The sequence below is a fragment of the Cricetulus griseus genome (genome assembly GCF_003668045.3).
Source record: "Cricetulus griseus strain 17A/GY chromosome 1 unlocalized genomic scaffold, alternate assembly CriGri-PICRH-1.0 chr1_1, whole genome shotgun sequence".
Taxonomy (NCBI): domain Eukaryota; kingdom Metazoa; phylum Chordata; class Mammalia; order Rodentia; family Cricetidae; genus Cricetulus; species Cricetulus griseus.
In genome coordinates, this window is record NW_023276807.1 from 231,382,638 (window position 1) to 231,526,816 (window position 144,179).

At 38.5% G+C, this 144,179-nt stretch overlaps 2 protein-coding genes across 7 annotated transcripts; one reads left to right on the top strand and one right to left on the bottom strand.

The window, feature by feature from the left end:
* Positions 1-16,060: 16,060 nt before the first annotated feature.
* On the bottom strand, positions 16,061-46,565 carry Lacc1 (laccase domain containing 1). 4 transcript variants are annotated; one of them, XM_027390112.2, is made up of 7 exons: positions 46,433-46,565; positions 44,954-45,554; positions 44,253-44,431; positions 43,333-43,498; positions 39,264-39,489; positions 37,824-37,984; positions 16,061-16,652 (listed from the first exon to the last, which is right to left on the bottom strand). In XM_027390112.2, the coding sequence occupies exons 2-6, from the start codon at positions 45,504-45,506 to the stop codon at positions 37,825-37,827; spliced, it is 1,284 nt and encodes a 427-aa protein (XP_027245913.1). In that variant the 5' UTR covers positions 45,507-45,554; positions 46,433-46,565; the 3' UTR covers positions 16,061-16,652; position 37,824. The 4 variants fall into 4 exon arrangements, with proteins under 4 accessions (XP_027245913.1, XP_027245912.1, XP_027245911.1 ...); XM_027390111.2 differs by lacking the exon at positions 16,061-16,652 and adding an exon at positions 31,270-32,634; XM_027390110.2 differs by lacking the exon at positions 16,061-16,652 and adding an exon at positions 31,270-32,643.
* Positions 46,566-46,676: 111 nt separating this feature from the next.
* On the top strand, positions 46,677-92,959 carry Ccdc122 (coiled-coil domain containing 122). Of its 3 annotated transcripts, XM_027390113.2 has the most exons (6): positions 46,687-46,979; positions 62,188-62,280; positions 63,108-63,223; positions 70,485-70,883; positions 71,541-71,657; positions 91,939-92,959. In XM_027390113.2, the coding sequence occupies exons 2-6, from the start codon at positions 62,235-62,237 to the stop codon at positions 92,134-92,136; spliced, it is 876 nt and encodes a 291-aa protein (XP_027245914.1). In that variant the 5' UTR covers positions 46,687-46,979; positions 62,188-62,234; the 3' UTR covers positions 92,137-92,959. The 3 variants fall into 3 exon arrangements, with proteins under 3 accessions (XP_027245915.1, XP_027245914.1, XP_035308179.1); XM_035452288.1 differs by lacking the exons at positions 46,687-46,979; positions 62,188-62,280 and adding an exon at positions 69,213-69,265; XM_027390114.2 differs by lacking the exons at positions 70,485-70,883; positions 71,541-71,657 and having other exon boundaries at positions 46,677-46,979.
* The last annotated feature ends 51,220 nt before the right edge of the window (positions 92,960-144,179 follow it).

Consider the following 144,179-nt stretch of genomic DNA (forward strand, 5'->3'; position numbering starts at 1 on the left):
GAGACCAGTATGTCAGCATCCTTTCTTCAGATCCTCAATACTATTTCGAAACAAAACTATTGATAATGCTCTCTGAAAACTGGATTCGGACTTCTTTGTAAGAACAGTTTCCTGTTTGATGGGCGATTTTTTAATCTCTTTTAACTCAGTCACTACTGAACCACTTTATTTCTAACCATATCTAACCAAACTATAATTTCTCATTAAATTTTTTTATTACAAATGTGGCTCCATCTTCCAGTATAAATACTACCGAAAGTCTCAGGGACTTTAATAATAGTTATATAATGATAATTAATAATAATAATAATATAGTGTCTGACTAGTGCAGACAATAATTCTTAGAAAATGTCAATATCCAATCCACCAGAAATATAGTACTCACACATGCCCTTGCTTTGGACAAAGAGTGGTGAAATTCCATAGCCATTCTCTCATTTCTGGCTTCCAGGTTTATTTGCTGAAAAACAACTTCACTTCCTATTCTTTAGTCACAATAAATAAAAATATTTTTCATTTCTATATGGGCAAGAGTTTTAATATGAATGTGTCCTTGGAGCAAATAGAAGTATCGTCTCATTGTAATGGTCAAACTGTGAAAATTAGAAGGAACAACATGGGTTCACATGGGTTGTGATTGTTCTGAGAGATGGGGATTTCCCCTTCATGTCATTGGCACTGCTACTCAGCTCCCAGGAACTAGTGTCTACAAACTGCCGCCAAATCCTGGCTATGCCACCAAAGAGCAGTTAGATCAAATCGTGTACACTGACTTTGCTTTAAACTGGAGTTGGAGATAAAAAAAAAAATCGTTGAATATTTATTTACCTAGGCAAATCCATACAGAACTCCTATCGATTCATTTTATAATCAAGAGCAGGTTATTGTGACATGCTAGGACCAAAGCAGGGACTGGCTAAGAAGAACCGATCACTAGAGACAAAAGAAGAAAAGGAGCAATGGAAGGAAGATGGGGGCGGGGTTAGTGAGGAGGACTCTTGGGAATCAATAACCTCAGACAGTTCTCTCAAGTAAGACAAGTCCCTGTGGAGCTAGTCCTGACACACCGCTATTGTTCTCCAGACTCAGCTCCATCACTCTCACAAATGTTTGTGCACAAAGGAAAAACTAACTTACCTTGTTTTCTTAGAAAAAATATGGGGCTCAATGGTAAAGGCACCTGTTGCTGAGCCTGGTAACTTGATTTGGTACCCAAAACTGACATAGTGGAAAGAAAAATTGACTCCCACAGTTGCCCTCCAGCAGAGAGACAGTCCCACACACAATAAAAAAAAAATGTTATTTAAAAAAATCACACGAAGTTCAATTCATCACCTTTCACATAAATAATTATACAGTATTGAAGTAAGAGAAGAGGAAAAGACAATGGTGGAAGTAAAATGCTAAAAAGCAGCCAAATGTACTGACAATAAAAAGAAATAATTGTGATAAGTACTAAAACGCAAGCTTAATTGTGTATGAAGCCTGAACTGGTTTCCTTCTGGCTCTTTTATTGTGTGTTCATTAGTTTTATTACAATTTGACACAAGCTTTAGTCATCTGAGAAGAGGGAGTCTTAAAAGAGAAAATGCCTCCATAAGGTCAAGCTGAAGACAAGCCTGCAGGGCATTTTCTTAATTAGCAATTGATGGTGGAGGACCCAGCCCATGGTGGATGGCGATAGCCCTGGGCTGGTAGTCCTGGGTTCTATAAGAAAGCACATTGAGTAAGCCACAAGGAGCAAGCCAGCAAGAGCACCCCTTCATGACCTCTGCATCAGCTCCCGCCTCCAGGTTTTTGCCCAACTTAAGTTCCTGTCCTGACTTTCAATGATGAACTTCAGTGTGAAAGTGTAAGCCAAATAAACCCTTTCCAGCACCGGGCATTGTTAGCACACATCTTTAATCCCAGCACTCTGGAGGCAAAGGCAGGCAGATCTCTGTGAGTTCGAGGCCAGCCTGGTCTACAGAGAGAGTTCCAGGGCAGGCTCCAAAGCAATACGGAGAAACCCTGTCTTGAAGAAAGAAAGAAAGAAAGAAAGAAAGAAAGAAAGAAAGAAAGAAAGAAAGAAAGAAGCAAAAACCAAAACCTTTTCCTCCTAAACTTGCTTTTGGTCGTGATGTTTTGTCATAGCAATAGCAACCCTAACCAAGACACTGAATCAGCAATAGCTTTTAACTTTAAATGTTGAACTTAGCCAAGCATGGTGGCGCACACCTTTAGTCTCAGAACTCAGGAGGAAGAGGAAGATGGATCTCTGTGAGTTTGAAGCCATCCTGGTCTACAAAGTAAGTTCCAGAATACCCAGGATTGTCACATATAGAAACCCTTTCTTGAGAAAACAAACAAAAAAGTTAATTTTCTGTAATATTTTGATTTAAATTTTAAAATATAGCCTTTCAAAAATTTTCAAATTCTGACAAGTCTTGTTTAACAAAATATACTCACTGCTTCTTGCACCCTTTTGAAAGGCTACAATGTTCTATTGCTGTGAAGAGACCTCATGACCTCGGCAACTCTTATAAAGGAAAACATTTAACTGGGGGTAGCTTACAGTTCACAGGTTTAGTCCATTATTGCATTTTGGGAAGCATGGCAGCATTCAGGCAGACAAGGTGCTGGAGAGGTAGCTGAGAGTACTATATCGGAATCCATGGGGAGCAGAAACAGAAAGAGACACTGGGTCTGGCTTAAGCATTTAAAACCCCAAAGCCTACTCCCCTTGTGACTCACTTCCTCCAATAAAACGACACTTATTCCAACAAGGCCACACCTCTTAATCCTTGTCAAGTACCACCACTCCCCAATGACCAAGCATTCAAATATGTGAGCCTATGGGGGGCATTCTTATTCAAACCACCACAGGCTTGCAGGTTCAAAATATAGATGGGGATGGGCAATACTTCACACAGTTTAAAAGTTCTTTTCACCAGCAAATGAGTCTTTAGTTTATATTCAAGAATGCATCAGCTGTCACTCTGTAAACAAAGGAAGGAGGAAAAAAAAAAAACTACTCTTCCTCAGGGCTTGTTAGTTAAATCCAGTAAAAGTCTTCATTTTTGTTGAGAAAGCAAAACTGAAACCTCATTGGTTTCTACAAAATGTTAAATCAAATGAGTGGACCTAGGGAACATTGCTGAATATTGTAGCCTATCCTATCCACTGAAATGACTAAAGCAATCCTACTTGAAAGGTTTGAAATGATCAAACAAAATCCATAACCAAAGTTCTGTTCTACATTAAGATCATGTCAAGTGATTGCTTCCAATGCTCTGGCTACTTAAAATTTCATCACTTAAAAGGTCAAAGTCTAGCTCTTACTTTTAATGAAATTATTACCTTGTTATATAAGGATCTACTGTAATATGATTGTGGTGTGGAGATATTGATTCCCAGCTCTGCTGATAAGATTCCCTGAGCACCCTTTAACAAAGTAGGGTTAACCAACACAGGGTTGGAAGGAACACTGATTTCTTAAACTTTTTCCTGGGCAAATACTTCCCACTTCATCTCAATATCAATCCCTTTAAAGAGAATGTTTAATCTCATTAAACCACATCTTGTTCTAATAAAAGCTTGTAATTATGCTTATACTCTAATGTGCCTTATACTCTAAATGCTTAAACAATTATGAAATCAAAAGAAATTTACAACCCTATCCTATAAACTTGTCACAACAAAAAATTAGGAAAATTCAACTTTGAAATATTAATTTAATGGGTGGTATTGGTTTTCCAATGCTCAAAACCATAAACTGAAATCTAGTTTAAAAAATGCTTTCCCCTACCTATGAAAAGGATGTTCCATAGTATCCAGAGTCTACTTCCTTAGCATAGTAACATTCCCTACACCTACCACTCTCCCTCCATGCCCCCTTTTACACACTTCAGTTGTGTGTCTTGTGTTTTACTGAAATATTTTAGTTTGCTGAGAGAAAAAGTTTTAAAAAATTTTAGTTCACAGAGAGAAAAAGTTTCCCTCAGGCCTCGGCCCATTACAAGGAAGTTGGCCCCAACCCCGGGCACATCCTATGGTTTAGACGGGGGCAATTGCCAAGACAACCCTCTTTGGGTCACACCTGGCTGGCCAACAGACAATCAAGGACCTTCCAGGATATGTTCTATGGTTTTTCCTTTGTAAAAAAGCAGGTCACACCTGGGTGACCACTCTAACATGAGATCATCCTTTGTAATCAATCACTTTGTGCCCCTTACCTATATGCTGATCTGTGGTTTTTTCCTATATAAGGAGCCTGTAACCCTTGCTGGGGTGTGCAGCTTTCCCGATATTGATGACACCCAAATGCACATTCGTTCAATAAACCCTCTTGCTTTTGCAGCTCTTGGTCTGGCTTCTGAGTCTCGGGGGCTCCTGGGGATCCTGAGGCCCTTAGGGGTCTGGGGTCTTTCACTACCAGGGAGACTCACTCTTGATTCTTGTGATCTTGAGAGTGCTGTCTCCATCATTTCCACTGTGCTGCTTACCAACGACATCATTTTCCTTTCAGCCCCAGTTCCAATGCCATCTACTTCCCAAAGCCATCTCTGAATCTTCGGGTCCCAGAGGGCATTGCTCGTGTTTGTATCTGTTTTCACATCATGTTAATTACGTATACCATGACCAGAAGTAACTTAAGGAATGAAGAGTTTATTTTGGCTTATGGTTCTAGACAGATAGGTAGGGAGGGTGTGGCTTGCCAGCAGGAGCAAGAAGCTGACTGACACATTTTTTTGTTTTGTTTTGTTTTTGTTTTTGTTTTTGTTTCTCTGTGACTTTGGAGGCTGTCCTGGTACTAGCTCTTGTAGACCAGGCTGGTCTCGGCTGACACATTTTCATTCTCACACAGGAAGCAGAGAGTGTGAACAGGAAGTGGGATGAGGCCATAAACCCTTGTAGCTCCTCCTTCCCCATTGATACACTTCCTCGTGAAAGGCTGCATCTTGTAAAGGTTCCAGAACCTCCCCAAACAGCACCAACAGTTGGGGACCAAGTGTTCAAATATTTGATCCCATGAGGGACATTCCTCATTCAAATCACCAGACACATCATATACTGTTGGGCTATTTGCTTATAAAGTTGTCTTCCCTAGTACTCTATTAACCTTGAGAAATGAAAGACCACTAAAACAGGTTTATTGAGATATGATCCACACGTCATATGATTTATCCTTTTAAAATGTTCAATTAGATGAATTTTGGTGTAATTACAGAGTTGAGCCACCACTGTCACAACTGTAGGACACTTTTATTACCCTAAAAGTGTTCGGTCCAAACCGACCCCAAAATGCAGAGCTGGTGACAACATCCTAAGTAGAAGGCCTGTTCTGTTTATTGGAGAAACTCTACCTGCCCACAAAGGTCAGCTACCACAGGCGAGGGCATCTAGCTCCTGGTCAATTCAAACAGCTTGTATCAGCTCAAACCCCCTACTGTGCTGTCATATGGAATCTGCTTGCTTTTTGACCACTTTGCTTCTCTCTGTGTCTCCATACCCCACCCTGCTCACCGCCCTACCCCATAGGATAATCTTGCAAGTATGGTCAAGCATAAACCTTTCTTTCTACCCACAGAGCAGTATAGCTTTGTGGTTTCACTGTGTCTTTGATTACAAAATGGAAATGTGCCCATTGGTAGTCATGATTCTCTACTCCTTGTCTGAAGCAACTGTTAATCTACATTCTGGTTCTATAGATACACTGATTCTAAATGTTTCATAGAAATTGAATCAGACAATATGTGACATTTTTGTTCACATGTAACCTTTTTTGAAGACAGAATTTAAGAACTATTCAAAAGGGAGGAGTGAATGAGCAGGCTATGTGATAATGAAAATTGAATGTATTTGGAGTCATCCTTGTTAAAAGTCAACTTACATATTTACTTTGGGCAAGCCATTTTATCTCTGAGCCTCAGTTTGCCAGGTTCTAATTGAGGATAGCAACAATTCTTTTAAAAGATAGTAGTGAGAAATTAGAAGAATATACAGCAAGTTCCTAGACAAGGGTGTGCTTAGTAAATAGAAGTTGATATCTACATCCCTATATATTCATAGTAGGCTATATAATTAATGGACAATTGATAAAAATGTTAATGTCATTCCTTCAGAATGTCAATGGACTCTCAAGAACCTAGGGTAAGGCCACAATCTGTCCTGGAAAATCTTCCTTTGTCTTTTGTCTCTCAACCACTGTTCTCCTTCAACAGAAAGAAAACAGAAGTCATAAGCAAATCAGCAATCTGAGGTCAGAGGGAAAGCCTTTCAGGTCTAGTCCTGATACTGGGATACTGAAACCTTAGAAAATTCAGGTTATTCCTCTCAGCCTCTGGTGTTCTTTTGCATAGACTTCTTAATCATTTCTGCTTTTTCTACCGTAGGACAAAGGAAGCTGGAATTATACACCTGAACAGTGTGTGAACTATCCTTAACATAGATGAGCAATACCATATGAATCATGAGTAGAAAGAAACAGAAAAGAAAAAGAACAAAACAATGGAACTTAGTGCAAGAAAAGAAAAGTTCAACTACCATTCATCGATGAAATTACATCTGGAGATGTCCAAACAAAGCAGGCAATCTCACCACAAAAACAATAAGGCTGATTCACCGAACAGAAATCCATTAGCATACTAATCCAATTCCCCAAACACAAAGGGAAGAAAGAGGTGGGGAAGATGTTATAATAAGTTTAGTTGAATCATACTTACAATGATGGAATCAACAGCTTGAAGGAAACTGAATAGTGTGCTCTAAAGCAGGAAAGGGGCACAAACAATTCAATCTCTTGGGGAGAAGCATTGCTGAGTTTTAAAGAAAGGATCTAACTTCCAAGAGAAAGTACTGTAAGTTATACAAGTTTTTTGCAGGTCTTAATTTAAAAAAATTATAATCCTGTGAACAAACAGAATAATTAAGAGAATAGACTTTAGTTGGAATTTGCTATTTAAGTAGTTTAGTTTTGCCAAAGTAAAGAATAGAAATTATCTTGGAAACATTCCCCATGTTGCCCCCCCCCCTTTTTAATAAAGAAGTTAGGCAAATTACCTGTCTTCTAGTCAGAAGCAATTATGTGAAGTTCAGATGGAGAAATACAAAGCTGGTGTCATGGAAATATTCAAATTGATAAATTCCAGCCCTTTCAAACAGGCTGAGAAAAATTTTCAAAAATAGCCATGAGGTAGGATCCATTATTAGCATAGAAGTAGGCTGAACATTCTCCTCTGAAATTACTCTGCCACTTTATCTTTACCAAATCATTTATGCCATGATAAAAAAAATTATTTTTGATCCAAAGCCACAAGGCCAATCAAATTTTCAGTTTAATTATCTCTATCAAAGAATATATAAAAATAGAGAAAATTTACACATGCATATATACATGTATATGCATTTATTTATATACATAGATAATAGATACATAGTTTTTCTCTGAACTAGGAGCTTGCTTTGTAGCAAGGTTATCCTGGAACTCACTATGTAGCCCAAGATAACCTTGAATTTGAAACCATCTTCCTGCTTCAGCCTTCCTAACGCTTGGAATTATAGATATACATCTCCATGCTGACCTTAAAGTATTTCAATTCTTACTAGCTCTAGTATCATACACACATGCCTACACATGTGTTCATGGATACTCCATTCTAAATTCTCATGCCTCACCTTCTATTGTGAAAACTATTACATTCTCAGAAGCCAGAAAGAAAATCTAAGACCCCATTTCTGATTTTCATGATTCAACTATCCCATTTCCAGCTGTACATCCAAAGGGGATAACTGAACTATTCATAATAGCCAACATATGAAATCAACCCAGGTATTTCTACCAACATATATTGAGATACTGATACATAATTGAACCTTATTCAATTACAAAAAAAAAGAATGAAGCTGTGTCATTTGCAACAAATTGGATCAAATCAAAAGACTTTAAATATTCAAACAAATAAACCAGGCACAGAAAGACAAATACTGTATATTCTCAATCACCTAGGACCTAAGAAAGCTGGGCTTCAAAAAGAGTGGAACAGAGGCTGGGAGCAGGAACAATGGGAGATTAGATATCAGCTATAAAGACACAGTTAGACAGGAGGAGCAATTTCCAGTGTTCTACAGTTCCAGAAAGCAATTGTGTTTTACACTGCGCCCAACCCGAGGCCCCAGACTGCACTTGCTCTGGGGTAGCTATGGATGTGGTTCAGCATGCAAACTTACTCAAAACCTTATGAGAAGTTCCTTTCCCCCCCACTTTTCTTCTTTTGTAACTTGAATGGTTCTCAAGCATGAGCTTTGCAGATAACAACATTTGTGTCATTATGTCAAAAGGCTGGATACCCCTGTAATCTATTACGTGTTTTATGAAGAACTAGAAGAGAGGGATGCAAAAGCCTCAAGAATCATTACTTTCATTTGATTATTATACATTCTATACATACTTTCCATATGAAACTTCAATCCATAACTATGTTCAACTATATGTCAGTTGTAAGAGGCCATGTCTGTCTGGTGGTGCACACCTGCAAGCCCAGCACTTAGGAGCCTAGGGCAGGAGGATTGCCACAAGTTTGAGGTCAGCCTCATTTACATATCAAGTTCCAAATAGGCCAGGGCTACAAAGAAATACCTTGCTTCAAAAATAAACTAAGTAAATAAAGTTAAAACAAAATAAGAATATAAAAAACAAAAAGTAGAAGAAATTATTAATTAAAAATTAATTATTTAAGAATAATTAAAAATTAAAAGTAGGTAAGAAGTCAATATTCTCCAAGAGTGCTCATCCCCTGTAAATAATAATTACTCTCTGAACCAACACTGAAGCTGGACTTGAGTCGTGCACATTTTTTTTTCTTGTCCTTATAGTCCATCAGCGATCTACTGAATCATTTATAGAAGCTCCTAAGCAGTTCCAACCAATCTCCAAAGCTCAAGTTCAAGGAAGGAGCAATGTCTGCAGGTTCCCTGAGCTTCTTATGTTTTGCCTGCATGTATGTCTATGCAGGTGTCAGATCCCTGGAACTGGAGTTACAGACAGTTGTGAGCTGCCCTGTGGGCACTGGGAATTGAACCTGTATCCTCTGGAAGTGCAGCCAGTGCTCTTAACCACATAGCCAGCTCTCCAGCCCCTAGCCTGGACTTCTGGAATTCTCTACACTGAGGCAAATAGCCAATACTAAACAACCTTGGTTGGACACGGTCCTTCTGAGGAGGGAGAATAAGTGACATGATGCTGACATGCAGCCTTTCTCTCTAACCTTATATGGAAACGATCAAAATCCAGACTCCAAACAATCAACACGACATTGTGAAAAATAAGTACCCAAACATCCATCCTCCAGTATAAAATGATGGCACAGGAAGGCTGTTCTTCACCAAGGCTCTGAGCCCTTTCCAGCACTCATAATTATCCATGTTCTCTCCCCAGCACTAAGCACACTCATAAAATCTCTCTGACAGGCCACATAAAATGAATCCCTAGTTCCTGGGTTTGTTTTGTTGCCCTTAATGTCCCCCTAAGAGTTTGTTGTTGTTGTTGTTGTTGTTGTTGTTGTATTTGCTGCTGTTTTTGCCTTTTTCCCAAATAGCAAAATTCTGTTGCCCAGTCTGGCAATCATCAGTTGCCTGGCCCAGCCTTGACTTTTCCGGGGACTTGTCACATGATCTAATCAAGAGGGTGAGTTTCATTTCTATTCCCAGTTTTTGTTTCTTTCTGTAGGAGTGATAATACAGAATCTCTGATTTTCCTTAACAGTCATGTTGGATATTTCTCAAGTTCATAGCTGTTTTTTCCAAATGAATATGAGGAGCCTTTTCATGCTTAAACTGTTTTAAACACTAATAAATAGTGAAATAAAAAGTTACAGTAATGGTTTCATAGTACTGAATAGAGTTGAAAGTCATAATTATACTTGTGCTAAAGCCCCTGAAACACCCACTTACTGTCCATGGTCTTCTGTTTTTTTCAGGAACAGAGGCTCCAATGGCCCTTTGAATTTTGTTTCTTTAGTATCAAAATAGTTTATATTAACATAAACCCCACAAGAAGGCCCATGAGTTTCATACTTAGAAGTTGACTAAAATACCTGATATTATGTAATATCTCTATTAGCCTAGGTATGCAAATATGACTCAGTACTTATGATAAAGGGTAGTTTGGTGGGCAACCTCAGTCAAGAAAGCAGGATTATGATTATGAGCAAAGTATAAGTAACTCATTTACACCACTTAACATGGTGCCCAGTTCACCAGTATTAAGGATAAAGGTTCTTTGCATCAGATGAGCTGCTGGACTGTATCACCTCCCTGCTCACTGTCTGGGCAAGGTATGTGCACCAACAGGGGAGTTGTATGATATTTTAATTCTCAGCTTCAAATAAAGTAAATTTCAGTTTTGTCTTACATACAAAAGTAGATGGATCATTTGGTCACTCTGAGACTTGGTTTCTTATATATGAATGGTAACCATAATACTAACAGTTATAAATGCTTTTTGCCGCTTTCACATCAAATTTTAATTTGTTTATAATCATAATGCTCCTGTTTCTGAATTCTTTTTTTTTTGAGGGCAATACCTGTGTCTGATCAATTTCTGTATCTTTGGTATCTGACATAGTGCCTATAAAATAAAGCATTCTAGAAATATTTACTAAGTTGTATTGGATAAGCTATTCATATCATGGCAGCTCTTTGGTAATAACATATGGAATAATACTTTTGCAAAAGTCATAGCTTTAAATCCATGGTATAGTTCAGTAAATATTTACCCCCATTAATACCCTCAATGAGAAATTTTTGAATTGAGATTTCCCTGTGAGTCTTACTTTGCCTGATGGGATGTTAATGGCTGTGAACAGATGTGTTAATTGGGCTTGCATAATTAGGCTTGCTTTCCTGAACCCTACCTTTTATCCTGAGAAGAGTATGCCATGGGTATCCACTAGTCCAAGGAGAATGAAATGCAATGGATTCTGAGCTCTCCTGGAGCCAACCTAGATCAGCCAAGCTTCAAATGGATGATATATGCCAACAGGAATGCTTTTTTACTCTACCCTGCTATTTTGAGTGGTAAGCTAGAGAATGCTAGTATAGTACAATTGATTAGTTCAGAGGGTGCTTTGTTAGAGCATTGCATCATTTTCTATGGCATGAGTTATAAATGTAGACTATGCTTTTAAACTAACCAGTCCATTTCTCAAATAGAACTCAGTAGATCACCCTACTAATGTAAAGATACCATTTGTGCCTAATGTTTCAAGTAGTGCGATGGGTAAAATTGAGGACTTAAGACCAATCTCTCAAATAAGATACTTTTCCTGAGGTTAGAGAGATGGCTCAGTGGTTAAGATGACTGGCTGCTCTTCCAAACTACCAGGGTTCAATTCTCACCACCCATGCAGCAGCTCACAACTGTCTGTAACTCCATTTCCAGGAGATCTCACACCTTCTTCTGTCCGTCTTTGTCATTAGACACGCACACAGTGCACAGACATACATGCCAGCAAAACACTCAAACATATTAAATAAATAAATAAATAAATAAATAAATAAATCTTTTTGAAAATATATATTTCTCCCAAGCAAAGTTTGCCGTGACATACTAAGATTTTAGGTTGGGGCTGGAGATGATGGCCAGCAGCTAAGGGTACTTTATTGCTCTTTAAGGGGCCTCAGGTTCTATCCCCAACATGGTGGTTCACAGTCATCTGTAACTCCAGCTCCAAGTGGTCCAACACCCCCTCCTGGCCTCTGCAGGCTCCTTCATACACATGATGCACATATATTTACATAGACACAAACACAAAAACCCTAATATTTATTTTTAAAATGTCTTAGCTAATGTAAGGAGTCCCCCTTTGTACTATTGCTCATGTCACCCTTTGTTATGATTTAGATATGAGGCATCTGCCCAAAGGTTTCTATGTTGAAGGTTGGTTCTCAGCTGGTGGATATAACTATTGAGAAACAAATGGACACAAAAGCTCGGACCTAATCAATGGACTAGTCCAGTGATGAATTCATAATTTGATGGCATTATTGCAAAGAGTTGGAAACTTTTGAAGGTAGGATCTAGTTGGAAGAAGTAGGTTCTGAGGACCATTTCCTTAGGGGTTATTTTGTTCCAAGGTTCAGTTCTGTCTGCTGTTTCCTGGCCAAAGAAGAGAGGCAGCTCTCCTCCAGAACGCCCTTCAGTCATGATGTGCTTCCTCACCACTGGCCCAGAAAGAGTTAAGCCAGCTGACCTTGAACTATGACCTCTGTAACCGCAAGACAAAATGCTCCCTCCTTTTGAATTTTTTCTATTTGGTATTTGTCATAACAACAAAAAAATTTACATTTCTTTGATATCAATATTTGGGAACAAAAAACTATGATCAATAAACTATGATCAACTTGGTTTTTCTACTAGGGAAAGGGCATAGAGAAGTGTTCTAGTTTGAAGACTCACATGAATGGGTCACTTCTGTGCTCATATATCTAAGGTAATAACATCAACACAGCTCTGGTTAGCAAAAGCATTACCATTGAATTGTCCACAGTTAGCTTTCGTTAACATCATTTTTTTTTTTTTTTTTTTGGACTGGCCAGGGTACCGATTTGAATCTGATGCAAAGCACTGAACTCAAATTATGTTTGCTGCAAAGTCCTGCCTCTTCTCAACCTACTCTCGTAGATTTCAAAATTGATGCTGGATTAAGGAGTCCTCATATTCAATGCTTGGCCTACCTGGAAATACCTTGTGACAAACAGTACCAGTTATATATGGCTGTACAGTAAACCTCCCTAAAATTAGACACTTAAAACAAGAAAACAGCTCATTTTGCTGATGGATCTGCAGGCTTGCTGGGTCTACTAAGGTCAACTCATCTCCTCAGTATGAGAGTCCATTGCAGCAGGTTGGTTTAGAGCTTGTTTTTGCTCACTAGGCTCACGTGTTTGAACATGTGGTCCTCAGCTGCCTAGGCTGTGGATATTTAAGAGGCAGAGCTGCAGTGGATGAAGTAGGTGACTTGGGAAGGGCCTTGAGATGTTCTAGCCCAATGCTTCCTGTTCACGCTCTACTTCCTGACTGCAAATGCCTTGTGGCCATCCATCTCTTCTCCCTACAATGATGGGCTGTATCCATATAAACCAAAACCAACTCTCCCTCCTGTGAGATGCTTCACTTCAGGTATTTAGTCACAAGAAAAGTAATGAACGTGAGAATGCTCTCCCCTTAGGTCCATGGACACAAGATGAAGGACAGAAAACAGTGTGTCTGTGTTCTACCCATGGCATGGGATAAGGTACATGTTAATGTTTTACCACAGCTTTTAGGATCTTCGTAGCTTAATGGCCTGTGTAACATTTCATTGATGATAGAGCACCTCTAGTCATATAAGACTTCTTTATTCAAGTAAACACCAGTCCAAAACGCAAGCCAGAGCGAGCCCACAGGTAGCAAGCTAGCGTAGCCAGAGAGAAGGGACTTTCCACGTGAGCCCCCGCTCCTTTTGAACCTCCTTCTACATCATCTCAGACTTCCCCTCACCCTGCCCTCATGGGCGTATCCTGGCACACCTGTCCGGGTTACCGGGGGCAGGGCTAGGGTGTCTCCCTACATTCCACACTTTAGTTTATGTTGCTTTTTTATTGTTGGTCGGGGGGGGGGGATTCCCAGAGACCCTCCAAAATAATATAGGCAAGTGTCATTGCTCTTGGTTGCCCACCAGAACTTAATGATAAGTCTTTATCAGTGAAAACACATGTACTTTGCTCACAGGACATAGAGAAATCAAGCTGTAACTGATCTGGAAGTTTCCTTCTTAGTGGCCAGTTTTCATAGTACTGGAAGAGACTATGTAGACTGCTAAGGAGAAAAATGATCAACAGCTTCACCCAGCTGTGAACCCTGTGAGCTATGACAATGACCATCCTATCAAGACATGCCAATGAACTTTAGTGGCATGAAGTTATGGGGTAACCAACAGCTTGCCAGCTGGGTTTATGGCCCTCTGCAAATGAGGAAATTTATACCTGGTACTGTAAAACCTGGCCAAGGGCTAGTGTTTGGGTTGGTCATGGGTATTAGTTTCCACCACCACAGGAGCAGTCTGCCTCAGCCTCCAAAGCAGTTGCATCATCACCTATCACCAATTGCCTTACAACTGTGAATATGAGACATGTGCACCCTTTAAAAGTGTCTGTCAGACTAGGAGCACAGTTGGCTTTCTTGTCTCTTGTCTGTCTTTGCTTCTTCTTTCCTCTCTTAACTCTTGTTCCTCTCTTTACCTGTTCTTTCCTCTCTTGCCTCTTGCTCCTCTCCTAACTCTCTTCTTCCTCTTGTCTCTCTGTCTGCTTGCTTGCTTCTCTCATGTCCCACTCTGATCTGGCTTTTCACTCTTTCACTCTCCCTTCTCCCAATAAACCTTTTGCACTAACTTTGTTGCACCAGGAATGTTTGCTTAGTGGCACACATCTTCTTCAGGGATGTAGCCACTGGTAGATTGCCCATGTTCCAGTGAATGGCCCTACACCACGTACACGTGAGTTGTACTATTTGGACTCAGGGGGTTATTAAAAATATAGTAAAAATTGGGCATGAAGTTGGGATGGGTGCTGGGGCTATGGGGTTGGTAGGGGTAGGAGAAGAAGAATAAATATGATCAAAATTCATTAGGTACATATTTGCAATTCTCAATAAATAAATTTCAAATAAATAAATATGTTACCTTTAAAAAAACCTCTTTCTTAGTGATAGAGACATAAGGGGCACAGCAAATTCCTCTGGGAAGAAGATAAACACTTGATGTAGACAGTTGATTCTAGAACTTTCTGATGTAGTAGGTACCTACATTTTTATGTATTTTATATGCCAAGTACTACACATACACAGTCCTAGAGTATTTGAAGTGTTTGTCATTTCTTGTTATGTAGGTTTTATCAATATGATATTTCATATATGGTACACTAATGTGTTGTCCCATGAGATGTTATTAAAATAATTAAGGCCCTTTGGGAGAAATTAGCATCTTCAACTGAAGTGACTACTAAGTAAGTTTTAATAGACCATTATCACTCACTAAAATGTAGTAAAATGATGGGTTATATGAAAATATGATGGTGAATTTAGTTCATTTCATGCTGCTGTAAGAAAATACCATGGGTTGGATAGTTATTTTAAAAAGAAAATCATTTCTCTTGGTAGTAGAAACTGGGAAGCCAAATATCAAGGTGCAGCATCAAACAAGGCTCTATTTCTCTCTGTCATTCCATGGCAGAAGGTAAGAGAGTAGGAGAGCTAATCTGAGTTTTTAAGCCCTTTTCCAGTCTATATTATTAGGGTATATGTTTTAAATATATTATGAGGGTACATGTTTTAAACATATTTTTCATGAGGCAGATCTCATTTTTCATGAGGCAGATCTCCTAACACTATGTATTAGAGATCAAATTTCAAACACATACTTTTTGGAAGACATATTTAAACCATAAGCAACTTTTCCAAACAAACATAGGTTCTAAATCTTTGATGGTGGCAATGATCACTAGGATCAATATTAAATGATGTAGTATTGCTTTGGGTTATAATTGTAATGCTATGTAGAAAGTCTAAAAACTTCTACTTTGCCTACAAAAGCATTTTTATCTAAAGCAGTGCTTCAAAAATGTTAGCATTTATCAGAATCACTCAGAGGGTGAGATTTAAAATGGAAATTGTGAATTCTATCCCAAGAGTTTCTGATTCAGTAGGCCACATAGATGTGGAAAATGTATATTTTTTAAGTTCCTAGATGACAGTGATGACAACCAAAACTGCTTTCTGACAGAACGATAATACCTCTATTATTAAGCATGACACATTACCCACCTACTTTGTTGTACAAAGAAGAAAGTAGAGACAAGTAGTGAACTCAACAAGTCATCTGAATGGCTGTGGGTTGTGAGATCTACTTTGTACCACACAGTGGATCTAAATTTTAAATTAGATTATGAATGTGAAGTGATCAGCACAGTGCTTAGAATATGGAAACAGTAAATATTATTTTAGCCTTTTTTTATTAATTGAAAAACCTGTCCATCACAGTTTCAGTTCACCTTTGCATGTTTATTTTTATGTTTTAAAAGATTTATTTATTTTTATCATATATGTGTGTGTGTGTGTTTGCTTGCATGATGTACATGTACCTCATGTGTGCAATACATGTAGTGACCAAAAGAGGGCATCACAACCCCTCAAACTGAAGTTACAGATGATTTCAAGCCACAGTGTGGGTACTGGGGACCTAATCCAGTCCTCTTCAAGAACAGCAACTGCTCTTAACCACTGAGCCATCTCTCTAGCGAACCTTTGCATCTGTATAAGATTTATTTAACCACTTGGGCACCTAGTTTGGTCATTTGTAAGATAAATGGCTGTAAAGAGCAATCTCTAATGTCTCTCTCTCTCTTTCTCTCTCTCTCTTTCTCTCTCTCTCTTCCTCCCTTCCTTTCTCCCTTCCTTCCTTCCTTCCTTCCTTCCTACCTTCCTTCCTTCCTTTCTTTTTAGATCTGGAAAGCTCTGTTTTTATATCAATAAGAATATCACACCGATGCTTGATATATAGGAGTACTTGATGAGCACATCTGATTTTCAGAAGTCTTGGAAATCTTGTTTGTTACTTGTCCTCTCTGTAGTTTTCATCCTACAGAAAAAGTAAAAAGTAGATATGGAGTTAGATCAGTTTTTACCTCAGTTTATTTCCAGGAACACATGACTGAGGTATTGTAAAGAAAAGAGCAAACAGGAAGGGCTTAATTTCCTGCTCAGGGGAGTCATACTTTCCATTTTTGGTATTTAGCAGAAGTGCTGCAGAGAGAAAAAAAAAAAAAGGAAGCTGCCATTCTTTTAATTATATGGTGGTCTAATTACAATAATGCAACAGGTTACTTATCACACATGGAGGACTAGGAATTTCAAATTGTGTTGGGATTAGAAACTGCAAATAATTCATTAAGATATCATTGACTTCACTGAAGACCACTGTCTAAATTTCTGTGTAATAATATACTTATTATCAGTTTAAAATGACAAGAAAGGAAAGCACAGTGGAGATGGAATGTGTTATCAAAAACGGTTACTTTACTGTTAGCTATCCGTCTTCTTTTGGATGTCCTGAGTCTGTGGTATTTTTATTGGAGTGAATATAGTCCATGTCTATTGTTCTCCATACAATAAACAACCCTTTCTCTTTTTGCATTACCAGTCTCCCCTCTTCTTGGAATCTTTGTTCTCTGAGCATAAAAACACTGATTTCTCTTTTCCTAGAAAAATCAAAGCTGGGGCTAAGGCAATGTTTCTCAACCTCTGGGTCATGAACCTTTTGGGGGTCTAATGACCTTTTAACAGGGGTCACCTAAGACCATTGGAAAACACAGATATTTACTATGATTCGGAACAGCAACAAAATTACAGTCATGTAATAGCAACAAAAATAACTTTATGGTTGGAGATCACCACAACATGAGGAACTGTGTTTAAAGGGTCACAGTAGCAGGAAGGTTGAGAGCCACCGGGCTAAGGCAACACACACTCAGTTTGTAAAGAGTTTTTGCCTTGCATGCATGAGAACCTGAACTGTGTATCCTGGGAACTCACGTGGAAGGGCTGGTCTTGGTGGCTTGTACTTATAATCTCAGGACTGGAGGGGCAGGACAAGTGTAGCCATGAGGTTCAATGGTCAGATAGCACAGCCTCATCAACAAGTTCCAGAAGAAATAAGATGACACTGGAGGAATAATAACGATGCTTCACCTCTGGCCTCCATATGCACACAAACACATGTGACCTGCCCACACTCTCACATACATGCTCAATAAAGTAAGAAAGGAAGGAAAAGGTTTTCTTGGTCTCGTGGCCCTTTGTAGGTGCTGTTCCTTACTGATACCTCTGTTAGACCCCCGAAAACTCAAGTATCTGGGGTCCCAGGCCACGTTCTCGGTCACCCCAATCACCAGGCGGATTCGAAAGCTTGCTGCAAACTGCATGAGGCTTTATTGTAATTTAACGAGCTAACCCCATGTTAGCTCGGGTCTTTCACCCACCCACCATGATGGATGGCTAGCAAAGACGGCTCCTAGGGGCTCCCAAAAGATCTTATAGGGCAGCGTAAGGGGAGTGTCTAGGGGTATGCACAGGCTCACGATTGGTGTGCCTCCAGGCTTGGAGAGCTTGCCCTGTGTTGATTGGTCAACTGGTTGTTATGGCCCACAGGCCCTCCCAGGGTGGTTGCTATGCTCTCTACGTCATTGCTGTGCGCTTGTCCGTAAAGCACACCCAGGGTCGTAAAGCATAGCGCCACCAGCTAACTTCTGATTGGCTCCTTGTCACGAGACAGGCATCTGACTTTCTTGTGTCTGGGACAAGGTCGTAGAAGCACCGTTATGGCTGCCAAAAGGGAAGCTGGTTCCTTCACCTCTACAGCAGGGTATCCCAAAGATACTATGTGCTCTCATCTCTCTGTTCTTTTCTCATCTCTCTTGAGCTAATTCAAATCACTTTCCATCCCTACCACTCACCCATTAGTTTCCATGCTGCCAATCCAAGGGCCTTGGGTTTCTTTGATAGTTCTCTATCTTGAAGCACTTTCTCAATTCAACTGCCATTTACTTAGGTAAAAGTGTCAAGGAAGACACTACTTTCAATCTTGCTTTTTTTGCTAGTGGATGTCTGAGTTATTTGTCACAGAATGTTAGACGTCAGGAGGAATGAGCTGAGAGACAAAAAGATGAGCTTGCAAGTCAGTGGCAGCAACTCTGACCTGTGTCCAAATCAGAGAATGGAAAATCCAGCCTAGTTCGGGAAGCTGTGGCTTAGGTTAGGGCAACAAAGGAATACAAGGACTTTGGCACAGTGGTACATTTGTATATGTTTCTGGTAAAGAGAGGGAACAACAGGACTCTAAATAAGGCTAACCAGTGTAACTGTAGATGTCTTATAACAGGACATTTTCCAAGTCTTTGGAGATCTGGCATCCTGATGTCTGCTTCCTTCCTTTCATTATAGGATCAGAGCTGCCTGCAGCTTGATGCCCAATCCAGTATCAGCTAGCATCTATAGCAGGTTCCATGAGGAATGAAAAGATTAATAAAACATAGCTATCTTTAGAGTGTCTATTGACTCGAGATGATAAGACACAGCTAATAGGTGTAGCAACCTTACATAACAGCGTGTTCAGTAGAGCATAGAACCACAGCAAATCTTATCTCTAATGGAGAATGTGAATTGTGTTTAAAAATAGAGCTAGTCTCTCGATTATAAGAAAAAGAACAATTCGCCATTCTTTCACTGCTTTACCTGTATAATATAGGATTCATGCAGAATTATTTTTTGTTTTGTTCTTTCGTATCCCAGGCTGACCTTGAACTTTTGACCTTTCCCCTTCCATTTCCCTAGACATGGGATTGCAGGCATGTATTTTCATGCTCATTTTATATTGTGATGGCGATTGATGCCAGGGCTCTGTGCATACCAGACAAACACTCTGCAACTGAGCTACATCTGCAGCCTTCCAGAATTGTTTTTGTTTCCTTCTAGTACTAAATTGCAATGATTCTCAATTTACATACATATAAGATGAAGACACATGTCTACATAGACAATAAAATCTCATTAAGTACGCAATGCTAATTTATGATCGTCAGAGTAAGGCCAGTTAAGCTGTAGTCTGTACCAGGGGCCTTGGTAATTTGCTCATGAATAGCGTAAATAGATTATCAAGGGAACTCCTATCAGTTGTAAAGGACAAACTGTTTGCAGAGCATTTGGAATCTTGTAAACAAGCAGCAGAAGTGGACACCAGCCACTTGGAAAGCACAAAGTAAGGATCCCTGGGGGCAGGGAGGGGGGCCCTCTGAAAGAAGTGGGGATTGGATCATCCAACTCCCTGACCCTCAGCTCACCTCAGAGCTCCGGGAAGCCAGAACTTGTTTTGAATAAAGGAGCAGCAGAGGAAATTACCTGCAGAAGCAAGGGGCCTAGCAGACTGCCTCCTCCTCAGACAGCCTCTATGCCTGTATTTCTTGCCCTGGCAGAAAAAACAAAAACAAACAAAAGAAAACAAAAAACCTTGTGCAAGATAGAAAACAAAGATGTTGCAGCTGTCATTATTTACATTTCATTCTGTAAAATTCACTCATTCTGAAAGATTTCCTGAATGCTTACTTGCTGGAAACATTATTGTAAATTCTGATTGCATTATGGATTTTGAATGTCACGAGTTTATTTAATCTATATGTTATAGGAATATCTTGTACTATACAGTTAATTCTAATGGGAATGTTATCATGTTGCCTCAAAAGGGTTTATGAGGACCTCACAGGAAAATGGGATGTGACCAAAATGGAAGCTAGGGAGATTAGGAGGTGGTAAAATTGACTGAAAGTTTTTAGGAGAAGGTCAGAAAAAGTAAAATTGAGGCTGAGATGCAGACCGCACAATGTGAGGAAAAGACGAGACAAACAGAATCTGGAAAACATACAACTGGAAACTTCCATGATGCCCTTTTAAAAACCACCACAAAAAGGATCCTGAATACAGGAGGGATACAGGAGGACAGGAATGAGAGTGATACAACTATCAAGTGAACACTCATTTGTGTGGCTGACCCCAAAGGCTGATATGGATGGCTCAAGGCTGGCCGGCCACAATAGTACACACCTCTAACCCCAGTAATTTGAAGGCTGACGCTGGAGGATCACAAGTTCAAAGCTACTTACGATCCAAAGCCAGGCATATAAAGGTTATTCTGGACCTTGTCTCAAAAGCAAAGACTGTTTGTAAAGCTGGGCCAAGGTTGGATAGATGGCTTCACCATTGCCTCTAACAGAGCAGATCCCTGTTTCGTGACACGGCTTTTTATACTGAGGGAAGCGATAGAGATATTGCATACATACCTTCTACCCAGCACCCTAAGCATAGCTCCTATTTGCTGACCAGGGGTGAGGTGAGAAGTTTAAAAGAGGGGACTCAGGGGAAGAAAAAAGCACAAGCAATGGCTCAGACATGGTGAACCTGTATTCAGTTCAACCCCCACCCCCACCCCGGTGTTTCTAAATCAGAGGCTTTTGTGAAAGGGCCAAAGGAGCAGGAAGGAGCCAGTCAGAACAGGCAGTTGTTCTCAATAAATAAAAGATCAAATGTAACAAAAATAACTCAAAGACTTCTGCATGGGGAGCTGAAAGATTGGTGGTGTCTTGATAGAAAATTATAAGCCTCAATTGTACATTCAGACCTGTTCTTGTCATCTGAACTTGAAGCCATGACTAAGAGGAAAAGCTGTATAATTACCTGCAAGTTACTTAGGAGCATCCTTGCCAATCTGAGAGCTTCTGCCACCTGGTGGTAGTCTACCCAGTCTTTTATTCAACTACTAAATGTGTCTCATTCATTCAACCCAGAAAACCCAACATCATCCCAATCAAGAGATTCAATCTTTGCGTTCATTTTAGAGGCACCCATGAGACACCTAGGCCCTCAATGGCATCCATTTCCAAAAAAGCAGCAAGTATCTAAAAGATGTCTTTTTTTTAAAAGTAATATATGTTATTTTGTCATTACAGTGGTCAAACTAAGTAGTGAGACTGGACCCAGGGTTGGTAGCTTCCTCCAAACTCCCAAAATGCTTTTGTTACTAATACATAAAAGTGCAGAGAATAAAGGTGTAAGATTTACACATGGATTCTCTGGTTATGAACACAGCCATGTGAATAAAGCATCCAGGCTGTGTCATGTTGTATTACCTTGGTGTGAGCACTTGCTGTCACATTGAGATGATTCTTACTAAAAAGGACACAATTGCTCCAAAATTAGGAGCTGAAGTGCCATAAAAGTTTTAAAAATATTTCTAATCCAAGATCCTACATTCAATAGACACGCAATATTTTTAATCATTGAACTTTGATGATGCCTTAACAAGCACCAGGCAAGTCTAGTAATAGGGCAGGGAGTAAAATAAAATGAATCATAGCTCTGAAGTTCAGAAGGAATATAAATGGGTTATATCAAAGATGCCTGGGAACCCATCTGTAGAAGTTCCAAATAGGCCACTGGAGTGACAAAAAAAAAAAAAAGGCAATATTGGTTTATAATCCAAAAAAGTGAAATACATATGCATAAAATCATACTATATGGACATTGAAATAAATAATAAACTTTCCAGATAGAAGGATTTCACATAATTTATGCAGATACCATACCTGTCACTGAGGTAGAGCATACCTGACTACATTCATGAATTAAATCGTGAAGAAAGAGGAGACACTCAACAAAATGCCTGACCAACACAGCTCAATGCTACCATGATCATGTAAAATAATGGAAGTCATCAAACCTTTACCAAGAACCTAAGGAGACATTGATTAGATGCTATGAGAGATCCTGGATGGGATTCCCCAAAGAAGAGGCTGAGATATTAGACCATGAAAAAAAGAAATGAGGTGAAAAGAAGTATAATTTGAGCAAAGTATTGATTTTATTTGGTAATAGTATTAATAGCAGTTCCTTAATTTCAACGAATAAACCAAACTAATTTAAGATGCTAGGAGACACTGGGAATAGGGTTAGTAGGACTTTATTAATTTTGCAATTTTCCATAAAAAATGAAAGCTATTCTAAAATAAAGTTTCAAGAAAATGAACCAAATCTCCCATTATAATCAGCAGTAACCAGTGCCATGTGGTGATCCAAAGAAATGTCAAAATATTACTAAATGACTCGTGGGAAATTAGATAGCAAAACATACAGAAGAAACAGGAAAATTTCATTTGAAAAACGAGAAAGATAAAACATGATTTAAGAGTAGACTATTTTTATTAAGTAAAACATAGGAAAAATCCACAAACAACCAAAAGTGGAAAATCTGAGGTTTCATAATGCTAAGTTTGTAGTATTTTAAGATATGGGTTGGGGGGGGGGTTCACAGTTGTAATCACACTTGTTCTGTGCTGTCTTAAGAGTCATTGGTTCTCAACCTGTGGGTCGTGACCTATTTGGGGGTCACATATCAGATATCCTGCATATTGGATATGTATATTACAATTCATAGCAGTAAAAAAATTACAGTTATGAAGAGGCAACTAAATAATTTTATGGGTGAGGGTCACCATAACATGAGGATTGTATTAAAGGGTTGTATCATTAAGAAGGTTGAGAATCCACTGTCTTAACTGAAGAAAAATCCTACACGGAACAAAAGAATTGGCCTTATTCTACTCTGGGGACAGAATTATCTTGTATCAGTGTATGAACATCCATCATCTACTCTACCTATCTAGAATATAGCACAAAGTCTCAGAAAGTGCACGGTATTGTGCTAGAGTTTAATGGCCTAGCTTCTGACATCACTGTGGCTATAGTATGACATTCATGAAACAGCATGGAAGGAGAAAATCCATCACAAGTCAACAGACACAGAAATAAGAGCACTGGAGCTGGAAAGTGGGCAAGAGGATTAGAGAAGTGTGGGTATGCAGTTGAAATTATGTGTGAGACACTAGAAGATGCTGAGGAAGTAGACCATAGCAAGGTGATGTATTTTGCAAAGCTCGGGTGTGTGAACATGTAGGTAAGAGAGAGAATGTGTTGAAAATAAATGGGAGGTGGAAATATTAACATACTAAAAAGTCTCGATAGTCATTTTGCTCAACCTTGTTCATTGCTTCTCTATTCATAATAGCCAAAAATTTGAAACAGCCTAGATGTCTGTCAATGGATGAATAGGTAAAGAAAATATGGTGTATTTCACATAGTAGAACATTATTCAGACATTAAAAATGAAATTATAAAATATGCAGGTAAATGGTTGGAACTAGGGGGAAAAATTTTGGATGAGGTAACCCAGACCCAGACAAATATGGTATGTGTTTGCTAATATGTGGATGTTAGCTTTTTAAGTCTTTGGCAAGCAAACTACAACCCATATAACCACAGGGGGGTAAGGTACAGAGTAAGGGAAGGAGGGGTGTGGATCTCCCTAGAAAGAGGCAATAGAATACAAGGTTATGGATGGACGAGGGGGGGGACAGGAATGGGATGATCAAATGGGGAGGCTGGGGGAGGGAATATGTGAAGAGACAGATAAAACTAAGGGCCATTTGAGGGGCTGTATGCAAAACAAATACAATAGAAGCCTCCCAAAATATATACATATATAGGCAACCTAAATGAAATTGCCAAATAAGAGTGGGGAGTTGACCCCCAACTGGGCATATCTCATCATCAAATGAAGTGCAGGGAATGGGTTACATTTAACTGAGTTGTTGGCCAAAGGGGGCCACATGGGAACCCCCAAATAACCTGGCCTACTGACAAGGCATTGCTTGCTCTCCACAAACTGATGGTAAGGCCCTATTACTGAAGACAATACCGGCACAACTTATTGAACACAGAGAGTTTGAGCTGGTGCCTACCTAGAGCCTTCACCCCTCTGGGCTAATTTTCAGGATATTGGAAGGTACTCTGCATGGTATCAAAGGAGAGAGGTAAACAGCAGTCCGGCTACAAAGTCTTTGATCTACAAGGGCAACTTGCCTGAAAAATATGCAATCATGGCAGAAAGCTTGTGGGAGTGACAAACTAATATCTGATTTTGACTAAAGACCGAGTCCGTGAGATGAAACCTATCCCTGACACTGCTTGAGAGACCAAGGACTGGAAACTAGATGTGCCAGGGACCTAAGGAAAAACCAAATACTACTGTTCTGCTAAAGGAACATTAAAAATGACCCATAATGACATTTTGCTATACTCATAAATCAGTTTTTGCTCAGCCATCATCTGAGAAGCTTCCTCCTGCAGTAGATGAAAACAAATACAGAGACCCACAGCTGGACAATGTGCCAAAGAAAAAGCATGACAGACACATGTAAATGCAGAGATACATATGTTTGTACACACAGAAATCCCCTAAAAAGGCAAAACTGGAAGCCATAACGTATATGAAAAAGACCTGAAAGGTATTAACCTGGCTAAAACCTTACAAGACTGGGAACCTGCAAAGATGAGAGAGAGAGAGAGAGAGAGAGAGAGAGAGAGAGAGAGAGAGAGAGAGAGAGAGAGGAGGGAGGGAGACTCAGTCCTAAATGGTATGTCTCCTTCAAATCCCTCCCCTTAGGACTCAAGGAACCCAGCAGAACATGAGGTGGAGAGCTAACAAAGCCAGAGGAAATGGAGGGTACCAAGGATGCAAGGCCTTCTAAACATAGCAGCACTGACGTACATATGAACTCACAGAGCATGTAGCAGCATGCATGGATCATCACGGAGAGAGGTGCACCACCCTCCTCAATCCCTAACTCAGAAACTATGTTTAATTGATAACCACTCACAAATGAAAAATCAGTTCTCTCTAATGGAATCTCACTAGGAACACACGTCACTTGTAAGGCCAGGCCCTATGCTCTGTAGTAGATGGCCAACACAACACAGACTTAATGGTATCTTTGGGGTTCTTTGTCTCATAAGGCCTTAACATGTATATGCATGTTCTTTGCATATACATTCTAGCTACTGGTTTTGTGTTTTGGGGGATCCCTGTGTGTACAAACCTGTGTGTCTCTGCATCTACATGTGGATCTCATGCTTTTTCTGTGGCTCTTTTTCTTCTGTTTGATTGTTTGCTTTGTCATATTCTGGTTTTTGTTTTATCTTTCTTATTTTATTATTATTCTTTAGGTCCCTGTTTGTTTTCTAAGGAGAGACAGAAAGTGTAGATTTTGATGGGTGGGAAGGTGGGGAGAATCTTGGAGGAGTCAGGGGGAGGAGAACCATAACCAAAATGCATTTGTCTGAAAAAAAAAAACATTTTCAATAAAAGAAGGTAAAATAAATGTCATGTTTTATTTGGAAGTAAATTCTTAACAGTATTATTTTGAACTATGTAAGCACCTGATATCAGAAAATCACCCATACTGCAGCAATTTTATGTAGAGCCCACTGGCTCTGCAACAGAAGCTTCTTAGAGAAGAGGACCACAAATTTAGCTAGGCACCAACATCTCTGATAAAAGCCAAATGGAATATCATCATGAAGTTTTCACTTATTGTGGTGGTTTGCATGAATATGGCCCCCATAGGCACATGCGTTTGAAAGTGTAGTCCCCAATAGGTGGAACTATTTGGGAAGGATTGAGATGCATGATCTTGATGAAGGATGTGTGTCAAAGCCCACCCTCAGGCCCACTTAGTCTCTCTGCCACATGGTGTTCTTAATAATGTTCCAGCACCATGCCTGATTACGGCCAGGCTTCCTTCCCACCATGATGGTCATGAACTCACTCTTTGAAGCTGTAAGATCCAAATTAAAACCTTTCTTTAAGAAAATAGGTTTCTTTTGTCACATATAGGCAGGCTCTTGCATGAAGAAAATACTTATATTTCTTAATATTTGATATAATGGCTATCTTACAAGATCAAAAAATTGACAATCTTGGATTCAACGGGAGGCGGCAAACAGTAAGTATTCTTGAGTACATATTGCCACCCAGTGGCTGAAACGCACAATGCACCAAGAATGGCAAAGGCAAAACAAAGACAGTGAGGGGTTCTGACAAGGATGCTTGTGGTAAAGCTTTGTTTGTGTTCGGTGGAGACTCTACCATTTGCAATCACAATATGACTTACATCACTCATTCAGAATGTCAGGGTATGTTTTGCTCTATTTATTCTTAAAGTAGCTGAATCAACCTTGTCAGGGCCTTTCAGCAATGAGAGAAAAATATGAGATGTGTGCTTAACACCATATTAGATAATAAAATTTCTTTAGTACATATGAGACTCAAGGCCACAGATGTCTAATAAGACAAATCAAAGGCACTTTACTTGCCATAAGCAGAAGGAAAGCTGTCAAGACAAGCATTAGATACTCAAATCTTTACTCCCCAAGGTACTACGAGCTCTGGCATGATATTAAAGATGGATTACATTCTTGACATAATAATTTGAATTTCCCTTCATCTAAAAGCAAAGAAAGATTCTGTGTGGGGATATACAGAGACACTGGGGAGAAGTTAGGTCATTTGAATGAGTGTTGAAGCCATGTTAACACAGGAATTTCCTAGATGTTTGACTTGGAGGGTTGCAGGAGTATTCTCTTTTTAAAGTAACATCCTAGGCATCTTCTGGAAGTCTCTAGAGAGGCTGAAACCTATTTACTGTATTCTCTAAAATAAAATAATGGAATGTATGTGATTTAAATGGCACTGAAGGTCCAAGAAAATTAGAAGAGGATGTCTTACAGCTGTTACACAGCACCTCCACCACAAAGTCTACCTATCCACTTTGAATACATTTAGATAGGGAATCCATGAACTACTGTGATCCCTTGCTATGTCTTGTATTTCTTGATCACACACTACCTACAGGTTAATACATCAGCTTATTACTACTTTATGGATATTGGTAGAAGGCATGAGATACCTGGAATAAAGACAAAGGACTTCATTGCTCACTGTTAGCAGCCAGTATGAACATCACATGGTTGCCCTTGTCCCCCAAGTTGTACAGAGGCACCACATACAGACACAAGTGTATCCTTGTGTATCCTACACAAGTAGGTTTGTGTCCTAGATTGGGAATGCTAAATCTAGCATTCTTGAAATAAATGGCAAGCAAGCTGGCTGTCTGCCCATAGTCTTGAATGTATCTATTAAGGTGGCTTGCTGCACACACAACCTTGAAAAGTGGCTTAGATGAACAGCAGGAAGGACTTTGCATGCTTGGTGTACAGAAAAAAAGTATGCTGGAATGTTAAGGCAGAATAGTGGTCTCCTGATTTCCAATAGTTGGCTTGGTGGGCTTTCTTATCCTTTGGCATTTTGTGTTTCAAATATGTGCTTTGTTCTAGTCCACGGTCACAGAAGTCTTTATCATTTCTAAGCCTGTTCCTCACTGGTCCTAAGTGGCTCTGGGTCCTTCACCATTATCAATGCCTTTTCTTGATTTAGGGTTTACTTTCTCAAATGGAATATAATAACCCAGGGATGGGATATTCTCACTTGAGAGAAGAGTGAAAATATTACTTTAATTGTTCTAGAACGATACTTTTATAAGGCTTTCTCTGGAGCTTCATGGCAGTTCCATGAGTTCCCACTCCAAATCCCCGACTTTTATCATAAGCTGACTGCTGTTAGGCTGTACACTGACTGTACTCTTTGTGTGCCAGAGAATGGAAGCTCCATGTAATATTTGTATGTATGTGTTCGTGTGTGTGTGTGTGTGTGTGTGTGTGTGTGTGTGTGTGTGTGTGTGTGTGTGTGTGTGTGTACACGTGGATGTGTGTAGGAGTATGAACCCCACCACTATCTGCCTGTCTCCACTTTCTCAGTTCTGGGATTATACACCTAGTCCTACCACACCAGGAAGTTTTGTTTTTAACATAGATTCTGGAGTTCAAACTCCGGCCCTTGCACTAGTGTGGCAAGCACTTTACCAACTGACTCATCTCCCTTGACCTTTCATGCAGCTCCCACTAGAGCTGTTGTGCCAGCCAGATTCCATTTACTACAATAATAAGTGTCAGGGTAAGCGTTTCTTCAGAATGGTCATTGTAGTTCTAGCAGAAAAATGTGAGTCCAGAATCCTCATTGTCTTTAGGAACTATGTAAATATTTTACATAAGATATTTGTTCTGGCCGGGCGTTGGTGGTGCATGCCTTTAATCCCAGCACTCGGGAGGCAGAGGCAAGCGGATCTCTGTGAGTTCGAGGCCAGCCTGGTCTCCAGAGTGAGTGCCAGAATAGGCTCCAAAGCTACACAGAGAAACCCTGTCTCGAAAAACCAAAACGAAAAAACAAAAAAAAAATTTGTTCTGATTTATTACATGCAAGAGTGTTTTGCCTGCAAGATGTCTATGTGTCCCTTGTATGCCTATTGCCCATAGGCACTAAAAACTGGAAATAGTAGAATCTACTAATAGATTTTTAAAAACTGTGGCCAAATGCCTTAAATACATCTCCTTTGCAAATATTATTGCTTTGGAATAACTTTAATGCATATTATTATTATTAAATAATTCCACCTAAATCCTGATGCTATAAAAATATCTGCTAAATAGTGGTCCTAAAATTGGCTATGGTCTACAACCATATCACCCTTAAAAACTCTTAAAATGCCCAATTGCATCTAAAACTGGTTACATGTTGGAATCTTCCAGAAAGCTTTAAAACTACTGTTGCTTGTCCTAGCTCAGAGCCTGCTTTATTTAATCTAAGGAGTGGCTTAGACATCAGGGATTTTAAAACCTACCAGGTGACATTGTGCAGTGGAAGTTGAGAACAGCTCTCAAACTAGTATTCAAATTAAGAAATTCTCTTACTCTTTACTATTGGATACCAACAGAAATCATTGCAAATTCAGAATTTTTATGTAAGAGTTCTATATCTTTAATCTTCTGTCTCAGGCCACTGTCACAAATATTTGATTCAATAGATGATATTCATTTTATTAAAATAATATAAATAGGTTCCAATGACAGAGTTTAGTATAATACTAAAAAATATAATTATTATAGAACTGGAAAGAATTAGTTTGCAAAATAAATATTTCTTTATAACATACATGGTTTCTAAAAAAGACATATATATTAAACCTGTATTTTAAAATGTATATTGCTGTTCAAATTGGAAGGAAGATTATGAGTAAACATGACTGCCTTAAAAAACAGGTTCGTAATGTATTCTTTCTTTAAAGTGACTTTAATATGTGATTATTATTTAAATAAGTTTAAGGAAACATTGAATATACACTTTTTATTATAATTAACAATATAAAATGATTCATTATCTATAGGGTTCTAGACTCCTGGGAATTCAATCTTTCATTCTCTCCTTCCTCCTCTCCTCTCCCTCCTCCTCCCCACCCCCAAGCGTTAAAGTCTAAAAGAACATAAGCTACTCAACTTCCACATATGACCTATCTCCATGAAAAACTACAGTGACACCTCCATTCACTTAGATGCTTGCAACATGTATGTCATGATTCTGTTCTTTGCTAATTTAGTTGAAAGCTTAAGTGACAGTAACCTTGAACGAAGTTTCACTTCCAGTCAGTTTGTTTTCTCCTTTGTTTTTTGAGACAGTGTTACCCTGTATAGCCCTGGATGTCCTGAAATTTGCTCTGTAGACCAGTCTAGTCTGGAACTCGGAGATCTGTCTGTCTCTGCCTCCTAAATGCTGGGATTAAAGGGGTAAATTCACTATGCCCATCTCTAGTAATCTTTGAATACAATCCAAATTGTCTATTTTGGCCCAGCTAACTGGAATTAGGAAATGAAAAAGTACAGGATGGTTGGAGCATATGTTATAGGGTGGGGAGCAGATGAAATTAAAGAAGTAGGCAGGAATGAGGTCATCCCAACACTTTCAAACTTCAGTGAGTATGTGTTAATTTAGGAGGGAGTGGAAAGTCATAAAATAATGTTGAATGTAAAGCAAGCAGTTTCTCACCTGTCAACAATCAGTAGCAGCAACAAGATGGGGCCTGATAAGAAAATGACTAATGATATGGTAAGATATGGTAACCTGAATGTCTGTGGCACATGAGAATAAGTGGGTTGTATGTTGAGACAGCCATGCGGAAAGAGAAGGAAAGGAAAGGGAAATACTTGGAAACATTGCACAGCTTCAGATGGAGAACTGTATGAATGACACTTAATTTATGGCATACAACACCAGAGGGAAGAAGGGTTTTGGAGGTGATGAGTTAAATTTGGAGTTTACCTTGTATTGTCACAGGGTATGTCCTACAAGCTCTATAACCAAATCTATTCACGGATTTAAAAATAGAAAATGATTAAAATGACCACTTTATATCTATGGAATATCAAGTATGAGAATGAAGATAATGTGAGCATAAGAAAATACAACTTTAAGGCATGTGATTTTAAAAGGTAACAGAAGAGCAAAGCATTATAAAATATGAAATGTGCAATGTATGATACAAGTTTTCAGAAATAAGGGTTATTAAGAACTCAGTTGTTGTGGACTGGAGAAAAGGCTTAGCCAGTACAATATTTGCTGTGCAAGCATGAGTTTGATCCATTGTGCCCATGTAAAATCAAAGCCAGGCACAGTGGAATGTGTTTGTAATCCCAACACCAGGAGGCAGAGACAGGAGGCTTACCAGCCAGAAACAGTAAACCCTGGCTTCTGTTAGAGACCTTGGCTCAACCAAAAAAAGGTGGACAGCAATTGTGGAACGCACTGACACTGACCTCTGGCTTCCTATACACATGTATCTATATATACAGGAACAAATAATACACACATGCCCACAGAAATATAAAGCTATTTAATTATTACCATCAAAAATTCATTTTCTACAAAAGTTTCTCATTAATTGGAAGTACTCATGGGGATGGGTCAAGGAAGGAATGTGATATTTTGAGCTATAGAATTTGCTGGAAATCCTAATTACTTACTAGAAGATCTGAATACTATAACTTTTTAGAATTAAATAAACCAACAAAGTTGGCTTCAGACACAGGGGGACAAAAGTCATCTCAGATATTTGGACCAATACACAGGGAGTGTGACATAAGAATTTCTTCTCTGCAAAGAAAATATAAGCATGGAAAGTTTCTCTCAACACAATTGACATGCAACCTTTGTGTTAAAAATAAACAGAACTTGGGGAAAAGTTGTCCTGTTTTGTCTTCCTTCATTAAGCAATGGCCTGACACACAGGATAGTGCATGGCCAACAGCAGCTGCCTCAGCCTTGACATCACAAGTAAACTTTAAAAAATGGTGATTGTAATGTAAATGCATCCACCATAGCCCAGGGTTCCCATAAATACATCTGCTAGCAAACACACACACCAAATTTAAAGAGGCCAAATGCCACACTTAGCCACGTATGTAATTCTGTTTTGCATTTAACATGCATATACACATCAGCAGACTGATATCTGAGCAAACGATTCTTTAACGTGTTGTACTTCCATATATTGGTGGTGTTTTCTAAAAGCTTATGCAAAAGTTAAGATATTGGATACATCATTAATGTATAGTTAGGACAATCAAATGAAACCCAATTTCAAATCCCACTATGAGATACAATATTGATATAGCTTATATGTCACCGTCCTTTCATCACAACTTTTCAATTAGTGGGGGTTTATCTAGAGTAGGCTCCAGGACAGCCAGGGATACACAGAGAAACCCTGTCTTGAAAAACAAACAAAATATCCTGACTGATTCTATTCATCCTCTCTTCTTTGGTCATTCTCATTCTGAATCCATCTCATTAAATAGGAGGCTGTGGTGTGAGCAAATCCTCTATTGTGATGCCTACTTATGTCCCAAAAAGTGAACTCCAAATTTTCTACATGATTTGGCATCCCTACTATTCTATTTCCTTGCTACCCGTCTAGTGCCCTGCTTCACTGTTTTTTGCCTTGGGTAAGTTATAAACTTTCAGTTTCATTTCCTGGTTCATGATGTTCTCTCTCTCCCTGCTATGACTGCACTTTGTCAAATATTTGTACATGGGGCCAAAGAGACGACTAGGCAGGTAAAGAGTGCTGGCTGCCCTTGCAGACGACTGGATCTTGGTTCACAGCACTCACAGCTACCCTGTAACTCTGTAACTCCAGCTCCAGGGGTTGACGCCTTCTTCTGTCCACTGCAGGCACCTGTATGGACTTGTGCACACAGACACAATGAGATATATACATACAAATAAATTTAAAAACATGTTTTAAAAATCTGCATGTTTTGGGTCCATATAAGCTGTTATTTTCTCTGTAATATCTTCTTTCTCCTGACCTCTGAGTAAAGCTAACCCTTCCACCTTCAGTACTCATCTCTTCGTAAAATTATATTTTAGTTGTAGAAGCATTTTATCTCTGAAAGAAACCTTAAAACATAGAAGGAATATTCAGCAAGGATGCTAAAATACCAGAGAGGAACCCATTAGAATTTTTGGGAGTGAAAGAAGCAAACGATCAAGTCAACATCACATCAGAAAGCCCACAGACAAGAGCAATTAGGAGAATGAACTTCAGGGAGGAAAGGCTAAGCTGAGACAACACTACATTCAGACACATACGATGATAAAAACAAAACAAACAACCAATAATTCCAAAAAGTCTGGGTCACATTCAAGGGGCACATTCAAAAGACAGAACTCTAAGAACCTATGAAGTAGGAGCTGAGGTAAAGTCAAAAGTCATAGATAATTTATTCAATTAACTTAGAGAAGAAATTTCTCTAACCTTAGAATAAGAAACCAACATGTAAACACGAAAGGCCTTTAGAAACCCAAACAGATGTGACCAAAGAAATTCTCCACAACATACCACAATGTCACAACCAACAAGCAAAGACTAAAAGCTGAGAGGAAAAAAGTTTTCAGTTCATATACAAGTGGAGAAGCATCACAATAACATCAAATCATTTATAAGAAACACGGAGCCAGGAATGTATGGCATTATATATTTTAAGCTCTGGTAGTAAATGATTGTGAGCAAAGTTTTTAAAATTATGGAAAATTAAAGCTATTAGTAACAACCATGCAGAATCACAGAAAACCTCAAAGGAATACTATATATGTAGGAAAAACAAAGTCTCATCCATAGAATAAATCATTCCATGAGTGATCAAAAAGAGTTGGGAAGGAAGTAATCAGGTACAACTCAGCAAACCAGAAACCCCTAATAATAACAATAATCAACCAATAAAATCATAGGGAAAAAATCCAGTGCAAATGATCTCAATTAAGCAATAAAAATGGAATAACTGATGGAATTAATAACATTTATTGTCTCCAAGAAACACACTTTACCAGAAAACAAAAACAAAATCCACAAAATAAAAACAGAGTCAAAAGGTGAAAATCAACATACCAAGCAAATAGACACTGTGGACATGCTATGCAGCAATTTTTGTACATGATAAGGTAGATTTCAAACCAAAACTGGCTGAAAGCAATAAAAAGAGCTACTACATATTAACAAAGGAACAGCTCCTCAGGGAGATGTAACAACTGGAAATATTATTCAATGAGTATCAGGACTACAAATTTCATAAGACAAACACTGAAAGGCATAGCATGTCACACAGAAACAGCTGACCTGAACAAGTGGGAGCTCTTGGCCCCCAGACTGATCACTGAGAAAACAGCATGGAACTGATCCAGACCCCCTGAATGTGGGTGTCAGTTAGGAGGCCTAGGAAATCTATGGGGCCTCTTGTAGTAGATAAGTACTTATCCCTAGCATAGGAATGGACTTTGGGAGCCCATTTCACATAGAGGGATACTCTCTCAGCCTAGACACACAGGGAAGGGCCTAGACCCTATCCCAAAGGATATGACACTCTGAAGACCCCCATGGAAGACCTCACTCTCCCTGGGGTGCAGAATGGGATAGGTAGGGCGTTAGTGGGGGACAGGGGAGGAGGTGGGAGGAGAGGGACCTGGGATTGACATGTAAAACAATCTTGTTTCTAATTTAAATAAAAAGATGGAGGAAAAAACAGGTTTTTAATTAGGACTCTAATGGCACAAACATCTGCAAATAGATTACATAAAATAAAAAAGCGTTTGCACAGTAAAGGGAACTATCAGCAGGAGAACAAGCTGCTTACAGAGTAGTGCAGAGTCTTTGCCAGATATACTTCAAAGAGGGACTTAGTACCTAGAACATATGTTCTAGGTAGAACATATAAAAACCTTCAAAACTAAACAATAAAACTATCTCCAATAATTGAGCTCATGAAATGGACAGATGGTTCTCACAAGAAGTGCAAATGTCCAGATCTATATTAAAAATGTATCCAACACCTTTAGCCACCTTTAGTAGTTAAAACTACTTTAAGATTCTACCTAACAGTAGTCAGAATGCCTACTACCAAGAGAAATAAAAGGACAAAGCTCAGTGGCTTGGAACACCGGCTGCTCTTCCAGATGGTCTGAGTTTGAGTCCCAACACTCCTTTTCATGGTCCGTAGGAGTGTAAATTGGAGCAACCAGAAATTACAGAAATAAGCATGGGGCTTTGAAAAGTAGTGAGGACATGAAGCTGGGAGGGGCATGTTGAGGAGATCTGAGGAAGAGTTAGAAGGGAAATGAAGGGTTGTTACGATCATATTTCACCGTAGATGTATACATGAATTACATTACCACAAGAATACAATTAAAAGCAGAACAGCCTTATGAGCCAACTATTCTACTTCTGTGCATAGACCCAAGACTCTATATCCTGCCACAAAGATACTTAAACTTGCCCATTTACTGATATGCTAGTCACAACAGCTAGGAATTGAAATTAGCCTAGAGGTTCATCAACAAATGAATGGGTAACAAAAATACAGCACATACAAAATTTTATTTAGTCATAATGAAATTATCAAATTTATAGAAAAATTGATGGATTTGGAATTATTATGTTGAACAAAATAACCCGGACTCAGAATAACAAACATTGCACTTCTTTCTCATATAGAATCCTAAACCTGAATGTTTATGTGTACATACACATATATGTATATGCACATATCTGTATGTATGTGGGTGTAAGTGTACATGTAGGTGCTAAACCTAGAAAGGGAACATACGGGACAAGAGGGTTGAGCAAGGAAGAGGGCGATAGAAGACATCGGATCCAGAAGAAGGGCTACTGGGGGTGGACCGTTACATAACGGGAAAGGGAGAGACGGGAACATCAGCAAAACATGCTGTTTGAAAATGCTGTAAGAAAACCTACTCTTTTGTAAAGCAATTAAAATATGTATTTAAAAGGAAGTGTTTATCTCTCCTACTGCATTTGACTCAAATGGAAAGGTTGTCTTTATTTTGATTCACTGTGCTAAGCCTCATACCTAAAACAAAAGTTGGTACCTGACATATATAGAACTAGACAGACCCGGTCTTGGTTTATAGATAAATACAGAAAACTTGAGGAATAGCATCATATTGATTCTTTTGTCAGTTGCCCTAAGAATTAAACCAAGATCATTTGGCTGTGGGTAGTAGTGAAAGTATACCCTAAAGATGAATTTTCTTTTTGTAATCTTCTTGGTTTTATACGAATCAAAAAGCTAAAACTTTCTTTTGCAAGCAGTGTGGAAGGATGCACAAAACAGCGATGCAAACTTCCAGTCAAGAACCTGTAAAAGACACAGAAATAAAGCATAAGCTCCTAACTAGTGTTCTTAGCACATCAGTGCAGGAATCATAAAGTACATTATAAACTAAAAAACGCTGTAAAGACTAAGTGGGATGGGGGTTGGTGAGGGGCATGGAAGGACAGGAGGGAGAGGGAACTGGGATTGGTATGTAAAATAAGATTGTTTAACTTTAAATAAAATTAATTAAAGATAGCATGGCAATAAACCACACAAAGTGAGTTAAACTGTACAGAAAATTGATTATGTACTAAAGGGTCAGTAGTAAATCATTGTCATGGAATTGCTTTATAGATGTCTAAAAGGACCTCTCTTTTGTCAACAGCATTTAATGGGAGCACCAACACATTCATTTGAGTTTTGTCAGCATCTATCTGCTTTTGCTCCACAGTGGCAGAGTTGACTGGATGAGACAGATACTGCATGTTCTATACAACATAAAAGATTTATTGAGTCAGAGAGAAGATGACTCAGCGGGTAAAGGCTCTTGCCATCAGCCTTAATGACATAAGCTGGATCTCTGGAAGCCATATAGTAGTAGAAGAGAACATACTACTGAAAGTTGTCGTCTGCCTCCACGTGTGTACTATAATGTGGATACTCTCATCTGTGACATACGCACTCGCGCATGCGTGTGCACACACACACACTACAAAATAAAATTTCAAAAAGATTTACTATCTATCCTTTCAAATAAAAATTCTAATTTTACCACATATGGCAATTAGAAAGTTAGTTCATATATTTGTAAATTTCTAATTCTATAATTTAGAATCTTTATGCAAACTTTTATTATATTTTTCATTACTTAAAACAATTTAAAATATATTTTGCTTATATTCCTCCCCTCCCCCAAGTCCCTTCAGATACTCTTTCCCTTCCCACACATCCAAATCAAAGTTCTTTCTCATAAAACAACACAAACTCAGTATAACAACAAACCACCCCCCCACCAAGAAAACCAAATTAAACTATAGTTGTGTGGACTTATGTCTGCGTCTTCAATTCTATTCCATTGACTAACTTATCTGCTTTTGTGCCAATACCATGCTATTTTTATCACTGTAGCTTTGTTGTACAACTTGAAATCCAGGATGGTGATACCTCCAGCAATATTTTATTATTCAGGATTGTTTTAGCTATACTGTTCCCCCCCCCTCTCTCTGTGTGTGTGTGAGTGTGTGTGTGTTTCCATATGAAGCTAAAAATTGTCTTTTCAACAGCTGTGAAGGATTATGTTGGAATCACATTCAATCTGTAGATTGATTTTAGTAGTGTGGCCATTTTTACAATATTAATCCTTTTTTCATAAAACAAAAATAATGAAGGGTATAAAGATGTTGTAATAGAAAATGCATAGATTAAGTTCACATCAGCGATAAAGACTTTATACAGGAATTTTTTTAAAGACCAAATTTAAAACTTTTAACATAAGCCTACCTAATTATTCTTCATTAACTAGGAAAAGAAATGAATATTCTTCCCTATAGAGTTTGTTCCAGAAACTTTTCTATACCAATTTTGCCACTTTAAAATCAAAACTTGATTATTCTTATAGGGAGGAAGAAATATTATTAAATTTAATTACTTTTTCAATGAAGGCAGGGAAAGGCTGGAGGGAGGAGGAGAGGGAGAGATGAGTGGGGAGGGCATGTAGGAAGAGACTGAAGAGAGACACCACAGAGGGGCTGTGTACCTCATTCTCTAATGGATATGAAGCCAATCTGTGTACCGAAGTTAAGGCCATCTCGAACATGGGAGAAAAACTTATCAGGATGGCAGGATGTGCAGAGGTCAAGATCTCCCTTCTGGTCTTGAATATTCTGTGGAAGAATTCCTCCTCGTTCTAGAAGAATCCTGAGAATAAAGATGTTTCAAAAGATGGCAAGAGTTTACATTACTGATAGTGAGAGCAACATGAAAGAGGAGTGTTTACTTGAGTGGACACATTCCAGGAAAGACGGAAGCTGCTATTTACTCCACAGCAGGGCTGGTCAGGAAATGGTAGATTTTGTCAGCATTTATCATCAAAGCTCAAATATGGCTGTGCAGTTATCCACACTGGCCTGCAGACATGTGCAGGCTCTGGGATAGTGTGAGGAGAGTTAAATGCTTGTTTGGAAAGAAGAGCATTGGTTAGCCAGGCATTGGTGGCACACGCCTTTAATCCCAGCACTCAGGAGGCAGAGGCAGGTGGATCTTTGTGAGTTCGAGACCAGCCTGGACTACAATAGCAAGTGCCAGGACAGCCTCCAAAGCCACAAAGAAACCCTGTCTCGAAAAACCAAAAAAAAAAAAAAAAAAAAAAAAAAAAAAAAAAGAGCATTGGTGTACAAAACTCACTTGGTTCAGACAGGGTACACTTTTAATCATCTAATCTTCCTCTCTCTCTCTCTCTCTCTCTCTCTCTCTCTCTCTCTCTCTCTCTCTTTTCCTAATTACTATACTTTTCACAGAAAACTTCCTTCATAAATATTCTGATATAAAATTAGTGACTGTTATTTCACAAGCCACATTTAAGATTTAGTTATTATTGATGGAACCCTTTCTCCTCGAGTGTTAAGTGAGGAGGGGCCTGGGTGTGGTTTTGCTGACTGGAGTAGAAAGACAATTCAGACCAGACATCAGCTTCCTTTTGTAGCGAGGACAATTTCCAACAGAGATTAAGAAGCACATTCATATATTCAAAAGGCAGAGGACCACAAATACTTACAGTTGTTACATTTATATTACCTAATATTTTACAAGAAATGTTTTCTAGTTAATTAGACAATAAGAATAGTTTTAAAATATTAATTTTCTGTTGTTTCTATTTCTTAGGAGAATTAACCTAAGCAATGGATGTGAAGTAAAGTACATATCAGCTATTCTATACAGAGTTTAAGTAGTTTTCTGTAGAAATCAGCTTGCAATTTACTTTGAAATCAATAAACTGTAAGTCACGGTATTATCTGGGATACAAATGGAAGTGAGAATACACGCCTTACTTAAAATGTGTTTTCCCCATGTGTGTGCATGTTAGCTCCTTAAATATTTGCTACCTGAATTGTTGTAGGGAGTTATTCACTGTTCTTGAAAGTAATTTTCATCTCAGAAACAATAACCAAACTTGCGTCCCCACATTGAAATCACATACCTAGTGGCTTTCCGGATGTCAACATAGGGATTCAGTGAGTCCAACTGCCGCACACATGAAGGATGAAGATTATGAAATGAGGTTGCCGATTCTCTGGGAAGAGTAAAACAGCAAGGCCCCACGGAAGGTCCCAGAACAACAATGATGTCTTCCAAATTACAGCCATATTCTGCTATCATAGCATTCACAGTAGCCATAGCTACACCCAACAAAGTACCTTTCCAGCCTGGAAAATGGGAAGAAAAGAAGACGGGATAAGTTAAAAATATAGACTTTCAACTGCTTTTATGTCTCAGTGAAAAATGAACAGCTGTGGTTGTTGTCTTCAAAGTCCAGGTGTAATAGATGAGCCACAAAAGCAATGACTCCATTGAAATGCTGTCATTAACATTAAAGGGCACTATACAAAGCACAGGACAGAACTGACAATTAATGGGATTTTTTTGAAAAGTGGTAACTGACATTTAGTCTCCATAGGAATAATGTCCTTTCATTCTTTTCTCCCTCTTTCCTATTAACCAGGGTAATGAAGACATGAAATGCAATATTTAAGCCACTTAAGAGTGTCCAACTCAGCATTAACATTTGCAGTATTCCATTTCTAGGGTTCTTTCCTCTTGCAAATTTGAAACTATATTCACAAATATTAACTTCTCATTTCCCTATTCCTACAAAATTTTTGTTTTTGAATTTTAGTTACTCTGTGTACTTTATGTGAGGAGTATCATATTGAATTCGTCTTTCTGTGACTGGCTTACTGAATCAAGGTCTAGAAGGTTCCCCCATGTTGCAGCATGTGTCCGAGTTAATAGAATATTGTGTCACGTATGTCATACCACATCACATTTTGCTACTCACTCATTCATCACTGAACACGTAGGTTGTTTCTACCTTGTGGATCTATGAGGATGCTATAAATGGAGATGTGAGCTCCAATTCTAGGTCACATGACAATTTTATTTAACTATTTTAAAAACTTGTGATAGGGTCTCACTTACATAGTGAGTGGAACCTACTATGAAGATGAAGCTGGCCTCACACTCCAAGACCCACCTGCCTCTGCCTTCCGAGTGCTGGGACTAAAGTGACGCCATATCCAGAATACCATTTTCTTAGGCGAATTTTCACATCTTTTGTACCCATCATTCCTTGAGAGTTGTTTTATGTCTTAAGTAGTAGCCACTCTAATGGATGCATGAAGAGATTATGGGTCTGACTTACATTTCTTTAATTGTAAAGGATGTTGATTGGCTTTCCTTATGCTTCTTAGCTATTTGCAAATAATTTTTAGGAAAAAAGTTCCATTCCTTAATTTCTGGTCTTCCTAACTCTACCTCCTAAGTGCCGGGATGACAGGTGTGCGCCACTACACCTGGTATGTATGATTCTGTTGGTCAGCATCATCCATGTCAAGTATACATTCTATCGATGCAATTACATCCCCAACCCCTTTACCCATTCTTAAATCCAGCTATTGTTTTACTATAGAATTGCAGGTGTTGTTTTAGTGATCAACCCCTTTTTAGACATAATGGTTTGCAAATAATTCCTGCCATCGTGTGGGTTTCCTTTCTGCTCCACTGATCATACTTCGATGCATCAGCATTTTTAATTTAAGTGAAGTTCAATTCACCTGCCTTTAAATTTGTTCCCCCCCCCTTCTTGGATACCTAAAAGCTATATTGACTAATCCAAAGGCATGGATACTTAAACTGCTGTTCTTTTTTTCCCCTTAAGAGTTTTGTAATTTTGCCTCTTACAATTTAGGTCATTGATCCATTCTGACCTAATTTTTTAAATATTGTTATGGTAAGGGCCAGAATCATTCTTTTGCTTGTGGGTGTCTGCTTTCCCCGGCTCCAAAGGTTTAAGATATCATTCTTTCCTCATGAAATAACTAGTTTGGTATCTTCATTGAAAAGCTCTCAACCACAGTTCAGGGCTTATTTGTAACTATGGGCTCTTTATTCTATTTTTTTGTTTATATGTTATTTTTCATACTAGTGTTATATTGTTTTCAATATATAGCTTTGAAATGAGTTTTAGAATTAGAAACTGTGAAATGTCCAACTTTGATCATCTTATACAAGATTGTTGTGACTATCCAGGGCCCCTTGAGGTAACATATATAATTTAGGATGGGTTTTTTTTCCTGTAAAAATGAAATTAGGGATTTCCTAGGATTGTATCAAATCTGTAGATGACTTTGGATAATGTTTCCATTTTAATAGTTTTGTCTCCACTTTACAAACATGGGACTTCTAATTATCTCATGCTTCTTTAATGTCTCAATAATATGTTAGAGTTTTGTTCTCACTCCACTTTTGACACCAAAATTAATCTTTCCAACTAATAGTCTCCTTTCACAGATCTTTCTACTATCTCTTTATTTTTTTGGATTTCCTGGTGACTTCTAAGATTAAGCCACTTTCTTCATTCCTGCTTCCATTTAATTTCCTAAAATAAAACCTAAGAGCATTACATTTTTTCCTTCATGCCTTTATTCTGATGCAAGTTCAGTTGATTTAAGTGGACAATAAGGAGTCTCCCTACTCCTTTTTTTTTTTTTTTCACCACGCCATATACCTGTACTTCTAAAACTAAACACTTGGGTAAAGAGATCTTTTTTTTTTTCAGATAAAAGGAAGAGATGGTAGAAGCAATACATATTTAAATTATAAATTCCATGTCCATTGGTATGTAATTGTAGAAAGGGGACCAGAATGAAATACTAGGTTGTTAATTGGTAGATTAGGTCTCAATAACAAAACAGGAAAGTGTTGTGGTAGAAAAGGCTTTAGGAAAAACATGCTGAATTTTTAACATCATGATTCTGAGATACCTTTAAAAATACAGGTAGTGATTTTCAGAAGAAAACAACTTAGTACAGATATTTTGATTACTGTCAAGACTTTTCTATACACAAAGATATCTTTCTTCATCAGAAACCTTCCTTAATCTTCTCACCAGCAAAACATATTCACACATACACAGCCAAGTAAACATATTTATTAAATTAGTTCCATAGATGGAGTTTAGACTAGTTTAGACTAGACTAGTATATAATGTATTCAACTACATTATATTTTATGGCTAATTTAGCAATGACTTGAAGTTCACATTTACAGCTTCATTTTGACTATATCTTGGATATTTTCAGAATAAATGTTTCAAAACCTAAGTCATACATTTTAAGTTACTTTTGACAATGTCATATAGTGAACTTGACCTCTCATCCAATTCTGTTACCTTAGCCAGGTCAAAAGAAAATAGTGCCACTTGATTCTGTATTGTCTAAAAAGCAAGAGTCAAGTAAGATGAAATTCAAAAGATCATGTCTCATTTTACATAGGATAATAAACACAGAATAATTTAAATATTTTAAAATTCTTTGTGGAAAGAAATTCTATAGGTTTGACACAATACAGCGTTTGAATTTTTTTTAATTATCTTTAGCTAATAGTTACAGTTTAATACAGTTAGTTAAACTAAATGTGACTTTCCACTCATGGGTATATTAAAGCATGCCTTGTTTCTTGTTTTGACTCTTACTGCCATTCTTCATGCTGTTTACTCTGTGAACTCCTTTCTACAACATGCCTAATGCCCCCATTCCCTGGAACCCAGACATCAAGGATGCTCAGCCAGAGGCAGCCACACCTTAGAGTGTTTTGAAAAGCATGAAGGGTTGTGCTTTGGTTATTACAAAGACTATTTGTGACTATTATGCAACATTAAAAACTCCCAGGGCTAAAGATAATTCAATCCATGTGGCAGGATTATCTTGCCCCGTATGTTAATTGAATACCCTTGCTTAGAAATACTGACAGACTTAAAAACTACAGCTTCCTGACTACCACCAGATACCACCTACTTAGGGAATTCTACTCTGAGTCATCTAATTTGACTGGTTTACTTCTTACATCTGTTCCTATAGGAAGATTACACAGACCTCATCCGTTCACAAAGCAATACAATTAACAGCTTTGTATGCCCATCAGAAAAAAAAATTACGAAATACCTTGTACTGCAAATAACAAAATCTTAGTGATCTATTAAGCACACCTACCAGAGTGGGCAACCCCACATGCTGTTTTCACGGGATCTGCAAAGACTATAGGTATACAGTCAGCACCGAGAGCTGTGATGGTGACTCCTCTCTGGTTTGTGACTATTCCATCGTAAGATTCAGGCTCCTTCTTCCCCATCACCCACACGTCATTGGCGTGATCAGTCTAACACAAAACACAGGACAAGGATGTTTTGCAAACAAAATTCTTATATGTGGGCTTTTCTAAAAGTACTCATTTCGGCCCACAACTGGGTAATTATGGTATGGCTATGCACTTCTATAAATAGTAAATTACCAACTATAACATCACTGCAGATGTTGTCTATAAGAAAGCAGACTCAAAGTCATGAACATCCCCCATTAGAGATGAGTAAATCTCTACTTTGGGCACTTCTCACAAAAGACAAGTTTCACTTTCCAGAAAAGTGAAAGTACCAAATCAGTGATTTTTTTCCTTAGACTCAAGTAAATCTATAATTCTTCAACACATTTTTCTCCTCACTTAGGACTCGAGTTCTCCCTGGTCTTCACTTAAAAAGTAATGGCCCCAACTTTTTTTTTCTGATCATTCAGGGGCCTTTTTTCTATATTGAAAAGGTTGTATACTGCATATCCAATATTTTCTTCTATATTGAATGTGGTGATATACTCACTCAAAAGTAGCTATACTTCTAGAACTGAGGAGTTCTAGGTGAGATACATATATACACACATGTGTGTGAACACACACACACACATACACACATGGATATTTACTTTTTAGGCTATAATGTATAGAGAAAATAACTACAGCATTATTCTCATATAAATATTAGATGAAGCACTAGAAGCAAAAGTTAAGTAGCTTAAAGGTTAAATAGTTGACATAGTGAAAAATCTAACGTTTTGGGAAACCAAAATATATAACAAAAATTTACCTTTATTCGGTAAAATTTCTCTGCATTGAATCCTGCAGCGTTTGCCAACCTTCGAAGATTTTCTTGGACAACTACTTTGGGATCTCTCCGTTTGGAACTACTGAAAAGATTGAGTGAGCTAAGAGTTGGTATGTAAGATATGCCACCTGTTCGTGTAGTAAATCCATGTATGAAGAGATCTGTTGAAGATAAGAGTAAAAACATATGAAGCATATAAAAGACAGTCTCTCCATCAGACCCTCCCTGATCACTCCACCCTGCAATTATCTATGTGGTTTCTAATTCTGGCAGCACTGGGTACCTCCACCTGTTGTCACATACTGTTGTCACCCTATGGGACTGCTGCTATTTGAAGGGTACTTTTTTTTTTTTCTCTGTCCAAATGCCCAAAGGGTTGAGGTTTCATTGTTTCTGCATAAAAGATTTCCCGGGACAGAAAAATCTTTTTTTTTTCTTTTTTTCTTTTATGAGGATTGGGAGCCTTAAAGCTGAATTTGCATGGAGCCAATTTGTTTATTTGGGGTGGCTCTGATGAAGTCATCCCTTGGTACAACTGACCAACAAGGCCATAAAAACCCCATGTTGCAAAAGATGAGCAGTTCACAAGAGTCAACAGAAAAAAGAAAAACAGGAAGTGAACAACTTCTGCAGAAAGCCTGGGATTTCACTGCAGTACAAACGACAAAGAGTATTGAAGATACCTGGGATCAAAGGAGATCTGATAATAGTTAAGGCCCCTTTCAGAGCGGGTAGGCTTCTCAAGTATGTTTCTATTTCATTCTGGATTTCTTCTAGTTGATGAGTTGTGGGTTCGTTTATTTCAGTGGCTGGTTTCAACAGGCTCTCCCTCCAAGCTACCTGCAAATCTTCAAACTCAAAATCATAAACCCCAGTGAAGAGCTGATCAATAAAAGCCTTCACAAACGTTTTCCTGTGCTCAGGGACAATCACCTTAATGTGGCTCAGATTTTTTTCATCAATTTTTTGTTTAATTGCATACAAAGTGGCAGCCATACTGGGATTGCTAACAGTCTCAAAGTCTCTCATGAAAAGTGAAAATCCATTTCCTGTTTCCCAGTCACAAAGATCATGTTCACCATCCCTTTCATTACTGCAACACATTATGCAAAGGAACTTGGCCTTGGGGGCATGGTGGCCGTGAATGCCATTCAATGTCTTAAGTAATGTCTGATGGCAGATTTTCTGGGAGTTCAATTTTAAACCAAAGAGATCAACCAAGACAGCTTCTGCCATTCTTCACCCATGCACTTTTCTTCAAAGATGACTTCTGTGCCAAGTCAGCTGTAAAGAAATATGATCACAAATAACAGTCAGTTGTGTGGGTCTTCTTATAGATACTACAGAACTATGTGGTGAACAAAAAGTAATAGTGCTAACACAAAAAGTAACCAAAATAAATCTAGAGCTCAGGCCAGAAAAGAGATCAAGTCCTGCTTTTAAATTATAGGATGCCAACCCATCTGCTTTATCACTATTCCCATCATGGCTGTCAAGACTAAATCACATCTCATAAGCAATACTGAGGCCTCACCTTTAGGATGTTAAGTCGAGCAGTATCAGCAAATCTCTCTGCCTGTCTCTGTCTCTCTACCTGTCTCCGTCTCTCTCGTTTTGTAGTTTTCCAGACAGGGTTTCTCTGTGTAGCCTGCTTGTTCCAGAACTAGCTCTGTAGACCAGGCTGGCCTCGAACTCACACAGATCCACCTGCCTCTGCCTCTCAAGTGCTGGGACTAAAAGCGTGCACCACCACCACCACAAACCTCCTCTTAAGACAGAAGCTGACCGATAGGATAGGCTTTCCCCAGCATTTGCACAGTACTCCATGCTTGGGTTGATCACAAAAGCCACTGCAATTTGCATCAGGGGCCACTGCTGCCCACTTGCTGATTCTATGGTCCACTGTCTTACCAGTCAGTCCTCCCAGTCCCGGCTGGAGCGTCCCTCTGGTGACCCTATTGCCCCTCAATTCCTGGCGATCCCTGCCACTGCTGACCCCTCACCCCCGAGACCGCCTAGGCCCACCCTGACCCCCACTCCGCAGGGCACTGGCGCTGTCATTCATTCTTCCAGCCGCGCGGGGCCGGCTGGGGACTACACACAGCGCCTGTGCGGTCACCGCGGGCTGCGCCCCTGCGCCCGGGACTGGCTGGCACACTCACCGCGGCGCCCCTTCCCGCGCTCTCCTCGGCGGCCGCGAGCTGGGGTGTGAGCGCAGCCTGGGCGAACGGAGCCAGACTCGCCCTCCGTCCCGCCCACCGCGTCCGCCCCGGCCTCCAGGCGGCCCCGGCTTCCCGCGGGCGTGCTCGCCCACGGGCTCGGCTGTTCCCGCCACGGCCGCGGGGCGGCGCCCGGGAGACGCCTGGAGGAGCCCCCGGCGGGGGATTCCCGCGCCGCCGCTCAGCAGTTCCGGGTCAGCGGTCGCCGTCGCCAGAGAGGCTGCGGGAGGCCGCCTGAGGCGGGGGCGCTGAGGCGCTGAGGCGCGCAAGGCCGCGGGCGAGCGGGCGCGTCCGGCCCGGGAGGCGAGCAGAGCAGAAGGGGCGTCCTTCCCAGCGGCCCTCGGTGACTGCAGGAGGATCTGCTGACCCAGCAGTGTGGTCAGCCTGTCACGTTAGCTCTTAGCGCCCTCCAATCCCGGGCTCAAGGGAGCGGACCCCGGAGACTTCTGTTGTTCACTTTCTGTTTAGTTTTTTTAGTTTCCAGAAACAAGTGAGTTGATTCTCATCTCCCCACCCCATTCCCCCATTTCTGCTTATTCTGTGCTTTCATTTGGGATAACATCCTTGACTTCCCCTTCACTTGTGTTGACAACATAGATTTCTCACAGACTCCTTAAAAAATATGCGCCCCAATAGGACAGAATGCATTAATTATTAGAGTGGAAATAAGGTCAAAATTCAGTATCCAGTGGAATTTATTTTAAAACTACAACAGGCAATCAAGTACTGTTGTAAATGGAACTATAGCCAGCCTTAAACATAGAAGAGAATGTAGGAGAAAGTGTGTGTTCTGTAGACTGGGCTATGGAGGAAGCAGAGGGTCCTTTGTTTTCCTTCGTGTGACTGTGGGTGCTGAGGATGCTTTTCCTGAATGAGAAGACTCTAGAGTATCTGGGAGTTTACAAGAGTTCTTTTAAGTGTGCTCCAACCTCGACTTGACTAGAGATCAAGGTAACCAGCCCACATAGGATCTGCTCAGGATATGGGACCACTTTGGGTGGGTCATGTCTGTGTTTTCCCTGTACACCTTTAGGAAGCCTGAGTGGTAGATGATACATATCTGGTCAGACACACATGCCTTGGCATGAGCTTGTTTTATGGCAAGCAAAAGGAAGTTTTAAACAATTATTATTTACAAAGCAGATTTAGAACATTTTTCCTTGTTTTCCTGCACAATGGAGAGAGTTAGGATTCTTTCATGCAACAGCACTGGCAGTAACAAACAAAACTTTCCAAATAGTCAAGTTGTTAGGGAAGTTGCTAGAGTGTATTTGCATACCATTTCCTTCGCCATCTGGTGGGTCTGAACCCCATTTCCTAATTCTCTTACTCCTTTCTCATACTGCTCAAGAACTTCTCAATCCTGGTTGCACATCTGAACAAGTAGGACTTAAAAAAAAATAATAATGCAGGTACCCCACAACCCAGTTGTATATTGAATCAGAGTCTACAGGAGTCAGGCCTGGGCATGTTTTGTTCTGCTTTTTTGTTTTCATCATACAGATGATTCAGATGCATAATTCATTTTGAAAAAAAAAAAAGAAGAAGAAGAAGAGCTGCCTTATTCTCAAGCCATCCAAGTAAAGGCTGTTCTTTCATAGGCCACATGACTACATTCTTTACATTTGCTCTTTGTTGTACTTTGAACACGCTTTGGTGAGCTTAACTGCTCCCAGTTGCTCAATACTCTTCAAGCTTAAACATAACCTTCCTGGAGGCCTGCTTGTCTCACTATGCAGAATAGCTCCCATAGTATTTTCATATCTGAGAAGTCCTCTCCTAGGTACGTCTGAACTCATAACCAATACATTGAAAAGGTTGGTTTAAACACTGAATTGTATATTTTATAAGAATGAAAGTTATGGCATGTAGGTTATACCCATGTAAAGCTCTTCAAAAGAGAAGAAAGCTAAGAAGTGTAGCAAAGTATTGTGAAATTTCTTTAATCTGGCTTATGCTCATTTGCCAGTCAGTTGGGAAAGTCCAGAGTCTTTTAGCACATGATCAACTTATTTTTCTGTATTGCATCTCTTACATAAAGCGCACAACTACCCTTAAACATAAATGATTCCCAAATATTCTGTTTCTTTAAGAGGAAAGTAATTTAAAGTTCCTCTTGAAGCACTCTGAATGTAAACATATCCTCAAACTTATTCTTTTATAGTTATCTCACACCCGTTGCTGTGTCTTTTGAAATTATTAAACATTGACTTCAGAGAAACAAAGACTTTGTATCTATGTCATATAATTGGTTTGTATAATAATTAAGTTATAAAAGCATAGTATCCAGTATAGCTGGCATGAACAGGTTTGAGAACAAACAGATAATTTATGGTATGATTGTGTAGTTCAACTGGTAAGCCCCTGAGTAGTTTCCTAACCATGACCATTAGGCACGTTATGGGAATTAACCACCTAGGATTTACAAAGGGAGTAGAAAAGATAAGTTGTTTAGAAGCCAAGTGTAGATAGGCTAAAAACATCCACTCCACCCCTCTATTTTTAATTATTTGACTGTAGGTCATAGAACCAGCATTTGGGAGGCTCAACTATTAAGGAAAACCCTTGGGAAGTCCATATATATAGTAAATTCTATCAGATTAGTAGAAATTTTAAGATCTGTGACCAATTTTTAAAAATTTGTATTACATTTATTTATTGTGTGTGTGTGTGTGTGTGTGTGTGTGTGTGTGTGTGTGTGTGTGTATGTGTGTGCCGTGTATATGTGTATGCAAGTTCATACACGTGGATGTCAAATGACGACTTGAGTCAGTGCTCTTCTTCCACTGTGCGAATCTCAGGGATTGAATGTTGGCTCTCAGGGTTGGATGCAAGCATCCTTACCCACTGAACCATCTCACTGGCCTAGACAGTTGTTTTTAAGACATTTGAATTAAAGTGTATGAGTCTTTACAGAAAAGGCCCTGTAATCAATGCAAATTTCCTTGTTAATAGCGCCTGTTAGTTTTCTGGGGCTGCCAAAACAAATTACCACAAACTGGATGAAGTAACAAAAATCTATTTTCTATCAGTTATGAAGACCAAATAGTAAACTGAAATGTTACCCCAATCTTGCATCATTTGAAGGTTTTTGGCCTTCCATCTTTTTTTATTGAAAAAATATGTTCATATAATATATTCTGAGCATGCTTTTCTCCCCTCCAAAATCCTCCCAGATCTTCCCTACCCACCTCACTCCACATCTCTTCTTTCTCTCTTTAAAAAACAAACAAAAATTCAAGAAGCACACAAAACCCATAAAAATATAAAACTGAAAACCAAAGCATACAAGCAAAAGACCAGTAAGACAAAAAACAAATGTCCAAGCAAAGGTGTATGAGCTCAAAGGCTACAAAAATAGCATTGAGTTTGTTTAGTGTTGACATCAAGTGCTGAGCATGGGACCTACCCTGAAGTGTGGCTTACAGGCCCAGTGAGACTCCATTGGAGAAGACTAATTTTTCCTTTGCAAACAGATACCAATTGGAGATAGTTCTTGGTTAAATGTGGAATCCCAAGTGGACTTCCCCCTCTTAGCGTTGGGACCTGCACTGGCTTGAAACTGTGCAGGCTTTGTGTATGCTGTCACAGTCTCTGTGAGTTTATATGTGCTTCAGTCCTTTTGTGTCTGAAAGACATTGTTTCTTTGGTGTCATTCATTCCCTCTGGATCTAGCAATCTTTCTGCTTCCTCTTTCACATAGGTGCCTTAATGAGGAATTACCAATACGGAGTCAGGTAAAAAATACAAGGGTATTTATTAGGGAGATGCCTTACTTACAGAATAACCTAACCAGCCGGTGGGGCACGAAGTAAGTACACAAAGCCGATGATGAAAAGGATCTTTGCAGGTGTGGTCAGGTAGCCTGTAGCCAACCCCTAGCAGGCATGGTTATGGTGTCCCCTACAAATCCTGAACACTGAGGGGAGGGTTTGATCAAGATATCCCATTTAGGAATGTGTGTGCCAATGTTTTTTACTCTGCCCATTGTCCAGTTGTGGGTCTCTGTGCTAGTTCCCATTTGCTGTAAGAAGCAGCTCCTCTGATGATAGCCAAGCAAGGTACCAATCTATAGGTATAGCACAACATTATTAAAAGTCATTTTATTGCTATATTCCTTTACCTGAACAATAGTATTTGGGTTTTCCTTACATCCATGGCCTATCCTTCTCAGGTTCTTGGCCACCCTAGGTGTTTCATGAGATTCCATCTCATAGAATGGGCATTAAATCCATTCAGAGACTGATTGGTTCCTCTCACATTTGTTTCACTATTACACCAGCACACCTCACAGGCAGATCACCATTGTAGGTTTGTAACTAGGTTGATGATTACCCTTCTTCTCTGGTAACATGCAGAGTACCTTCTAGTACAACAAACTAGTACTAATCAGTAGAGGTGAAGCCTCTATTTAGGCACCAGCTTGTCTTCTCTGTGTTAACTGAGGTATGTAAGTATTGTCTTCAACAACAGAAGGAGAGGATATCCCAAGGAATGATAAAATTTATCATTAAGGAAAGATGTGGTAGTGGGGGCAGAGTAGGAGGATTAAATGGGGAGAGGTTTGGAAGAGATGGACAACTAGCATGAGAGGCCATTAGAAGGTCAATATGGAAACATTCCACTGAAGAAGCTTCCTAAAATATATACATATATTATTAATATTAATATATATATTAAATATAAATGGAATCTTCAGATCATGGGGGTTAAATGCCCAACTGGATACCTTATGACACCTGATTAAACCTCTAGTGCCATCAGTGAGTTGAGTCACTAGCCAGATTCCATGGAAACCCCTAAACATCTTAGGTACCAGCTTGACTTCTATATGTTCACTGAGGTATGTAAGTGTTGTCTTCAACGATAGGGTCTTACCATAAGCTTGTGGAGACTAACCATGGAATCCCAGTACCTCCACTCAGGTCAGTAGCTAACGTCTATGGTTATGCTAATTGCAGAACACAAATTGAAGGCTTGAAAGCCAGCATCCACATATAAGAGAAAACATACAAGTAGTATTTTTTTTGGTGGGGCATGGGTGCTGAGTTATCTTAATCAAGATGTATTTTGTTTTTAGTTCCATCCACTTACCTGCGAAATTCCTAATTTTGTTTTGTTTTATGACCTTTTAAATCATTTATTAATATCCCATTGTGTAAATGCACCACATTTTTATTATCTATTCATTGTTTCATGGGCATCTAGGCTGTTTGCAATTTCTGGCTGTTATGAATACAGCAGCAATGAACCTGGATAATCAAGTATGTGTGTAGTAGGATGTAGGCGCCTATGGGTATATGCCCAGGAGTGGTGTAGCTACATATTAAGGTAGATTGATTTCCAGCTCCCTGAGGAACTGCCACATTGATTTCCATAGCAGTTGCACAACTTTGCACTCCTACCAGCAATGAATAAGTGTTACCTTTTCCCCACATCCTCCCAGCAGGAGCTGTCATTTATTTAGTTTATTGAGCTTGGCCATTCCACCTGGCATAAATTGAAATTTCAAAGTAGTTTTAACTTACATTTTCCTGATGGCTAAGGATGCCTGTGCTGTCGGTGTCTTGTTCAAAAAGTCTTTTCCATGTCAATGAATTCAAGCTTATTCCCCACCTTCTTGTCTCTCAGATATTCAGGGTATCTGGTCTTATGTTGAGGTCCTTTATCAATTTGGAGTTGAATTTTGTTCAGAGTGATGAATATGTATCTGTTAAAATTATTTTACATGCAACCATCAGTTTGGCCAGCACCATTTGTTGAAGATACTATCTTTCCTCTAGTTTGTGTTTGTGGGTTCTTTGTCAAAAATCAGGTGTTCATAGATGTGTGTGCTTATGTTTAGGTCTTCAATTATATCCTATTGATCAATATTTCTGTCTTCATGCCAATAACATGCTGGTTTTACTCCTATAGCTCTTTAGGACAACTTAAAATCTGGTATGGTGATGTAATCAACAATATAATAGTATCCAGGATTATTTTAGCTATTCTGGGTTTTTGTGTCTCCATATGAAGCTATATATTTTTTAATTAATATGAAGAATTGTGATGGAATTTAGATGGGAATTGTCAATGATTACTTTTGGTAGGGTGACCATTTCACAATATTAGTTTTACCAATCCATAAGCAGGAGAGATATTTCCATCTTCTGATGTCATCTTCAATTTCTTTTCAGTGTTTTAAAGTTTTTATTTAAAAGTCTTTCACTTGCTTGGTATAGTGGTATGAATGAAAATAGCCCTTGTAGGCTCATAAAGAATGACACTGTTAGGAGATGTGGCCTTGTTGGAGGAAGTGTATTACTTGGGGTGGGCTTTAAGGTTTCAAATGCTCAATCCAGGCCCAGTGTGTCCCTCTCTGCTGCCTGTGGATCCAGATGTAGAACTCTTAGTTACCTCTCCAGCCCCATGTCTGCTTGCATGCTGCCATGTTTCCTGGTGTGATAATTATATACTAATCATCTGAACTGTAAGCCAGCCCTAATTAAATGATTTCCTTTATAAGTGTTACTGTGGTCATGGTGTCTTTTTACAGCAATAGAAACCTTAACAAACACACCTGGTTAGAGTTATCTCAAGATATTTTATTATTTTTGAGGCTACTGTAAAAGGTGCTGTTTCCCTGATTTCTTTCTCAGCATGTTTGTCATTTATATATAGGTAAGCATTTCATTTATTTGTGTTAATTATGTTTTCTGCTACTTTACTGCACATTTTTATGAGTTCTAGAAGGTTCCTGGTGGAGTTTTTAGGGACTTTTCTATATAAAACCATATCTTCTGAAAATGGAGATACTTTAACTTCTCCCTATCCTATTTGTATACCCTTGATCTCCTTCAGTTGTCCTCCTGCTCTAGTTAAGGCTTCAATTTTATTTACCAATATAATTAAGTGCTATATTAAACAGGTATGGAGAGAGAGTACATCATTTTCTTGTTCCTGATTTTAGTGCTTTGAATTTCTCTCTATTTAGTTTAATGTTGGCTATGGGATGGCTGTAAATTATATTTATTATGATGATGCATGTCACTTGTATCCCTAGTCTCTCCCCAGGACTTTTATCATGAAGGGATGTTTGATTTTTTTTTTCAAAGGCCTTTTCTGCATCTAATGAGATGATCGTGTGGTTTGGGTTTTTCAGTCTGTTTGTGTGGTAGATTGTGTTTATAGATTTATGTATGTTGAGCCATCACTGCATCATTGTGATGAAACCAACATGATCATGGTGGATAGTTTTTTGATGCATTCTTCGGTTCAGTTAGCAAATATTTTTGGGGAATTTTTGCATTTATGGTCATAAGATATATTGGTCTGTAATTTTCTTTGCTGAGTCTTTGTGTGGTTAGGTATCAGGGTAACTGTGGCCTCATGAGAAGAATTAGGAACTAGTCCTTCAGTTTATATTTTGTGAAATAATTTGAGGAGTACTGGTGTTAATTCTCTGACCTTCTGGTAGATTTCTAAGCTGAATCCATCTTTATACATCTTTATAGGCTTTTTTGGTTGGAAGACTTAATTACTGCTTCTATTTTACTAGAGTTCTGTTTAAATCACTTATTTGATCTTGATATAACTTTGGTGTGTGTTGTGTATCAAGAAATCCATCTGTTTTTTTTTTAGATTTTCCAGTTTTGTAGAATACAGATTTTTAAAGTATATTTTTTTGATTCTCTGGATTTCCTCAGTATCTGTTATAATGTTCCCCATTTCAACTCTAATTTTATTAATTTGGAATTTCAATCTGTATCATTTAGTTAATTTAGCTAAGGGCTTTTCAATTTTACAGATTTTTCTCAAAGAATCAATTCTTTGTTTCATTGATTCTGTGTGATTTTGTTTTTGTTCTTTGTTTCTGTTTTGTTGATTTCAGCTCTGAGTTTAATTATTTCTTGCTGTCTATTTACTATTTTGGGATTTTTTTGGTCTTGTTTTTCTAGAGCTTTCAGGTGTGGTGGTAAGTTACTAATATGGATCTCTTCAACTTTTTTGATGTAAACACTTAGGACTTGGAATTTACTTTGTAAGTCTGCCTCCCATAGGTTTGAGTGTGTGGTATTTTCATTAGCATTCAATTCTAAAGAGCTTTTAATTTCCTTCATGATTTCTGTCTTGACCCATTTTTTTTTTCATTCAGTAAGGATCTGGTGAATTTGTTTACTTTCTGTTGTTGAGACCCAGCTTTAATCCATTGTGGATGGATAGGATACAAGATGTTATTTCAATTTTATTATATCTGTTGATACTTGCTTTGTATACAAGTATGTGATTGATTTTGGAGAAAATTACATGAATTTTTGAGAAGAAAGTATATTCTTTGTGCTTGATTGGCATGTTCTGTAGATGTCTTCTAGGTCCATTTAATTTATGGTATTGTTTAACTCAAGCATATTTTCTGTTTAGTTTTTATCTGGATAACCTGTCTATTGGTGATAGTGGGATATTGAAATTGATTTTAGCTATAGCAGTGTTTCTTTTATGAACTTCTTTGGTCAAACTTAGGGTGTGGTGTATAAATGTTAAGAACTGCAATGTCATCTTCAGGTATTTACCCTTTGATGGATGAATCTGTATTGTCCTTCCTTATCTCTTCTGATCGGTTTTGATTTGAAGTCTATTTTGTCAGATTTTAAAATGGTTACACCTGCTTGTTTCTTGGTCCATTTCTCTGGAATACCTTACTCCATCCTTTTATCCCAAAATAATATCTGTCCTTGATGGCGAGGTGTTTCTTGAATACAACAGAAAGATAGATCCTGTTTTCAAATCCAATCTGTTAGTCTGTATTTTCATTGCAGAATTTGTACTATTAATATTGAGTTAACAATGAACTGTGCTAATTGATTCCTGTTATTTTGCTATGATGTGGGTTTTTTCTCCTCCTTTTTTGTTTTTTTTTGTTTTGTTTTGTTTTGTTTTTTTGTTTTTCGAGACAGGGTTTCTCTGTGTAGCATTGGAGCCTATCCTGGCATTTGCTCTGGAGACCAGGCTGGCCTCGAACTCACAGAGATCCGCCTGCCTCTGCCTCCCGAGTGCTGGGATTAAAGGCATGTGCCACCAACGCCCGGCCTTTTCTCTTCTTTTTGACCTATTCTTCTGGGAATGTTGGTTTCTTGTGTTCTTGGATATAGTTTTTCTTTCTCTGTTGATTGTGATTGATAGTTTTGTTGGATATACTAGTCTGAGATTGTACCGGTGGCTTTTTAGAGTTTGTAGCTCATTTGTCCAGGCCCTTTTGGCTTTCGGAGTCTTCATTGAAAATTCAGGTGTTATTCTAATGGGCCTGCCTTTATATGTGATTTGGTCTTTTTCCCTTACAACTTTTAATATCTATTCTTTGTTCTATATGTTTAGTGTTTTGATTATTATGTGTCATGGGATTTCTTTTCTGATCCTGTCTATTTGGTGTTCTGTATTCTTCTTGTACCTTGGTAGGCACCTCCTTTAGGTTGGGAAATTTTTCTTCTATGATTTTGTTTAAAAAACATTTCTATGCCTTTCACCTGGGTTTCTCCTTCTTCTATCCCTGTTATTTGTAGCTCTGATCTTTTCATAGTGTTCCAAATTTCCTGGATATTTTGTACCTGGATTTTTTTGATTTAACACTTTCTTGAACTCAAGACTTAAAATTCTCTCTTCCATGTATTGTGTATTCCTCCTTTATTCTGAGGCTTTTGACTGTCTAAATTTTTGATTTCCAGTTTTATTTCAGTTTGGGTTTTTAGTGACTCTATTCCCTTGTTATTAATTCTTTCATTAACTTTTAAATTATTTCATTCAGTTGTTTCTTGTGTTTTCGTGGTCTTCATATGGGATTTATTCATATCCTCTTTAAGGTCCTTGAATATGTTTACAATTGCTATTTTGAAGTCCTTGTCTTATGTTTTAGCTTTATTGCATTTCTTAGGGCCCACTTACTAGGGTTATTGGTTTCGATTAGAGGCATATAATATTGGCTATTCATATGTTTTTGTAATGCAGTCTAGGCATCAGGAATTATGGTGATTAAGGTGTTTCTAGGTTTTGACATCTGGTCCTATACTTTGTTGGGTGGGTGTTCTGTTCTTTGGTTGCTGTTGCCCTTTCTGGATCCTAGGTAAGTGGTAGATATGTGGGCCCTGGCAGAGAGTGCTTCCATAAGTTGGTGGGGGACAGAAAGAAATGGAGATGAGCTAGGAGGAAAGGCTGAGAGTGGCTGTGGGAAAAAGTTAGGGGGATTTGGCCCACAGGAATAGATGGAGTCTCCAGGGAGTGGAGTTGTGGTAGGAGGAGAGGCTATGGCAAGTAGGCTCTGGTAGGAAAAGAAATAAGTCTGGAGAGATAGGGATGAAACATCTAGGGGGATCCTGGATCTGTATCAAGAGGCACGGTCTCCAGTGAATGATGTTGAGATGGATGAATGCTGCTAAGGACTATGGGTAAGTCTGGTCAGGAAATAACTAAGGACCAGAGGGATAGGGAAGATCACTTACCTAAGTCACAACCTATTGTGGCCATTGGGGGGCCAAGGTAGAAACTGTTTCTGGGTATTTGCTGCTGATACAAAGGAATGCAGATGAGTTAGAAGCCTGTGGTCAGGGGAGAGCTGAACTGGGTCCCTCCAAGGGGTGGAGTCCCCAGGGAGTGAAGGTAGCATGGGAAGAGGGACATCTGCAAGCAGTCTGCTACAAGGCTGAGGGTGAGACTGGAGAGATCATATGAGGGACAGAAAGATAGTGGAAATCTGTCCTTCCATCTCATGATATATCTAGGCCAAGTACTTAGCCATCTTCCAAGCCTCCACTATAGTAAATCTTTCAATGATTTGATTTATGAATTTCTTTTGGATGGAGTCTAGTAATATGCTTTTTCAAAAAGTGGATAAATGTGTATCAATTTATGTAATTCTAATGAATTATCAGTAGATGGCAGTAGATTCTTTTATTTTCTTTCTTTCCTTTTTTTTTTTTCTTTCCTTTTTTAGGTTCCACCATAGAGATAGAGAAAACAAAACAAAACTAAACCACCACCACCACCACCACCACCAACAACAACAACAACAACAACACACACACACACACACACACACACACACACACACAAAGCCCCACAATTTTCTCAAGAATAGTTGATGTAACTAAATGTTATATAAGAGTAGTTCAACTGAAGTTGACTCATGATTCAGAAATAAAGAACAAGAAATACCATTTATTTCTTATCATATGAGTCCAATGTTCTTCACTCTTTATGTTATGCTATCAAATATTTGAGAGAGTGCGAAAAGAGTAGAATACTATTTGCCTTCATGGGGGAATTAGAATAAAATGATGAAAATTGTAAGAACGATTTTTTGAATAGTCATGAACTTGATGAATGCTTTGTCTAGCAATGGTTAGTAAATCATACCACCTATGTCCAAAATGAGCTCTATCTCACTGTAGAACTTAAAATGTTATCTAGCATAGTATGTAGAGAAACAATTATACTAAAAAGAGATCAAGCAAGATTTTATTTTTATATTTTTAAATTTAGATTAGAAACAACCTTATTTTATATAACAATCCTAGTTCCCTCTCCCTCCCACCCTTGCATGCCCCCCACTGACCCCCACTATTCCATCCCCTTTCTGCTCCCAGGGAGGGTGAGGCCTTCTATGCGGGATCATCAAGTCTGTCACATCATTTGGGGCAAGGCCTGGGCCCTATTTTAAAGAAGATGGTATCTGAATTAGAATTTAATTTAAATATTGACTATAATATGGGCACAATCAGAACTGTTTCAAGGAGCAAAATATGGTGAAGTAGAGATAGATTATGGGTCTAAACTTAAAATATGTGCCAGGCATTTCTAGGTCTCTACCCTTTTGAAACTTTTGGCTGAAGGATATAGTAAAGGAACAAATGTAAAAGATGCCAGTTGTGATAACTTCTATTTAGCAAAATAGGGTTGGAAACACTTGTCAGTAAAGTGTTTGCATACATAAAGACCTAATAAGTCAGTTCCTGAAAAGCCCACATAAAAAGTCAGGCATAGTAGTATATGCCTGTGATATCACACTAGGAGGCAGAGACAGGAAGGTCCCTGTGGCATGCTGGCCAGCCAGTCCAACCAGTCCAGCCAAACCAGTGAGTTTCCGGTTCAGCAAGAGTCTATTTCAAAACAAAAAAATAAAAGTTGTAGAAAGTTACCGGGGAAGATACACGTTAACAACTACCTACCTCTGCCTCCACCTATGTGTATACACATGGAGAAAGAAAAAGAGACAAGGAGGGAACAAAGCAAGGAAACAGGATGAAAGAATAGGGTCATGGTTTAGGGAGAGCTATTAGGAAGGATTCCCTGCTAACATAGTATTTGGAAGTGTCAGGGGAAGATTGGATTCCAGTATAACTTCAAGGTGACCAGTAAGTTTTACAGAAAGAATTCCAGCATCTAGCCTTGGGCATCCTGCTCGTGGGATATCTTTAAGGATTTCCCAAAGGAGTAATGAACACCAAGAGTTAACTCTCTTTATCTTTGGCAAGTCTAGTTAGATCGCCCAAGCTCTACATCTTTCTGGAGGCTTCTGTAATAATAACATAGGGTTTGAATTCTGAACAACAACCTTGAACTTCTAATTATGGGTATACAGAAAACTATGAAAGAGTAGGTTCAGTAGTGCTGTGGGAGGGGACAAAGAGACCAAGAGTTTAATTTGAATATTGAAATGCCCATTCAAAATTCCAGGGGAGGTATGAAGTAGGCAGTCTGGTCTAAATCTATAACTCAAGAAGGATGTTTAGGTTAGAGATGTGGATTTAGGAATTCTCAGCCACTGGCTGGATCTCAAAGCACTGAACTGGGTGGCATACTGTATTAGGAGGGACAGAAAAAAGGCAGGTGAAGACCAAGCACGAGCATGCTCTATCAAAAGCAAGGAAGATAAAAAGAACCAGCAAAAGAGACAATGTATTGTGTTTCAGAGGAGGCACCATACTGTGACCAGGAAGATTGACTTGGTCCTTTGGATGTGGAAACATGGAGGACATAGATACTATGCACAAGTGCTCGAAAGGTAGCATGCTTGACTCCAGAAGAATGAGAGGAGGGAAGAGGATAGCAAGTGGCTTGGCTATAAAATGGTTGCTAGCTGAAGGAGATCATGTTAATGTGTGATGGAATTCCTGTTGGTTAGATTTTGGCTAATACATATAGCCAGATAAAGAAGGAAAGTATTTTGAGACTATGTGCAGAGTAATGTCTCTGAGGACATTCCTAGAGTTAGCGAATTATGGAAAAGGCAGTATGTCTTGCCTTTCATTTAAAGCAAAAAGGTAAAGATAAAGCTCAGAAAAGAGGTTGGAGAGTTTGCAGAAGGTGGAGCTCGAGCTCTGGGAAACACAAAGGATGAGTTGGAGCATGAAACTACGTCAAATAGGGATTGTACCAGGCTCAGCGGGAATACATCTTCATGGTAAAGAATGATTTGAAAGTCTGAAGGCTTCTCCTAAAGCCTGAGTTAGGAGGGCTATGGAGTGTAATGGGACCAGTGTCCAGCTTTAGGCAGATTTACAAGTGGCACTAGTTCAGAGGGGAGAGATTAGACATGCTAGGAAGATAAGGTCACCTAATAGGAACTTAGGGAATGAAGTTGGCTTCCCTAGTGAATCATGCAAATTGGGGTGCTGGAGCTATTTTCCTGAAATAGTAAAACTATGAAACTATGAGATTTGGTACCAAATTACATGAATTCAACTCACATCACAATAGCTGACTGTATAAATTCCTTGATCTTATTTGTACCTCAGTGAGCTTTTGGTAAATATCCACCTCATGGAGTCAAAGGAGTTCATCTATAACTACTTAGAACACTACCAAGAATAGAATAATATTTGATGGGGGAAGTACTTCTGTGTATATGTTTGTCTTAATAGTTGATAAATAAAGCAATGTTGGCCAATAGGGAAGCAAGTTAGGGGGGACTAGGAGAGAAGGAAGATTCTGGGAAATGTAGCAAAGAGGCAGTCACCATGTGATCCCAGGAAGAGAGGACACATAAGGCTGGCATTCTCCATAAGATAAGTTCTTGTAAAAATATATAGATTAGTAGTTGTGGTTGATAATTAAGACTGAGCTAGCAAATAAGAAATCCTAGTCATTAGCCAGCAACATTGTAACTAATATTAATCTCTGTGTGTTATTTGGGGGCCCTAACATAGGCAGCGAGACTCAGGCCGCTGTCTGTCGTAAAGAGTTATCATTACAAATGTTATACATAAGGCTTAAAAATCTGAAGTGCTTAGCATGTAGTACAAGTAGGCATGACAGAAGCACTTAGCACTATAGTCAGTTGAAAGCATTAAGTATGAAGAATGCGTTTTTAAGGCAGGTAGGTAAAATTAAGGATGAAGTCTTTGCCCATAAAATGAAACAACTAAGCTAGAGAATATAAGGTTTGGATCCACCAATACTAATCCACAATACTAATCTTTGTGTGATGAGGGAATGACATAGAGCAGAGGTGTGAACAGGGAATGAACTGAGAATCAAGGAGACATCAGGAATGAAGGAAGATCCAAGTAAGATTAGAAGGAAGTGACAGGAAAATATAGGAAAGAATCGTAACTTCTCACGTAATTCTGACAATCTGCTGGCTAAACTTCCAGGGTTTCTTCCACTTGTAAGATATTTCTGCATAGGATTCTATCTCCTCACCTCAGAAGCAATCCAATTTTGAGTTTCTTTCTTATTTTTATGTAACACATCTCAGCCACTTAAGTTTTAGTTTAGAAGGCATGTGTAACTCTCTCTCTGTGTGTGGTGTGTTTAATCCTTAGAAAAGATAGCTCAGTGATTGCTGAAATGTCTCTGTGGAAGTTTCCTTGCATATACTTGACATTTAGGATTTTTTTTCTTGGAAGGTTTGGAATCACTTTAGTACAGGTTAGATTTACAACATTTATAAAAATCTTGGGTTTTTGCTAATGATTAGTCAAGTAACTTGAAATTTCCTCATCCATAGGAGGTGGTAGCTTCTAATCTCAACAGTATTTGTTGGCATTGAGTCCACTTTTTCATCATAAGGACTTGTGTCATTTCCTCTGATGCTGGTTTTCCTGAAACCAGCAATGACCTCAGATCTGTCACCATGCTACTCTGGTGTTAGTGCCGTTCTTTCTCTTTCTTCTTTTTATGTTTTGATGGAATAAGGTCTTTATTTCTTCACCTGACCACCTAAATAAAAGGTAAACAAATATGTTTTTCAAACCTGCTTAGGACCTATCCTGGTCAAAATAACACTGGACAGAAAGTTTTAAATGTTCTTAGAATCATTTCTTATGTGTGCTGGTTAAAATGTATTTCAACACAGTACTGGAAGTTCCTGCTACTAATCCATAATAATTACTCAGTGTGTGTCAGGTATTGCATGTGTGTGTATACATATATGATTGCAGTATAATATCTTTAATTATTACCTTGACCCTATGAGGCTTCACAGATAAAGACTTTGAAGATAAAAGAAAAGACTTCCTCAAGCTCCTGACAGCTGAAAAGCAGAAGAACCAAAATTTAAATATGGTTTTTCTTTCTTTCTGAATTACTTAATTATTGTGTTTAATTATTGATATTAATAGTGAACAGTCTTTAATCATTCTTGTAATGTATTTAGCAACTATTAGGATCATGAATATTTGACAGGAAAAAAAGAAAAGAGAGACATTATCTATATTGTTTTGTAGGAGTAAAGAAGGCAGCTAATCCAGGGAAAGGAACTAATAGACAAAGAATGTCAGAAGACAAAGCAAGGAAGGATGAAGGCATTCCTAAAAAAGGTGAGGAATATTAGTAAGTGCTGGAATATTAGCAGCACTGACGAAAATGAATGGAAGGTCCATGGTGTTAAAATTGGTAGCAATTTAGAAGAGGAGGAAGCAGTCATATTTCATCAGGAATAGACATATACAAGGTTTATATGCTTTATGTAATACTTAAAAAACAGGACTACACAACTAAGAAATGCTGAGAGTATGTGGGAGGGGGGTCTTCCCCAGACTAGAACACACCAATTGGTTATCCAGTACCAAGTGGTCAGCCCTGAAAACATATATACAAATTATATTATACAGACCAAGTGGGTTGTACTTGTGTGTGTGTGTGTATGTATGTGTGTATGTATATATTATGATATATACATATACACATATGCATGTAATACCAATTAAATTATTAAAAGGCCATGAATTTGGAAAAAGAGTAAAGGAGTACACAGGGTGGCTTGAAGGAGTTTATGAGTTATAATTTCAAAAAATAAGTAATTAAAAAACTGGTCTACAGTGAAAAATAATCCGCTTTAAGTGGTTTTCACTTACTATAGTAGCACTGTAATTGTAACATGTGTGAGAGTTCTGGATTAAGAAAGTAAGACAATCATATTTACTCTCTTCTATAAAGAACTGGTACAGCATTGAGATAAGCAACCTTGAAATGACATTACTATTGCCTTATTCTTGATTTTGCTTAGGGCCAAAAAGAGGGGCTATCAATTCTAAATTTAGCTATTTATAAGAAAAAAACATTGTTTTTAATGGATTTATAGAAATAAATATGACTTTCTTAAAATGCCCACAATTTTTATTAAGTAGTTTATTCTCTTGTGTAGCTATGAGCAAAGAAGACACGTCTTCATTAACTGATGCTGTAGAGCAAGTTGCAAAACGACAACAATCACAAACATCAGAAATAGAAAAACATAAGAAAGTTCTCTTCCAATTGCAGGTAACTAATTTCATATAATCTTTGAAATGTCTCTAACTTCTTCAGAATTTTTAGTGAAATGTAGCTTATAAAGAATAGCCAGAGACTGGGAGAATAGTTCAGTTGGTAAAGTGCTTGCCACACAAGCAAGGGAATCTGAGTTTGATGATCCATGTACTAAAGCCAAATATGGTGGGATGTGGAGAAAGGTTTGTCCTGGGCCAAAGCCAGTGAGAGACTCTGCCCCATAAAACAAAATACATGGTCCTTGAGGAACAACACCAGAGGCTGTTCTCTAGTTTTCACATTCATGTACATGCATACATGCATGCGCGCGTGCGCGCGCGCACACACACACACACACACACACACACACACACACACACACACACACAAACATACACCACAATACACCACATACACCACACACATACACCACATATACACCACACCACACACACACACACACCACCACCACCACCAACAGTAGTACCACCACTACTACCACAAAGTAAATAATAGTATTGAGAGGTTTGTTTTAAATTCATATTTATTCCCTCAAGATTTTTGTTCTCCCAAAGTGGTCTATACGAATGGGGTTTTTCACACTCCCATGCAGTGCCATTGTATCTACAATGTCATTATAGCTATAGTGTAAGTACATAAAACCCAACTCATCACATATAATCATTTAAAATTCATCCTATGGTGTTGTTCCATAAAACCATAAATTGAAGTAAATTAGTAAAACCATGTAAGCTCTGGAGTCTGAGTAACTGGTTGTCAGTGACCACCTCAAGTAGCTTTGCTCTAAGTTCTTTCCTCTTCATAATGTTCTCTCATCATTTTGCAAGGAAGATGGGGCCATCTTGGTTTTGTGTGAGACATAATACACTGTATGAATGTGACTAGAGAAAGGAAACCATGTATGTAAAGGTGTCATTACATAGACTGTAGAAATTAAAAGAGTAGGTTCCAGAATGGAACCATCCTGATTTCACAGCCAGGTTTGCATGTTTAGTTCTACAATTTATTTTCCAGTGCTTTTTCCTCCTCTTTTGTAAAATGGAGGAGAATAATGAGGTATGGCTGTAAGGGTTTTGTGACTATTAGAGTAAGCTTGTAATTATATGTAAGTATCATTTTGGGGACCACAGTGGGCAGTAGGACTTGATTTTGACATTTATTAAGTATTAATGTAGTCACAGATACATAATGGTAATAAATGTGTTGATGGTTTATATGTATTTTTGTGATGTTTGTCACTCCTAAAATATATTTGCAAAGTAGAATATAATACAAAGCAAAGTCTTAGATTTCTATAAAGAGATTTTATGACTTCCTTTTATAAAGCTTCAGACATTATTTATGCTGAGAGCCTATTTTTGAGTAAAATTTTACAAAACATTGTGTTTACTCTTGCGTTGTTCATCACCTGTAGGGAAGGAGACAGAAAAATCAAACAAGTAATTTCATGCCACCTGGCATCGTCATTGTTAGAAGCACGAACCCCATATAGATTTAACACAAGAAAGACTTTTCACTAAAGAAGTGATCTTTCAAAGTCAAGATTTAAAGGACAGCTGGAATATTGAATACCTGGAACAAGTTTTAGAGTACAAGGTCAGGAGGCTAATATTCCAGAGAGTTCACAGAGGCTTGATGTAGGATTGGTGTACTCACAGCACTAGAAGTACTTTGACAATGGCATAGCATAGAGAAGGTTTGGAGAAATGGTGGAAGCTATTTACAGTGATAAGAGACTTGTGTTTTATTCTGAAATTGATAAGATCCAAATGGATTTTAAAGCAAAGAGTCAATAAAAAAGTTTGTTAAAGAAAGAGAATTCTAGGTCCATGAAAAGTACTTGATACAACACCTACTTAGGACAAAAACTGAGCAAAGGAGGAGTGGACAAGAATTTCCTCAGGCTAAAGGACACAACATCTGTGTAAGAACAACCATATGCCTGAAGCTGAAATGAAGTTTTCCTCTAGTGACCAGGAACAAAGAGCAAGGTGCTTCCTTTTATTTCCATTCAAAATTGTACCAGTAATTCAAATCAGTGCACCATGAAAGAAGAAGAAAACAAATGTATCCAGGCAGGATAAAGTAAACTTCTTAAAAAGTTAATTCATGGCATCGTTACCTTTAGAGAAATCCCAAAGAATTCAGAAAAGGCCATTAGTATTAATAAGAGAATTTTTAAAGTAATAGAATGTCAAGATTAATATTTTAAAACTATATTGTAGGTATATTTATGGGCAAGAGATGATCAGAAAATTTTAAAACAACGTCATTTATGATGATGCCAAAACTGTGCAGTTAATTAGAGATAAATTTGGCAAATGGTTAAACAAGGTAATATGAATGAGAAAAGTTAAAGACCTAAAAAATGGAAAGCTATACCATTTTCATTAATCATTAAAATGTTAGTTCTCCCAAATTTATAAATAGAGTAAAAACTATCTCAAGCAAAACTCCTACCTCAATTTTGTTTTGACCGGCTGATTCTAAAATTGAATAGAGAGACAAAGAATCTACAAATGGCCAAAGCAACTTTAAGCAACAATGTTGGAATTCTTATATGCCTGAACTACTTTCTACCAGCACCAACAGCCAATTTTCTAATTCTCCAAATACCAACTAGATCTAAACAGTTCAATTTATTCTGACATTGTCATTACACATCATATAATGATAACAGATAGGTAGGTGGATGGATGGATACATAGATAAATAGATAGATAGATAGATGGATGGATGGATGGATAGATAGATAGATAGATAGATAGATAGATAGATAGATAGATAGATAGATAGATAGATAAAATTTAGAAGTCAAAATCCATCAGATTTCAACATGTAAAGATTTGGAATTTACTGACCTTGATTGTATCTTAATACAGTGGGTCAAAGGGAGAAAAGGAGAGGTGGTGGTAGCAATATATTTCTAGTTTAAGGGTGGAAGTAGATCAAAGAAAACATGCTAAAGATAGTAACAAAATAGAAGGGTCTGTTGCATTAATTTAAGAAAGAAAAGAGGTGACCTCACTGGTAGAAATGTTGTGTCTACCTAAACCAAGTTAACATGCTATTATCATTGATAGCTTGTTGTAGTAAACAGAACATCTGTTCTCTTTTCTTATATGTGTGTTCATCATCTCATAAACATTTATTGAGCTTCTATGTAACAGGCACTGTCTTAAGAGGAAGATGGTGATGAAGAAGGCAGACATGGTTCTTGTAGTTGTAGTTCTTGCTTTCTAATAGAGGAAGAAAACAATAAGTAAATTAAAGGAGAGTTACAGATTGATATGTTGCAAAGGAAATAGGATAGGGTAATATGTTGAGAGTAATAGGGAGGGTGTGACTAATTATTTCTTGTTTTGATTTAACCAAGACTCCCCTGAGGAATAATGACAACTGAATGTGAGTGGGCATAAGATTTTAAACAAGTTTTGTTTATTATATTTGCAGCATATTTGTATACTATGTGAAAATATATTGCTGTGATTAGTTTAATAAAGAGCTGAATGGCCAATAGCTAGGCAGGATATATAATATAGGTGGTATTTCTTAGGAGTTAAAGGAATAGGAGAGGAATCAAGGGACAGGAGACTCAAGGGGACTTGGAGGATGCAGTAGGGGTAGTATGTAACAGATATAGATTAATCTGGGTTAATTTAAGTTGTAAGAGCTAGTTGAGATACGCCTAAGCTAAAGGCCAAGCTTTTGAACTTAATAAAAATTCTCAGTGTTGTTATTTGGGAGCTGGCAGAAAAAGACTTGTTGCATGTTATTATTGCATGTTTGTATGACATGTGAATTCAGGTACCCGCATACTATAGTGCATTATGGATGTCAGAAGATAACTTTGTGGAGTTGCCTGTCATCTTCCAAATGAATTTATGTTGTCAGGCCTGCAAGGCAAGCACTTTAGCTGCTGACCGATCTTGCTGGCTTAAAGACAGAGGATTTTTATGACAGATGGATCAGCCATTTAATTAGGAACAATTGAGCATAATCGAAGTTGGAAAAGAAGGAAGGATATTGGAAAACAAGACTGTAGTAAATGAGTAGGCGAGGCAGCAAATAGGGATTAGGGTTAGTGTATACATGGCTTTATAAAGCACTTGCAGGGATTTAAATGGCGTCATTAATGTGACAGGACACCATGAGAGGCTCTTGAGCAGGGAAGCATGCCAAATGCTTTATGTTTGAAAAAGATTTTTCTGCTTGCACATGGAACCTAGCTGGTGATGAGGGACAGGAATGGAAATAAGATGAGTTATAAGTAAGGCTGTATTATATATGATAAAGGTATGTCAGAAATACATTTGATGTATTTATCTGTTTGTTTATTAATTTATTGGTACTGGGACCCAGATCCTCATGCTACATAAATGTCCTGCCACTGAGCTACATCCTATCCATAAATTTCAGATTTTATTTTGATGTCCCAATCATCTAGTTTTGTTAACAAATAGAATGTAGAGGCAAATGAAAATGGTCAGCTTTTGGCTACCCAGGTGAAAAACAGTACAGCTTACAGAGATCAGTGGAACTGTGAGAGGAGTGTGTTTGGTGTGTTTCGAGTATTTGCTGAATGTGCATGTATAGTTGAGATGGCTCTGCCATTTCTCTTAGAACTGCCTTAGCCATATCCCAAAAGTTCTAGTAAGTTGTGCGTTCATTTTCACTTCTGCATTAGTTACTTTTCTTTGCTGTAATAAAACCTGCCTCTGGACCTGATGTTTTCAACTGAAGGAAGAGTTTATTTTGGCTTATAGTTCTAGAGGGAGAGCCCACAATGACTATGAGGGATGGCAGCAGGTAAGTGGAACAGGAAGCTGAGATATCTCATCTTCAACTAAAACTAGAAGCAGAGGGTGAATGGGAAGTGGAGAGATACTATTAACTCTCAAAGTCTTTCCTCAATGATGCACTTCCTTGAGTAAGGCTGTACCACCCCACTTAAAACTCCCTAAAAGTGTACCAAGTGTGCCAATGCCCTAGCCTATGGGGAGACCTTCATTATTCAACCCTCTAAGGTTCAATTCAAGGAACTTTTCATTTCTTCTCTGGTTTCTCCAAAGACTCACTCATCATTCCAAACAGTTTAATCTCCATATATTTCTGTACTCTTTTTATATTTTTCTATAAATTTTAGTTTTGTTTCACTATGTCCTGATAAGATACAGGAACTTATTTTGATTCTTTTGTATTTGGTAAGACTTAATTTGTGCCCCAGAATGTTGGCTATTCAGAGAAGGTTCACAGAGAAGAATGTGTGTTTATTGTCTCTAGGATGGACTATTCTCTATTTATTTAGTCTGTTTGATTTTTGATATAATTTAACTTATATTTAACTTTAACTGTGCTATGTTTTAGTTTGTATGATGTATATAGAGAGATTGAAATCTCTCACTACTGCTGTAGTAATATCCATTTGACATTTTATGCCTATTATAGAGGCTTCAATGTTTCATGTATGCATACCTACAATTATTTTATATTTATTATTGATTTTCCTTTTATTGATATGTTGTGGTCTCCTTTATTTCTTCTGGATAATTTTGGCTCAAAGTCTACTTTATCAGGTACCAGAATAGATATGCCAACTCATTTTCAGTTTCTGTTTGCTGGGTAGATTATCTTCCATCTTTTGATTGGCAGTCTGTGGGTGTCCTTACCACTAAAGTTTTGTTCTGGAGGCAACAGAAAGTTGTTTTTTTTATCAGATAACCCATGTCCTTTTACTGGGGAGTTGAAGTCATTTACACTTAAGGTTATTATAGACAGATGTTTACTAATTCCCATAATTCTGTTGGTTATTTTTCTGTTTGATTGGATGATTGTTCTGTACTTTCCCTCATGTCAGTATCAGGGTTACTAGTTCATTGAGTTGCATATGATGGATTCCTTTGTTTAGCCATCCCTCTTCTGAAATTGATTCTTCACTGTGTTGTCATTATTAAGATTGTCTTTCTTTCTTTTCTTTATACAGTATTCCTTCAGATATCTTCAGGAGTAAAGGGCCGGTGGTCATGATTTTCCTTGGTTTGTGCTTGCTTTGAAATATATTTATCTCTCAATTTGAAAAAGGCTTTGCTAGATATAACATTCTTACCAACTTCCATTTCTGTTTATTAAATTTTAGATCTACTTATATTTTTAAAAAGATGTGCCTGGTATATTTATTGATCCAGCAGATAAAATAAAAATCATAAACCACAGGATCAAGCATGCCTAGGTTCAAAGTCAGGATTCCAGAGTTTGTTGACTTTCTTACTTAACATATCTGAACTTCAGTTTTATCTTTTGTATGGTAGTGATGACGATGATAACTGTTGGGGGTGTTGGCAACTCATCTGTGCCTCACCTTCCTTCCATCTCCTTACTTTTTTTCCTGTTGCCTGTTAATCTGTATTTTTTTTTTCTGTATAAACCTGAGTGTCATAGCAGGATCACATAGCAGTTCTGTTTTACATTTTGAGGAGCACTAAAACTGACTCTGATAGTGGCTGAACTTACCTACATTCCCACCACCAGCAGAGAGGTGTTCCCAGCCCTCCATCGTCTAGATGTACTTATTGTTGTATTTCTTAGATGTCTTAGGAAAGTGGACCCTGCATCTCACCTGGGCAGCACAGTAAAGCTGACCCTGTTAGAGGTATGGATGGGGTAATTAGAGACTGTTAAAAAGTAGTAAAGGCACTGGAACCTAGTCTTTAGGTTAACTTAATTCTGGGCTATATAAACTTTACCATACTGTTTTATTTGAATGAATACTTCTGGTACCTATAAATGCATTTTTAAAATGACCAAATGTCTCTTTTATGCATAAGATGGTAAGTTATATAAATTTAAGACTTGAGAATTAAATGAGCAAGTAAGAAATATACAACACTGGGCCGGGCAGTGGTGACGCACACCTTTGATCCCAACACTCGGGAGGCAGAGGCAGGAAGATCTCTGTGAGTTCGAGACCAGCCTGGTCTACAAGAGCTAGTTCCAGGACAGCCTATGAAGCCACCGAGAAACCCTGTCTCAACCCCACCTCCAAAAAATATATATACAACACTGGGACTCTTTTACGATTCTAAAATAAGTGTATATTATGCTATTGCATATCTCCTATTATGACTCATTTTTCTTATATCTTATAAATGTATTTTATGTTGTGACTTCTTATGTGCATTACAAATTAAAATAATGACTTTCCTCTCCACTGAATATAATGAATTAGTCATTAATGTATTTATGAAATACATTGCAGATTGAGCTTCATGATCTTGAAAAACAAATTGTAGCTACTGCTGCAGAAGCTAAAGAAACAGAGAGGCAAATGCACCAGCAAGATGTTGCCATGGAGAATTCCAAACTTCAGTGTGGACTTTTGGAAGCTCAAATCAAGTCCTTATATTCAGAAAGTGTAAAGCTTAAATTTGATATAGAAACAGCCCAAGAAAAATTTGAGGAACAAATGATAAAATATAATGCATATTATGCAAAAATAAAAGCCTATAAAGATAGTTTAGGAGAGATAGAAAGCAAATGCTCACTCATGACTGAACTCTATGAAAAACGAGATCTCATCAAAAACCTAAAGACGATGAAAGAAGATCTTATGGAAAGTATCCAAAATCCACAAGGGAAATATGCAGCACAAATACAGGTCTGTAGTGTTACTTAGTAAATCCTTTTCTGGTTTTTGTAAGTATATATAGTAAATAATAGTTAAATTAATTTAATACCTATAGTTCTACATTCAAAAATTGTTTTCACAATTTTTAAAACTTAAGTACATATAGCAAACAGATATATAAGTTAAATAAGAGTTTCCCAAATGTGCAGATGCCTAAAGGAGATGTAGATCATCTGTGAATATATATATACATACATACATACGTGTGTGTGTGTGTGTGTGTGTGTGTGTGTGTGTGGTCAAAATCACAGTGAACAATTAATCCATTTGCTGTAGAAAGTGTAATTCATTAAATAAAAAAGAAAATGTAATTCATGAAAACTGTTTAGCCTGTGGCTTCTATTCTGATGAATCTAGCCCAAATCAATTCATATGATTAATATTATTATGCAAACAAGCTGAATTCATGATTGCACATTGGGCATCTTTGTATTCCTCTTACTAATCTTTGAAAACCAACTTAAAATATCTACCACTCCTTGCTGGAGAATTAAAAATATCTGTTGCACTGTTGTCAGAGAATCATTTACACAGCTACCGCTTTCCTTTGTATCCTTTTTTTTTTTCAAATCCAGGTTTGTTTTATGTAAATAATGGTTTTTCATTTTAAATTTTACAAATATTCAGGAAGACATTTCAGAGCTAATGAATAAAACTATGACAGTAAAAGATTCAATCGCTGAGAAAACATATTTTATTGAAGAAGAGAAAAAGAAACATGAAAAACTAAGAAAAGAAATAGAGGTGAGTCTTAATTATCTATATTTAAATATTTCATGAGACTATGTCTTAAGTTTATGCTGTGTTTGTATTTCCATAATTTACTTTGATTTTCAAAATAGCTATGGAAGAAGAAAGAACTTGATTAAAGATAGTCCATTAAAATATAACAAGAGATAGCACTTCATTCAAATATGTGAAAGTATTCAAACAAAGCCAGTAGACACATCAAATAAGGTCTATACCAGGTATGACACATGCCTATAATCCTAGCACTTGGAAGGACAGAGTTTGAAGCCAGCCTGGTCTACAAAGTAATACCATGTCAAAAAAGATATTTGCCTTAGAATTCTCTGGAATTCTTCCAGGTCTGAGTCTACCAACCAGTTGGTAATTAGTGACTAGAAAGCAAAGGCTTAGGTAGTCAAAAAGGTTGACCATTCCAGATATTGGAATCTTGAAAATAGAGCAAAGGGCAGTGGAAAAACATTGCTGTTCTAAACTTGATTTTGTTTTTATAACTCTCAAGAATAAGTTCTTGCCCATCATCCCAGCATTTAGGAGATACTAAGGCAGATGGATTGCTGCAAATTAGAGTCCAGTCCCAGCTATATAGTGAGACTCTGTTTCCAAAGCAAATAAAAGAGGTAAATGAAAAGGAAACTAATTACTTAACATGTTGGTGACACCCTAGACATTTGTGGTTATTGTTTGTATGAATGAAGAACAAGTATGGAAAGGAATGCTGTTAATGGCAAATAAAAAATAATTTTCACATTTGACAACAATAATTTAACATGATTTGAAAACATCTAATTTTAAGATAAAAGTCTTTACCTTTACATATTTTAAATAAAAAAAACTATGATTTTTATCTTACAGTTCAGTAGGAATTCGAATTAGGATTAGGCATCTCATTTATATTTTTGTTCTTTTATACATCAATCTATTAAAATGTTATAAGTATAAGGTAGTATATAACCGGTGTGAAAATAGAAAAAATGATTAATGAAACAGAAAAGATCTAAAAGTAATTCCCGTGCATGCATGGGCATAAACAAAATAAGCTAAACTGTGCCAGTGAGATGGTTCAGTAGGTGAGGTGCTTGCTGCCAAGACTAACAACCTAAATGTCATCCCTTGAAGGAAGGACAAACCCTGATAGTCCAGGTTATCCTCTGACCTCCATGCATGTACCATCGTGGCATGCACTCACCCCCACACACACATGCATCACAGCACACAACATCAGCCCATACCCCACACCCCCACACAAATAAATGCAACAACATTGATTACAGTATATAGAGATGCTAAGTTGAATTCTCATCTTATACTACCTATGCTTAAAATCTCTTAAAAGCATTCAAGAAATGCAAGAGAAAATTTAACTCTGTGTTAAAGAAACATTTTTAAAGACAAAAATACCTACATAAACTCTATGGTTAAATATTTTTGATTTCCTACAATAGAGAAGGCAAACTCAGCTCTTAGAATGATTTGTAAGACATATAAAAGAGGAGAAAAAGTCAAGAACATGTCAACAAAACAGAAACCTATGAGAATGTGACATGGAAATACTTAATTATTTAAGCCTGTGTATCTAAACAAGAACAATAAATCAGCAAACAAAAAAATTAAAAAAATCACTTTAATAATTTTTTTGTATTTTCTTTTTAAATAATATTACATTTTTATTTTTAAATTATCTTACAAATTAGGTTTCCAGCGTGACTTGCATAGGCATTTCATTATGGTTGGTGACTCTTTCCCCTTCCTCCCTCCTCTCCCACCCCCCTCCCCACTGTACTCTTTCACCCCCAATAGCCCCCTTTCACTTTGTTCTGTGTCTTTCCATGCCCTCCATTAAATGCCCCTTTTTCTAGTCTCATGGCCTCTTCCTATTATCCTGGCTTTTACTTATATTTGCCCCCACCTTGATACAAATAATTAGCAGATAGGCAAGGATCTTCATATGAGAGATCAGTATTTGTCATTTGGAGCCTGGATTACATCACTTTAATGTTTTCCAATTCTATACATTTTCCCATAAATTTCATAATTTCACTTTTCTTTTTAACTTAATAAAATTCTATCATATGTACATACTACATTAACACTAAGCATTCATATGTTTTTACAATCTATGTATTTGTTATTATAAAAAGAGTAGCAATAAACATGGCTGTGCAGGAATCTCTGTAATAGGATAAGCCCTTAGGCATATGCCCAGGTCCTCTGGAAGAGCAGCCAGTGCTGTTAACCACTAAGCCATCTCGGCAGCCCCCAGTACCATCGCTTGATCAAGACCTTGAACTTCCCATGCATATTTAGAAAATGCTTTTGTGTCCCTTTCACCATGTGATTGGAATTTCATCAGCTGAATTTTTAAAAAAGCTTTATTTGTAAACTACTAAATATAATACTATAATTTAACATTTAAAGCACTTAATCCAAAGGATTTTAGTATACTTTCTGCCTGGTGTGACTATCACCTAAGTTAATTTTGGACATTTCCTTCACCCTTTATCTTGAATTCTTTGTCTGTCCCCTTTTCACTTTCATTTTTGATTTCCAGTTTCCTAGTTTGTTTCCTTCCTTCCTTCCTTCCTTCCTTCCTTCCTTCCTTCCTTCCTTCCTTCCTTCCTTCCTTCCTTCCTGCCTTCCTGCCTTCCTTCTGGGGGTTCTAAGATCCTTTCATAATTTCCTTTCTGTTTAGAAAACTTCTAAATTCCTTCTCATAGACTAAGTGTTCTGATGGCAAATTCTTTTTCCCCTCTGTGGCAATGTCTTCATCCCTGCCATTTCTTGGGAGTGCTTCTGTTGAATACAGAATTCTGAGTTGGCAGTTCTTTACACAGTGGAAAATAAGCGGCATTCTTTTGGCTCCCACATTTCTAATGTGAAGTCAGTCATCATTCACACTGTTCCTGCTTGTTTACATCTTATTTGTTGTGATGAAGCGATTCTTTCTTGTAACTTCAGGACAGTCTGTTTTTAGTTTTACTCATGGTACTTTTGGTCATGTATTTGTTTAGATTTATTCTTATCCTGTTTTGGGGTACACTAACTTTCTTGATTCCGGATTTTTTCACCTATTTATTTGAATTTTTTTTCAGTTTCTCTTTGTTATCCCCATGTAAGATTATGTGGCACACATAGGAGATAGAGTTTCTGTTATCTTCTTATGGGCCTTTGAGACTCTATTTCTTTTTTTTTTCAATTTAATTTATCTCTTGCACAAACTGTGTAATTTCTAGAGCTTTTCATCTTGATTACTTATATTTCCCCTTATTCTCTCCTGTATAGAGATCCAATGAGTTTTTTCACTTGAGTTATTTAATCTTTGGGCCTTTCAATTTCCATTTGACTTTTAATTTCTTTCTGTTTAAATCCTTTGCCAAGCATGTGTTCATCTTCTCATGTTTGTGACTTTCTGTTGCAGCATGTATCCTCTGACTGCTTTGAATTGCTCATCAAATAACTGTGATGTTGTTACAGAGGTGTCAGTGCATCATGAATGTCATTTCTTACTGGGTTTGTGATCTTGGTTCTTGGTATGATAATTGGTTTTCTATTGACATCTGGATGTGTTGGCCACTATGTTTTAGGACTCTAGATAGTAATTACTTCCAGGCGGCAGCTTAAGTTCCTATCTTCCTGGTAGTCTCTATTGGCATGATAGTCTCCATCAACATCCATTGGCCAGTTAAGAGTTTCTTTTCACTGTGAACCAGATGTGGGTGTTCTGGCTGACCCTCCAGACCTCTGCTGCCAGCACCCTGTCCTGCACTTGACAAGTGTCACACACACACACACACTCTGCTGAACCAATAACATTGTTTGTTACACCCAAGTACTGGCAAAAGTCCTGGCCGTACAAGACTTCCTCTGCTTTTACTGAAACTTGATGAGAGCAGTGTCTCCATGGGTTCCACTGATTCCAAAGATTTAGCTTGTTACTGCTTAGAAGGTACCAAAACTCAGCACTGCACAGTTCACCCATTGAAACCACCCCAGCAGCTGGCTTGGAGAACTTCAATATTACTAGCTATGATACAATGTGGGATTTTTAAAGTGACTCTTCTCATGTGTGGGTGGTGGAGAACCCCATTTTTGTATTCATTTTGAGTAGAAGAGTTACTTTCTGAGAGTGTTCTGTCTTGGGAGGCTGCCATTTTCTTCATCATCTGTCAGGAAAGAGGAGGCTTCCCTGGAGACTTTTCCCTTCGAGTATTTATTGGCACCTTCGGATGGCTGTCTTATTGAGAACTGTCTCTGGATTATTAAGGGAAGTGGAAATGTGTGACATTCCTAGGCCCTGAAATCACCACTTGTATTTCTTTCTGCTCTCCAGTTTTTCAGAGGCTTCTGATAGTTATTTTATGTTTGATATTTAGGGTTCTTAGTTATATAGGAAGAACCAGTAAATGAAGATATTTCTATTTTGTCAGAAACTGTGGAAATTGGTACTTTAAATGCTAAAGAACAAGAGGCCATTAATGCTAGATTTTGAGGAATCATCACTAACTTGGCTTCCCTTTTAAAAATTTTTCATCATAAAATTTCTTGCTCTAAGATTTAATAACTTTTAAGTTTTCTTAATAGGGCTAGCAGTATTTTGACCTTTTCAATTGCAGTTTGATTGCTTCTAATATATTAAAAAGTAATCCTCAACTTTTTCACAATATCATACTCACAAATTTAAGTTAAAAATTTCCATAATAAATATCAAATGAGAAACAAATACAGTCACAGCATTGTCTTGAGAATACTACATTTTTTAGAAACAATTGTTCTTGCTAATTGTTATGAACTGATCATTGAAGTCCTGAAAATAACCAAATTTTTTAAGAAGATTGAATTCAAATACTGGGAGACTTTATTAGTTATTTCTTCTGTCAGTAGTATTTTATGTCTTTACTAATTTTTTTATTCATGGCTCTGGGACATTTCATAGCTCATTTTTTTGCCTTAACTATACCATTGTTTATTCTAATCTTTAATGTTTTCAAACATTTATGCATTACATATTTTAGAGGCTATTTTCCTGTCCTCTAGATTTGTTATTCAAAAAATAGAAACAGTTCTTGAATTTCAGTCTTTATCAGAGAAATAATGTTTTCAGTATTTCTGGGTCATATATTAAATGGGTAAAAAGACATTTCTAAATATCTATCCCTAAATTTCTTCCTTTCCCTCCCTATTTTCTGTCTTGATATATTTTGGAAGATGGAAGCAAGAATAAACTATGACTCACTAACAAAAAATTGGGAGAGCATGAACACAAAGCTTCAACTCTAAAGCACTTAGCAACAGTGATTTTTCTTTTAGTTCAAAGTTCAAATAACAAGTGTTATTTGCCAAATTCAAGAAAAAAACTGGTTCAGTTTAAGATGATTTAGCAATTGATGACTGTTGCAAGCAGTAGTTTATGATAACTGACATAAAGTTTGTCCAGTCCAACCTTAACATTTTAAAGGATAGGGAAAATAAGTGCACTTTCAGAGCCACTACAAACAAAGAGTATTTGACTTGGTACCACACAGCATTCATCTATACAACTGACAAATGCATCCATTTATTGATATTAAGAACAGAAACAATTACAGAGCTGGAAGCCAATCAATCCTGTAGGAAAACTCAGGGAAGCAAAGGAGAAAAAGTGATCTAAAGGCAATATAAGAATTATTCATGTAGTACTGGAGAGTTAGCTCAGTGGTTAAGAGCACTCACTACTTTTATGGAAGACCTGAGTTTGATTTCCAGTACCACATCAGTTCTCAGTTGTCTGATGCTTTCAGCTCTGGGGGATCTGATACTTTTGTTCTCTGTAGGCACCTGAACTACTCATGTAACCTCATGTGAACATACATAGACACACACACACACACACACACACACACACACACACACACACACACAGACACATGCTTAAAGACAATAAAATAAATCTTTAAAAACATATTCAAGTAGGTAACATGATAACATGTTAGATAACATGTAAGAATTTATTAATCTATAGAAAGTGCAAGAACAAATGTTGAGTGTTAATTGGTTTATTTTTTTTGGTTCCTGGTATTTTCTGTAACTGGATGTTTCTCTCCTGCCCACCAGTCCCTGAATAACCACCCAGTGGCTTACATTAATTACAAACTGTTTGGCCTTTTAGCTTTCTGACTTATTATTAACTAGCTCTTACAACTAAATTAACCCATATCTTTTGGTCTATATTTTACCATGAGGCTCGTGGCTTGTTACCTCACATCTTTCTTCCCCAGCGGCTGCTGGAGTCTGCCTAACTTTGCCCTTCTTCTGGTATCTCTGCTGAATTTCCCACCTGGCTCTATTCTGCCTGACTATTGGACAAATCAGCTTCTTTATTAACCAATGGAAGTAGAACATATTCATACCATACAGAAAGACATTCACATCAATTTCCCAAAAGCTTTATATAAAATATATAATTTATATTTTCATAATAATCTATCATACATAATTGATAAGTTTAACATCTTGTATAAGGTTATACATCTAATGAAACAGAACAAAATATGATTCCAGATCTGTTAAACTCTTTCTCCCAGTCATATTTAAAATGGAATACACTTTCCTTAATGAAAATGTAAAATATTAGAGAGAAGACTGTATTATTCCTTTGAAACTACCTCCTATAACATTATTCTTTCCTATTGTTTTCACATATTACTCATAGTTTACACACAAACACACACTCACAACAAGACATGGGTACATTATGTGTACTGCACATGTAATTTGGCAACCATTTTACTTATTCATATCTGTCTTAATATTTTTCATTTTAGTATATATTAGTCCACCTTATTCTTTTTAACTGCTATACAACATCCATCAATATTTCTACACCTTAGTTTCTATGACTCTGCTACATCTAATGAACATTTAACCAGTTTCATTATGAAAAGTACTGTTGGAGTGAATACTATACTACACATATCCTTTTGTACCAGGAGTTAGTACTAGAGATTCAGAAGCCCCAGGCTGTTACTATGTACTAATAATTAAGTAATATCTATTATTTTAGTAGTATACTTTCTCTTAATAATTATGATAAAATATCTTACATTTGAAATAATTTTATACTGTTGTATAGACTTATTCCCTCATGATATTATTTGGGTTAATACTACATGTGGCTTTACAAGGAACCTAGATTTGCATATTAGTTCCTTTCATAGCCTTGTCTTTCATTTGAACTGAATGTGTGAATAAAATTCCAAGGTCCTCAAGTGGAAACAAAGGTATAATTGTTGAGAAGCTGAGATTTCAGTATCTACTCATAAGAGAATGTACCTGTTTTCTGCTACTGTTTGACCTTAGTAGTAAGAACCACTATGCCCAGATAGATGATAGAAGCAACTTAAAGGAAGGAGGATTTATTTTGGCCTCACAGTTCAAAGGGTAAAGCGCTTCAAGGCAGGGAGAAAACAGCAAAGAAAGTCCATGGCAGTAGGAAGATGCAGTTGGCACTCCTCATCTGTAGACTGCTCCTGCTGGAGGCATGGCCAGGCTGAAATTAAACTCTCTAAAGACCACCCTTACTAGCGTGTGCCCATCAGGTAGGTCCCATGGTCAAAAGGTTCTACAGCTTCTCAAAACAATGTCATGAACTGAGGAACAAATATTCAAACACATTAGCCTGTGAGGACATTTTTACATTCAAATAGTAACACCCATAGGGAGAACGGAGACAACAGCTGGACTAAAGACCTCAGGTCAAAACAGAAATAGACATTTTACTAAGTATTCAGTTTTTACAAGTTCAAAGTTTAATTGAAGTTAGAACAAAACTCAATACTTGCAGAAGAAAATTTTCTTCTGCAACACGTGAATACTATTCAAATTAATAAGAAAACATTAGTAGACATATGAAGAAAGAGAAAGGGGGTTACCTGAAAGCAGAGGAAGACTTAAAAATAAAAATAAAGATGAAACTAAAAAATATTTGAAGAACTATTGGTCAAGAATTTTCCAAACATGAATAAAATGTAATTTGAAGATTTGAGAAACTCAATAAATTTTAAGCAGGATAGAGTGAAAATATCTGTGGTCATTAAAGTTTCTGAAAACTAAATGCAAAGAACAATTCTTAAAGCAGGCATAAAAACATTAACTACACAAGATTGGTGATAAATGTTTTTCTAAAAGTCAGCAGCATTGGTGGTTAATAAACAATAGAAAGGATCATTAGTGTTAAAAGAAAATATATTGATCAATAATTTTATTTCATGAGATACTTTTTCTTAAGTAAAGGAGAAATAATGAAATTTTCAAATAATCAAAAGCTGGTAAACCTCATTTCTGGTATATTTTCACTAAGAAATGCTGAATAACATTCTTAATGAGGAAAGGAATAATCCTGCAAATGACTTGCAATAGAAAATAAATGGATGAATAAAGGAATACTTTTCTTGAATTGCTTAGAAGTTGATTGATGGCCATCTAGACAGCATGGCAGATTCAAACCACTTTTGAGCAGTGAGTGGTTATAGAAACTGAAACAGACTGACCAGGACCACTATCCTACTCAGACTAGCAGCTCCTGCTATGCATACCACTAATCCTTAAACTTGCAATGACAGTGAGGTGAACTTGGGCTGACAATGCAATTGTGTAGATGGAGTAGGAGCCACAGTTTGGGATACTCCCCATGGGCTGATTCTCTCTGAACCAACCTAGAAAGTGTGTCTGCTAGCAAACAGCCCACAGAACTTGTGCCACAAGTGAGTTTCTGCCTTAATTAAAAACGCCCTTACTTGCCACTGTCCCTGGAAACAGCCTGATATGAGTACCACAAATGAGCCCTGGCACCACCCCCCAATAGCCATTAGCGGGCAATGGGTGATAGACCTGTTGTCACCATACTTATCCCCACTTTAGTGGATTCAAAGTCAAGAAATTCTGGTTGAAAGAAATTTACACTTACAGAAGTGCCTCTCTGAAAGGCCATATAGGCTTCATTTGTCTGAACTGCTGATCTCACTAGAAGTCTTCCCCACTATCTGTGAAACTGATACAATGCTGATACAAATGACAACACTTGGGAAGGGAGGAATCTCATACCCCATTGAGTGAAAAAATTGGACCAATATCTTCTATTGCAAAGTTACTACTCTTTTCTTTGTTTTTGGTTGGTTTATGTATCAGTTTATATGTTTTGGTTTTATGGTGCTTTGTTTCTTGTTTTTGTTATGTTTGGCCTGTGTTTGTTTTTGTATTTTTTTCCTGATGAGTTCGTGGTTTAGTTTCTCTTTCTAATTGTATATTTTTATAATTATTTGCTATTTTGTATATTGTTAAGCCAATGTGTTTTAGCTTTTATCTCATCAGAATAGATCTTGCTAATTCTCCATCTTTTCTTCCCCTACACATTCATACTTCTCTACTTACAGTCTCTCTGCCTCTCCTGCCTTCAACCCATAGGCCTTCCTTTTCATTCAGGCCTTAACACCGTTTAGCTCTTCTCCCATTCCTTTTCATTGCTCTCTTTAAGTGCTGATACCCTTTGCTCTAGAAAGTCTGTCAACCACATTTTCTCTAACCAGTACTCTATCACCACTGTCTCTGAAACAAAATGAGGAAACAAAATACCAAAAAGGTCTCCTACAGCTAGGCAAAAGCAGGAGTATTGATAAATAAGGAAGAGGTACCATCATGCCCCCCTCCAGAGAAAAGAAGCTGCAGGAGAGGCAATTCTTAATAAAGACATCACTCTTGGAGGACTCATAGACAAACAACTACGTTTGGGAAGAGGGAAAAATTAAATAGAGGCATATCCATCTCAATATATGCACTAAACACAACTAAGAAACAAGAGGCAATGACTTACCTGTTGCACACCATCTGTATTAGCCTCACATTGCAGGGCCATATGTCATGGACTGGTGTTTGTGGGGCTGTGATCAGAACCAGCAGAACAGCCCCAGGTCCATTCCTGAGTAGGGGAGTATGGATGAGGGAAGGCTAGCTATAGGAGTTAAAGAAAAGATGGAGACCTAAGATTATATCAGGAGGGCAGTATCAGTTAATACTGAATGCACCAAGTTTATTCATGCATCATCTTAAGTAGCTAACCAAAGGTGGGGACAATGGCAGAAGACTTCTATTGCCATGTATAAAGGGCAGATAGCAATTACTTCCCTTAATCCAAAAGTCACTCAGTAGCTGCATGTAATACTCATCCATCAGGCACTCCATAGCTGAAAGGATCACCTAGCCTTCAGGGTGAGAGTGAACTCAGCTGGGCCCAAGTCTAGTAGTATTTAGATAGGAGCCATTCACCACCAAGGCCAGGACAACCTGCAGCCATCAAGCTAATATCTTAAGGACAATAGGAGTGATTTGAGCTCTCTGAACTTGTGGCAGGCTGAAATAGATTTCCAATATATCCCCCCATATACACTTGCCATTGCTCCATTCCAAACACCAAACTCCCACACAATGGAAACTCAAAGCCACCAAGACAGCTGAAATGTCTGAGAAAGAATTCATATACTATTATTTTTTAAGAATTAATGGCTGCCCTATTAGTGTATGGCTTGAGTCCAGGAAACTCTATGAGGGACTAAAGAAAGGACCTACACATGTACAGAAAGGCCTGGATCAGGTGGACTGAGCTCTCAGAAGAAGTCACAGCACCCTGAAAATGCAGTGTATGTTTATTATATACAATTGAGCAGGGATGTGGGGTTACTGTAATATAGACAAACAGGATTATCATACACAGATGAACAAGGAAACAGGCCTCAAGTAACCCCAGTAAGAACAAGCTCTGTAGGGGAGTCTTCAGACCATAAAAATCCTGCAGGAGAAAGCTACAGTGGACATTTTTTGCACACACTGTCAATATTTGCACTTGGACCTGATGGATGCTTTGCCATTCCTCTGAGCTTCACCCTGGGAAAGCTTTGCCACTCCCATTGTTCTGACTCAGAACTTAACTCCCTACAAATGGCCATATCAAGAATTTAATGTAATGTAATATAATAAGGGTCTCAATAAGGCAGTCCTGAAAGTGAACAAAACAGTAAATTGGAGTCAAAAGTCCAATATATGGAGGAAAATATAAGCAAGGATAGCTAAACCCTGAAAAGAAACCATAATGAAATTCAGGAAATGAAGGAAACAATCACTCAGATAAAAACTACCACATAAAGTGTCACCAGAAGTCACTGCATGCAAAAGAAAGAGTTTCAGGAATAGAGAAACAGTTAAGATAATAATGTACCTAGACATATAAGAAGGACACATTTAATGGACATGACTAATACTTCTAAGAAGTCTGGGAGATAACCCGAACCTTAGAATCCATCAGATAGAAGGAGCTAATATAAAAACAAAATAAATAGATAAACTAATAACAAAAATCTCCCAAATGCTGGAGAAAGAAGTTCACACCCAAACATATTAAGCATACAAAGGGGACAGTTTAGTTAACTTCTAGGTCTTAAGTAGTTGGGTTCTAATCATTTGATATACAAAGAACTCATTTTATTTATATCTTCAATAATTTACTCAACACATTTATTGAGTGCCTACCATCTACCTATTATTTTTAAATCTTGAAGGTAGAATGGTACCAATAATAACTAAATGAACAAATAACAAATAAGTAAACATCAAACTTTTTTTGAGAATAAGGTTAAGGACAAAACTTGAGCAGTAAAAATGAATATGTAATTTATGTGGTGTAGGGAATGAAAAGCTCAAACTGGATCTTGCAGAGAATGAAAACTTCACCAAGAAGTTCTCTTTGGAGAATCTCTTTAGTGAAAATCGGAAATATATGAAGGATCTAGTCATCCAACCACACAAGAAAACATTCTAAGAGAAGGGAGAACTGTAGATAGAGTTTCCTGTCCTGACTACCTGCTCCCAAATAACTGGCAGCTGCTTCCCAAGTAACTGACCCAGAGACTTAATATAAATTATCAATGTTTGACCAATAGCTCAGGCTTGTTACTAGCTAAGTCTTTCATTTAAATTAACCCACATTTCTCATCTATGCTTTGTCATGTGGCTCAGGACATGTTACCTCATTTTCTACATGCCCTGCTTTCTCGGTAGCTGGCTGGAATCTCCTCTGACTCTGCTCTTCTTCTTCCCATCATTCTCCTATTTTGGTTGTCCTATCTATAATTCCTGCCTGGCTACTGTACAATCAGCTTTTTATTAAACCAATCTGAGTGACAAGTCTTCACAGTGTACAAAAGGATTATTCCACAGCATTTCCCCCTTTTTGTCTAATTAAGAAGGAATGTTTTAACTTTAACACAGTACAATTATATACAACAAAAAATTAAGTTAGAATTGCAGTTACAATATCTAGTTCATTTTTATTTGCCTTTGTCAGAACTAAGGAAAACTTTAACTATGACTATCTGTCTTCAGCTCCATCAAAGATCCCAGAAGGGTGAAATGTTAGATAATGACAGGGATATCTGGCTTCCTGGACAGTCACCCAAGTTTCCTCTGTAACATTGAGGAATCTACCCTTGGCCTACAGGCCTAGAATATCTGATAGACATTTTTGAGGAGCAAGGAATTTTGAAGGACTGACCTACTTTGTTTTGGCAAAGTTTGGCAGTTACTTTTTTGTGTCCTGCTGGTCCAGATTGGACCGTAACTGTCAGCAGTTGAGGCAAGGACAGTTTCTTTGCCCACATGGCTAGGTTTTGCCATAAAGAAAACAAACTGCATATGGAGTTTCTTCAATGCCCATCATCCTCTCTAAAGTAGATTGGTAGTGCCAGGAGCAGATGTGTCTCACTATCATGAAAAGCCATAGGTTATTAAATATATTAAATGCCTTATTCTGTAGGTCTTTGAAATATTTAAAGATCATTTATCTATCTAAATATATCTGTGTATGACCTTGAAAATGTACCTAACATGACTATAAGTTTGACTATTATAAATTAGTAACTACTAACCTGTATTTCTTAATTATACATTATATTTTTTAAATGAGCTCTAAAAGCAAAATACTCCAAACAAGGGTAGAAATGTAGGTACAGTAGGTTCTAACAATAATAACCTCAAATTTGTATCAATATAAAAAATCTAAACCAATGTAAAATATTTAAGACTAGTAGTTGCTTTTTTGGTCTGAAAGTAGATTCAATAATCTACTTTTATCCTATCATTTCTATACGACATTCCTTTTCTTTCTTTAGAAAGAGATATTGGAATTTAACTCTTTAGCTTTTTGCTTCTTTTCTTTTACTATGACCAATTACGACTTGTAACCAATCCATGTGATGATAATAAACATACATAACACAATGAACCACTTTAGTAGGTTTTTTTCCTATCTGAATATTTTACTTCATGCCTGTAACCTTTCTGTCTGCATGAACAAAAACTCTAAATCTGCCAGGTAGTATGCTGGCAGAGCTCTCAAGCCCACAGATGGCAGCTGGGAGGAGATTGGGAGAACATACCACACTGCTTATCTCATGGTAGTTGGTGGCCTGCTCCATCTCAAAGGCAGCTGTTGGAAGAGGTGTCTTTGCACTGTTGTTCGAATGAGACTATGAAACTAGGAACCCATGTTTGTCTCTGTTTCTGTGTATTTGGAACCTTTTTGAAAAAGCTTTTTCAGGTCTTATGTGGATCTGTGCCAGATGATATAGGTGCCATTTGTAGTTGGAATTTTCCTGTCCTGGCAGCTGTTTCCCAAATAATCACTCAGATACTTAATATTAATTTTAAATGCTTGGCTGATAACTTAAGCTTGTTACTAGCTAACTCTTACATTTAAATTAACCCATATTTCTCATCTATGCTTTGTCATGTGGCTCATGACATGGCATATTTCCTTATTTTCTACACTTCCTGCTTTCTTGGTGGATGGCGGTGTCTCCTCTGACTCCACCCTTCTTTTTCTCATCATTCTCCTAGTTTGGTTGTCCTACCTATAATTCCTGCCTGGCTACTGGCCAATCTTATTAAGCCAATCTGAGTGACAAATCTTCACAATATACAAAAGAATTATTCCACATCAGACAACCAAGTGTAAAGGTTTTAAGATATGAGAATGCTGGGCTCAGGTAGTAGATGTACAGTGTGTTTGGAATGGAGGCACAAAGAGAAAATTCATAGGAGATTAAAGTGTGAATTTATGAGGTCGTCTTTCATTTTTAGTGGTTTTCTGTGTGGGGAGGAGGTTCTACACCTTGTTGTCTTGTTTTTTTGTTTTTTTTTTTGTTTTTTTTTGCCAGCTAACAATAAAAACTAAATAAGAACAATCACACATTTCTTACAAGTAAACAAACTTTGTTCTCTATAGAATCACCACATTCTTCACTACTTAATTGTATTCAAGTAGTAATGTTAAGACAGCTATCAAAGTCGAGGGGCTTTAAGAAGCTCACAAGGTGACCTTTCCTTCATGAAGTCACCTCTGGGCCAAAACTGCTTTTTAACCTGTGAATTTAGAAATTTTACACTGTTAATGTCTTAAAATCTGGTATCCCATATTACTACAACAAAAGCAAATTTTCAAGGAGATAGTTAATTTATGTGAGTCATACTACTGTTTCTCCTTTATGGAAGGTGTGGGCAGTGCTATCCTTAGGTAGATAGTCCTGGGAGGTATAAGAAACCATGAGGAACAACCCGGCAAGCAGCTAAGCAGAGTGATCTACAATGGAAGAAATTAATTCTTCCTTAGTTCTTGCCTGAGCTCCTGCTCTATTCTCCCTACATGATGAACTGTAACTGGAGAGGTGAACAAAACAAACCCTTTTCTCTCAAGTTGCTTTTGGTCAGAGTGTTTTATCACAACAACAGAAAGCAACATGCATTGTCATTAGCCTATTCTTTGTGCTTCATTTTTCACTAAGGCATTCCTGCCAATGGGTTCTTTTTCTAGCTATAGTAACATCTGCTATAACAGCTAGCTGTGGCTGCTGGAGACTATATAATCAGTTTTATAACTTAATTGATGAAGGGTAATTTCATAAGTGGACTAGTTTGTAACTCTGATAAAACATATTAACCATTTTCTGCTTTTTATACATCTAGGAACATGAATTTAATCATATTCAGTAACCATATTCTTAAAATATATTTGTTAGATTATTAGTGAATAAACACACATAATAGATATAGTGTTTATAAATGAGTGTTGTGTTGGTTATTTATCATCAACTTGACATAAACAAGAGCCACCTAGGAAGATAGATCCTTAATTGAAGAATTGCTTCCATCAAATTTGCCTACAGACATGTCTGTGGGAACGGTTTCTTAATTGCTAACTTATGTATGCAGGCTCAGGCAACTTTGGGTGATCCCATCCCTAGACAGGTGGGCCTGGGCTGTTGGATAACCAACCAAGGAAGTAAGCAGCATTTCTCCACTGCTTTAGTTCCTGCCTCCAGGTTTTCTGCTTGAGTTCCTGTCCTGAAATTCCTCAGTGATGGCCTGTAATCTATAAGCCCCCAAAATTCTTTCTTCCACAACTTGCTTTGGTCATGATGTTTATCACAGCATCAGAAAGTACACTATACAGATATTTTTAAAGAAAATTCAGACCTTTTAAAGAAATTCAATATATTGAAAAGCTTGTCTTGAATATAGTTTTATTATTTAATACACTTGTTATATTTAATATATTTCACAAGTTGGGACTCTGTTACCTTCATTATTTGATGATTTTATGTAGAATGGCTTCATATATATATTACATTATTATGCATCTATTACATTAGGTTTTCATACTACCACTCAAATGTTCCTTAATTTTAGATAACTCCACCTCTTCCCTGCCCATTGATCCTTCCATTCTAACCTCTCCCATCATCCACAACTATTTATTCTATTATCCTTTCCTAACAAGATCTCTACTCCCACTTCCTTTTTCCATTACTCTATACCTAACTCTTTGGTTCTACAGATTGCAGCTTGGTTATTATTCACTTACTAATAGCTAATATCCATATAAAAGTACATATATGCTATATTTGTCTTTCTGTGTCTGAGATACCTCACTAAGGAGGATTTTTTTTTAGTTCTATTCATTTACATGCAATTCATTACATGCAATTTCATGATGTCACTTTTAAATAGCTGAGTAATACTCCATTGTGTAAATATAACACATTTTCTTTATCTCCTCTTCTGTTGAGGTACATTTGGGTTGTTTCCATTTTCTGGCTATTATGAATAGAGCAGCAATAAACATGGTTGAACAAATATCTCTGTGGTAGGACGAAGTATCTTTTGGGTATATGCCCAAGAGTGGTATAACTGAATCTTGAGATAAATTGATTCACATCTTACTGAGAAACTGACACACTGATTTCCATAGTGGCTTTTTGCATTCCCATCAGCAATGGATGAGTGTTCCCTTTACTCTACATCCTTGACAGCATAAGCTGATGCTTATTTTATTGTTCGTAACTCAGACTGGCGTTTGATGAAATCTTAAAATAGTTTTGATTTGCATTTCCTTGGAGCTAAGGATGTTGAACATTTCTTTAAGTGTTTCTCAGTCATTTGAGTTTTCTCTGTTGAAAATTCTCTGTTTAGATCTTCCTTAGAGTTTCTATTGTAAAGAGACACCATGACCATAGCAACTCATAAAGGAGACATTTAATGGACATGGTAGTTTACAGTTTCAGAAATTCAGCCCATTATCATCATGGCGGGAAGCATGGTTGTGTGTAGGCAGATGGGGTGTTGGAGTAATAGCTGAGAGTCTTGCATCTTGCAGACAATAGGAAGTCAATTAACACATTGGGCATTATCCTGAGTATAGGAAACACCAAAGCCTGTCCCCACAGTGACACACTTACTGCAACAAGGCCGTACCCACTTCAGCAAAGCCACACCTCCTAATAGTGCCACTCCCTATGGGATTATGGGGGCCAATTATAATCAAACTACCACAAAATCTGTATCCCATTTTTAATTATGTTATTTGTTTTCTTGATATCTAGTCCTTTGAGTTCTTTCTATATTCTGGATATTAATCCTCTATCAGATGTGTAAAAGTATTTTCCCATTCTGTAGGCTGTCACTTTATTCTTATGACCCTAATGATGGCATTCTATGCTGTACAGAAGCTTCTCAGTTTCATGAGGTTCCATTTATTAATTGTTGATCTTAGTGCCTGTCCTAACTGGATTCTGTTCAGAAAGTGTTTTTCTGTGCCAATTAGTTCAAGGCTTTTCCCCATCTAAGAGAAGATGTATCTTTAAGGTTTGGTGTATCTTGCTTTATGTTGAGGTCTTTAATCCATGTAGACTTGAGTTTTGTTCAGGTGATAAGTATGAATCTATTTATTTGGATTATTCTACATGCAGTTTGACCAGCACTATATATTGAAGATGTTGTCTTTTTGTGCCCAGAGTCAATTTCTGGCTTCTTTATGAAAACTCAGGTGCCCATAGGTATGTGGCTTTATATTTGCATCTTCATTATTGTTTTTGAAAATCCTATATATGACTATTGTAATTACATCCTTTTCCACCCATACTCTCTCCACTCCAACCCTTCCCAAGACCTTCTCAATCCCTCTCAACTTCATGACCACCTATTCTTTAATTATTATTATGTGTCTAAGAATAACTATTTGGGATTGGAAATCAATCTCTATCAATAGATATCAATATCTATTAGTGGGCTTATCCCTGGAAAAGGCTGATTCTCCCTCTCTTAGTAGCCATTAATTGTCTATATCTCTTCATTTAGGAGCTATCTGAGAATAAGGCCTTCACTAGGCCTTATGAGATATCTCCCATAAATATTGAAATATCATCTGGTCTTGTTTAGGGGGTGATATTGTGAAGAATTCATGGATGTGACTCTGTCATATAAAGAGGGCACTATCTTGTGCAGACATCCTGGTCCTCTGGTTCTTAGAATCTATTGCCCCTCTCTTTGAACATGTTCTCTGAACCTTGGTGTAGTTATTACTTAGATATATCACTTGAGGACAGGCACCTCATATTTAGTTGTTCTCTATACTTTGACCAACTGTATTTTGAAATTTTGCTGCAAAATGAAGCTTCGTTGAGGGGTAAGAGCTATACTTATCTGTGGATAAGGAAATGTATTCAGAATGCAGTTGGGAATTACACTGGTTTAGGAAAGCAGCTGCAGTAAGTTTTCCTCTAAGGCCCTTGACCTTACCAGCTACAGGTAGTTGACTAGATTTATAGTGACAGGCATGAATTCTCTCTAAGCATTGAGCGGGCATTAAGTCTAATTAGATGGCTATTCATTACCCCTGAGATATAAGTGCTACTTGTGCCACCATGGAATATACCTTACCATTCTAGTCATTGTTGTGGTTCGTGGGCTTTACAGCTAGTTAAAACTTTTAGTTTCCTTACTCCCTTGGCATTTTGGATGCTGTGACAGCTAGGCCTCAGGGAGAAGGCTTCCAGATCAGTTTCAGCTTGTTTCCTCCAAGATCTGTGTCTGAAGTGTGTGGTGTCTTCAAAAACCGGGTCTTACCTGCAAATTCTCACACACAAAGTAGGAGAGAATCCTTGCCAACTATACATCTGATAAATGATTGCTAATCAGAATATACAAAGAACTTAAAAAGCAGTCAACAAAAAAACTGTCCCATTAAAAATAGACTATGGATCTGAACACCGAGTTCTCAAAAGAAGACAGACAATTTGCTAAGAAGCATCTTTAAAAGAGCTCAATATCCTTAGCAATTAAGCAAAAGCAAATTAAAAATACTTTGAGATTTCATTTTCCCCTGCTAAGCATGGCTGACAGCAAGTAAACAACAAACAACAGTGCTGGTGAGGATGTGGGAAAAGGGAAACCTCATTCACTGTTGGTGAGATTACAAACTCTGGGCAGCCGCTATGAAAATCAGGGTGGCAAAGTCTCAAAAAGCTAAAGGCAGATCTACCATATGACCTAGCTATAACTCTTGGCATATTCCCAAAGGACTCAACATCCTACCTTACAGTTACTTTCCCAGTATGTTCACTGATGCTCAAAGGTAATGGAAACAACCTAAATATTCTTCTACTTATGAATGTGTAATATGTATACTGAATTCCATTCAGCTTTTAAAAATGAAATTTTGAAATTTGCAGATAAATGAATAAAAATCATTTCCTTTCTTGTGGCCAGACATCACATCACTTGTAATTTCCACTGGTTCATTACCTTGCAGTGCGTTCTTGTTTGGCTCAGAATGAATTTACTCAATTACTTAATGGCAAGGAAATAGACTATATCATCTCTTATGTCAGTGGTTCTCAACCTGTGGGTCATGACCATCAGTGACCCTATCATAAGGATTGCTTAGGATCACCATAAAACACAGATGTTCACATTACAATTACAGTTACAGCAGCAAAATCACAGCTATGAAGTAGCAACAAAAAGTATTTTATGGTTTGGGGTCACCACAGCATAAGGAACTATATTAAAGGCATTAAGAAGGTTGACAACCACTGTCTTAGTCTTAGATCATATATATATATATATATATATATATATATATATATATATATATATATATGTTTCAGTGAGCCACTTGATAATGAAAACAACCATTTCTCTTAACTAATGTAGTGGTAGAAGAAAGACATGAGAACAATTAAACTCAACTGCATGTAATAAATAGAACAATGAATAATTGATGGGTTGGTACGTTGTCACAGCCAGAGGAGATTCAGAAAGCCACCAGTGGTATCGGCAGGGAGCATTTCTGGACAGTAAATGCAAGTGAGATACAGACAGAAGCAGCTCCACTAGTTACAGCTCATAATAAGCATGGTCTTACTCGGCTTTGCTGAGAGTTACTGAAACATGGCTATGGTGATTTGCTGAGAATCAGCTGTGCTGCATATCCATTCTTTTAAGCTCTCAGTTAAGATACAAAGATTGCAGTTTATCAGATAGGACTCAAGAAAGAGGCGTCTTTAGGCCACATTTATTTAACTGCTTTCACAAGTAGAGGCTATAACATCCTGGATGTTTGATTTGTGTTCAAATCTCAAACACCGCTATAGTGAGCTTTGAAATTGTGTTCAAATTATTCTGATTTTCAGTTTCTACACACACACACACACACACACACACACACACACACACACACACTAATAATAATACCCACAACATAAGCACTGGTAATACGTTGAATACTTAGCTAATTCTTGTTTGTGTTGATTATTTCAATGAACAATTTCTCAGTATGTCCCTGTGGAGGAGTTAGAGCATGTTATTAACTGTTGACTACTTATGGTCACAAGCATTGCTGATGTGTGCTGTTTTCTAACAGGTACAGCATAAGAGATATGATGCAATTCTTAAGCGTTTGCATTGTCAGATGAGCAAGATTCAGTTAAATAGGAGGAAATGGCAATGGAACATCCAACAACTGGAAAAAACTGCAGCTGACTTAAAAAAGCGCCTTGGAGTGAAAGAAGCCCATGAACTACAGAACAGACCAGCAGCATTGTGGGAAAGAATACCGTGAAGATCCTTTGGTCACTTGTGAACCAGCACCCAGCGGCAAAGGCCTGTCTCAATGGCCGATATTTTCTTTTGTCCCCCTTCCTCCTTCATTTTGTTTCAATCTGGCATCTGTTGGTTAAAGTGCCCTCCCTGTCTGTAGTGCCCAGCACTCGATCAACAATAGCCATGCTTGCAGGAAGCTAGTAGAAGAGTGTGGGCACATTCAAATGTTCATCACTCTCCCCAATGCCTGCTTACAACAATGTTGAATTAACTATCCTACAAAGTAAAAGTTTAGAAGAAACAACTGGATTTTCAATTGTTAACTTAAATTGTTGAGCTATTTATAAAATAGTTATCTGTTTTAAACTTTTTATTACTTTTTTACAACTGTCTTTGAAATAGCCCATGAATATTAATATCCATGATAATATCATTATATGTTTAATGCATCAACTATTTTATTAAGTTTCTTCTTTTCTCCAGTAGGTAGCAATCATTTTCCTTTGTTATTAAATAACATATTTTAGAATGTTACATTACATAAGATTTGTGTTTGCTCTTCAGTCTATAAATTCTTTATTCCTGTATTGTGACTAGAATAAAGTTATAGCATCATATAAGGCAGGCATACAATAAAGCTCTTCAAAGAGACACTTTTCTGCATTGAAAGGCAAATTTTTGTCAATGGTAATAAATTGAATGAAAAACACCTCTGAAGATAAAATTGCTCTCTTTCATGCTCTATTGATCACAGCTACAGAGAAGCAAAAATAAAATATTAATTACTAAAGATACAATTTTAAAATATTCACTTGTATGATTAAATAATTTCAAAGAAGCAACATTGAGAAGATATTTTAAATTCATTTCTCACCTTCCTATATGCTTACCATTCAGTAAGTGTGTAGCTGATAGGCAACCTGATATTAGTAATCTCATTATGCCTGGTGTTAATAGTCTTAGCATGGTTTAGCATGGCTTACTACAGTTAACACTTCACATGGCTGTTCCTGTAACATAATCAGCTTTGCTCCATGACTCCGGAGTGCTACTACGAATAGAAATGGTTAAACTTACAGACTGGGAGTGCTCATTGTGCTCAGCTTGAGACAAGGTTGAACTAGATGCTGCTTGTCTAGATATATGTTAGCACAATATGCATGTTAAACATCTGGTTTTCCAATCTCTTTCTAAGTTTATAATTGTGATCACTAACAGCTTGAGTTATTGTTTCAGGAAAACAGTGTGAAGGAACAGATACAGGCAGACAATGCTAGGGAATGCAAGCCAACAATCCCACATTACAAAGTATGCTTCAGTGAGGATTGTTAGAGGTTCTTTTCCTATTCCTCTGATAAAATATTACGATAAAAGCAACATCCAGGAGAAAAGGCTAATTTTACTTTATAGTTCCAGGTTACAGTTCATCATAGCAAGCAAGTCAGGGCACCAGGAACTCAATGCAGATGATTGCATTACTTCCACAGTCAAAAGAACAATGGCTACATGCATGAGAATGCTCTGTTTACAGGATGCCCTGCCTAGGGAATGGAGTCACCCTCAGTAGGTGGATCTTCCCACCTTCAAGTAATTAAGATACCCCCCATCCCCTGCTGTGCTCAGAGGTTTTGAGGTGATTCTAACTTTGTTAAGCTGACAGCCCTAACCATCACAATCAGTTACACCAGAAGCATAGTCAAGAGTAGCTATAACAGTAGTGAATCCCCATGATGTGGGTCAGAGGGAAGAGGATTTAAACCAGTGGCTTTCTTCTAACCCACAGTGCACCTGGTTTTATCTCAAGTTAACACCAACATCAGGCATATTCCTGCTGAAGGTGCCATATCTAGTCTTATAGCTACGCATAGACCCTTATGCTTTGTTTATCTATACAATTCTAGGAAACTGCAGGGGAGTCTAGCCAGGGCTTCCTGGAGACAACTGTCATGATTATAGTTCAAGACCTGAGCTGAAGTCTAGTCAAACTAGAACCAGCCAGCTATGCATTTGAAACTTCATTTTTAAATGAAGATACAAAGCAAATAAATTAAAGCTACTTGAGATGAGGTGTCATGTTTGAGAAAACAATGATCAGCATATTTTTATAATGATGCATGCTCTTAGTTTCAATTTTATAATAGTTAAATTATGTAAAAAGACATATTGTTCATTTTAATCCTTACAATTATTTCAGATAATGGAGGCTTTCATAGTAATCAAGGATAAACAGGAACTGGGTATGGTAGCTCAAGCTTGTAGTCCTAGCACTAAGAGAGGCTTGAGGCAGGGGTAGTAACAGGAGTTGCAGGCCTTTCTGAGCCACAGAGTGCATTTCAGGCCAACTAGAGCTTTAGGTGGGACTTAGTTTCAAATGAACAAACAAACAAATAAACTAGAGAAACAATTCTGCTGGTCGATTTTTTTTTTTTTTTTTTTTTTGTCAACTTGACACAAACTAGGAACATCTGGAAAGAGGAAAACTCAATTGAGAAAATGATTCCATCATATTGCCTATAGGCAAGCCTGTGCATCATTTTCTTGATTAATAATTGGAGGGCTGAGCCCACTGTGGGTGGTACCACCCCTTGGTAGGTAGTCCTGAGAGGTATAAGAAAGCAGGCTGAGCAAGCCACGGGGAGAGCAAACCAGTAAGCTGTGTTCCCCTATGGCTTGTGCTTTATTTCGTGTCTCTGGGTTTCCACCTTGAGTTTCTGTCCTAACTTCCCTTCATGATGTAAGATGAAATAAACACTCTTTTTCCTAGTTGCTTTTGGTTATGCTGTTTATTACAGCAATGGGAAGCAAGCTAGAACACCAATCAAACTAAAATACCCCTCAAATTTGAAATATAGTAAAATTGATATTTCAAAATATCAATAGAGAATTGTGTTATTTTTATTTGTGTATAACACATATAGAATTGGTGTTCTACATTAGGCTCTTCTCTGTTACTATAACAAAATACCTGAATCTGCGTGCTTGTAAAGAAAAGAAATTCATTTAGGTCACAATGTTGGTAGCTGAAAGTCTAAACAGCACAGCTCCTGCTCTGGCCATGGATTCCTTACAGTATCCCCTCATCGTGTATGGCATCATGATTGGAACACATACAGAATGACAGATTACATTGTCAAATATCAAGTCAAGGAGCTGCTGGGGATTAATTGGGGTTGGTCCTAGGAGATCTGTATTGATCTCTTCTGAGGGCCTATCACTGAAGAGGTAAGGGCGTACCACTAGGCCTTGTCCCATGAAGTATGCATCACCTCAACATCACCACAGTGAGCACCAAGCTCAACACACAAGCTCTTGGGGGACACATTCAAGTCCCAGACAAACTGTGACAATGTCTTTCTCACAAAGACTTCAATTTTAAACTCGTTTGGGTAAACACTCATTTTATAATTATTTTCTTCTCTTTAGAAGTGCTCTAAGTTCCTGGGGAACCTAAGTTGTTTTGTCAGCAGGGGTGCCATTGTCTGACCTCCCTGGCCTCTGCAGAAATGTAATCTACTCCAGCTAGTCTCAAAATCATCTTCTGGTTGTGCTATACCTGTAGTTGCTTGCTGTAGTCATGGTCAAGGTAAATGGTCTATTTTTGACCATGCCTCTTCTAGTCACTTGATTAGTTGTATGATTTTCCCAGAGCACTATGTGTATGCCCAATCACAAAGCCTCATCTCATCTATTCAAGTCTGTCATTGGGTATGCTTGCCAATCTGACTGTAAATTGTTATTCTATCCATGTATTCTTCTACTGCTGCTATAAATGTTTTCTTTGCTTTGAGTGACCCAGCAAATGTTCTGTCTCTCAAAAGCTGTACAATCTTCTAAGCTGTGAACTCTAGATATTATTTCTGTTGTGGACTGTTAAAAATCCTAGGATGAAGCTCAGAACTAGGATGGGAGCTCTTTCTTCTCAGCAGCATCTTCCCTGAGCCTGCTAGGTGCTACTACCTAAATGATCAGAACCAGGCAATCAATGCAAGGAAACAGTGGGAAGAAAAAACTGTCATTACTACCTCACAAATTAACTTGCAATATATATACTCCAAGAGCGAATTAGAGATGACCAACGTAAAGACATTGGCATTTTCTTGAAAGCCCCATTTTAATAACATTGGAGTTTCTGGATTGTATATTAAAGCCAGTCACCACAGTCATTAAGATGCTTTCATAGCCAATATAAATGACTTGTACATACTATCTTTAGACCAGATCTCTTCCAGGCAGTTGGCTAGTGGTGCTACATTCAGAAACACTGTGTATATGAAACAACACTAAGAAACAGCAATGTGCTGGCTGGACTTGCTATGCCTGGCTTGGCAAATGGCATACATTATTTCTTTTAGTTCTCAAGAAGAGGTTTAAGGTGGGTATTACTATCTCTGATTTACAGTGGGCAAACGCAGACTTAGACAAGACTTCCCTAAGATATCGTTGCACAACTCAGCAGAAGCAGAGTTGAAGCTCAAAGTTCAAGTGTATTCTGCGTGGCACCACAAGGAAGTGATTGTAAAAGTGAGCCTGAGCTTAACTATAATAAGCATTAATATTTTTGACTCTATCATGACTATAGGCATAAAATAAATCTGGCCAAAGAAAGAAAATTTATAGTTAAAACTGAGCAGCACTGAAAAGCACAAGTACATTACATGATGGTCAGAATCTGAAAACCATTTTGGTTAAGGAAAATGGAATTCCCTTTATAGACATTGCATTGAAACCTTTTAAATTTCACACAGGAGATGCCACTGAAACCTCTATCACCTTAAGCCAAACACAGAATTCACTGTCCACCCATAAAAGTTGTGAAAGGCCCTCACTAATACAATTTGGCAGTCTGACAGTCTATGTTTCAGGAGTGTGTATAATTTTAATTAGCTAGTTGCTCATTTTTCAGTTGCTCACTCAGTATTGTAAATATTTTATTTTTCATTAACCAAGCTAATGATTACCAAAGCTAATGATCAGAAACTAAATGTTATGTGCTTGTCACAAACAATCATATTATTTGAATATATATAATGCATTTCTAACAGCATCATTTTTGTCCTTTGCTGACAAATTGGGCAATGTCAAATAAAATCAGATTTTCTATATTACATTAGCAACAGTATAACACTTTCTCTTTAGTGTTACTCAACTACAACCAAAACCAAGAAAAATAAAAGTTGGAACAAATAATCATAGAAGACTAGATCCAACCAACACATAGCTAAGAACAAGATGTTACACATTTCTCTTTCTTTTCTGTAATGTTGCCTTTAAGTGGTAGCTATGAGCTCTAGCTCTTTAGAAAAAGAAAAATGGCATATGATTTGGTAATGACAGGGTTGCTGTTTTACATAATCTAGGAAAGACAGACATGAAGTAATGAGACTTCAGCCTTTTAATTAATGAGATGATATTGTTCAAAAGCAAACCCAGGGTTTGGGTGATAAATACCTTTTAAAGAGTTTCTTACCTAGGACCCTCTGGCATAAAAATCATGTCAAAATTTGAATAAAAACTTAAATTACAGAAATTTGCCAGCACTGCTCATTCACACAGTGCAAAGTAGTTTAGAGGGAGTGATAACATGTTGTCAATCTGACATAAATGTCTAAGTACATTTTCCAAAGTAAATAAAACATATCATCTGTTCATCTGCTATTTCTCATTCTTTCAGAATTATTTTACATAGAGTTGACATATACAGTCCTTAAAGCGGACCTTCCCCAAGGTGTTTTCATTATGGTTGCTCCTTGAATCTATGGTCCTTTGTATGTTTTATATAGAAAACATAGCAGTTTATAACTTGTGAGGTTGCCTTGTTTTCTTTGACCCAGATGACAGATGTAGCCATATGTTAGCACATCTACTTGACTGAATATTTTTCTCTTTAAGTTATCATGGTACAGCCATTTTTTTTCATTTTCTTTTGTACTAAATTTATTTATTTTACATCCCAACCACAGTTTCTCCTCATTCCCCCTCCCCCATCTGTTCCTCCTCTTTTTTGTTGAGAAAGGAGCAGACCTCCTATGAGTATCAACAAAATATGGCATATCAAGTTGTGGTAAGATTGAGCTCCTTCCAGTGTATTAACGCTGGGCAAGACATCCCAGAATGAGGAATAGGTTCCCAACCGCCAGTCAAAACATTAGGGACAGCCCCTGTTCCCACTGTTAGGAGTCTCACAAGTACACCAAACTACACCACTGTCATATATATGTAGAAGGCCTAGGTCAGTTCTATACAGGTTCCCTGGTTGTCAGTTTAGAATCTGTGAGCTCTTATGAGCCCAGGTTAGTTGTTTCTGTAGGATTTTTTGTGATGTCCTTGACCCCTCTGGCTCATACAATCCTTCCTCCCTCTCTTCAGTAGGATTCCTGGAACTCAGCCCAGTGCTTGGCTGTGGATATCCGCATCTGTTTCCATCAATTACTGGATGAAGGCTCTCTGATGACAATTGGGGTAGTCACCAATCTATGATTATAGCAGAGTATCATTAGATATCATTATTGTGACTCCTTCCTTCCCTCCCTCCTTTCCTCCCTCCCTCCTTCCCTCCTGATCCCTTATGTTCCCATTCCTACCTGCCCTCAGTCTACCCATGAGATATCTTCTATTTCCCCTTCCCTGGGAGATCCATGCATCCCTCCACTTTGACTCCCTGCTTGTTACCTAGCCTCTCTGGGTCTGTGGATTATAGCATGGTTATCCTTTACTTTACAGCTAATATATACTTATAAGTGAGTACATACCATGTTTCTCTTTCTAGTCTAGGTTACCTCACTCAGGATGATTTTTTTCTAGTTCTATCGAGTTGCCTTCAAATTTCATGATGTCATTGTTTTTAACAGCTGAGTAATACTTCATTGTGCAAGTATACCACATTTTCTTTATCCATTCTTTGGCTGAGGGACATCTAAGTTGTTTCCAGGTTCTGACTGTTATGAATAACACTGCATTGAACATACTTGAGCAAGCGTCTTTGTGGTATGATGGAGCATCCTTTGGGTAATTGCCCAAGAGTGGTATAGCTGGGTCTTGAGGTAGATCAATTCCCAGATTTTTGAGAAACCACTATATTATTTTCCAAAGTGACTGGTACAGCCATTCTTAAGGGTCTTTCTTAAGGAAAGTCTTCTATGAGAATGCTTCCTTCTATGTATTTTTTTTTTTTACTTTGCCAGACCATTAGATCACATTCATTTTAGTTTGTGGGTCACACACTCTCTTCTCAGAAAGAGTCCCCCTTTTCCCCAGGCTTGAATGTATTTCTTCTAGTCTCAATATAATCTACCTATGCAGTCTTTTACTGACTAGTTTAATGTCTTTATGTTTCTTTGTTTGCATCTAAAACACCACTTTCCTACTCAGACCTTTCCTGTCTTTGCACCCAATAGCTATAATTTGCCCAGTCTTCAGGTGAAGTTCTCACTTTGGTTCTCTGAAGCTTAAGCAGGATTTAGATGGCAAACACTGTCTTCATTTACAGCTGACACAGGCAAGGGAAGGTACCTTGACTTGAAATGCTTCAGAGAGTAAAACAGTCCAGGGATTCTCAACTTGTGAATCTTGTGAATCAACTTGTGAATATGTGTCCCCACAGGGGTCATATATCAGACATCCTGCATATAAGATATTTATATTATGACTCATAACAGTAGCAAAATTACAGTTATGAAATAGTAACAGAAATAATGTTATAGTTAGAAGTCAGCACAGTATGAGGACCTGTGTTAAAGGGTTGTGGTTTTAGAAGGTGGAGGACCACTAACTGACTTGGTCTGAAACACTGCAAATAGGCACAGTGCTTTTCCTGATTTCAGTGGCTCTGCTTTAATCCCTCCTAGGCAACCCTTTTGAAATCCAGGCATGCTTTTGCCTCTGGCTGCTCTTACCTGGGACTTTCTTAGAGAGGGCTGTGGACACAGAAGGAGTTTACTGCAGCTTTGTGTCTCTCATCTTTAGCGGTCTTGCTTCCCTCACTGATTTCTCCTGGGAAGACCTCAAGAACAAATCACTTACAAGAGCCTTCACCTCAGGGTTGACTGTGGGGAATCCCAAACTAAGTCACCTTCCAAAAATGCTACCACACTGAAATCTCTATTTTTCAAAGCAATAAGTTGTTCTACTTCTGTTTCTCCCTCACCCCAGCTCAGCTTAACTCACAGCAGGAAAAGGAAAAAAAAAATGAGGAGACAAAAACAAAACAAAACCAAAACCACTTAGAACCATCTGTCATTTGTTGTGATTTTAATATGATTTATCTATTTTAAGTAAAAAGGCAAGCTGATAGGCATTAGCATTATTACATATAATTAGTACATCAATAAAAGTACACCATTAGCTTTCAAAATAATAAATCACTATTTTGTATTATTAATCTTCTTGATATTAATGTTCTAAAGTACCATGTTGTTACAAACAATAAATTAAATAGATAAATCTTCACTCTGAAACTTTAAGATAAAAGCTTAGTGTATTTTTCAGCTGTGGCAAGGTCACATGACAATAGATAGTTTTATTAGAAAACTCATACAAGCAGACAAAAAGGCAATATTTGGGGTAAAATATTTCATCTGCTTTCATTACATCTAGAAGACAAAGTAAAATGTGAACCCTGGGAGTCTTGCTGAAGAAAGGGGGGAGGGATTGTATGAACCAAGAGGGTTATGGGGGGGACCAACCAAGACAGCTGACCTGAGCTCCTGGGAGCTCATGGACTCTTGACCAACAGTTAGGGAGTCTCCATGGGACCTACCTGGGCTCTCTCCATGTATGTGACAGTTGTGTAGCTTGGTCTCTTTGTAAGGCTCCTAGCAGTGAGACCAGTACCTGTCCCTGGTGTTAGCTGGCTTTTGGGAACCTGTTCCCCATGCTGGATTACCTTGCCCAGCCTTGACACAAGGTGAGGAGCTTGATCACATCTCAACTTGATGTGTCCATGCTTTGTTCAATGGAGACGGAGGAGGAGTGGAAGGGGAGGGGAGTCGATGGGGCAGGGTAGACTGGTGGTGGGGGGGCTGTGGTGGGTATGTAAAATAAGTGAAAAACAAATGTTAATTTTTTTAAAAGACACCATGTCCTCATATTAACATGCTGGTTTTCTCAAACCACTTCCCATCTTTTCTATCATTTAAAATTAACAGACATCACTCCTAATACTTCATTGTTCCACCCATAGGTCAAGAACACTAGAGGAACAATCTGGTGCCTATAAAAAACAATGAACTTACAAGTTAAAAGGAAATGTGAATCTATGGGGCAGAAATTTTTGAAACATGAAAGACAGGGCAAACAAAATCACAGAATCAGACAACTCACAGTGCCTTTAAGAATATTTATTGCCAACAATACCAGAATACATTGCTGATCTTTTTACTATGTCAGAACTTAAGGTTAGTAAGAATTTATCAAAAACAAGTTTTAGAGTTGTAGGATTTTTTTCATTATTATATAATCAATACAACCTTTCCCCTCCTAAACCACACAACACTCAAAATACTAGTATTGATAGTTCTCAAAATCTATTGCATATATATTTAAAAATTATATACACTAATGTAACAGATATTAATAACATAATATATTATAATTTATATGTAATAGATAATATATTACATATAATATATTGCAATTCTAAATCATTTAAATTGTTATTAATATACTATATGTAATATATATCGTAATTTTAAGCTATTAAAAACATCACCAGTATTGATAGTACTCAAAACCTATGGCATATATATATATCCATATATATATGGATATATATATGTAATTTAAGATTATATAGAATTATATATCATATAATATATGTTATAATTTTAAACCATGAACTTCACTAACAGTTCTCAAAATTTATATTCATGTTAAAATTAGATAAAATATAATTTATATATAGTAACATATATATAATTGTAAACTATTAACAATGTTAACACCAAAGTGGAAACAGATATGAGACTACATGTTGGATATCAGCATTTATTATGTCACCTAAAATAGGTGACTAATATGAAGTAGGCTTAAAACAGAACTGATGGTGAATAATTTCACAATTTTCTCATTTCTCCCTCATGTTATACCTTCTCTGTGTTAGGAAACTGTAAAAACAGATATAGCACATAACACACACACACACACACACACACACACACACACACACAGAGAGAGAGAGAGAGAGAGAGAGAGAGAGAGAGAGAGGCAGAGGCAGAGACAGAGACACAGAGAGACTTAAATGTAAAACATCTCATAACAGAAGCATTAGCAGAGCCTTTTTTGTGGAAACACAGAATAAGGAGCAATTAATTAATTACAACAAAGGAGAGTTGATTATAACGAGAGGTGACTTTTAAAGCTTGCTTCCAGGTAAATGTTTGTTCTCATAGATATTTCCACTCATTAAAATCTGTATGCTGGCCGGGTGTTGGTAACGCACACCTTTAATCCCAGCACTCGGGAGGCAGAGGCAGGTGGATCTCTGTGAGTTCGAGGCCAGCCTGGTCTCCAGAGTGAGTGCCAGGATAGGCTCCAAAGCTACACAGAGAAACCCTGTCTCAAAAAACCAAAAAAAAAAAAAAAAAAAAAAAAAAAAAAAAGGAAAGAAAGAAAAGAAAAAAATCTGAACGTTCCAATTTCTTCTCCTTTGCTTCTAAGCTTGCTGCAGTTACCAGGCACATACCAGGTGTTTTGATGTGTGGTGGAAGAATGGATGAGCATGATAACCAGTCAATCATTGAACTCATCTTGTTACCCAAATCTCCCCACATTCCTATCTGGTCTCTCCTCTCTCCAATTTCACTGTTGACACTGGAACAATTTTTGAATAAATATTTACATGCAATGCTTCTTCTATAAAGAAAGCAAAAAATACTTTGTATAGGCACAAAATCCCTTTTATAAGCAAATAGTAAAACACTTAAAATCGGTCAGCAGCCTGCCTTTCCATCCTCATTTTGTTTGTTCTACCCAACAAATAAACCCTTATAATTCAGCTCTTGAATAAGCACATGTTTTCACATATTATTCTCTGCTTGAAATTACTCTCTCCTATACTCAGGAGTCAACACCAACTCAGCAATTAGGATCAAGTTCAATGGCTACATCTACTATAAAGCTGAATTGCTATTAGCAAGGCTCAATTTTTCTACAATGCCACAGTTTAGAATTACTTAGAAATCTTTATCATGATTTCTGGGATAAAAAACCCTGATTTTAGCTTAGAGAATTGATGAAGCACTTCTTGTTTTGGAGAGGGTTAAAATAATTTAAACCCTTAAATATTGAGCTTCTTTAAAGATATGCTGGAGTTTGCAATGTAATGCTAAATAAAAGGTAACAACATATAGCTTAATATAATATATTGGCATAACATAAATCATAAATGAGGCCCTGGGTTCCATCCCCAGGACTGTACACACACACACACACACACACACACACACACACACACACACACACACACAGAGGCACACATCACACCACACACAGGCACACAAACAGACACATATCACACCACACACAGGCACACAAACAGACACATATCACACCACACACAGGCACACAAACAGACACATATCACACCACACACACACACACAGGCACTACACACACAGGCACACATGCATGCATGCATGCACACACACCACAACACAAAGCTCTAAAGAAATATGACAAATAGCCTCATCTACTTCCAAAGTCTACTTTCATATTTTTAGACCAAATTGTATGAACATTTAGCAGTATAAAATGTCTTCTAAGAATGCCTGTTAGGAAAATGGAATGACACTCTCAGGTAGGTAAGGTGTGCTTAGCAAACCAGGATGCTGTGTATTTCTTCATTGTAAACACGAGCATGCTTTGAAAGGGAGTTATGCAGAGAAAACTTAGGCACAATATTTGGTCCTTTTAAAGAGGACATTGTAGTAAACTCTCTGAAAACACTGGAAAACCAACAAGACTTTAAAGGAGTAAAAAAGGAAGTTATTTAAAGTGGAAGTCATACGATTTCTCTAAATATACTAGTATAAATTAATCATAAAGTAATAATTATTTCAGATGATTCCATAAAGTGTCACTGTGTTTTACTGTTTCCATATAGTTAGGCATAATTATAAAACTCAAGTGTAATTCTAATACAGTTTTTCCATATGACATAATTTATGTATTTTCTAATTACATCTGTAGAAAAATCATCTTCAAGAAATTAGCCTTCTGTGCCAATTGTAATTTTTTTTTACACACTAAAGATAACTCTATTGCTTTTAAGTATTCTTAATCTCTTCCTTGCAAATAACAATATACCATTAGCAATGGTTTGAAGGTTTGGGGTACTTTTCCTGAGTTTAGGCACTAGCAGAGGCCTTAACCATTGACCCGTCCCGCGGGTCCAGTTATTCCAGGGTCTGAAGAGGTACTGCCTGAGTCATGGGCGAGAGAAAGAAAGGAGACCAAGCAAGATTCTCTTGTCAAGGTTTTACTTGGGTTTACCAGGGTTTTTATGATAACCCAATTATATTGTTTACCAAAAGGTGATTTTCATAGGGTTAATAAGGGAATAATAAGACTTATATAGGGATGTGGCAAGGAGGGAATGTAGAGGGAGGGAGTGAGGAGGGAGAAGGGAGCAAGGCCACTGGCGTTGGGGCTCCCGGGATGAACCTCTGAACCTCGGGGCCGCATGGAGGAGGAACTGAGGAGGGGGCAGGGAGTTAGTGCACCTGGTGTTTTGCATAAGGCTATCTAAAAAATGTCCATTGCCTGAAAACCTCCTATGTTTCTTGTCCTCGGAGCTGCTTATCTCTTCCAGGAATAGAGCAGCTAGTGGTGGCAGTTGCCAGCTGGCAAGTCTTTCAAGGCCCTGTAGTTTTCCACTGCTCTGAATGGCCCCTTAACTTATGGCTCTCAACAAACCATATTGTTGAGCCTTAGACACTAAGATTTTGAGGCTTTCATTAGGATGTTGCCAGATGTTTTAATTTTAAGATGCACTTCAGTATAATTATGGCTACTATAGTCAAGGATATTTGAGAAATAATACCCCCGCCAAATGGAAAAGCAGTGAATAGTAACCCACCCTATACTGACTATATACTAACTCACTAACTAACTAACTAACTAGCTATATATATATATATATATATAGTATATGATATATATATCATATACTATGTTCTAACTATATACTCATACTATATTACATATCAATATATACAAAAGTAAATGTATATTTTACTATTAAGCATGTAACTGCTAGTATACCTGAATCTGAATTTCAAATCTAGCACTGTTAATATAGTGAGCACAAATAAAGTCCAAATATTACATATGGAAATAAAAATTTATAAATATGCACATTAACAAAATATGAACTCATTAAATTAGTGAAGAGGAAACATAGATTAAGAAACATCCTGAATATATTAGAGTAATATATGTTCTACTTATTTTTATTAAAAACATGACTATGAATTTAATTGTATTTCAAAGAGCTGGGGAATTTAGGTCATTTGCAGGCTAGGCCCTGTTTTTCCTGTGGGTTAAATGTCCCTGATTCTTCTATCACAATATACATGGTATAACTTCTAGTATTTCTACCATACAAGCCACACCCATTTAAATATATTTGACCTTGATGTGATCCTATGAAAGATGCACCTCTTAAGGTGTAGACTGATCATCCATGTGTGGACCTTCTCTCTTCTTGGTTTTCTATTATGTGTAATCTAAGTTTACCAGGGTTTTTATGATAACCCTATTATATTGTTTACCAAAAGGTGATTTTCATAGGGTTAAAATTTTGCTGTCCCATGGAAGCATTGTTTGCTGCCATGCATGATAATGAACTCGCAGATTTAATATACTTGGCATTTTAATCAAAGAGATTATTATTATTGTTAACATTTAAATAGCCCTACCTCTTTGAGTCCCCAACTTCAACAAAATGGATATACATGCTTTAAGTTTGTGTGTGTGCCCCCAAATTCATGGGTTGGAAATTCAGTCTCCAAGGTAACGGCATAGAGACCTAATGGGAAACATTTAGATGATGAGAACATTGGACTTGTATAAAGATTAATGGCCTTATAAAAAGGACTGTCTGAGTAGGTGAGGGCAGAGTTAAATCTCTCTTGGGTCCTACTTGGGCCATGTGATGATGCAATCAGAAGGCCCCTGCAATCCCTGGCCTTTGTCTTGCTCCTCCCACATTCCAAGAGAAAAGCATTAGTTTCTTGATAAATTATCTAGTCTCAGATATTCTATCATAGTAACACAAAGCTAGAATACCTACAAGTGTGTTATATGGTAATTTTATTCTAGAATTTTGCTGCAGGGTGTCTGTTAATTGTTTCATATTTTTCCCACACTGGCTGCACCATTTATATTCCTACCAGAAAAACAATGATTCTAGTTTCTTCCCATTTTCACCAACAATTATTTTTTCCATGGCTGCCATCTTTATGAGTGTGACATAGGATCTCATTGAAGTTTTGAGTGACATCCCCTAAGTTGTATTCTACAGCTTAACAAGAGCTTATTGGTTATCTGCATTCAATAGACCCTGGGATATTTCTGTGTGTTAGCAAGTGAGCCTAATGCTGCTGTGACCATGTATGTACAAACATACGTTGCAGTTCCACCTTAGGAAGAGAAGCTTTGGTATGCACTCTTGGTTAGCTTCTTCTTTGAAGAAATGTCTGCTCTAGTCCTTTGTCTATGTAAAAGATCAGGATGTTTGGCCCTTGTTATTGAATTCTTACAGTTCTTACCATACACACTAATTACTGTCAGAAAAATGATTTTGCAAATGCTTTCTTACATTCTGAGTTGCCTTTCACTTTGCTCACTATACCCTTTGATACACAGGATTTTAAATTTTTATGATGTTCAATTTATTTTTTACTTTCTGTGCTTTGGTATTATAACCAAGAAATCTTTCCTAATTCTTTGGCACAAAGCCATTTGCCTGAGTTACTTTTCTGTTACCGTAATAAGACACCATGACCGAGGGAACAGAAGAAGTGCTTTAGGCTCAAGTTTGCTGAAGGTTAGAGTTCATGATGGCGGTGCTGGGGTAGCAAGTGGAAGGCAGCTGGAATGGCATCTGAGAGCTCACACCTTACAAGCAGGAGACAGAGAGGACTCACTAAAAATGGTGTATACCTGTTAAATCTCAAAGCTGGCCCCTCAATGACACACTTCCTCCAGCAAAGTCACACTTCCTTACCCTCCCAAACATCCACCAACTGGGGACTAAGTCTTCCAATGCCCCAAACTTACAGGACCATCTCATTCTAACCACCACAGATCTTGATTGTTTATTTCTTATATTTAATCCTCTCATTCATTTGGAATTCATTTTTGTATTAAGTCAAGCTAGGGTCCAATGTCAACTTAATTCTGGGCATGTGTGGAAGTAGTTTACTCAGCACCAACTGTGAAGAAACTGTCTTCTCTTGGTTACATGTTCTTGATGCCCTTGCCAAACATCATTGCCTATATTTCCCAGGGCTTCTGTAAGAGCACTGTAGTACATTGGTCAATGTGGCTGTTTGGGTGCTACAATAATCTTTTTTTTTTGACAGAAGTAATAATTCTTTTCAGACTGTCATTACCTTTTTGCTTGGCTTATACTACCTTTCTTTCCATATGAAATTTGTTTAATTTATGCAGTTAAGTCACGTAATTATTTTATTTATTTTATCTGGATTATAAAGGAATGTGGTGATCCAATTCATCTGGAAATTATTGCTATAAATTCTATTATAAAGTATTCAGAGAAAAAGAGAAAATGTCATTTTTTAGTCAATCCAGGATAACAAACCAGATAGGAAAGACTACAAAAGGACTGCTACTAAGTTGGAATGTTATCTTTGTCCCTAGTGATGCCTTCCCGAGTAATGATGATGATGGTGACAGGTACTGTTTTGAATTCCATAGCCTGCCCTGCGTATTGCACATGCTCTCTGCATCTGCATACACATTTATGCACAAGGTAGAGACTTTTTTAAGCTTTAACTTTGGAGTTACAGCCACCGGAGTTCTAATACATGCTTTACTAGATTTAATTCCAAACTCAGTCACTTAATGGCCACACAACTTTGGGCAAGTGCCTTAACATTCAAGTCTCAGGCTCTAAGTCTGAAAGCATGAGTCCAGCCAGGGCTCCATAGCAAGACCTTGCCTCAAAACTGTAACTCTGGAATATAGAAACAAAATAGTATTTACTTCATGGAGTTATTATAATAACATTATAACATATGTATTATTATAATTTATATTATATTATATTATAATATATTAAAGTATAATATATTATACTTTAATGCTAATCACTAATGTTGCTGCCATTAGTACATAACTTGTAACTGAAATTACAAAAGTGATGAGAAATCAAATCAAGCCACATAACCAGGATGTGTCAGAACTGGAATTAAAACTTGAACGACAGCCAATTTTGCTTCCAAAATTCCCACCTTTCCATTTCCTTAGTAAAGAACCATTTTCACTTGCTTCCGGTTTTAGAGATGTCTAGAGTAGAGCAGACTTTTGTGTGTTCAGGGAGCACTTTCATGACTGGGATCAGTGGTGTTTAAACAAGAACTTTTGTGATCAAAATGTCATGTATGACCTCCTCCTTAGAATCATTTGGTACATAGTAGAGCTGAAAAGTCCAATGAGGCCAAGCCTAAGAAGGAACCCCTGCATGGGTCACTAAGGTCTGTGACTGGTAATAGGGCAGAAGCACTTTGTGTGACAGAGGAGTTAGTGAGTGTATTCCAGCAGCACAGGGGTGGGACAGCTGGGTCTCTGAACAGGCAGGCCTCTGAGACACAAGAGCAACCCAGGAAGCCCTGGAAGAGGGGAAGGGATCGGGTGGCTATTGGGGAACATTGATTCCTTGGGACTGACATTTCCATAAAGGGAAGGAATGGAAATTATGAGAGGAATGCAGCCAGCTTATCTCAGATCTTTCTCTTTATCCCAAGTAGAAGAGCGATTTATTTCTGCAGATTTGTAAGAAGGCTTAGCTTAACCTGTGACTCTTCTATAAGGCAGCCTGCACATCGAGTGCATTTTGAGCTGCTATTGAAAGAGAAAATACAATATAACAAGGCCTTTGACCAAATATCCAACAACATGTCCCCCAATCAACTTCACCAGTAACAGAGTTAACGTTCTGATTTCTATTTGCTCATTTAAAAAAAAAATGAGATAGCTTCAATATTGTACTTGAAGTTCTGGCTAGAGAAATAAGACAACAAAAGGAGATCCAGGGGATACAAATTGGAAAGGAAGAAGTCAAACTTCCACTGTTTGAAGGTGATATGATAGTTTACATAAGTGACCCACAAACCTCTACCAGGGAGCTCCTACCGCTGATAAACACATTCATAAAAGTGGCAGGATACAAGATTAACTAAAAAAAAAAAATCAGTAGCCCTACTATATACAGATGATAGATGGGCTGAGAAAGAAATCAGAGAAACATCACCCCTTACAATAGCCACAAACAAAATAAAATATCTTGGAATAACACTAACCAAACAAGTAAACTTCACAGACCTTGAAAGAACAATACTCACCTTTACATGGAGAAACAAAAGACCCAAGATAGCCAAAACAACCCTGCACAATAAATGAACTTCTGGGGGCATCACAATTCCTGACTTCAAGCTCTATTATACAGCTACAGTCCTGAAAACAGCTCGGTATTGGCACAAAAATAGACAGGTAGACCAATGGAATCTAGTTGAAAACTGTGTTATAGACCAACACACCTACGAACACCTGATTTTTGACAAAGAAGCTAAAATTATACAATCGAATAAAGAAAGCATCTTCAAAATGGTGCTGGCATAACTGGATGATGGCATGCAGAAGACTGCAGATAGATCCATGTCTATCGCCATGCACAAAGCTTATGTCCAAATGGATCAAAGACCTCAACATAAATCCAGGCACACTGAACCTATTAGAAGAGAAAGTGGGAAGTACCCTTGAACAAATTGGTACAGGAGACTGCTTCCTTAAAATAACACCAGTAGCACAGACACTGAGATGACAATTAATAAATGGGACCTCCTGAAACTGAGACGCTTCTGTAAGGCAAAGAACACAGTCAGCAAGACAAAACTGCAGCCCACAGAATGGGAAAAGATATTCACCAACCCCACATCTGACAGAGGGCTGATCTCCAAAATTTACAAAGAACTCAAGAAGCTAGCTTCCAAAACACCAAATAACCCAATTAAAAAGTGGGGTACAGAACTAAATAGAGAATTCTCAATAGAGGAATCTAAAATGGCTAAAAGACATTTAGGAAAGTGTTCAACATCCTTAGCCATCAGGGAAATGCAAATCAAAACAACTCTGAGATACCATCTTACTCCTGTCAGAATGGCCAAAATCAAAAACACCAATGACAGTTTATGCTGGAGAGGATTCGGAGAAAGAGGAACACTCCTCCACTGCTGGTGAGAGTGCCAACTCGTACAGCCACTTTGGAAATTAGTATGGTGATTCCTCAGGAAAATAGGAATCAGTCTACCCCAAGATCCAGCAATCCCACTCTTAGGCATATACCCAAAAGAAGCACATTCATACAAGGACATCTGTTCAACTATGTTCATAGCAGCATTATTTGTAATAGCCAGAACCTGGAAACAACCTAGATGCCCCTCAACTGAAATATGGATAGAGAAAATGTGGTACATTTACGCAATGGAGTACTACTCAGTGTACAAAAACAATGGAATCTTGAAATTAGAAGGCAAATGGATGGAACTAGATATAAGATACCATTCTGAGCGAGGCAACCCAGTCACAAAGACAAGCATTGTATATACTCACTCATATATGGATTTTACACATAGAGCAAAGGATTAACAGCCTATAATCCATACCACAAGAGAAGCTAGGAAACAAGGAGGACTATATATGTTCCCCCGGAGAAGGGGGAAAGGGTCAAGATCTCCTGAGAAAATTGGGAGCATGGGAGGGGAGGGGAGAGGGAACTAGGAGAAGGAAAAGGGGAGAAGAGGAGGGGTGAGGAGGACATGAGGGAGCAGGAAGGTTGAGTTGGGGGAAGAATAGAGGAGGGCAAGATAAGAGATACCATAATGGAGGGAGTTATTATAGGTTTAAAGAGAAATCAGGCACTAGGGAAATGTCTGGAGATCTACAAGGATGACACCAACTAACAATCTAAGCAACAAAGGAGAGGCTACCTTAGATGCCTTCCCCTGATAATGAGATTGATGATTAACTTATATGCCATCCTGGAGTCTTCATCCAGAAGCTGATGGAAATAGAAGCAGACACCCACAGCTAAACACTGAACTAAACTGGAATCAGTTGCAGAGGAGGTGTGATGAGCAAAGGGGTCAAGACCAGGCTGGTGAAAGCCACAGAAACCGCTGACCTGAACAAGGGGGAGCTCTTGGTTCCCAGACTGATCACTGGGAAACCAGACCCCATGAACATGGGTGTCATTGAGGAGGCCTAGGAAATCTATGGGGCCTCTTGTAGTAGATCAGTACTTATCCCTAGCATAGGAATGGACTTTGGGAGCCTATTCACATGGGGGAGGGCCTAGGTCCTATCCCAAAGGATATGACAAACTCTGAAACCACCCCCCATGGAAGGCCTCACTTTCCCTGGGGAGCAGAAAGGGTAGGGTATTGGGGGGCGGGCAGGGGAGGAGGGGAGGGAGAGGGAACTGGGATTGACATGTAAAGCAATTTTGTTTCTAATTTAAATAAAAAATGGAAAAAATGAGATGGCAAACAAAAGGCTGGAAATAAAATACTAATGTATAGAGTAGCAAGAAGCATCGGGAAAAAGGACTTTCTAGAGCTTGCAAGTTCTGACGACAGAGGTGTTATTTAGTAGTTATCAGAGGAAAGCTGTGGGACTCTGGTCTTTCTTTGGACCACATGCATTCCACGACCCCAAGTCAGGTCATCAAGCTTGGGAGCAGGCACCTTTACCCACTGAGCCATCTCCCTGCTGCTAGTTTGCCAATTAATTCTAAAACCAAATTTGATATCTCCTATTCCAAGTGGAATACAAATGTATATTGAACTCCTAAGATATTGCAGACATATTCAAGAATACTATACAAATATGTAGCCTGGGTTGATTAATTATTCCAAATGGTATGATTCTCTGAGTGATTATTTATTCAGCAATTATTCATCCAATAAGTACATAGTCCTACAACAATATATATATATATATATATATATATATATATATATATATATATATTGTTGATCCTTTTTCTCTTTGTCTTACACTCTGATGTGCTGGGAGAAACAGTATAGCATCACAGAATAGGTAAATATAATGAGGTTCTCAATGTGACCTGAACTGTCTGAAAAATTAACATAAGCTGGGGTTTAGGTGACAATATTTAGATGAAAAAGAGAATACAAGATTATTTCAAACCAGAGCTGCTGTGTGTTAGAACAGCCATAGTATGCCATGTTGGCTGGGGATCTCCCAAGGGGAAGGAGGCAGAGAGAATCTTTGAATCAGAGACTTACCAAGATGAGAGTGAAGCAAGGGGACACACCTCTGAGGATCCATATGGTTGCTTCATCTGCTGCTTCTAGGTCCTTCAGGGTTGTTTCAGGTGTGGAATCAACTCCAGTATCCTTTTTTAGACAGGGGCCTATGAATGTTACTACCTATAATAATTCTGCCAGAGTGCTCTTGCTGCATCATTAGTTTATCCCTGTCCACAAGGCAACCCTCAACTGAGCAACATATTGCTTCAAGTTAAAGGGGAACTTACTAACTTTGGAGCAAGAAATAATAGACCCAAAATTCTACTTTTTTCTAAGTTTTAAGGCACAATAATGAGTATATGAGATAACACTGTAAAAAATGTGAAGTTTTCTCTTAATAGCAGATGACAGCGAATAGATTAATCTACCTCTAGAATATGAAAAGAAATAGCCCGGGGAGCTTTGGGTTTGAAAATGATTGAACAAACCTGCCAGAATACATCCTCCAGCTCCAACATCTCCAGCAGCTCATACATAATGACAGAGCAATCCTGATCCACAAAGCCCCAACATTTGCTAGGTTATAAAAGACCTCAAGAGTCACTCAGGAGTCTGTTCAGGCCCCCAATCTCTAGGTCTTCTCACAGACTATCTAGAAGGGCTAGTTAGGCTCCAGTTGCTTCACTCCTGGTCTATTGCATGCCCCCTACTGTTTCTATCACTTGGACAGATTCACTGATAAAGTTGGCAAATGTGTCTACAGAGAAGCCACAGTTTAAGCCCTACAAGCATCCAGAGTGAAGAGACACGAGACTCTTGTGGTTTGGGAAACTTGAAACTTATAATTGACTAGAAGTGGCAGATGTAAAAAGAGAGAGGCTAACTATTTAATTGTAAATATGCAAGATTCTCTTCTGCCTCGATTACTGCATTCACATGAAGTACTGGGGGAAAGTAAGCATACCAGTGTATAAAATATACTTATGATTAAGTTATGTTTCTTTATTACAGTCAATAGCAAAATCCAATCAGAATAAGAAATAAAGAAGAATTACCTTCTATTGAAGATCAAAGTGGAGCTGGATAATATTTTGACATAAAATTCACACAGAGAAAGGATGGAGGGATAGAGGGGGCTTTCCTCAGGAAGGAAGGTCCTAGAGCAGAGAGGCGTCATAGGCAACCTTCACCAATTATCAACATACCCAGGAAGGCAGCAAAGGCCTAGTGCAGAATGGCTTCAGATGATGGTTGTAATGAGGGACGAATGAGGGGACCAAGGCATCCCAGGGTAGCATCTGTAATTCAGGGAAACAAAGTACATGGAAGGAGACCACACTCTACAGACTTACAATCAATGAGCCAGTACTGTCTTATCTATGTTCAGTGACTTGAACAAATTTCAGAGGGCTTTCCCAGCATCTCTGGTCTTTTTCAATCACAGCTTAAGTATACCTTTATAGAACTCTGAATATAACTTTAATTTCCTATGTGGACTAAAGATTCCTCTCTCTCTCTCTCTCTCTCTCTCTCTCTCTCTCTCTCTCTCTCTCTCTCTCTCTCTCTCTCTTCCTCTCTTCTTTCTTTATTTTTCAGAACTGAGGACCAAACCCAGGGCTTTGGCTTGCTAGGCAAGTACTCTACCACTGAGCTAAAACCCCAGCCCCAAAATGCTCCCTTTCTTTCAGCTAATGTTTGACTCCATGCTTTGTTGGGTTATGAAAGTGGGGCCTACAAAACTATTACCAATGCTGTCTTCTATTTATCCCATATTAATAACAGTTCTAAAGCAACTCCACATCTAAAAGCATATAATGCTACTGAGTCACTGCATCCCATTTTATCTCTCAAGAGCTATCAAGTGCTGCCAGGTAAACTTTGACATGCTTAGTTAATGGGACAAAAAGAACAAAGAAAATGAACCTAAAAAAAAATGAGTCTTCAAATTAAAAAGAAAGCAGCATGGTTGGTGGTCTCAAGAATCACACATCTGTGTTGTCTGTCTCTTACCCTTTTTGACTTATCAAATCTTTTGGATTTTTCAGTGACATAGCTCCAATTCCTTAGAATGGCAACAAAATCTAACCCTAGCAAATTCTGATAAAAGTATCCAAAAAAGAAAGGAGAGAGAGAGAGAGAGAGAGAGAGAGAGAGAGAGAGAGAGAGAGAGAAACAGAGCAGGTGAAAGAAATGGCTGTCTTTAGTGCATACAAATGTATGTAAGGAGGGTGAACTGATTTCATATCAATTTTAGATCAGTAGTTGGTGCACCTTTCCAAAGCACATTCTTCAGTTAGTTAGGAGTTCTTTTACAATTGTTTACAAAGTTCCCTATACACTTATAAAGGCCTATTCAGTGAAAATGGCAAAAATGCTCATTCTTTAAATGGTTCAAAAACACATTTTATAAACATATTATATGTTCCTACTGACTAATTTTTCCTGATAAACTAGATGTTGGACATGTAGATTTTTATGTTATTATCATTTCCATTGATTACCAACTGAAATAGTTGGTTCTAGTAGTGTGAAATGCAATTAAACAAATTTCAATTATATGGGAGGGTACTCTTTCTTAATGTGGGTAATTTTATCTTAATGATGTCCATTATACACACATTTATTAGCCATTCAGATATACCCCAGACACTTTGTGTACTAGGCAAGATATAGTGGTAGGCTGAGAGCTATCCCACGATATTGTACTCAGTGGTAATTAACATCTAAAACCTGGAAACAGTGCAAAGTGGGCAGTAACCCAGTTTGACATGATCACTGGTCTCATCATTGGCTGGACAGCACATCTGAGTGGGGGTTGCTGCAAGCTCTAAATTCTATCCAAGTCACATCCTCCTACCCAAACAAAACAAAACAAAAACAACAACAACAAAACCAAAAGGAATCCCATCTCTCAACTTTCATTTTGCCAACCGCAGATGTTGGCAGAAATTCTTACAGAGACAGGGCATGTGGGCAGAGGATCTCAGGACTGTGTTTTACCAGACTTTTCTGTTTTATGTCAGTTTATAATTTATACATTAACTAGGCAGCTTCTTTTTACTTGTTTTGGGAATCCCAAACCTTGACGTTTTAAAGTAGCCGAGGATTCTAGCTATTTCTATAAGGTGTCAGAAATGGGTCAGAGTGTGAGTATTGTACACTGTGTTTCTGTAATTTATTTTATTTTGTTTTAGGGACTCTATGTCCCTGTTTGTTTAATTTTTTGTGAATGACTGTTAGCTCACATGTATTAATTTTTAATATTAACCCTTCAGCTGGGATTGTGGGCCAAGTTTTCAGAGAAAGGCAAACAGTATCTTCTCAGCTGTGTACAATATAAACCAGAAAGTAGAGTGTTCTCCATTTTCACTAACGTTAGGCTTACCCAGGAAAATGTGTAAAACATTAAATCCTGGGCAATGTTTCCAGGCCAAATGACTCAAACTTACCGAGGGAACCTGAGCATGACCCTTTTACAAAGTTGTGTTTCTAATGTATAGCTAGAGTTGAGATCCAGCCATGGCTGGAATAGATGCACCAGCCACGGCTATGGCTTTGAGATACCGTGAAGAATGGTATGAAACATATGAAGAAGATGGGATTTACTGGGGTGTGTGTGTGTGTGTGTGTGTGTGTGTGTGTGTGTGTGTGTGTGTGTGTAAAAGCCTGGGGAACCATTGTGAGTGGTAGAAGAGAGGCCTCTGAATCACCAGAGGGATAGAGTCAGCTACCTGAGACTTTCCACCTCTGTGACGCTGCAGTGGCAAATCTTCAGAAGACACAAACGCCCCCTGTGCTTTAGAATTGCTACTTTGCACTATTGGCAGGACTTTAGTTGTGCATTAACAGTGACTACAATAGTATGGAGTAGCCCCCATCCTGTTATTATACCTTGCCTAGTACATAATGTATCTGGGGTATATATGAATAGCTAATGAATGCTTATGACTGTGCTAACAAATTGTTATTCATATCTTATGTCTGAGAAGAGATGTGAGGGATAAAGTTGTATCAAGTGAGCTAATGTTTACAGGTTTCCTCTTCTATGTGAGTTACTGGAAGATACAAACAACTATGAGACACAGTCCCTAACTGCAATGAGCACATGTCTACTGGGTTGGAAAGCATCACTGTAAAACAGTGAATAATCATACTCATGGTACATACCTTTCCAAAGATTTTCCCCAGATTACCGTGTGTGTGTGTGTGTGTGTGTGTGTGTGTGTGTGTGTGTGTGTGTGTGTGTGTCTATGTTGTTGTTGTTGTTGTTGTTGTGCCCTGAGTCCAGACCCCCAAAGACCAATACAAAAGCAAAGAGTCTTTTTTATTATTCTAGCATGCTGGGGCCAACCATCCTACACAAATGCAAGGTGGTCATGACCCCAAGAAGGAGGTGGAGGTTTCTTTTAAGCCTTACTAAGGGGAGTGCCTAAGGAAGTTAAGTCGTTTTAGATATGATTAGCTTAAGCAAGTGGCAATCATATTAGTACGTACTAATTGGCTGGGTCTAGTCCGGCTGGTCAGGGCTAGTTTTCCATTTTTGATGCAGGCCTGGACTAATTCTAGGTCCTGTCCTTGAGGTGCTTTGGAGGTTGGCTCAGGCCTGACCTGACCTAGCACTGCTTGTACCAGGCCTCGTCCTTGCTGTTGGGGGTGTTGGAGATTGATTGTTCTTTATTCCCGGAGTTTCCTCAGTCTCAGTCTCAGGAAACTGAAACTGAGGCCTGATGTCTGAGAAAAGACTGAGCAGCCTGTTGTGGCATCTGCTCCATCCTGCCCTGTGTGTGTGTGTGTGTGTGTGTGTGTGTGTGTGTGTGTGTGTACCCACGAGCTCATATGAAGGCCAGATGACAATCTCAGGGAATGTTACTCATGTAAATTATTTTTTGAAATGGTATTTCTAAAGCCTGGACCTCTGCCTTCCCAGTTCTGGGGCTGCAAATTCCCACACAACTTAAAAGTAGTCTGTAACTAATTATGTACTAGCTCAGACGATACGTGCTATGATTTTGGAGAAAGGAGGTTAATATGGATAAGCTTCTTAGTGTGGTCACATTGGAACGGGGTTTCATGGATGAACTAGCTGTATATAAAGGTGCCCTTGGCCCTGGGGATGAACATCTTTTGCTACTAGAAGGAAAAGAAGTCAGAGACACATCCATTTTGCTGAGGCTTCACTGCCTTCACATCTCCTAGAAAAGTAGGAGTGGACAATTGCAAGGAGTTAACTGCCACAACTGGCTCAATAACAGAACCCCTGTCCAAACTGCCTCACTGTTTGGAGTGCGCTTTTCCCCAAAGCACACTGAAGTCTGCAACAAAGGAGCTTTTGTGGGGTTAAGGCAGGGGACATTTTATCTGAAGAAATAGCAGCAAGCTTGAAAACAAAATATTAGATACAGAGTAACTTGCTTACTGGTGCATTTCAGTGCATGGCTTTATATAATACTTTGTGTTTCCAGACTCCACTGGCTACCTTGCGGGCTCTGGAGTTAATTAAAAGCTGGCATTCTGGAAGAGATCAGGTGCCATAAAATCCCATCAAGATTGAGGAAAGGGAAGGAACCAGCTGATAGGAATCAGCAATGGAGGAGTGTGTAAAATCCACACCTTGCCATGAGGAAAGAAGTTGGAGGGTCAGCCAGCGTGCGTTGCCCTGCTTCCTGGTCCAAGCACTGTCTTTGTGGGCACACCCCGAAGTTTCCCTAGAGCAGCAGTTGACCGTGACTGCAGACACACCAGTGTGGGCTGGTGAGGTACCGACTGGATTAGAGTCACTTACGTAGTGCCTGGGAATGTACAACTGTTTAGAGGTCACAGATGGAGATGATTGTAATCATGGGCTACTCTAGAACAACATCTGAAGGGAAGTTCCAGAACAGATCACTGAAGGCCCACACACCTGTGCCCCCTCCCCCCCAAAAAACTAAGAAGGGCCTGGAAAATGCAAATTCCTTACATCTCAGTAAACTCCCCAGGTGAAACGGACACTGATGGTCCAAGCACCACAGTCTGAGACACTCTATTCGGCTGTTGAATGGGTCCTCTTGATCACCAGTGAGGTGAGGTAGCAAAAATCAAGCACTCCAACACATTGAATTCTCCCAGGGAGATAGTTGGTGAAGACACATCCAACTCTGAGATGGTGCAGATACGGTTTTAATACATCTCTCAGGGATCATGTGTTATAAGCTTGGTCTTCTAAATGGCAATGTCAGGAAGTGTCAAAACAGATGAGCAAAGTTACTAGATGACTGGGGCACTGCCTCCAGAACAGATTGATACTGATCTTGCAAAATGGTACAATCGATCTTGTTGAAAGCAACATAAACAAAAGGGTAGACAGTTCCCTATCTGCTCTCTGATGTTCCCAGTACGATGACATCTGCTATGGTGTGGCCTAGCCAAGGGGACTTTAACAAGAGTCTAAACCAATGGAGCTGACTGACCATGGGCCTTCAGCTCACAACACAGTGGTAAACTCAATGGGCATGGTTTCTTTGAGAATTCCCAATTAAGGCATTTTATGCTACAAAGAAGAAACTCAAACACAAGCATCAACCAGGCTGACAGAGGCTCCCCTTCTACCAAGTGGACAGTGTAGATTGAGAATTTCTGCATAGCATGTGGGCCATGGCTTCCTTACCAGGAAAAGTATTCCAATTTTCTTATTTTCTTCATAAAGAAAAGAATATTTTTTGCCCAGGTGTGGATAAAACTGAGGTTAGAGAGGAGAATCTTCCACTTGGCAGAGGGATGGATTACTCCAAGTTTTACTGGGTGATACCTCCATGCAGAAAAATGGCATTTTCTTTTAGGAAGCATCTTTAAAATATCATGGCAGGTTTCCTTGAAAGTAATTGCTCATTTTTCTTGGTTACTTACAAACATAGGTACTTGATTATTTTTAAGTAGCTTGAAATCTTCATGGACAGTATCAAATGTGTTTTCCCATATATAAACATGCACAATACCATTATGGTCATCTGCAAAAAAGTAAAAAAGCTAAAATTCCAGTAGATGGCGGTGTTTACTTCTTTTTTACAAATTCATAGCGTAGACTGCTTGTCCTTAAACTATTTGTTTTCAAAATTGTGTAAACCCAACCAGTCATTGTGTTTAAAAACCATTATTTCCAAAGAACCCGATCACTACATATTTTCTGGGTCCAAACTGGGTGGCTCTGTCACAGTTTATTAACTAGAAAGAACTTAAGAGCTATTAATCTTGTCAAGGGCGGAAAGCATTTAACTTGATCCTCCCTCTTCTTTCACCATCTCCAGAACAGCTGTTTTGTCCTCCTCCACCAACCCACCCCCCACACTGCAGATGCTAGCCGATCAAGACAGAGGAAGCCGAGCATCAACTTCAGGCCGCAACAGTGCTTGGCTTAAGTAAAATAGTTTGTATTGTGATCATACCTAGATGTTCTTGAGCGTTACCTTTTAAACATTAGAGCACATTTATGAACAGACAAATACCTGACAGTATCATATCACTTGAAAAACAAACTAGCATAATAGTTGTAGGAAGGACCTTGAAAATCAGAAGGGACCAGCTTCGAGCTTTGTGGAGTCTGAATCTCAGCTCTAATCAGGTAGAGTCATGTGAATAAGTGTTATAGCGCCTGTTCCAAACAGTTACCATGAAACTATGAAAAGTATAATTAGATCATGAGTAGAAATATATGAAAGTATAGAAATATATGAAAAGTATAATTAGATCAATACAGTATATATGTATGTATATATGTATATATCATATGTAACACACAGGTACATATATATGACATATATAACAGATAGTAGATATTCAGTAAATGCACTTGCTGTTTATTTTATCATTCAGATTTCATCTTCATTCATCAGGCTTGTCCTATACAAGACATTCTTCCACAGTGTCATAAAAGAAAATTCCATCACCAGCATTAGTAATGTTTATGTCCAACCCTCCTCCAAGCTCAGTGATGCTAATTCACTGTGTTTTCTCATTATTGGTATCAAACCTGTATTTTTAGGCTTCCTGGGCTTTAGAAGCACATGGAGGCAATTCACTAAGCATCACTTTCTGCTGAAGGTTAAAGCAGCTGTAGCCTGTAATCTCCCACTCAGCTGCCAATACTAATTTAATACAGAGAGGTGAACACATGGCTAAAATGTTGAGCACAGTGTCTATTTTCCCACCGTGGTTTAAGATTATGAAAATTACATATTGTCTACAGAAGCTTGTATTTCTAGTTAGTGATAGTTTCCCAACATCACATACCAAATACATCAAGCTGCCAACATATTCTATGATGAATTAAAATTTTATTATCTATCAGTGTTCAACTTGATTAAAATTCAGAAGCCAAGCAGAAAGATTAATACAATGAACTGGAATATCCAGAAGCAAGAAAAATAAATAACAAGTAGTGGGAAAAAATCCTAGTAGTGAAATGAAAAAAAAATCACCCCAAGAAGGACTTGAATTTTCTATATTTGTCCATGTGTATTTGCTTCACTTGGCTGTCAATTTTAATTGGTCTGCAACATGCTGTGGTTCTAATATATTCAGAATTTCAATTGTTATCCTTTCCATTTATTATGGTAGCCCCAAATGCAGCCTATTCCTCACGAATAATAAAGGTTTCTCTTATTATAGGAATAAATAGTTTATTAAATCGAATGCTAGTTTTTATGCCCAGTGACCCCATTCTTCAGAGGTGCAAAAAGTGGGAACCTGTCTCCTTTATAAATTATATTTACTTTCTAAGAGCAACAATGATATATAAAGGTTAGCCCATAGCTAATTAAGATGTTGTAAAGGTTAAAACTAAGACAGTTATATACCAAATTTCCAGAGCTTGTCCCTGGTAGTCATCTCTTCCCAATGTGGGTGCTTTTTGGATGTCAAGATTAGTTTTTTTTAAAAAAAAGATGATGAAGATAGAATTGGGTTGTCACTGGATCTCTAGGTTCTTCTGTCAAATATGGCCCCATTGGATAGACCCCTCTTGTTTTTCCACTATGAAAGGGGGAGAGAGAGCAAGATTCTCTCCCCTTCCTAGCCCTCTAACACACTTAAGTATGTATCTCTAAAGTGTTGATGGTTGTAGAATTTGAGAGACCACACAGTGTACTAAAAAGAACATAGCATTCAATGAAAGATAGATCTGGGTCCAAAACAGATTTTAATATTTATTACTTTTCTTACCTTAGCAATTTATCCCACCTATCCAAATGAGAGCTTTGTCAACAATAAAAAATGAGATTAATAACACATGCCCTACAGGAAGTGATTGGTGACTTAAATGTTGGAGATGTTCAATACTTGATTAAATATTAATTCAAATCAAAAGTGGGCCTTTAAATAAACTATTAAATGCAAAATCTGCATTTTAACAAGCAGCTTTCTGCTAACAGTCATTTTGAAAAATATTTCTTGAAGAAAAAAACAAAAATCATTTGACAAAATATGTAAACTTAAAATTTAACAAAACTTTGAGTTGAAAATATGAAGTCTAGTGAAGCATATCAGTAGAATTAACACCAAGAGCCAGACTTGTTTGCCAGCCAGTCACTTGTTCAACTGTATTAATAAAACTGAGCTCAGACACACCATGGGTGAGGCCTAACAAGTATTCTTCAGTGCTCCATTGTAATAAAATTATCTATATATGAGTTCAGATTTATTTATGATAGTATAAATATACGTTAAATATATTACAGTATGTATTGTGTGCATGTATGCTGCTTGCATACATATATCTATTGTTACTCTTGCTAACCTGTTTACAAAGATTAACAAAAATGTAACTAATCAGTGCAAGAAGATTAACTGGGAAGAAAAATAAATGTAAACCATTGGAGGTCAGAGAACAAGGAGTTGAAAGTTCCAGGCCATTTTCACCACATGTTCCCCAGACATGATTTGATATGGAAAACTGCTTGAGTCCTCAGGTGACTTTAAAGGAATAACAACTACCACATACTGATACTGGCTGAATTAGCTAATTCAGGGGTGTATATTTTATAGTTCCTGAAAAACGTTATTAGAGCATCTTCTACAGCCTTTTCATTTTAATAAGATTTCCTTCTGAGAGAAATAATTTGTAGGTTTTTCTGGGAAGTGAAGAGCAGAATGAAACACGAGTGTTGCTGAACAGCCACAATGCATGGGAGGGGCTCTGTGAGTGGCGAAGGTGGACATTCTCTTCTGAAATGACTGCAGGTTCCGTTTCCTCAATGAACTATTTTGAACAAAAACGTTTAGCTAAAATGCTACCGATATGCAGCTCAAAAGAGATAGTACGTATGGAAGGAATGCACAGGATGCTTATGTCATTCTCCTCGTGGCTGTACATAAAGAGTATACACACGGTTTTTTATTTTGGCACAATCAAGGGCTGTAGGGCATTCCTAATAGCTAATATGCAAACGCCACCCATATCTATTATAGCTGACAGTATATCTAATATATACTGACAGTCCTGCCATGTCTGTGTAAGTGGCCACTGAGGAACACAGGGGTGTTCTCATCTCCAAAATCCATTGCAAAATCCAATTTGTCTAATATGCAGCTGCCCCTCAAAGCTTTTGGACCCCTAGCAGAAGCAGAAGACATTAATAGCAGACCCTCATTGTGAATCCTGTGTGTTCTGGGTTTGGTTTCTGGGCTTTTCTGGATGACTGAAATTTCAACAGCAAATATTGACAATTTTTTTTTCAAGGAAATGAAAAGTTAACCTATAACTCAACAGTCCTTGCATTGATCACATACAGTTTGCAAATTAAAGTTAAATTGGTTAGGACAGTAACCTAACTTTAGCCATAGACTCTCAGCCTGTGGGTTGACACCCTAGGTTCAAATGACCCTTCCACAGGGGTCTCCTAAGGCCATTGAAAAACACAGATATTTACATTATGATTCATACGAGTAGAAAATTACAGTTATGAGGTAGCAATGAAAATAATTTTATGGTTGGGGGTCACCACAACATGAGTAACTTTATTAAAGTGACATTGCAAGTTTCACCAAATGCAACTGAAAATTATCAATATGCAGGATTTTCCGGCATTGAGGGGCAGCCTATGTAACAAGGATATGAAAGCGTACCATGCTTTCAAAAATTGCTTCTTGAGTCTTACTGTCTTGATCATCATCATATTGATTAATTGAGCAGCAATTTTCTAAGTGCTTGCTGCGAGCCAGCATCAGAGTTAACCACTATCATACAAAATCATCTAATGTCCCTGCTTCTTGCCATGTTCAAGACCCACAAGTACTGACTGAAGATTTGGTCACACTGGTTAAGAGGAATTAGGGTTTTCTGTCCCCTGCAGCCATGGTGCTGACTTGCCACAGGCCCCTGGACAAAGCATTAACCCTTCCTTTCACTCAGTTTTTGTTGTGGTCAGGGGAAGATAACAGCAAAACTGCCCATTCTAGCCTTTTTTTTTTTTTATAGTGTCACTGTGATGTACAAACAAGATAATTGATGTGGAAATGCTTTGGAAATTATACAGTATACATTTTCTTTTCTCCTTACAATAGGCAGAAATAATCATTTCCACCTATTCACCTTCCATGGATGCTGGTGCTTCGTGGCATTTATTGAACAACAATGCTCTCTCCCTCATTTACAAATAGAACCAGACAGAGTTCCTGCCCTGTGGTTTAAACTGGGAAAACATGCATGATAAAAATCTGAGAAAACACTCAAAGAAGACAAAAGCCAGCAGTGACCATTGATGTATTTATAGAAGGCTTACATGTTCTTTGAAGGCAAAGGCTATGTGCATTTTCCACAGTCCTTAGGATATTTGCTTGCTGTGCATAGTCACATATACAGTGTAGAACCGGAAAAAAATAAAAATAGGAGAGATTAAAAGCAAATCAAGCTGAGTAGAGCAGAGGGAGTGAGACATGGTCCAGGTTAGTCCAACGGATGTGTAAGATATATTATTATTATCTTACTTATTATCTGCTTTACATTTTAGTAAGTCCAACATGGGGAAACACTGGTGTAGGTGTGAGATGAACAGATACTCACCTTGCAAGTTGGCTTTTTTCCTCAGAAACTATGTCAAGTAGTAGTTCAGCTTATTATCAACTACAATATTATTATTTAGTTTTGAAAATGTTAATATTCAATGTTCTATTAACTGAAACAATATTCCCAAATACAACAGTATCTATACAATATCTCAGCTTTTATAAAATACTTTATGAAAGCAATTTAATTAATTTAAGTAATTTTTTGAGATGGGCGTTGCCATCATCTCTAGTCTGGAACTGAAAATGTTAGGATAGGCATTGGGAAAATAATTCAAAGTAAGACTGTAATGGAAGGGACCATGGCTGAAGTAAGATTTGCACATTCTCCTTCTGCAGGACACATAAATTAATCACAGTCTAAAGTAGAGCCTTATCGTGAAGGAAAGGAGTCTAGAAATTAAATGTAAAAGCTCACTGAGTGCATGGGTCTCTCACTCCACTCTTCCTATTCTATGCCAGTGTCTACAAAACAAGACCATTGGCTTCCATGAGATCTGGTGAAATGGCTTCTTAGGTCTGCACTGAACATCTCTGCAAATCTAGATCGGTTCTTTCACAACATTTTTGGGATGTCCAGAAGAGTGCCTTGATGAAGCATTACCTAAAATCTTCAAGGTTATTTATTGTTTATAGGCAATCTTATGAAGTACAATTTGAAAAGAAGGAAGTAATAGCTTTAGAGAAAAATAAGACAGAGTTATAATTGACATTTCAATTTCAAGAATTACACAGGATTCTTGTAAATTTTAGTAATGACAGGTTAGCTGAATAAAACACAAACATATCCAAATAATTAAGCATGGCTGTCAACAAAACATCAGTAATTTCCTTTAAATTTCAGTCTTCTAGGCTCAAAACAGATTACTGCAGATCCCCTTTGCCAGAGTCTGGGTAAAAGACAATGCCAACAACTGTGAAAGTAAAAAAAAAAAAAAAAAAAAAAAAAAAATCTGTCTTGGGTGTAGACTTGCATTCCCAGCTCCATTTAATTTTCTCTTTCTTTACATTGAGAACAAAATTTGTAACAAGTGGGAGATCTTATACTACAATAAGAATGAAGTCTTGTTTCTCCTATTCTGAACCAGTGTTGCTATTCTGGAAATCTAAAATGTAAATTGCACCACTAAGCAGCTGCTGAGAGCTAATTTCCATTTGTGTTTCATTTTTTTTCCGTCTGTAACTGTCATGGAATGAAACCGCTGAAATGTTCATGGATTAATACTACCCAAATCTACCCTGATTGCATCACCGTCTGGAGTTTCTATCCTGTAGCATCAGAGAATTGTCTGATGAGGAGGGTTCCTGACTGCTCATTGCACACTGTACATACTTTTTCCTTACACCCCTTTATGTGGGACTTCACAGTATTTGCTGTTACTTTTGTTAAAAAAAGCTAGAGCCTCAGTTGAGATGGTACCTCCATCAGACTGGCTTGCGGGCAAGTCTGTGGGGGTATTTTCTTGATTCGCAATTGATGAGGGAGGCCCCTGCCCACTGGGAGTGGTGCAATCTGTAGGAAGGGCCTAGTGATGGGAGACAGTGGGTTGAATGAGCCATAGGGAACAAGCCAGTAAACAGCATTCCTTCCTGGTCTCTGCTTCTGTTCCTGTCTCCAGGTTTCTGCCCTGAGTTCTCGAGGACTGTAATCAAGACACATAATCCAAATAAACCCTTTCCTCCCCGAGTTGCTTGTGATTACTATGGTTATAACCACAACAGAAGGGAGACTAGGGTAGCTAGCATCCATCTCACCAACTCGTTTTGGATACTGTCACTTTAATCGTCAGGAAACGCATCATTAACTTAAAAATCCCTCACTCGGAGATGAAGAAATGTAAATCCTGCACTGAATCTCTTCTGCACATGGAGAGTTGACTCTTGGAAGGCCTTAAGTGTGAAAAGAACTTAAATTCCTTTGTGTCTAAAACCTTATGGTTCCTATAATATGAAACTCTGAAGGTTTGGGGGCTGGACCATATATAAGACACAGCAGTCTTCACAGCCATGGCTTAGGCTACAATTTTATAGTTTCAATATACCGAAGAATTGTGTAGTCTCGAGGGGTGGATTCCTACTAGTTGACATCTCAGGAAACTGATGGCATGACGGTGGAGTGGAGGAGCGTGAGTTGGATAGAGACTGACGGTATGATGGTGGAGTGGAGGAGCGTGAGTTGGATAGAGGGCACAGGGAAGATGTGCGTCTTCTCCACCTGACTGTTCTTTTTCATATCTTTACCTATCTGGAAAATGAAATTCAATAACATTTTCATTCAATAACATTTTCATTCACAGGAAGTATGTACATGGAGATTATTTGCAATGAATAGATATTCTCAAGTTCATGCAGTAGGTTTCTTTTTGAGTAGAGTCATAGGTAGTCAGGCTGATAAAATAAGGGAGAGAGCTGACAGACTGAAGAAATAAAAAAAAAGAAAGCCAGACAAGTGGGAAGAGGGGTAAACTCCACACACCCCTCATAGTCTTTAGATTCATGCCAACATTAGGAAGTAAGGCAATGCTGAGTATTGTCTCATAACTTTTTAGAAAGTCCTGACAGGAAGACACAAAGTTATTCCTATTTTCAGATGAGAAAACTGAGGCTTAGGGAGGTTCAGAAACTTTCTCAAGTTCATACCCTGTGATAAAAATCCTGTCCAGTCCGATGATTGCTATTTCCCCTTTTCATGTTGCCTACCTTACAACTAAATATAAATATCCATCCTGGTGGTTGCAAGGGTTAAGTATATAGGGCATACTTTAGAACTGCCAATGGAGTAAATAATAATAATAATAATTGTTTAATTTAAAAAAATTTAAATTTCACTTGAGGATTTAGTACATGAATACTGTATTTATATCATTTCCATCCTCCTTTTTTCCCCCCAACTCCTCCTGTATTCCCCACTCTGTCAAATACCATTTAGTGTTGCTCCTTTGTATGTTTGTTTAGGGCTGACCATTTGGGACTGGGTAACCCATTAGGGGACTGGTCCCTGGAGAAGACTGAATCAATCAATATCTCTCTCTTCCTCTTTCCCTGTCTTGCTCCCCCTCAGCAGCCATTAATTATTTTTATTGTTATAGTCAAATATGTTTTCATTATATTAATTAAGGTCTTATTTTTTAATGTAATCAAAGGACAGGGAAGCAAGTGGACCCTGTGGGCTTCACGTTAGACAAATGTCACATAGGAAGGGCTTCCTATGGTTTCTCATTGCTCATGGACTTGGTTCTGAATCACTGGCCTCATGCTGTTTAACAAATGTCTCCATTTCTGCTCTAATCTTACTACTCAGGTTCAATGCCATAAATTTAGTCTATTTCAAAAAAAGACTCTGGTTTGTCTGTCTGTGCAAACAAACACAGAATACTTAATACAAGAAAGGACAAAGATACAGGATTTTCTGCCAGGGGAATCTTTGCTAGATGCTGAAATTCATTGTTTCAGTAAACATGACTAACTCCTTTAATTAAGGCTACATCTGTGTCATCAATTCTTAGATGTTTCTTTTGCAATTTAGCACCCACCAAAACTTTTCTGTGCATATGCAATTTCCAAGATACATTGTGTTTCACTACTTTTGCATTTTATTTCATTTTTTTCTTTGCATGGAATGCAATTCAGGATGGCAACTTACTTGTTTGAAAAGTTTCATCATTTACAATATAGGGTGAATAGTCAATTGACAGACTATACTCCTGCAGTGGTTTGAAAGGGATGCTCCCTATATTTTTGGCATTTGAATTCATGTTCTCCAGTTTGTGACACTGTTTTGGGAGGATTAGGAGGTGTGGCCTACCTGGAGGAAGTATCACTGGGGTTGGGCTGTGATGTTTCCAGAGCCATGTCCAGTTTCCAGGCACTCTCTCTGCTTCATGCTTGTAGTTCGAGATATGAGATGTTGCTGCTCCAAGCCACCCACTGCCTGCTACTTCTCTTTCTCCATCATGGACTATTATCCCTCTAGAATCCTAAGCTAAATAAACTCTTCCATAAGTTGCCTCTGTCATGGCATTTTATTACTATAGGAAAGAAAGAGACTAAGACAACTCTTATAGACAATCCCACCTGATTTGTCTTCCTTTCTCCTTGTCTTCCTCCCCTCTTTTCTCCCAGTAGTTGCTTAGCTTTTAAGAAAGTCAACCAGATTTGCAGAGTGGGATGGTATGGCTTGAGTTATTTTTACTCTGGGGACCTGTTGCCATTTAGGCAGTGAGCAAACCCACAAAATGATAGACCTTGCTGCACTTTTTACTAAATACAGTATCTTCCTGGGGGAAAAACACAACAAATGAACTGCAAAAGTAGGCAAGTTCATTGGAAATTTAGCTGCCATTTGCATTATTTATTGAGGACTGTTTGACACCTCTCCCCATTTTGCTTGTAGCAATGGACATAAAAACATATATTTAAATAATTTTCCACCCCTGAGCCAACCTTCTGTAGACCTAATAGATGGTGACTCCAGTGAGCACTGGTTACTTATTGAAATCAATACTCTTTCCTGCTCCATCAGGGAATTCAGTACCAAGTCCAAGGTTAGAGCTGGACCTGCTTTGGGGTGGAGGTTAAGTAATGCAAGGCTTCCACAGAATGGCCAGAGGCCAAGGAGCATGGCTTCTGATTCCAGAACACGTCAGCAAGGTAAAATTAAACTTTTAAAGGACCATTAAGAAGGACTCAGTGTTAGATATTGTGAAAGCAGGGAAGTGAAGAGGTAAGGTTTCAAGGATGTCCATTTAAAATCCTGTTTCCAAGGACTGGCTTGGGTAAGAAGGCCAACTTGAAAAAGAAAGTTAATGGGAAGTTTTCGAACTTTTTTATTAATGTCTTTAACTTATTTTCTCGATGAAATGATAACATTTAATAGCTACTGCTTTACCTAAGTAACATTTAAAGAAAATATAAACAAATGTCTGTGAGGGTGTACATTAAAATATGAACCACGATTGGCCCCTATGAGGTAATGTTTCTGCAGTTTTTCTTTATATATTTTTGCATTGCTTATTTTTCTTCTCCCAGACAGTATATCTGTAGGCAGTGGACTTAGTTTTTTTTTTTTTAAAGAAAGGAATTTTAAACATTGGTATTAATCTGGAAAATGAATGTTTTCATAGTTAAATTAGGGGGCAAAACATCACCGGGGAATCAGAATGTGTGTAATAAAGAAAAAACATAGTAATTAAAAACAGATGAACAGAAAGGCTTGGGGTTTTGCAATAGTAGCAGAATTTACAAAATTACAGCACCTCTAGAATATGGGATCTGCAATTTCCTGCATGTGTCACTTTCTGCCAACTTTTGGTTGTGGTGGTTTTCTTAAAATATCTTTGGAAAGGACTCCCAGGAATCACTCACCCCATTCCCTAGTGCAGTCTTGCAAAAGTTGCCACCCTGGTTTCAGGAATTTCTCAGTCATGTCTGTCTTCCAAGTTCCTGCCACACACTTGATGTGGAGCCAACATTCTACAATTCCAAGGAGTCTATCTCATGTTGCTTCACAGAATTTTCTTAATAAATGGGTAAGGAAGGTGTTATTCAGCTTGTGCAGGCACGGCAAAGGAAGTGTGGTAGGTGAAGCCTCCGAGGTCACATGGCAGGTCACTGTTTGAAATGGGATTTGAACTTAGATTTTATGGTAGAGAATACTGTGCCATTCTCTAAAAAGGTCAAAGGGCAAGCATGACAGTCCTGGCTCCCCCACTTGCAACCTCTGGAGCCTATAGGAAGGCGGGCTATGTAAGTGTTCAATACATGGATGGCTGGACTGTCAACAGCCTTAATTATGTAACTTTATGTTAATGGCACCCTATACTAAGTGGGAAAGGCATCCTTGTTATACTGCTTCCCACCACTAAAAATGTTGTTTCTGTGGATTACTGCTTTTCCTATTAATTACCTGCAAATTGTATTTTTAAAAGTTACATTAACTTAAAATATCTCTATTAATAAGTAAAAATAAACTGGGCAGAAAGAAAATTACATGTTCTAAGGACATCAGTAATACAATCTCATGTGAAAATTATTCAAGAATGGATTGCTGGGCCTTCACAGGTAGATTTCAAAATGTATGGTGGCTCTGCAAATTCCTGGATGGGTTAATACAAGCTCCAGCAAATTCTAATCTATTCCTTTCTGCCTAAGGGATCACCACATCTGCCTCTGCCAACACCATCCATTTTAACTTCTCGGCATTCCTCTTTATACCTTCAATTTAAGTTCAGATTGAGCAACAAACCAGGAGCTATGATCATTTAAATCCTTACTATGAGGGAGTGTGAGTGTCAAAATATGAGTGTAGACTTGGCCACTAATGTTCAATAATTGACCAAATGGTCTACTTAACAACAGCTTCATTAGTTCTCTTTGGTAATTAAAATAGAAGTTTATTTGCTGCACTTGGTCAAGTGATAAATTTTGCATATGTTCACTCCTTTTTCTTCTTAAGTATAATGCAAGCTAAACTATGGTTTGTCTTAAAAGCAAACCTCCTCATTTCTATTGCTAACAAAGTAAGAAGAGCAGAACTGATTGTATAGTAGATACTCTATAAGCACTTGTCTCATTTACTGGTCTTCTTATGCATCTTCTTCATATTGACAAATAAGTCGTTAGGTTAAAAATAAAGAACCTCAAAGATGTAAGATAGAGCTGAAAACTGAGAGCATATAAAAGGACCAATTCAAAGTCAACAAGGAAAGTCAAGGCTTTGCTTGAAAGATTTTCAAGAGTGAGGTTTATTGGATTATAAATATATAATTTTATATGTAAATATATATACATATGCATATAAATTTTACTCCTTTAGTATGAGAAAAAGAATGAGATACTAATAAGTCACTGATTTGCTTTCCTTTAGCCACAAATTGACAATGTGCAAAAGGATCTATATAAAGCATAGATCTTCACCTCAGAATGTGTTCCCATAAATCCCTGAAGTTTGATGCAAAGCCTTGTATATTCAACTGTTCATCTCCCAGGCGGTCTGTAAGTCCACAAAGCATTAGACTGATCAGCATGCAGCATGCCCACTGTACCCAGTATCAGCTGTGATATTGGTATTTGTCCACTTCTGCTTTGAATAAGCAGTAAGTTCCTTTTCTAGGTTTTACTTTTCCCATGATGTTTAACATCTGGGTAGAATTAAGTTGCCCTAAGAAGTATCTGGACTAAGACTGTACTAACAGTAACAGCATGGGTATAAACTCAGTAACTTGAGCCTGCTCCCTATTCAAGGCTCCACTCTGTACTGAGTTGGCACTTGGATTTTAGGTGCTGGTCAAGGTTCTTTTTTTACCATTTAAAACTCAAGTGGACTAAACGACCTGGGACCTAATTATGAGGGAAATTACCTGTGTCCTTATGCGAGCTCACAGCCACCAAAACTATGGCAGCACTTCAGCTAACGGTTCCTGCCTTCTCACTTCAGAAAATATGGGGCAGTGTGCTCCCAGCAAGAGGAGTGGACTTTGAAATTCTCAGAACATCTTTCTGCTAAAATCTGCTGGTCTTTGGAGGAGGAAGCCGCTGGCTTTTTATTTAGACAGACTGATCAGGCATGACCAAATCAGCTGTAAGTGTTTACCCTCAGGCTCTCTGTCACAATCCTGAGTTTCTGAAGAAGTTAATGTTTGACTGCTTTGTGGCAACTATAGCACAATGAAGAAGAGCTGTTACATTAAGGACCCTTCTTTCTAGGGTCTTATACATTTCATTATTGCCTACTACCTAAATAGCACAGAGACCTATTGATCGGTATTCTAATCATTACCCCCCAAAAGTTTGTCTTTAAACATATTTGTTTTATTACTTTTAATTATGTGTAAGTATGTGTCTTGAATGTAGGTTTGTGATCATGAATGCAGGTGCCCCAGGAGGCTAAAGGTACTGGATCTCCCAAGAACTGGAGTCCCAAGTGGTTGTAACTGTCTACAGTGACAGTGGGTCCTGGGAACCAGGCCTGGGCCTTCTCCAAGAGCAGTACATGCTCTTAAGAGCTGAGCCATCTCTCCATTCCTGAAACTTTTATCACTAAGTCAGTCAGAAACAGTAAGTGTTTGAGATTGTTATTCTTCATTCCATTGGTTACTTTTCCATTTCTGTGATGTATCATTTAAACACAGGTAAAGTAAAATTGCTGTGTACCTAATTCTAAGACATTGGCCTCATACCTATCTTGGTGGTGAAAAGATACTTGGAGAAGCTACAGCTTTGCTAGCACTCTCCCACTCCAGCAGGTGAGGCAAGCATGTGGAAGTCTGTCATAATTTCACAAGCCCTTGAAAATTATCTTGGAAGACTTTGCCTTACATTTGTTGTCTAGTTCGGTTGTCAGGGGTCCGTTCTGCATATCTGTTCATGAGTTTTAGAAATTCCCGGAAGGGCAGTGGTGGCACATACCTTTAATCCCAGCACCCAGGAGGCAGAGGCAGGTGGATCTCTGTGAGTTCCAGGCCAGCCTGGCCTACAGAGTTACACAGAGAAACCCTGTCTCAAAAAAAGAAAAAGAAAAACAAACAACAACAAAAAACAAAAACACTTTCAAATACGAGTTTTAGATAATCTAAACTCCCTATTTAACAAACCAATGAGCATTCCAAGATCACAGCAAATGTCTCCTAGGAAGACTGTAAATGGAAGGGCAGTGGAGATGTCATTGAAAGGCACCCCTAAGAGGAAACATAAAATGGATTTCTTTGACAGCATCCAGGTAAATCCTTTTTAATTTTCACTTTATTTTAGTTATAGTTCACAGCTGTGGTATCATGACTGGCAAGAGAGGCAGCTCATAGAAGAGCCTGAGTTCAAAGGAATTGAAATTGAGCGTGGAATGTGAAATTGAGTACTCCTACTTCTAAGATGATGACTGGAAATACTGAGATTGAGGGAAGTGAGCCCGATGCAGTGGCAGTGTTAGCAGTCCCCAGTGACCTTGCAATGCATGGGCACTGGACACGGGAAAAGCTTGCTTCTGACCAGCTTTTAGGAACATTTAAAAATCTCCTTTCCTACCCTTTACCACAGAAGGGTAAAGTTTACACATAAACTGCTACGTATGTAGTGTGACTTGGTGAGTTTGCTGTTTTTGTAAGGTTGGGGTCCCCAGGACATTTATACCTCTCTCATGCAGAATGTATCACTGAGTTCCTTTCTGAGTGCTCTTTGTGTGAATCTTTTGGTAAATTTGCACAATGGGTCAGCATTCTCTTATTTTCTTTCTTTGTACTGGGGCCCTGTAGCCAGAGGGGAAAATAGCCTTCGCACAGGGAACTGGCATAAGTTTAAATCAAGCAAGCCTAGTGGGATGGTAATGACATTCCCAGCATCCAAGTTTCTGCCTTCAGGATATGTGAAGCTAGAAAACAATGTCATTCATTCAACATTTATGGAGAACACATAATGTACAGTGGCACTGTGCAAGAACTGGAGGGCAGGCAAAAGTACAAAACACAACCGGGTCTTGAGGATTCCTGCAAGGAAAGGCATGCCAACTGTGATACAGGCTATACACTCCTCGAAGGCACTCTTGGGTGAATAAAGTCTACTTATTTAAAATAAACACAGAGTAGTATACTGACAGGTCGACGTGCCGTTTAAGAATAGGACAGGTAAGTGATTTAATCATAATTCCTAAGGTGTCAGAGCGCTCTAGTTTAAGGAGTTCTTGGATCACCCTATTTGAAAGATGCACTCACTACCTGTATGCCCAGACAGTTGGCAGATTCTTAACAAAGAGAAGGCTGGCGCTTTTTTTCCCTTTTTCTTTTCTTTTTTCTTTTCTTTCCTTTTTTCTTTTTTTGTGAAAAGTGGATAACTTTAAGGGAAAGTGGCTTCCAAGGAGAACAAAAGGTAACATCTCATCCGCCCTGCTCTCAACCCCTACCTAGGCAACCTAACAGCCAGAGTACACCCTCTCTGCCCAGGCTCAACCTTAGACTGTGATGGATTGAGCAGCGCACCCCACGCTCAGAGCCCGGAGTCCACTGCGTGCACCCGAGTTCCCTTGCACCAGCGAGGCTCCGGCCTGGCGCCTCCAAGGTCGCCATGGCAACCATGGGGTGCCACGACCAGTCCCTGAACGTCCAGCCTAGAAATCCAAACCGGCAGCAGAGGCTCGAGCTTGTCCCCGCGGTCCCTCTCCCGAGGGGATAGCACGATCCTGTGCCGCTGAAGCGACTTGTGCAGCATCAGTGGCCAAGCGCTCCGCGGTCCCTGGCCAGCGGGGATCCCGAGCTAGAGTGCTCCAGGCGGCCTTCCCAACTGGCTTCGCCACGGGGCCAGCAGCTCCTCCGGGCGAGACAGGCGGCCCATCCTTCCTCCGCTTTACGGATTTCCGGGGGCGACGAATTTTGCCTCGGTCCCTACGAGCATCTCTCAGCTTCGCTCCCCCCGCCCCTCGCGACTCCCCCCACCCCTGGGCGCGCGCGCGCACACTCACTCACACTGGCAGGCGCGCGTGCGCACGCCCGCGCGCCCCGAGCCGCGGAGTCTCCAGCGCCCCTGAGCAGATCCCACTCTCCCGGGCGCTGCTACTCACACAGGCTTCCAGCCGCCACGGGGCGTCCTCTGTCTGCGGCAGCGGCGGCGGCGCGAGCGGCGGCCGCAGTCTGGCCCCGTCTGGCTGCTCTCAGCCCCGGACGGAGTCCGGCAGAAGCGGGATCCGGAGGAGACGCCGAGGCGAGGAGGAGCCGCGCCGCGCCCCGCGCTCGCTTGTCTTGAATCTCCGCACCGTGGCCCCAGGTAAGCGGCTCCGCGGCCCGCAGCATCCCTGGGGCGTCGGGACTCGCAGTCCGGGGGTGGGGGGCTCCCGGTCCCGCCCCCGCCGCGGCCCGGGGACAAGGCACCGAGAGGAGTGGGCGAGGGGGGAGGGGAGCAGAGCTGGAGGTGAGGCTGGAAGGCAGCGGTGCGGGGGAGCCCCCTGCGCCCTTCGCCGCCGCTCCCCGGGCTCCCGCACTTTTACGAGCTGGGGGTGTCCGGCGCCCCGCACAGCTGTTCTCCGCTCTTTTTGCCTCTGGCGGGCTAGTGTCCGCTCGGGCTCCGCGCCTGCCACGCACCAACCGCCTCCCTTGCACCTTGGACAGCGCATCCCGCGCGGTTCGCCTCCCGGGGACCGCACCCTGGACCCTGTCCTGCCCGCGCAGCCCTCCGGTTGTCCCCCTTCTTCCCACTGTGTCACCCTCCTGTCTTGCATAGCATCTCCCTGCCTTTGGCTGTCTCCACTCTGGCGCGGGCCAGAAACTTTCCTCCCCGCCCGGTCTGCGCGAGGTACTATTGTTGTTATTTGTGTCTGTCCCTCTCGCCGGGAACTGGACACATGGACAGGTCTTCCTCGGTGGACGATCGCCTGCCTTGCCCAGTCCAAGACGGCACTGGGCAGCTGGACTCGGACACCGGGCGGGCGCCTCGGCAGCTGGACGCCAGCGGGTTCCCAGCCTCTCTGGACACGTGCACTCCTCCCACGGACGCGGCCCCTCCCGGACCACCCCATGTCCTCCCCCTGCACGGCCACGGCCACCCCATAGGTTGGACACCCGGGATCGCGGGCTCCGATTGGCTGATGGCGTAACCCCGCCTCCTTGGAGGGGGGTGGTTCTGGAGTGTTGTGGTTGTCATCCTGCAGCGAGCACATGGGGGAAGTGGGGTCGACAGGTGGGGAAGCCCAGTTCTAAGCTCTAGGCTTTCCAGTGTGTGTAACCGAGACATCCCTCAGTCCTTCACTCTACACTTTTCGCCTTAGTCCCCCTTCCGCAGTCTTCCACTGTTATAACCTGACACATTTTCAAATTTTGCTAAGATTCTGTTTGTTCAGTGGTAGCGATTTTTAAAAGTAGCTTTAGAAGGATGCAGGAAACAAGTGCACAAAAGGAGATTCACGGCAACCTGGACTGAAGATTTTTGAGTTTGGTCCTTTGGAGGAAGTAATGAAGGGTGCTTAAGGGAGCTGAATTGGGTGGAGAAAAGAGAAAGGAAATTGATTGATGGCAGAGATCCTGGTGCTTAAGAAGCCAAAGAAGAAGGAAGTGGTGGGTCATTTGTAGGTTGAGATGGGAGGTCCCTATGAGCTCTACTGGGAAGCAGCTGTGTTGTGCTGAAGACCACTCTCTGGAAAAGTAGTATTTTTGTCTAGCACTTAGGTAGTGATTAACACACTTTGCTTTTGTTTTGCTAGCGTTGCAGTTTTGATAGGAGACTTATAGTAATAATGTCTGCCCACATAATGGATATTGATTATTCCGCTTTCTGGCAATATGCAGATTTGCAAATGGTAATGAATTTCATCCCTCTAGAGGGAAGCATTAGTTAAAGTGCTTTTGAAATATCGTGAGAGAAGACGGATGAGCATTGTGTAAAATCCAGAGACTGTCCTGACATTGTGTAGTTCCGTTCCAGAAATGCTTATAAATGACTTTGATTTCTCTTCATTTCAAAGCCCGATTGCCTCTAGCATTGTTGAGCTTTAATTCCTTCAGGCTGTTTTGATGTTGTGTCTACATCTTAAGAATATTGTAATTCTTATCTTTAGTAACCTTGTCAAAGGGAAGCAAGCAGCAAGGGATGCAAGGTAACGTTGACAACTTTATATTGAGGACACTGTGTGTTATTTGTAAGCCGGGGAACATGCAAGAGGATCGTAGCGTGACTACAATTCCCCAGGGACTCATACCCAAACAAAGTGGAGAATCATGGGAGGCTATTCCAGGGAGAACAATTCAATTATTTTTAAGATGAATAAATTTTAAAGATTCCTATGTGTAATCAGCAACACTAGTTGCTTTGAAGGCATTGGCAGCACACATTAAGTAAAACAGCTTATTTAATATGTGAGATGATCAAAGGAGATGGCAAAGCTTTCCCATTACTATTATATAAGGAGGAAGAAGAGCCTTGCCGTCCGTCTGGAGGACTTTATAGTCAAGGAACAGTATTTGACTCGTCTGACAAATCTGAAGTCATTGCTGTTGCGGAGAAAGTGATTCTCTTACTGTGTTTTTATTTCTCTAGTTTATGCTCCGATTTTCCCACATGGATTTAGATGCTGGCTGTGGGCCTTCAAAATCTAAATGTGTGCAGACTAGAAAAGAATGTATATAACAGCACAACCATATGTGAAAAAATATATATTGATATCTGCATACAGTCATAAATTGATACACATAATTTTAGGGTACATGCAACACACACACACACACACACACACACACACACACACACTCACACATATATACACATTATTGTCAGCCTTAGAATTTTTGCTTATCTCTTCTTGTCCGAAAGGTGGCCCTGTTTTAAACTGTAAAAGCATTATCACCAGTAGAATTGGCCAATAGATCACAGAAACAGACAATAGTATTTTGTTGCCTGGCAACCACCTACTGTGAATGAAAAACAAAGCAGGGACAGCTGCTTGCACATCCTGATACTCAGCTGTAGCTCAGGCATCGGAGCTGAAGTCTTCCACATCAGACACACCTACAAGTTTCATTTCAGACAGGTGGACCTATGTCTTTTCTAAACATAGAATTTCTAAGATAATTTTGAATGTTTTGGTTGTAATAAGAATTATGTGGCTATTGTTGCATGACATGAAGCAGCTAATTTCGATTGCCCTCTTAAGCCCAGTGTAAACAGAAAAACCAAAATGGAAGGGAGGTTTAGACCCTGTTCATTCTCCCACTTAGAATGATTAAACATTGTAAGCACATTTCCGCCACTGTCAGGTGCTCTTGGGATGTTATAAAAACTTGAGTTAGGTCTGTGAATAGATGGCAGCCTTTTACTGCTTAAAGGGAGGTAGAGAGCGGTGCTGTAGCTCAGCCATTTAATTCTAAGCATTACTGAGGCACTAGGAGGGGATGCCTTTCCTGGGAAATTCTTGATGATTTTCTTTTATTTTCTCCTCTGAATTGTTCCATCTTCATCCTTTATTTACATAGAATTTGTAGCTTGGATTAAATCAGGATACTCAGAATGTACAGTAGTAATTACAAGTAAAGATCAGTATGGACATACAGGGCTAGACTGTAGTCTGAGATGCACTGCTTCGGTCCCATGAAACCACCTCTTTCCCAACACTGGAAGCTCACTGGAAGCCTTGCTAATTGTTTATAGATTTGAACACTCTCTAATAATCTCTTACTCTGTGTGAGAATTTTTGTGTGTGTACTTACATGACTGTGTGTGTGTGTGTGTGTGTGTGTGTGTGTGTGTGTGTGTGTGTGTGTGCACCATTGTGTACAGGTTCATTCTCATGCACAGACCAGAGGGCACACTTGGATGTTGTTCCATCTGCCTAAGTGCACTCCACTTTATTTTCTGAGACAGACTCTCTTGCTGGCCTCAGACTTGCTGATTAGGCTAGATTGACTGGCCAGAGAGCCCCAGGGATAATGCACTTGTCTCCACTTCCCTAGTGCTAGAATTACAAGGACACACTGCTATTTTTTTAATTATATGTGATTTTGTTTTTGTTTTTCAACAAATTCAGGTCTTTATGCTTGTGCAGTGAGTAATTTACCAACAGCATTGACAGTCCCAATGTGCAAATTTTTTGACAGTGATGAGATTCAAGGTTGTGTTGGCCAGTTTATCTTTCTCTAAGAGTGTAGATATTACAGTTGATGAGTTACAGTAGCTCCCTTTCCTACATCGAACATGTTCTAGTGTCTAGTGAAGGTGGAACTGAATGTACTGTGTCGTATTCATTTCAGGGTTCTAGCAAAGCCAGCTCTTCAGGGGTTCTATGTTTTGGTAGGAGGTAAGTCTCTAAAGGCATAAATGGTTGTCCTCAAGCTCAAAAAAACAAACAAACACACAAACAAAACCTATTGAACATGTTATCGGTGGCAAACTTAGAGCACTTGGACATGATTGTAGCATTTCTTAGAATCTTAGGAAATGTATTGCATGCATGATACATTTTGAGGTTCTTTTTGCTAGTAAAGACTCTGTACTCCCCATTGCCTGTCATTGATGAGAAGAGTAGGCATTTAGCTATAATACAACACCTTCAGTAGAGACATCAAAGTGGACTGATTGGGGGAGCAATGTAGTGACAATATTAAGTACCATTGAAGAGACATTCTCACCAGACAGGAAGCACTTTAGCAGATTGGTAGGGGGGATTAATTGATTTGCAGCATGTCTAGCGTAACTTTAGAAGCCTGCTATTAATTTGTTCTAGCTAGGAAGATTTTCAAACAATAATAGCTTCGCAGATTTCAAGTGAACTTCACTGGTTTACCCAAATAAAAACACGAAATGTTTTACACTGTCTGAGTATAGTTTGCTCACAATAGGTATTTGTTTTGGAACTTTGGAGATTAATGTAAATTTCAAGGTTATTTAAGAAAAAAACTGAATCATTTCTAAATGCATTTGTGTAGTACAACGTTAAATGTTTGATAGTCATGCATTTAATCTGCTGGGATCTTGGAATTTAGTTTCCCTCTCCTATTTTCTCATATAAGATAATGTGTTTATAGGTACAAACAAATCTTGCACAACACTTAATGCCTTTTCCTTTCACTGTTTAAATCCTTGTGATAGAATATAATTGGAGTCAGTTTGCTTTTTTATTGTGCTAAAGAGATGGTTTAAATAAAAGATGTTTAGAGTTTCAATTTCCTTATGTCATCTTCCACTCTTAGAACTCATAAACTCTCACCCACCAAAATAGGATTATTGCTGAAAACAAACAAGTAAATGCATAGGCAGCATGCCGTTGTCACCCTGCAGGCTAGCCAGCCAAGCATCTCTTTCCATTCCTGGAAATGTGTTTACTTCTGTGCATATCTACATGCATATGAAGCCGAAAGGTCTGTAGATTCTTGGGGGCAGAACTAGTATTTGACTGGAAGATCTGTGTGCCGTCACATTTAAGGTGAAGATGAAATACTCAGATTTTTCAAAATGGGATAGCACAGAAAGGATGAAATTCGTTCCTTTTGGAAAGTCTGTACAGTTATTTTGGTAATATAACCAACTGTAGCACCCAGAACAGCATTCAGGACCTGCAGCAGAGCATGGTATACAGAAGACACTCCAGATGTGCTCTGTGGGGTTAGTTCATCTTCCCTACTTCTCTGTGTAATAATGCAAATATGTCAGTCTTCCTCCAAGGAAAAGTAGAAGCTTAGAATTTGGAGAAGACAGTGCTGTTATTTTCTAATAGTTTTTTTTAATTAAAATAATTTGAAATAGCTAACTTAGCCAGTGATATTTTATAATATACTGGTGTAAAGGGTCACACAAGAATTATTGATTTTTTTCACAAATATAGCTATCCTTAGTATAGAGCAGCTCTTTAAGAGCCACAGCAACATAACAAAGGTTATGGCTGTAAGTCCGAAGGAATACTTTATTTAGTTGGCACTGGAGAGTGAAGTTTGCAAGCTTCATGTAATTATCCAGACTGGAAAGCAGCCAAGCCTTGGTGGCTAGCATCCCAAATGGTGGGGAAATAACCATGGATGAGGTTTTTAGTGACTTCAAGTGACTAAAGCCTCTGCCTAGGTTCCATTTGCAAGGGGACACCGTGTTCATCTAGAAAGTCTCAGAAGCCATTGGGCACATACAGGATAGAGCCCAGAATCACCATTGTGATCCATATGCTCAGGTTTTATAGCCATTGAGAAAGACCTTTATCTTGATGCATCCTGGTGACAGAGAGTGAGTGAGGACCCTAGCCTAAGTTCCAGTTGCTCATGCCTTTACTTTCCTACTGCTTAGGTGTTTGTCTTCTACATAGGGTTTTATTCCTGGCTGCATATTGGCAAGTCTTTTATAACATGTAAGATGATAAATGGTTAGATGATAAATGGTTAATTAGAATAAGGCTGAGTATCCCTGGTTGTAAAGTCTATAGTCCACAGGTGGAAATCCACGTCTGACATCATGAGGTAGGGAAGAGCTGCTGTCTAGATTGTGGGTGTAATAAAAATATATGGTAAAGTCTCCTTCAGGCTACATGGATGTAAAACATAACTGAGTTTATATTTGGGTTTCACCCCTAAGATGTCTCATTGTATGTGTGCAAATATCCACAAATAAAATTCAAAACACTCCTGGTCCCAAATAGTTTGAATGATGGATATTTAACCTATGCCTCCTTCTATAAGGTTTCCTGACTGCTTTACATGTATTAGTGATTAGTATACATTTGTCTGGTTCTACTAGTGAAATTGTACTTACTGTTTTATTATTCAAGGGCTAATTTTTCTTTCTGATCTAGGGGCACTTGTAATGCCTTATTTGAGATGATTTCTTCAACAAACATTTATTGAGCATTTACTTTATGGTTGGTGCTATATATGGCCCCACAGTTTATAGTCTCTTAATACTTTATCCCCACTGTTTGGAGAGAACATTTTTACTTCCAGAAAAGTACACAAATTCATTGTGGTCTTCAGAGGAGTTCACAAGGTCCACCAAAGGTTTTGAACTTTAGAGAGATCAGCCCGTCCATCTCAAATCGGCCTGTTCACAGAGCTCAATGTGACATAGTTGTCATAGTACCACTTTGCAGATCCTACCAAGATCCTCTGGGAATGCAGAGACAGGAACAAAATCAGCTTCACATTCAGTCACTCTATGCTTCTGTAACTGTATCCCTTTTTCTTTCCTATGTTGGATAGCTTGGGAGTGTAGTATAGTAAATGGCCTTCAGAGTGGACCTCAGCATGGCTGAGCTGGCTCATACCCGGGGTCATGATAAACACGATAGCCATGATGGATGCTCTGTCCTGTGTCCTGGAGTTCCACCATGAAACTGCTCCTCAGTCACCCAACGAGGCTGTCTGGTGACCTGGGGATTAGTGGCTTCCTACTATTATACTTGTTCTCCCTAGGATTCCTTTCCAGGTAGCTAGCTTGCGGTTACATCCTGTCTCCAGGTCTGCTTTTGTGGAGTCCCACCAAAGAAACAGCATAACCTGATCTATTTTCTATTTATTTTTATCATGAGGCACGTTTGTGAGAGCCAGTGTTGGGTGAAAGAGTGTTGCTGAAGGCTGTAGGTGAGGACATCATGCTTTAGATTTGGAGCTTAGAAAGAACCCTCTGGCAGATGTGTGGGGAATAGATGACTGGAGGAGAGACTGGGAGCTCGAGACCAGTTGGGAAGTAGCCCTGCCAAGGCAGTGATAAACACTTGTTCATAGGTACTGAGGAGCACTTCAGCTGCAGACGGAGATGCTCAAAAGGACTGTAGTGCAGCCCCAAAAAGTCAGCAAAACACAGACACCTATGACATGTCACCCACTGCCATGCCAGACAGGAGATTCAGACTTTCACCCCAACCATCACCCGGCTCTGCCCATCAGACTTCACAGCCCTGGAATGGCTGGGACTTCTGTTTAGCTTATAATCTTACCCAGGCTCTCTTGAGTTAAATTGTAAATTTAGACATAAATAAAAGACGACAAAAAGATAAATTGCAGAGTATAAATAATTCACCACCAGGTCATTAAAGGAGGAACGTTATATTTTACAGGAAGGATTTGTGGAGTTGTAGGGAAGAATTGGAGAGATCTTTGATGCGTGTTCATTTCGTGATGAATAGTGATTTTCTTTCTCCCTTGCTTGTGGCCAAGAAGTGATGTTCAACCACTGTCAGGTTCTGGGAGAGGTGCATGGCTCCCTGCCCTTATGTCTATTGTTTTTCCTGCCACTCTGATAGCAGGTATTTTAGCTAAGTGAATGAGTGGTAGCTGGGGTGGGGCTGGCTTTTTCCTTCTTGTTCTGTCGTAATGCCCAGCTCTTGACTGCAGTTTCTCTTGCCAGTTTTTAGTCCACAAGCTCCCAAAGGAGATCAAGGGGTACGGAGACCAAGAGAAAGAAAGCAGAAATCCATAAAGGGAACTGTTTTGAATTAAATGCTTAATTATGAAATGAGCGGGTTAGAGCTTGTTAGATGATGTGAAATAAGATAAGACAGTCTTCTAATTAGTATTGTGTGAATACTAATATTCTGGCTCTGTCTGAGGTAAGACTGAAAGCTGAACAATCAAACAAGGGAAGCCTGTCGCCATCCTAGTTTTTAAAGTGTCATTGAGTCAATGACAAACCAAGATCAAATTATGAAATGCTAAAGAATGGGTCATCAAAGAGCATACTGGTATATGATTAATAGGGAGAACAAAGAGTTATGACAGCGAAAATACTGTGCATGTGAGCGTTGTAGAGACAGGAATACTATGGGAGAAAGACAATGGAAAGAGACCTTGCTGATGGAGGATGCTGTACATATGTGGACAGTGTTTGAACTGACTATACTTTTCAACTTTTAGATAATGGTGAATTCACAATGTATTTTAAGAAACAATTCATGTATCTCTTTAGCCAGATCCTGAAAGGGCAAAAATCTTATAAAAACAGAGCATATAGCAGTGGGTCTCAACCTGTCAGAAGCCACCCCTTTTGCAGGATTGAATGACCCTTTCGCAGGGGTCATTGCCTAAGACAACTGGGAATACCAGATATTTACATTACCATTCATCACAGCAGCAAAATT

Excerpts from the sequence above, each read along its gene's own strand:
- Lacc1 (XM_027390112.2), bottom strand. The coding sequence starts at position 45,506 with ATGGCAGAAGCTGTCTTGGTTGATCTCTTTGGTTTAAAATTGAACTCC. Across the intron at positions 44,432-44,953 it reads CAGATCTCCTTTGATCCCAG|ATCTCTTCATACATGGATTT; the intron begins GTATCTTCAATA and ends TATCTTCAACAG. Across the intron at positions 43,499-44,252 it reads AGAAATTTTACCGAATAAAG|ACTGATCACGCCAATGACGT; the intron begins GTAAATTTTTGT and ends GTTTTGTGTTAG.
- Ccdc122 (XM_027390113.2), top strand. The coding sequence starts at position 62,235 with ATGTCAGAAGACAAAGCAAGGAAGGATGAAGGCATTCCTAAAAAAG. Across the intron at positions 63,224-70,484 it reads AAGTTCTCTTCCAATTGCAG|ATTGAGCTTCATGATCTTGA; the intron begins GTAACTAATTTC and ends AATACATTGCAG. Across the intron at positions 70,884-71,540 it reads AATATGCAGCACAAATACAG|GAAGACATTTCAGAGCTAAT; the intron begins GTCTGTAGTGTT and ends ACAAATATTCAG.